The sequence below is a fragment of the Helicoverpa armigera genome, chromosome 19 (assembly GCF_030705265.1).
Source record: "Helicoverpa armigera isolate CAAS_96S chromosome 19, ASM3070526v1, whole genome shotgun sequence".
Classification (NCBI taxonomy): domain Eukaryota; kingdom Metazoa; phylum Arthropoda; class Insecta; order Lepidoptera; family Noctuidae; genus Helicoverpa; species Helicoverpa armigera.
Window position 1 is genome coordinate 2,769,553 of NC_087138.1, and position 102,098 is coordinate 2,871,650.

The 102,098-nt window shown below is 37.3% G+C and overlaps 7 protein-coding genes across 14 annotated transcripts; 5 read left to right on the forward strand and 2 right to left on the reverse strand.

Annotated features, from left to right (window-relative positions):
• Positions 1 to 23,956: 23,956 nt before the first annotated feature.
• On the forward strand, positions 23,957 to 35,198 carry LOC110382923 (SWI/SNF-related matrix-associated actin-dependent regulator of chromatin subfamily E member 1). 5 transcript variants are annotated; one of them, XM_064039371.1, is made up of 15 exons: positions 23,957 to 24,116; positions 24,531 to 24,611; positions 25,011 to 25,055; positions 25,429 to 25,706; positions 25,895 to 26,098; positions 26,432 to 26,507; positions 28,759 to 28,863; positions 29,361 to 29,494; positions 29,986 to 30,126; positions 30,630 to 30,755; positions 31,771 to 31,957; positions 32,532 to 32,651; positions 33,165 to 33,248; positions 33,674 to 33,814; positions 34,514 to 35,198. In XM_064039371.1, exons 2-15 carry the CDS (start codon positions 24,545 to 24,547, stop codon positions 34,546 to 34,548), a joined length of 1,743 nt encoding a protein of 580 aa, XP_063895441.1. In that variant the 5' UTR covers positions 23,957 to 24,116; positions 24,531 to 24,544; the 3' UTR covers positions 34,549 to 35,198. The 5 variants fall into 5 exon arrangements, with proteins under 5 accessions (XP_063895441.1, XP_063895440.1, XP_063895442.1 ...); XM_064039370.1 differs by lacking the exon at positions 26,432 to 26,507 and adding an exon at positions 28,303 to 28,384; XM_064039372.1 differs by lacking the exon at positions 26,432 to 26,507 and adding an exon at positions 28,303 to 28,384 and having other exon boundaries at positions 25,564 to 25,706.
• A 2,348-nt stretch (positions 35,199 to 37,546) lies between these two features.
• Positions 37,547 to 40,665, reverse strand: LOC110382924 (RNA-binding protein 41). Of its 2 annotated transcripts, none has more exons than XM_021343636.3 (5): positions 40,507 to 40,665; positions 40,141 to 40,419; positions 39,330 to 39,927; positions 38,867 to 39,014; positions 37,547 to 38,612 (listed from the first exon to the last, which is right to left on the reverse strand). In XM_021343636.3, the coding sequence occupies exons 1-5, from the start codon at positions 40,509 to 40,511 to the stop codon at positions 38,497 to 38,499; spliced, it is 1,146 nt and encodes a 381-aa protein (XP_021199311.3). In that variant the 5' UTR covers positions 40,512 to 40,665; the 3' UTR covers positions 37,547 to 38,496. The 2 variants fall into 2 exon arrangements, with proteins under 2 accessions (XP_021199311.3, XP_063895446.1); XM_064039376.1 differs by having other exon boundaries at positions 39,330 to 39,939.
• A 274-nt stretch (positions 40,666 to 40,939) lies between these two features.
• Positions 40,940 to 53,908, forward strand: LOC110382922 (ecto-NOX disulfide-thiol exchanger 2). 2 transcript variants are annotated; one of them, XM_049841312.2, is made up of 9 exons: positions 40,940 to 41,499; positions 47,307 to 47,465; positions 47,728 to 48,212; positions 48,444 to 48,587; positions 48,989 to 49,172; positions 50,995 to 51,101; positions 52,083 to 52,190; positions 52,537 to 52,674; positions 53,487 to 53,908. In XM_049841312.2, exons 1-9 carry the CDS (start codon positions 41,169 to 41,171, stop codon positions 53,844 to 53,846), a joined length of 2,016 nt encoding a protein of 671 aa, XP_049697269.2. In that variant the 5' UTR covers positions 40,940 to 41,168; the 3' UTR covers positions 53,847 to 53,908. The 2 variants fall into 2 exon arrangements, with proteins under 2 accessions (XP_049697269.2, XP_063895487.1); XM_064039417.1 differs by lacking the exon at positions 40,940 to 41,499 and adding an exon at positions 45,804 to 45,978.
• Positions 53,909 to 54,302: 394 nt separating this feature from the next.
• On the forward strand, positions 54,303 to 68,742 carry LOC110382729 (cathepsin O). Its single transcript, XM_064039473.1, has 6 exons — positions 54,303 to 54,573; positions 56,656 to 56,942; positions 62,936 to 63,068; positions 66,669 to 66,862; positions 67,370 to 67,489; positions 68,004 to 68,742. The coding sequence occupies exons 1-6, from the start codon at positions 54,385 to 54,387 to the stop codon at positions 68,188 to 68,190; spliced, it is 1,110 nt and encodes a 369-aa protein (XP_063895543.1). The 5' UTR covers positions 54,303 to 54,384; the 3' UTR covers positions 68,191 to 68,742.
• Positions 68,743 to 72,171: 3,429 nt separating this feature from the next.
• Positions 72,172 to 76,040, forward strand: LOC110382731 (cathepsin O-like). The gene is made up of 6 exons (XM_064039541.1): positions 72,172 to 72,486; positions 72,934 to 73,157; positions 73,460 to 73,592; positions 74,005 to 74,198; positions 74,664 to 74,780; positions 75,447 to 76,040. The coding sequence occupies exons 1-6, from the start codon at positions 72,268 to 72,270 to the stop codon at positions 75,625 to 75,627; spliced, it is 1,068 nt and encodes a 355-aa protein (XP_063895611.1). The 5' UTR covers positions 72,172 to 72,267; the 3' UTR covers positions 75,628 to 76,040.
• A 422-nt stretch (positions 76,041 to 76,462) lies between these two features.
• LOC110382732 (galactose mutarotase) lies at positions 76,463 to 80,315 on the forward strand. Of its 2 annotated transcripts, none has more exons than XM_064039450.1 (6): positions 76,463 to 76,554; positions 77,457 to 77,593; positions 78,116 to 78,331; positions 78,699 to 78,961; positions 79,329 to 79,488; positions 79,814 to 80,315. In XM_064039450.1, the coding sequence occupies exons 2-6, from the start codon at positions 77,465 to 77,467 to the stop codon at positions 80,138 to 80,140; spliced, it is 1,095 nt and encodes a 364-aa protein (XP_063895520.1). In that variant the 5' UTR covers positions 76,463 to 76,554; positions 77,457 to 77,464; the 3' UTR covers positions 80,141 to 80,315. The 2 variants fall into 2 exon arrangements, with proteins under 2 accessions (XP_063895520.1, XP_063895519.1); XM_064039449.1 differs by lacking the exon at positions 76,463 to 76,554 and adding an exon at positions 76,886 to 76,967.
• Positions 80,068 to 101,738, reverse strand: LOC110383601 (tryptophan 2,3-dioxygenase). Its single transcript, XM_049841342.2, has 10 exons — positions 101,583 to 101,738; positions 92,313 to 92,485; positions 90,156 to 90,289; positions 86,912 to 87,034; positions 85,772 to 85,863; positions 85,126 to 85,270; positions 84,302 to 84,423; positions 83,782 to 83,909; positions 82,730 to 82,823; positions 80,068 to 80,976 (listed from the first exon to the last, which is right to left on the reverse strand). The coding sequence occupies exons 1-10, from the start codon at positions 101,597 to 101,599 to the stop codon at positions 80,778 to 80,780; spliced, it is 1,227 nt and encodes a 408-aa protein (XP_049697299.1). The 5' UTR covers positions 101,600 to 101,738; the 3' UTR covers positions 80,068 to 80,777.
• Positions 101,739 to 102,098: the final 360 nt, after the last annotated feature.

A 102,098-nucleotide genomic window follows, 5' to 3' on the forward strand; every position in this document is an offset into this window, starting at 1 on the left:
AAGTCGTGCCGTTGTTTCTGTACCCATAACTAGCAAATGCGTTGTTATCGTGGAACAAACTAATTGGCACGCAATAAACTATAGGTACCTACAGGTTCTAACTACACGTGTCGTTCCATGCTTTATGGTTTATAGAAACCTTCCATTATTTTATATGTACCTAGAAGTTTATATAACGCAGATGATTCAGATAGGTAGTTGTTATTCTCCCGAATCCTGATCAGGTAGGTAGACCATAGAGGAGTATGGTAGATAATATGCTGCGCTGACATTAAATAAAATTGAAATAAGTAAGATAAGAAGGACCTTTCCTCCAGGACAGAGTAAAAATTAAAAACTATAGCATAAGTCGAAGGAAATTAAGAACACCGCGTAGTAAAACATAATAAATTTAATGCTTTCAAATAAATTCCTTTCCTGTCTGACGTTATTTCACTAGTCAAATTATTTCCAGCCATATCATCTTTCACACTGTCTGACCATTGAACGTCCCCTTCCTCTATATCTATCCAAACAAGGTCCCTAATTACATAAGATTCAAAATATATTAAGTACCTTACCCTTTGTCGAACCACTTAACTTAATCGAAGCTCTAGAAAAACCCATGAAAAGAAATCCTGAAAAACACTTAAGTTACACAAAAGACGCGAACTTTTATGGAACATCCGTAGCGTTATTTGTGAAAAGAAAAATGGTAACCAAAAGAAACTATAGGCATTCTTTCGTAACATCTGTAAGTTTTCCCACAAAAGAAAAGCGGATATTTTATTATACAATATAATCTACTCTTTCGTAACAAAACTTTCGCCTTCTAATTAGTCAGTATGCACACGTTGAATAAATATTAAGTATTTAAAGATATGTTTGACAAATATATAAGTTTTAAGTACCTACCAGAAATTCTACTAAAATCATAAATATGAAAGTTTGTAAGGATGAAGTTTGTATGTTTGTTACTCTTTTACGTCAAAACTACCTATATACAGACTAGATTATATTGATGGAAGTAAGCAAATATACAAACAAGCTCTATTCGCTAATATTTTAAGTTGAAAATACAAATAAAAGATGTGTAAAATGCGATCGTCACTATTTCTTTTCAGATTTGAATAAATCACAAAAAATACCGTATCAATTTGACGAATACCTGTATAAAAAACAAGGCTCCTAAAAGGATAGAGGAAAATCTTCTCACGAAAATGTACGAAAATCACAGGTAAGCTCGAATGAATTTGCGCTCGGTAGAACCCTGAAAGGAAAGGTCATTGACCTGCCCTTTCTCCTTCACATTAAATATGTACCCAGCTACAGTCTAGACTAGATGTTAGGCCGTCCTAGGACAAAGTACTTGTGAAAGAGGCTATTTATTATGGAGTTAGGCAAGTTTTTATAAATGCAGCGTTTTTGGACTTGATTTTTTTATTATTTATTTACGTAAATTGAATATCTCAGGTCTAAAAACGTTTACCTACAATAAAAATTACAGCTATCCTATAGAAAAACATTGGAGTTTCAGGGACGATCATTCAAAGACGCTTTGTGCCTACATATATTAATTTTAGGAAGTATCTACCTAAAAGAAAGTTTGTAAGGCAGCCAGTAAAAACTAAAAAGTTCTAAATATTAAACAAAAAATATTTAACCCCTACCCAACCCGACCATAGCAACAAGCAACTAAGTAACAAGAACCGATGTGGAAAAAATCGAATGCAATCAAATCGATTCAACAAACAACATCGGATCCTGTGATTATCGTAGCGAATCGGTTCTTTGTTATGTGAACAACGGGCCGTTGTGGGAAACAATGCTAGGTATCGATTACAAAGTGTATCGAGACACTGGATACGATTGTCTGGTTGTTCCCAAGGAGTAGGGCTCGTTTTTAGTTGCACATGCGTATTGCGCTCGGTAAGTTGCTATCGATTTTTTGGTTGTATGAGCTAATTGCATCTGGTTGGGTAGGTCGTTAAGTATTTTAATTTTAATCGGGACATAAGTTTATTCGCAATTCAGCGCTGTTTTTGACGTGTAGACTAACTTTAAGTACTTTACTTAGCTCTAAAACAGAGGAACTCATAAAACTTATTCTTTCTCTGATTGCCTAAGATACTTTCAACGATGTCAACAACCAAATCCACTAATAAAGGATGCTGTATGCACCGATCAATTTATCAAAATCATTGTTTTTGTTTTATCTATCAGCCTGACAAATAACATGTTTGAATACATTATGCAACTCAGCTAGACAGGTTTCAATAAAATGACTTTTTCAGTCATAGAAAAGAATAAGATAAGATAGATCTGGTTTTATCTGGAGATCCTAATTAGATATGTTTTCGCTCGTATACGTATATTTTCATCACCAAAGACCAAAGAAACGATGGATGGATTGTGAGAAAGTAGATATGGTAAGAAAGAATGTTACTTGTGAGATGACGGCAGATAGAAGAGTATGGAAGGAGAAAACATGCTGCGCCGACACCAAATAAAATTGGGATAAGGGCAGGAGGATGATGATGATGATGAAGTATATTTTCATCACAGCAGCGTTTAGAGACCAATTTAAGGCTGGCTTCAATAAAAACCACTTTTCCTCATAATCATCGCCCATCTGTCTTTATTAGGTAAATGAACAGGACAAAGGCAACATTAAACCTTTTCCTATCTTTCGAAGAAACAGGTGTGTTTATCAAATAAAGAATGTACCTCTAGATAAACCAATAACTCCTGGTCACATTTCCTATAAAATCAACTCAATATCTAATCGATTAAGTTTTTCTATTGAATCGTGCGTCATACCACCTTATAGGTACAATAAGTTTATTTTTCTGCAACTTAACCAACGATAAGTAATTCAATAGAATTGTGTTTATTTGTTGAGCTGTGTTCTAAGAACTTAATACGGAATGAAAAGCAAAAAAAACTTACTTGTTGCTTACTTAGACGTGCTTAAACAGATACTTGGGTACTCAAGATGTTCTTAGAAAATGTACAGTCTCTTTATTATTGGTAAAGGTAAATTAACACACCTATAACATTATATTATTACATTATATTATACTCAGATGCCTGACTTAAATAAATAAACTAAATTAGTTATGCAAAGCTACTGACCGCCTGCGGTTTTACCCGTGTTCATATAAAAAGCAGTCTATAGTAAAAGTAACTTTCCTTAATAATTGATTATCAGACACCAAAATAATTTTTCAAATAGGTCTAGTACTTTCTGAGAGCGCGTTCAAACATACAAACCAGTAAATTCTACTTCATAACCTACGTAATAGACACTCAGGAACTAACCAATATTGGGGTTAAAATTGCAATCTAATAAAACCATAAACACTATCATCAAATCAAGATGGACGTTGATAATAGTTATTTGTTATACAAGAGTGCAAAGTTGCTTTTTAACCGCGTGCTCAATTTTGATGACCGAGCAAGCGAAGGATTCTAAAATCGCTCTCGCTACGCTCGTGTTTCAATAATTAGAATCCTGAGCGATAGCGAGGGAATCAAAAGAGCACAAGGTGAAAAATCTTTGCACTCGAGTGCAACACGTAACTTTTCATCCCACCTCATCGAGGAAATGCAAAAAACAAAATGGCGCGCACATATGAGTATCAAATTAAATAGAAGTACGTATTAAAGTTCATTTATTTGAAAACGCAGTTTAAAAATGAAACGAGGTTAAAAATCTATGTAAAAACAATAATAAAAATTACTTAATTAATTGAATAATTATTTTAAGCAGTATTTTATTTGTTTAATATGTATTTGTTTGAAAAGTCTTATCAAGTTTGTCACAAATGGAGTATTGCACACGATGTTCTAAATTCAAATCACTTTGCCGCTCTAGAGGATAAAAACGGCTTTTGCGCTCAGATATCAAAGGGTAAAACTACTCTTTCCGAGATGGTGGGATGAAAAAACAATTTTCCCGCCGATAACGCGCGCTTATCTAAGATGGCGCCAAAGTTTTTATTCATCGTTGTAATATCCACAAAAAACAACAACATTACATAGGTACTTATTTAATCTGTTCAGCAGTGCAATAAATGTTAGTTTACGTCATTGAGTAATTCTGCGAAAGGATTTTAACAATTAGTCATTATTTTGATGAATTGTGTTCACGAGTGAAAAACGTGTCCGATGTATGGGCTTTATGATCGCAATCTACTCAGCGAAGTTAGTACCTTTGTATAAAAGGATAAAGGTGTTGTTTTATCCTTAAGCCCTTATTAGTCTTAATTTCATACATTTTATAACAACGTGATCTTGCTGTAAAAACCCTTCTTCTGAGAGGAATTTGTGAGGAAAATGTGGTATGACTTTCATATTTAACATACAGACTTCCCAAAAGCATGTTCTCTATTCAACAGCATTGGATTATTTTCCCTGACTGTGAAAGCGGTCCCGATGCAGACTTATTTTTCATAGTAACACGCGATAGTTAGTGTACAGGCTATTAAAAATATGTAGTATAGTTGCAATACAATTCCAGTAATTACTTGATACCTTACATTGCCGTTATCGGCTAAAACAAACCGTAGCTTCGTTAAAAAAAAAGAATATGAAATTCAGTATAAAAATTACATCATCAGAATGAGGTGGCATAATTAATGAACGGTGTACAAATAAGCTCTTTGAATGAACAGTATTTCTCGGAAATGAAAGCTACACAAGTACACATACATATGCCATAGATTAACAACAAAATTACGCGGGAAAGTGCTCCATTTTGTGACGTGACGCGCCTCGTTCCACGAAACAAGAACGCGTGGGCGTTTACGCTAAATTTGTGTTTAAAAACCCGAACGAGGATTAACACTGTATAATTAGTTGTTTGTTTTCATAACAAATTGAACATGTAACTCACTCACTACGCATTTCTATATCATACTATCTATCCGGTGTTTTGTGATGACTAGAGAATGAAATTGTTTGGTTCAGATGTCAACATTACCTAAATCTCTAAATCAGCGGATAGATAAGTTATCTACCGCCTGCGAGACAGTCGAAAGAAAACTTTATATATTTTGATTAACTGAGAATATCCAGTTTTCTCTGTATTCCCTTTGGAAAACCGGGATATATGAAAGTATATCCGAAGATATTTTCTCGTTACTAAACTGGGTACGTTACATAGTTATTACATGTTTTATGCATGTTTCAAACGAATTTCTCTTCTAAGGTGGAGTTCAAGAAGTATAGATATGATTGCTAGTTACTACAAATTATGTACAAAGACCTTACAGGTTAAAAGCGTACTTCATAACTTCATAACTGTCTTCGTTACGATAAACGCAGTACATTGCTTTTAATTAGACCTTGGGAAAATTACATAGCTGTAGTAGAGTCGATAATTTGCTTTTCAGACAGCGGGAAATGGACCATTTTAGGAAAATGGGCGTGGCTTGGTCTTCCACCAAGGTCGCTGAAGGCAGTGGATGCGGGTTGCTAAAGACCGAGCAAATTGGTGACTTTGGGAGGCCTTTGAACTGCAGTGGACGTCTTTCGGCTGAAACGGCGACGAAAAAAGACCTGATATTTATACCCTATTTTAGAAATTAAAACCATGGTTATCAATTTATTGACCTATTATTTTTTTCAAACTCATTTTTTCTATTCAAAATTGGCTTTTAAGAGCTCTTTCGAAGAGTCGTGCTAGTGACTTTCGCGGTCTTAATTGCGATGTACAATTTAATCAATATCTTGAAACAAAGTTTTAAAATACCTAATTAAATCTCTTAGAGCTATAGTCATTCTTCAATACTGTATAGCTGTTTATAGGTATTTACTGCCTGGCCCTTGACAAGTTAACGAATTTGGTCAGGGTCTCCAATTATACCTACCTACGGAGAACAGTTAACTGTTTCTATATAATATGTATTTACATAGATGTGGTTGTACTTATAGTAATCAAGTTAATCACATTCCTGCACGACGAACATTATCGAAGTTAATTAATTGACTCAGGAATATTTTACTTTTTATTATAGGTTCGTGGAGGTCGAACAGGCAGTCACACGATATAAACTACTGGTAGGTAGTACTCAACTGTATCCAGTTATTACAGGAAGCCAACTCTAACATAGGTGGGAAAAGGGAACACACGGAACGAAAAGATGCAGTGAGGGCTCTCAGTCATCTGCCGGGGCTCCGGGATTGTGGCGCTCGAGTTACTCTGTGGCCCTGGTACATAAAGGGCTTAAGAAGGAACATGATGGGATTTAGTCAGCAAGAGTCTGACACTCCCTCACACTGCTAACCCACACCGGGTCATTTTATAACTTCAAAATGGCTCCCAAACATGCTCGAAATAATTCAGGAGAATGACCATGAAAACCTAATAGAAATAATGATTTATGTGTAAACCACGCTTGCATCATCACCATCAAACAACGTTCGGTAACTAACCAAAGAAATAAATAATCTTAAAACAATACACACATAAAGTGATGTAAGCATACAAGAGAACGTGAGTCATTTCAGTGAGAATCTGCATTTTCAGTGCAAGATAGGTAAATAGAGCATCTAGAACATGTTTATAGTCGTACATAGATTATACCTCTGGCGAGTATAGTTCTAGGGATTTCTGCAGGTACTGTTCAGAATATGCTTTTTCGGGTTCCGTACCCAAAGGGTAAAACGGGACCCTATTGTTTTCGCTCCTCTGTCCGTCCATCCGACCGTCTGTCACCAGGCTGTATCTCATGAACCGTGATAGTTAGAGAGCTGAAATTTTCACAGATGATATATTTTTGTTGCCGCTATAACAACAAATACTGAAAACTGATTTTTAGTTTTAGCTTTTACTAGTCTTAATTTTCTATGTATATAGATAAAGGTTGTAAAACTGTTCAGAGTTCAGATTTAAGCCACGCCTTTTTCAACTATTTAAGTGTCGACTTTTTCTCTTACCCGGTGCACGGGATGCACCTAATTACCAATATCTGGTAGACAGTATCTGTCATATACTGTCATATACATACTGTGTACATAATTATGTCTTGTATATAACAGAGTACCTTCCAAGGCTTCCCATTGATCGGATTAGAATCTTTTGTTACGAACCATAACCTAGTTTGCATGAACTAGTTAGGTACTTAGATAACTGCTTAGGTAGGTACTGACTATGTTCGTGCATACTCGCTTATAATTACCTCTCATGTTAAGTTACGCACTCGTTTCCGTAAAACTGGACGTAATTTGTGTCAATTACATAGATTTCCCATAAAAAATACATTTCAATACTTAGAACCTATTATGGATGTAAGTCCTTATGGATGTGCCATTGCTTGTTGTTGATTTAACATTGTAACTGTAATTATTAAGACGTCCAACACCTTAGTCTGCCCATGGCCATAGATGCCGTAATGGATCCGAAACGATAGGTTTAAAGACTGAATATTAATATATCCGCGATAGAATCCGTAAAAGTAGTTTAAATGGTATCAGGTGTTGCTGCAGTAGTTAGCGTAAAGGACCATATTTTCAAAGAAAATTCAAAAATTTCACATCACACAGAAAACAATTATTAGTAACCACCTCTACACTAAAAGGTGCACTTACCGTACAAATGATAATTTGTCAGATTTTGGGTTGCTATCAGATTTTGTTTCCCACGCAAACTAAGTAATATGAATTTGTGTAACTAATTAAATAAGGTAAGTTATAATAAAATATAAAGTAAGTAATACAACTGTAATTGCTTATATACAACCCATTAATTTATTTAGATCTTTCAAACACAAGTTAGGCGAAAATTCTATCTCATTAGCCAACATTGGTTCCAACATGTGCTCACAGTCACACATACTCTACCAATGAACAGGCCCGCCGTAAGCGGGCGTGCAGCGCGTGCACAGCACGTGGGCGGCACGTCCTAGGGGGCGGCAAATCTAGCGAGTTATCACGTAATATTTAAAAAATACAATATCTTTTTACTAATGATTTGATTTCAATATTTCCGAACACAGCAATAGCGCTAAGAATATTACTTACACTGCCGGTTTCAGTTAGGTACATCTGTTGAAAGGACATTTTCAAAATTAAAGATTCTTAAAAACGATTTAAGATCAACCAGTAGCGTAGCGTGGAACAAATGCTATTTAGGGGGCGGCAAAATTAAACCAATAAAAGGACAATGGGCACAAATATATGGGACCTGGTATACCCCACCAATAGGAATGTCATATATATCATTGGATAGGTCTTTTTATGTAGAACAATATTTACTATGACAGCTTTGTTGAAATGTTTGTCCGTTCTGAGATATAGATCAAAAACTGTGCAAAAGTTAGAACTAAGTAATCTATTGATAACTCAAGTCTTTAAAGGATAATCTAAGTACTACTAAGTGTAAGTTTTGAAAGTGCTACCTGCTGTGCCCGTTAGGGTCCATAATTGTTACTATTATGTATCATTTCAACCTTTTATTGTATCAACTGGATTTTGGGTTAAAAAGAAGGTTGGTGGTTAAAAAGACCTGTCCAACGATATATATGACTTTGCTATTGGTGCGGTTTCTCATTACGCCCAATATCCAGTTGGTACAGTAAAAAGTTGAAATGTTAAATAACAATAACAGTTATGGACCCTAACGGGCACAACAGGTAGTACTTACAAGACATACACTTACTAGTACTTAGATTTTCCTTTAAAAACTTGAGTTATGAATAGATTACTTGGTTCTAACTTTTGCACAGTTTTTGATCTATATCTCAGAACGGACAAACATTTCAGCAAAGCTGTCATAGTAAATGTTGTTCTACATAAAAAGGCCTATCCAATGATATATATGACATTGCTATTGGTGGGGTATACCAATCTGCCCATTGTCCTTTCTGAAAAAGCCGCCTTAGCTTTTTTAAAACATTTTTCGCGCACGTCCGTTATGGCTTTTTATGTATCGCTCGCGGATATATTTACTTCATGAAAACTAAGGAAAAAATCGCGCTCGCTTCGCTCGCGGCTTTTGCACTTCACTTCTGTGCATATCTTACTTTTTGACTTTGCTTTGTTAATTTACAGTGGTTTTTATTTGTTTTGTGTCCTTAGACTAAAAATTTTCGCGCTCGCTCCGCTCGCGCTTTCTTACATATGGAATGTTTCTTATAAGTTGACTTTTCAACGGGAAACCCACCAAATAACATATTTTACTGACTTTAAACATTGTTAAAGATATTTAAGTGCGTTAGTTTAAGTTTATCACAATCTTTCAATACATAGGGGCCACTTGGGTAAAGATTGCACTGCATTGATGCCCTAAGCAATTGCTTAGTTTGCTTATAGGCTAACCCAGGACTGTTTTCTGTTGGACAAGTAAGATAGATATGAATGGGCGGGGGAGGGGGGGTCCGGAACCCCTGGATCCCCCCCCGTTATATATTTTTTGACAAAACGTATGTCGTAGTCGTAGGGCGGCATAATCAGTTTTGCACGCGGGCGAACAAACAGCTAGCGGCGGGCCTGCCAATGAATTCATATTGCTTATAATGTCACAGTTCAATGCATTATTTGGACACGCATGTCGATGTACTCGTGCACTCAATACGCAGTCACTCGATCAATAATGTCGGTCAAATATTCAAGTATGCTAATATAGGTTTATTTCTGTACTTAATGAGTAGATGTGGAAAATATGCTCTATGAAAATGTAAACTCATTTGTTAAAGATTCTAAATTAGATCGGTTAACTGTGATTTCAATAAACGATCTGCTTGTATTGCGGTTGGAGATCGGGACATAATATAATATATGAAGCTATCGTTTAAATTCTATCTCTAATCGCAGAAGGACTCATAGATAGGTTATTGAAATCCGCAGTAAATTATTTATACAGTTACAGTTACAGCCTTTTTATCGTCCCACTGTTGGGCACAGGCCTCCTCTCACATGGAGAAGGATTGAGCATTAATCACCACGCTTGCTCAATGCGGGTTGGTGATTTCAGACTAGTATAGTCCAGGTTTCCTCAAGGTGTTTTCCTTCGCCTTTTTATCATTGGTGTCCAAGATATACTTAGAAAGTACATACAAACTTAGAAAAGTTGCATGCAAAATTGTTTATATATTTGGTTAATTTATCTTCAATTAAAAAACAATACAAATATTTTTATCTTCTTATTTCTGTCCCAATTTTCTTCGGCATGCTCACTTCCAATTTTCTTCTTACCAAATCAAATAATAATTGAGATTACGTAACACATTCCTAATTTAAAAATTACGAGGCCAAAAGTTCATCTTAGCCAACCAGCCAGTTATGCGTTTTAATAAATAATTTATGGTCTGAAGTGAAGGAAATCAATCATGTCACAACTCTGACTATTGCTTGAGAAGTAAACAACTCATATAGCAGTGTAATTAAACAGTAATAACGTTATTATCATTATTTATTGTCCAATATTTATGTGCAATGATAAATTGTGACTCAAAATTAATATTAGGTATCAAGTTAAGAGTGAACAACGCTGTTTGACAGGGCGGGAAATATATGCCTGTATGATTATTAATGTTGTCTTTGCTTATGGGCAATGGTATGCAAATAAATCCAATTAAAAAGGATATGAAATAAAATAGAGACAAGTAGCTTAAATTTCTTTTAATGAAAAAAGAGAACTTACAAAATAACTTAAACGAGACATTATTTACATATCACAGATCGACATTACTAGTTAATAAAATATCTAGTTTTAAATAAATACACAATACATGTAGTGCATACGGTACATAATCTACAAAATTGTTTTTACCATAGTGATATATTTTTCTTAAACAATTTTTTAATAGAACTGCCAAAAAAAGTGCCATAGATAATTTTACATGAATACCAAGGAGGTCGAAGAACTCTTTGTTAGTTTCAAAAGATAATTAAAAAATTCCATAAGGTCACTTGTAATTAATCAATTACATAGCAAACATACATTATCTGACTTTGTTTATACATCACGATTTAAAAAAGGTTCCGTCAAAGATAACAAGTTTATTATAAAGAGGTCTACATAACATAGATACTGAACTTAGGTCAAGAATGTTCCACGTGCTATTCAAAGAGCAGTCAGCAAACTCTGGGTCCCGTAGGGCCTCCCAAGCTGCGGGATTGTTCGAAAGAGTTACCGTGGCCCTGGTACATAAAAGGGCTTCAGAAGAAACAAGGTGGGTTTTAGTCGGTATTTAGGTATATACTGAAGGTTCACAATCCCTTTTCAATATTTTCAGTTGAAAACCTGTACCTTTACTAACAGGCGTATAGATATATGTAGTTTATGAAGTAACAGATTTTCTTACATTTCCACTATTTTCTATGTTCATATAACCTAATTGCGTTCTTAGTGCAAACTACATTGGTTACAAATATCGATAACGTTAATAAAATTATTATGTTATTCGTTAAGTAACGTTACAATAATAATATAAAAACACTATAAAATTATCGAAATAACTTCAATCGATAGTTTACATGTTTATAATTTTTAACGACTGTTCACAATATATTATCCATCTGTTATTTAACTTAATAGAGATAAGATTTGACATAAGCCTAAGTTATGTCAAGATGCTATCCCTAGTTGAGCAAAATCACAGATGGATAAAATATTGGAAACGGTCGTAAATAATTGCTCAAAAATGTTGAGACGAACTAGAATTGCATCTTACATAATGTCTAGAGCCAATAATAGTTCTATATTTGCATAAACGTTATTTATATCTATGCCTACGTAGATATGTAGGTTACCTTCAAATTTTATCGACGTGACCATGTGTGAACGCACACAAATCATCAAACATTATCATTTGGTAAAACCACAAATAACTATTGTTACGTACACATTAGGTTCATACATTTCCATTATTACACATTTTTTTTAAACTGTGCATAAAGTAAATTTTAGGGAAAACCCGCTATTTTCCGGCGTTTTCCAAAATGCAATACATAGGTATTTACCGGTAGGTAGGTATACCGCTATTCAAGTCACATATTACTATTTGCCAATAAGGTTAATTTTTAAACCAACCAACCAGATCTGTATTAAACAATTAATTACAACAGAATACATCGACAATACATTTTAATAATGTTATAGAAATCTAATCTAATCCTTTAAACACTTATGTATTTTACAAACGTTGGTTTAACACAACAAAAACGTATCGTTTTCATTGGATAATCGTCAAGAGTAATCAATCTATACAAAGAAATTAAATTACTCACCTAATAGTACTTAATTAGATAACAATGTATCTGTACATATCGTGTGACTAGTTTAATTAATCACATATCACTTCCATTGCTTTCTAACGAGGTTGCTCTCACCGACAGTCACTTGAAGTATCTTTCAACAGCAGCCATTACGAATGCACTAATAAATAAACTTAATATCTTGTACTTATTCTATCCTTTTGGTATTTCAAAGGGCCATGTTAGCGTGGCAACACTTCACGCAGCAGGCAAAGGCAGTAAACTCGGAAATCCTTCCAAACTCAAAGAAGTTTCAACACTCGTCGTATTCCGGCAATGCTGGCAACTTTAGACACTGTTTCCTATGTTTCCGTCTCCTGTGCACCATCTTGCAAGTTTCAGCCCCGGATCTAGGGGGGGGCAAGCCGGGGCCTGTGCCCCGGGCGGCAAATTCAGGGGGCGGCAAAATCAGGGGGCTGCCAAATTCAAACTTCACAGACCAATATACACGGATAACTCATCATTTATTTAACTTTGACCACGGAATAAATAATAGCACAAGTACAGCAATTTCATGGCCATATCAACTTGACCGATACCCTGCAACATTTATTATTCACGAGGCGAAGTTTTAGCAAACTAAAAATGATTAAAAATTAATGTCTGGATATAATGTCTGGACACATTTTCAAACACGGTCGGTTAGCCCCATGGTAAGTTATTAATTAACTTGTGTTATGGGTGCTAACACAACTGATAAACTACATATAGCTACACATATACATTATACATATTGATAAATATTTACATAATATTGTAACACCCAGACCACGGCTAACAAGCATGCTCATCACACACATGTCGACCGAACCGGGAATCGAACCCGGGACCTCAGGTTCGGCAGTCCGGCATGGTGGCCATTGCGCCATCGAGGTCGAGGAAAATTATTTGCGATTATCTATGAGCCAGGAACGCTTATCGCATATATTTATTTTTATTTTAAATCCTACATCACAGATTACTGTAATGGTTACCTACAGCGCCATCTTAACCTATGGTGCAGGGTGTGCGCATGACCCGGGCGCCTTGCTCGTTCTCAGGGGCGCCGCGGGCGCCTCACCACCAGGAAATTACACCCGTTTGATAAGGAAGTTCCACATTGTATCACGATACTGACAAACAAAGTTCCTAAAAAAGTCGCCTTTCGCTTTGTTTGATTGATCATTTTGATTATTTTTTACTTTTAACATCCTCCAACAATTAAGTGAAAAAATTCTTGCTCGCTACGCTCGCAACTAAATGACAACGCGGCTGTTTTTCTGATTGTTTATTATTTTTATTGACTCGGTCGTCGGTCATTGATTCGGTCTCTAATAACGTTTTCTTTTTATTTGTACATAATTCCCAGTTTAATTTGTGAGTCTTCAAACAAATAATTAAAAAAAACTCGCGCTCGCTACGCTCGCGGCTTCTTGTTGCTTTACAGTGTCCTTGATCAGGTGCTTTTGTGTTGCAGGCTCAAAAAATTTCGCGCTCGCTTCGCTCGCGCAATATTATACATTCATTGCCTTAATGACTTCATAAGTCAAGTCCGACAAAATGCTTGTTATAGCGCTTTTTAAAACTAATTAACCTTTTGTGTCCCAAATTAAAAAATTTGCGCGCTCGCTTCGCTCGCGCTACTTTTTACAATTGCATCGTTCTGTTTCGACTTTCATAGCTTAAACCGCCAATAGTTTGAGCCTACAATCAATTGGACACATTTTTTAAAGTCCTTTACGTACCAAATAGTGCACTTCATTCGAACGTTCTTATTTACACTTCTGGACACATCTATAGGCCCACCTTGTATTTTCAGTTTCGTTTGGTCCTAGCTAAATTTTTATATTAGGTCGAGCAAAAGGTTTTTATGCAGTTTTGAACCTTGCACATTCACAATTTCATTCAATATTCTTTTTTTGAATTTCGAATACAGAATTCAAAGAAACAAGAGACAATTTGGAGCCTGCTTGTTGATATCAAACAATCGATTACTAAGAAAACTTGGTTTTATTGGTTTACTTGGATTTAATTCTTGAAAAAAGTGATTGATATGTTTGGTTTTGCAACAAACATTACTTATTCTTAACATTAAGGTGAGGTTCTCTCAATAATCTATGGATACTTGAGTAGTATATTTGTTACTTTATTATAAGCTCTATATTGTATGCCTACTGTGTAATATACTGCTGTTTGTTATTCCTTTCAAATTAAATAAAATAAAAATAAAATAAAAATACTTCACCTGAAGTCGCCGCCCAAGCTGTGGCACTTATTCAGGCCGGACACAGCCAAAGAAATGTGATTGCTCAACTTAATTTAAGTCGATCTGCGGTTCGAAATGTTTATCGGAGGTACCTAGAGACTGGCGGCTTTGTTCGTCGCCAAGGAAGGCCTCGATCTCGGGTCACAACTGAAAGGCAGGATCGATTCATCGTGACGACCAGCTTGAGAAATCGTCACCTTGCCTCCATTGAGATACAAAATCAACTTCGCGACTTCCATGGAGCATGTGCGAGCGCTCGAACTGTTCGCAGAAGGTTAAAAGAACGCGATATGGTACCACACAAGCCAGCTAATGGGCCCAAACTAACGAGAGCCCACCGAACAGCGCGCCTTCAATTCGCACGCAGTCATTTAAATTGGACACAGCAAGATTGGAGCCGTGTACTCTTTTCTGATGAGTCTAAAATTGTGTTACATGGCAATGATGGAAGGAAGAAGGTCTACCGACGTAAGGGAGAGCGTTTCGCACAATGCTGCTTTGAAGAGAGGGTTGCTTATGGCGGTGGCTCAAGGACTGTCTGGGGCGGTATGTCCGCGAGCGGCAAAACTCAACTTGAGTTTGTTACAGGACCACGGCTGCCAACATTAAATGCTGAAAGGTACATCCGTGAGTGCTTAGGACCTCACGTGATACCATACGCGGACTATGTGGGCCCAAATTTTCTTTATAAGCATGATAATGCAAGAGTCCATGCGGCCGGCATCGTCAGGGAATATCTTCGGGATGTGAATATCACAGTTATGGACTGGCCAGCCAGAAGCCCAGACATGAACCCCATTGAGCACATGTGGGACGAGCTAAAAAGACGTGTTAGGGCTCGTCAGCCAGTTGCCCAGACGATGCAGGAGTTGAAAACTGCCATAGAAGAGGAATGGGAAATGATCCCTCAAAACTTCACAGAGCGGTTGATAAAGTCTATGCCTAATCGTATGAGAGCTGTGGTAGATGCCTATGGAGGCCACACACGTTATTAAATTAAACCTTTATTTGATAAAACATGTTTTTTATTCAAAAATCAATTGCCTTTAACGAGGCACATATCCGACTTGTTAGGCGTAGCTCCATGTCGTATGGTATTCTGAATTCAAATTTAAAACAATCCGATCGAAAAAGAAGGTAAAATGTATCAGGTTTAAAACTGCATCAACAGTTTTTGTTCAATCTAGCAATCATATTTCGGTAGGGGCCATCAAAACCTAAACTCTAAGGTGGGCCAATAGATGTGTCCAGAAGTGTATATTCCTTGTAACTACTCTAGGTACTTCAATACATAGGTGGCGTTTGTGTGATTATTGCACCCAGGCGCTACATGAGCTAGAGATGGCCCTGCCTGCCTACATATTGATAGCTAAAATTATATGGATGATAAAGGTGAAAATAATCATAAGTAGGTAGGCGGGGCGGCATTTTGCAGATTTGCCCCGCCTAAAAAAAATTGAAGATCCGGGGCTGGCAAGTTTTTTTCAGCTCTGTGTTGCTGCATTCTTTGTCCTCTGGCAATGGCGCGAGGCTCCTTTTGGGCCTGCGAGGCAGAATGCACTCGGTGGCAAAATTGTTGACCTCTTTGCACCTCAACATGTCGACGTCCGGGTAATCAGAAGCGAAGGTTGGGAACGCGAGTTTCACTAACATTGTTGATAAATTCGTAACGTAAAACGCGAGCGTCCACCACGATAGCGACTTTATGACTGAGCCAACTGCAAGTGATAGCTACAGACTTTATTTTTAGACGAACAAGTTTGGCGCACGCATTAATGGGGTTGTCGATAGAACGTAAATATCAGACCGTGCCAAATTAACAATAGTGCATAAAGTTTAATGTGCGTGAATTGTAACATTGCGTTTGCGTAGGTTGTATTACTGACCCGCTTGCGTTATATAACCGAGAATAATCGAGTTATTGTTTGATGCAGCATTGATTCTCGGAGATCGGTATTGTTTACATTACACCTGGATCGGTTTGTGAATGAACTAGAGAGAACACCTGTCACCTGAGCAGCCAACTATTTAATTTATGCCGCTAGTAAGAATTAAGAGATCCATCACCACGTTTGAAGTTCATTCATTGATCTATCAGGCCGTAATGTTCGAATTATGCTAATTTAAATGTTCCTGTGATTGTGTTTTCTTTTTTCAGCTTCTTTATTCGTGTTTTGAAATTACGTTGCGCACCGCCGTTTACTTCTCATCCTGCTGAAAAAAGTTCGAAATTAATTTATGATCGCAACGTTTTATCCTTACTCATACAAGGTGATCGATCTGAAATTAGGGCACGAAACCACTTAATACTTTGAAAACATTAAATCAGACCAATTTTCAGAACCTTCATAAATGTCGGTAACTTTGAGAACTCATTCTTATAAACTCTACATCATGTTTTGAACCATAATTTTATTTTTATGTGCTTGAACCAAAACACTTACTTTAATTAAACTCTTAAAAAAAAGAATTAATGGTTTATAGCTCATTCCAAAACATTTCGAAGTATGAGACGAGAGCATAATTTTTCAAGGAAAGGTCTCTCCAGGTTTGTTTAATATTGTGGTCGTAAGACGATGAGATACGGTAGTAATCCTACCGAGTATGTATGTCAAATAATAGGTTAATTTGGTACCTATAACATTATTAATTAATTAATAATACTTTATTTTTCAACCAACACCGAAAATCAATGAAAACAGACCTTAATTAAAACTAGGCCTTGAATAATGGTCAGTTGCTTTCTTACCTTCCAGTTTCACCCCATAGCGCTGTCTGGACCTAGAAAAATAAAAATCTATTCTTGATGGAAGTACATACATAGGTATAGCAGTGAAATGAAAGGATGCTTACCTAAGCAAACTCTTTTCAAACTCAATCAACTAAAAAAACAATATGAACTAATTAGATTGAATGGGATACGTACTGGTAGAAATTACTAAGGCAACTTTATTACCTCATTTTAATATCACCTAGTAACCACTAATCAATAAAACTAGCAATCATAATTTTTACACAATTAAGAGGTTACCGGATCAAACTAGTTAGGTAGTTAGTTGAACAAATTCCTCAAGTTTCAAATGAAACAAGGTCATAATCATTAATATCTGAACTCAACATTTTCGCGAAATGATTCAGTACTTGTGAACAGACTCTGTCATCTAATTTTGGGAAATTTCGGAATTCGGAGAGCCGATTCTCGTGAGTCAACGACGAAATTGAGTAATAATCGGTTCTGCTCAACTTTCTATCTCATTACTTTCTTTCTTGCTTGTAAATGCGAAAGTAATTTGATCTTTCTTCCTGTCTGCGTTCCAAAACAGCGACATTAATTTTTGTTTGTGGAACTAGGGAAATATAGGAGACAGTTACGAAAGATCCGTTTAATTATGGGAAGACTACGTGTAGCCAGAATCCAGAATCTTTTCCAGTCTTCTCGGTTGGTGTCCAGGGACTGATCAGAATGATAGGCCGTCGCTCCATGGAACACACCGGTACTCAGCTTCACCCGGTTATATGGGAAGCCCACCTCAACCCAGATGGGAAAAGGCTAGACAGGTTGGAGTACCTAATTATAGTTTTTATCTTTCTGTGAAAATTAGTTTTTATTCTTGCTTATGACATTGAAATCGTGTAAGTAGTAACCATCTATTAGGTAACACATACCCAACTACCAATAACTTCGCAAATAGTTACCTATACAGAAACAGTCTAATAACTTAAACGACTTCTAGAATGCAATAAACGTAAACCGTTTACAGTCTTATTGAACAATTGCACTAATAATTACTTAAAGACTAATCGTTCAATTAGCAAGATAACAAGTCTAACAACCTTATCACGGCAAACGTCAGACATAATCCGTGGAGATTAAACTTTGCAAGTTGATAGTTGCTTGTTTTGATAATATTTTGGGTTATTACGATTTTATATGCTTTACGAGTATATGCGAAAAGACGAAGGGGCTGTGTTTCTGCAAGATGGTGTGACCAAACCCAATCTCATCTGCAACTCCGTCTGCACGAAGCTATACACACTGCTGCTGACAGGGGCACCTGGAGGAAATTATCCCGGCCCAACCTCATTGCTGACAGAGACTAATGGTGGTCACGATCCCCAATCTATGGGGGAACGACTTTGATGATGATGATATGCCTTAATAACATTGCGGATTTTAGATTTCTCAGACTGTTCTCGATAAATAGTGGTTTCTCTATCTCAACTCAGCTTGTTTTGTAGCTTCGAGGCGGTCATTTATGAAATGAGGACCTTTAGTTTTCAAAAAATGTCGTGGTGGCCTAGAGGGTAAAGGACCAACCTCTCAAGTATGAGGGCGCGGGTTCGATCCCAGGTCAGGCAAGTACCAATGCAACTTTTCTAAGTTTGTATGTACTTTCTAAGTATATCTTAGACACCAATGACTGTGTTTCGGATGGCACGTTAAACTGTAGGTCCCGGCTGTCATTGAACATCCTTGGCAGTCGTTACGGGTAGTCAGAAGCCAGTAAGTCTGACACCAGTCTATCCAAGGGGTATCGGGTTGCCCGGGTAACTGGGTTGAGGAGGTCAGGCAGGGCAGTCGCTTCTTGTAAAGCACTGGTACTCAGCTGAATCCGGTTAGACTGGAAGCCGACCCCAACATGATTGGGAAAAGGCTCGGAGGATGATGAGGACCTTTAGTTTTCAGGCACGTACTCCTTTAAAAGCAAGGGGTTGAAGTATTTTGGTTTTGTGATGTTATTTTTCAAGGAAACCTGTAAGCAATACAGTTAAGGTCATACATAATATAGGTAATGACGTGATGAATTAATAACAGTCAGCAGAATTATTTTTTCATCCCACCATCTCGGAAAGTGTAGTTTTACCCTTTGATATCTGAGCGCAAAAGTCGTTTTTATCCTCTAGAGCGGCAAAGTGATTTGAATTTAGAACATCGTGTGCAATACTCCATTTGTGACAATCTTGATAAGACTTTTCAAACAAATACATATTAAACAAATAAATTACTGCTTAAAATAATTATTCAATTAATTAAGTATTTTTTATTATTGTTTTTACACAGATTTTTAACGTCGTTTCATTTTTAAAGTGAGTTTTCAAATAAATGAACTTTAATAGGTACATCATTTTAATTTGATACTCGTATGTGCGCGCCATTTTGTTTTTTTTGTAATTTCCTCGATGAGGTGGGATGAAAAGTTACGTGTTGCACTCGAGTGCAAAGATTTTTCACATTGTGCTCTTTTGATTCCCTCGCTATCGCTCAGGATTCTAATTATTGAAACACTCGCTACGCTCGTGTTTCAATTTTAGAATCCTTCGCTTGCTCGGTCATCAAAATTGAGCACGCGGTTAAAAAGCAACTTTGCACTCTTGTATAACAAATAACTATTATTGCATTTCCTGTCACGTAACGTAAGTACCTATTAAAAAAAATCCAGTTTTCAGTACATACTTATGTATTTGTTGTAATAGCGGCATCAGATCATCTTCTGTAACAACTATCACGGTTGATGGGATTAAGCCTGGTGTCAGACGGACTGACGGACAGACAAATAGACAGGCAGCGAAGTTTCAGTAATACCCTTACCCGTACCCTTTGGGTACGAAACCCTTAAATAATCTAGTCTAGAATATTCTTAAAATGCATCATACGACTTTGTGTTCTAGAAAAAAAAATACTTTGACCTATTGTAAAACAGCAAACTATTAATATTAACGATTGTAGTGACATTTATTTATAATTATTAACATTATCTGCATTTCGTGCTATGAAGGACGTGGTAGGTTATTTTCCATAATAATAAATGTCGGTTGTTTTATTTGCGAATTTGATAAGCTAGCAACAGGCACGAGCAGCCAGACTAAAAGATAAAATAATAGGTATTAGATATATTATTTATTGTTAGATTAGATTTAATTTAGCCGCTGAATGTTGTTAAATAACACACCTTTGATATGATAGAGAAATAAGAGACCATTTAAGCAGTCGCAGGGACCTTTCCCAAAGAAAATCAGCAAGACATGTATTATTATAGTGAGCCCCCATAATAAACGTGGGAACAGGATATGCAGAAAAAGAAGTAAACGCAAACATTGCTCTATTCCTTCAATCTCATATTCTATAGGACAGCAACAAATACTTTTTAGCTTATTATTTACCGTACCTATCAAGGGTTAATGCTCATTATACAAATTGAGAAAATAAACAGAGTTTATGCATTGCGAGAGGTAAAGGGTAACACGACGAATGTTCATGAAAGCATTATTTAAGACGCAAAACAGACCAACAACGTTATCAAACACATACAATTCGTTATCTAAATTTTATTACCATCAAAATAAATATCAATGTAGGTAGGATGACTAATATATGAAATCTCATGGTCGTTAACGCGATCTTTGGTCACGATAGCTAAGAATGCACAGGTAATACATACAGGTTTTATTATTTTTATCTTGTTTATGATATGATACCGTTTGTTCAGGATGTGCGGTAATGTTTCTATTTTTAGTTTTTTATTGTACTTACTCGGGATTACAGACCTGTCTTTTCAATTTACATTGTGAATCACGTCCTGCTTAGCTGATACAGTTTTTAAAAGACGGTTTTTGGTAGTCTTTTGTTTACTTGTATCATGATTCATGATGAAAGAATCCGTTTTGATGCAACAGTAATCAATAGAAATAATCCGAATAGTAAATGGGTAATTTTAATGTATTATGACTTCATCATCTGCCTAGCCATTTCCCAATTTTGTTATGTTCCCCTTCCAGTCTAACCGGGTGTAGCTGAGTACTAGTGATTTACAAGGAGCGACTGTCTAACCGACATCCTCAACCTAGTTACCCGGGCACATGGGTAGTGCACTTAAGTATTTAACCGTATTTAGATGGAGAATAGATTTGAAATTCAGATCCTAGTTTAAAATCAATAACAAATGGCAGGCGAAACTGTTAGTTCCAGGGTGACTATTGATGGATAGGCAGTAAGTACCTAGGTACGTCCACTCCACCTTTTAAAAAATTCCCTTTATTCTTTGAAATGTCAGTATAGCTCCAAGGGTCAAACAGGATCAAAGACCAGTGACCGGAACAGTTGAAATCATCCCCCGGAAATATCGAATTCTGCTACACTTTGTGAACAAACACAAAAAACTATGCGAACTGTAACAAACGACAATTTTGGCGGGAACACGTTGACATTGTGTGACATTTTAGCTTTTAAAAAAAATATTGTGTTACACTGACAATGGATGAAAAATGAAAACAATGGTTATCTTGTAGATTGTGTGAATGACAACCTAAACCACAAAAAAATGGATTTCGACGATTTAAGAATCTCCTCCTTTCTGGGAAATCGGTTAATAAAGAAAAATAGGAAGGTACCTAAGTAACGACTTTCCTATGGCTTCAAACCAAGTAAAGTAATCTTTATTGTGTTGATTGTGAAGAAGGACTTAGTATATACTTACCTAATACAGTCATTGGTACCTACATCGACATCTTGCTCACCGAATACCATCAGGCGCAGTGGTCTTTTTATTTTTTTACTACATTTCTCATTTCAGAGATATTAAGTTAAAACCCAATTCTATTATTTTAACTAAGATGCGAAATGCCTCCAAATGAACATATTTTATGCCCACAAATAACCTACAATAATTTCAGATGAAACATTCATGCATAAACTCCAGATCAACACCAAGTACTTCTATTTACCCAACCTTGGATACAGTTACAAAACAAATTATGGCTATTGTGGAAAACAGCAGGTGTGCTTCTAACCCTGAAGTCGTTATGTGGCACAGGCCAAGGGGATATGTGATGGATGGCCAGCACCTTGACCTGATTGCCATCTAAATGTACTTGCGTACGTAATTATGTGTTCTGAAGGTCTGGGTGCAGGTAATTAGTCGGGTGTAGCTTCTACGCGTTTGTGTTTGTGGGACTGTTAATCATAGTGTCTTCGCTATCGTTTTCTATCTAAAAAAAATCCATACTAATATAATAAAGGGGAAACTTTTTTTATTTTTTTGTACCCAAAAGGCTCCGAAACTTAAAAAAATTCTTTCACTGTTGGAAAGGTTACACTTACACTCTTCCCAAGTAAAATTGGCTATGGGTATTTTATCCAGTAAGTCCCACATCCCACAGCATGAGCAGTAATTCCCACGGGACGCGGGTGAAACCGCGGGAGAATGGGTGTTCTTCCCGTAGAGACTATCGAGTGTTATTCATTTGAAACAATCCCATTGAGGAACCTAAAAAGTACCTAGACTATGTCTACATATGCCAGAGTCTGATAGAACCTACATAATTAATAGTTACCTATCTTAATACTCAATCAGAATCAGTATTATTGTTCTCTTTGCAGAAATGGAAAGGAATAAACTTTTAATTGGAACGTTAAATCAATCAATATAAATAGCTGTTGTCGTATTGCGTAACTTTCATTGCATAAAACCCAAGGACCTGTTTATCACGTCCGCCATGAGTGTAAAGTCTCGGTTACAAAGAATTGTGTTGTTACGTTGTTATAAATATAAATTCGAAGTCAGAGAATAACTACTAATTTGTTATTGTACTTAGTTCTGGAAGAGTGGTCGTGTGTCTTCAAACATAATGTCAGAAATCATGTTTGTAGGACAAAAACAGGAAAACAAATATCCTATATAAACCTATGCACACCATCTTTCGGGGAGATGCTTTTGGTCCAGTGTCTGGAACGACCAGGGAAAGTAATAGATCCCGACTTGTAGCACCATGTGCTTTTTCCTGTCCATAATATAGAGCAAAAGAAGCCCGTTAGTGGCCCTTACATACCTACCATTATTGGAATTAGAGCATTCCCTGCGACAATCAAGTAAACAATCAATATCACGCGCTGCACTTTGCTCTCTTTGAACAAGGCCATAAAGTACAAATTAAACGCCCCAAATGTCACCCGGTCAGGCCCAATCAAATTATAGATCGACATTTGCTCGTAGGTAAGTGGCACAATGCGGTCAGCTGGTTTATTTGGCTCAGCTATGAACTTTAAATTACACACGTGCCAACTTCCGTATTTTTGGCTTGCAGGGGCGTTGACAAAACGTAGGTCAGGCTATAATCTGCTATAGACCATTCCGAAAATTAAGAGAAGCAAAACACTATAAATATAATATACTTACTGCAATATTATGTATAGTTATTTCTGTGCATCGCCACAGCATCGCTTAGAAATCTACAAGTGGAATATATTTTCGAATCTCGCGCTAAAATCCAATTTTACAAAATGGCAACAATTATATTTAGTCGATTCATAATAAAAATGTGTTTTATTACATGCAGAACTGAAAATTACATTGATTTGTGCAAAACAAATGTAATAATAATTAGTGATGGATTAATCCGATTTTGTTCAGTTCAATTTACAATAATAATCTCTGTTTTGTAAAAAAACTGCTTCATAAAATCGACTAAGTACTGAATGAAACGTCAAATAGGTGTCAAACCCAAACAAAATGGCTGACGTAAACATGGCGTCTTGAGATCTGAGAAAGTGACGCTTGTTCTTGTTATGATAGAATTATTTTATTGATTTCAGGTTATTGCAGCTTATAAACACGATAAATTGTTGGAACAGCAGGTAAGACATGTTATTAGTTGATATGAGTTTGCTAGTTATTTCGTAAAAACAATTATTTTGGTTCGAAAGCGTACCCGGCAGTCGTCAGCATTTCACATTTACTTGATCCAATTTCATAAATGCATATTCACTATTTGCCTTTTCTAATGCTGAATTTACTAATTCATTTTTAAATAGGTCTTACATTTAATTAACTAATAAAAGTAATTGGTAAGAAAACTGATTTAAAATGTGATGTGACCAATAAGGCTGTTGAAATGTAATGTCTGAAGTTTAACGACTATAACCTTACCAGACACTTATTACAGTTGTCTTATAGAAGTTCTTAGTAGAACTACTAAAGAGAAAAAGTACCAAAGCTTATGGTCCCCATAAGCCTATGAGATTGTATATGATTAACTGTATTTGTTTCAGAATATCTGCGTGCCATGGCTGCACCAAACAGTTACAAACAAAACACATCAATGTCGATGCCAAGCCCACAAAGCAATCCGCGTTTGTATTCCATACACAACTCTTATAAATTAGACCTTAATTAAAAACAATCATAGCATAGATAACAGTTTGGCCGACCATAGATTTATAGCATTTGAAACTGTCCTTCTTGTATGTTTAAATAATCGTTTCTAGAATGTTGTTAGATACTAACTATGTAACATGTACCTGATTTCAATGCCTTTGCAAGCTTAGCAGGGCTGAGATCTGTTGTTGGTATGGCTGGTACCTAACTGCTGTTATGACCCTCGGCAGCATGACTCCAATTCTATGCTTGTTTATTTCAAAGTATACGCATTAGTAACATATTTTTTATTTTCTCTTAATTTGATCTTTACGCATTAGACTTACATTTACTCTTATGTTGGTTTTGTTTCATGTTTTGTTATGTTGAAACAGACTACATGATTGCGGGGCCCCCCATGAGTTTCGGTATGATGAAAGGTAATGCTACAATCTGATTTACTTTTATTTTCAAAATTGTTCTCACACCCTCATCTGTTTTGGATATAGGTACTCTGTGGGGATTTAAAAATTGTAATTGCACCAAATTTTTTCTCGTTTTCACATCACAAGTCATCGTTTCACACCAGTCTGTACTTTTGATTCTTGATTCTTTACGCTAATTAAGCCTACTAAATACTAAGCTAGTACTGCTCGCTCACACTAATAACTTCCACTTAACATTATGATTTGATATTATTTAGATGTTGTGCATTTGATTATCTTTTGTTTGCCCCGCCCTCTCCTGTCCCATTCCCTTATGCTTTTTGTTTTTTTCTTTCATTGTATTGCCGCCCCGCTGCTTGGCTTGAAGGCGGTATGAATGCACCGCCGCCGCACCATAACCAATACCAGTACCACCCGCAATACCAAGGTGGTCCCTCGCTGGGCCACCCGGGCGGGTACGGCGGCTGGCCGCACCCCCCACAGCAACAGCGTTTCGCTGCAGAGGGCGCGCGCCGCGCCGCCTCAGCCGCGGCCGGCGGCGCCACGGGCCAGGCCGCTAAGGACGATAAGACCAGTCCCTTTGTATCCACCGTACATTCACATCCTGGATTTCAGCCGCAGAAGATCGGCAAGGGTGCCGGCGCGGTGAGTCGAGTATATTGGGTAATATTTTGTTAGTTTTTCCAGTAGATGCGAGATATCTTTGCGATTATGTACTGTAGTTTTAGAAAATTAAATTATACTAAAACTGTCTTATAATATCAACATGATTATTTTCAGCTATCTATAACAAAGCTACAATCCAAACCACTAACACAGCTCATATATTTCAGGGTGCGGGCCTACCAAAGCCCCCGAAACCGCCAGAAAAGCCCCTGATGCCGTACATGCGGTACTCCCGAAGGGTTTGGGATACTGTGAAGGCTGCCCACCCTGATCTAAAGCTATGGGAGATCGGCAGAATTATTGGAGGCATGTGGAGAGATCTGCCTGAGACGGAGAAGGCTGGTTATGTCGATGAGTATGAGGCTGAGAAGGTATGGATATTTTTCTTTTTACTCCACTTTATTAATGTCGTATTGTGTATGTCCAGTGGGTAGTATTTTTCAGACTGATAAACAATAAACTTATTTTCAAAAAATAGATTCAAATTACTCTTTGGTATGACTATTTCTTGAATAAAATGATCTTGCTGTAATATCCCAAAAATCTTCTGAAAATACTACCACTATAACATCTTTGGGGAAGATATATCAAGATGAGTACCTACTGTCATACCAAGAATAAACTACTGGTACTTTTACCATTCCAAAAACATCAGTATTGTATTTTGAAAAGAGGTTTAAGATATACAAACCTCTCCCATCCAGGCGCAGTACACAGAAATGTTGAAAGCTTACCAATCGTCGCCTGCCTATATACAGTGGCTGGCACACAAGTCCAGAGGTACAATAATGAACCTTACGCCCCATGCATTGGGTGCAAATTTGTGCATAATCACACCATCACTACCGTGCTTGACTTAACACAGGGATTTGAGGTGTAGCTCTTGCTGTTTTGTGTTTATTTAGTATTTTGTGACTAATGTTCTGTTTTGTATAAAAGGCATTTAAATAAATAAAAAGTTCCATTACCAAATTATATTAAATTACTTAAAATTGTATTCATAAATACAGATTGATTGAAGATGAATTGCATTTACTCCTTTTAGAAACTTAACTTTCGAATCTTAAATATATGGGCCTTAGTAAGAAGTTTCTGTAATATATTTAATACAAATATAAAATAAGTCAAATATGAATATTTTATTTTCACAGCATCTTCTATAAGGCCCATTTTGTTAACTGCCACTCATAGTTAAGTTCAGCCTTGAACATCACAAGAAAATTTAATATTACCAGAGTCAACAAACATAATTGTCTTAAAATATAACAAAAACAGCAAAAGCACCAAGGAACATGGTGAACCATTGTGTGAGCACATACGCCATAAGTTCCATCGCTAGGTGACATTAGAGCCACTGTATATGAATGCACTCGGGTACACCCATTACATCCATTCCGTTAAATGTGGTCCGGTTCCTTACCCGGTGGGCGATTTGTGTTAGTTTAATTCTGTTATGGGTTTGAAAATGTGTGGACTTGTCCTTATTTATTTATTTAATCTTTTACAATCAGGCAACAATGGCCCATAGATACATACCTTAAAACGAACATACATACATTATATACAAAAAAAAATATATAAAAAAAATAATTCCCCAATATATTTGGAAAAGTTACAAAAACATTTGGGTAATAATTTTGACCATAAACTTTTGGTAAAAATGTATTGAAAGCCTGGATTTTCCTTCAGATAGAAATATTTTTTTCTGCCTATACCTATTGCCCTTATTTAAATTCAGCATTAAACATATTCATCCTCAAGAGGGAGTTCAAAATTATTCTAATAAATATACCCCTATAATTTTCAAAAATATCACAAAAACAGCAAAAGCACCAAGGAACATGGTGAACCATTGTGTGAGCACATACGCCATAAGTTCCATCGCTAGGTGACATTAGAGCCACTGTATATGAATGCACTCGGGTACTGCCATTACATCCATTCCGTTCAATGTGGTCCGGTCCCTTACCCGGTGGGCGATTTGTGTTTACTTTAATTTGTTATGGGTTTGAAAATGTGTGGACTTGTTGCAGTAATTCTTTAGCTAGTCATACATAAGGTACGCGATTCTCAATCATAACAATGTAATATACATAACAATCCCTAGTATAAAAAAAAGCTATGATAAAAAACATTCCGGTAATATTTTTGACTATAAACTATTTAGGAATGTATTGAAAGCCTGGATTTTTAATCTGATAGAAGTCCTCTTTCTGCCTATATCTAGTGTCCTTAATTTACAAAGCAAAGGCTATCAAAGGTTCTCTCACACTCCATGAAGTAGGACCAACCTACGTTTGATAGAACTTCAAGAAAAGTCTTCTAGATAATTAGATAGATATACTTTGTTAGGTACACCAATTTTACAGTTTTGATCTTAATCTAGTTAAAATAGGTGACATAATGGACGGTCTTATCTAGCTTACCATCAACCAAAAATTTCGTAAAATACCACAGTACACGTCCACCCACTTCCAATATCCCGTCGTGACTAACCCGCACAAGTCAAGTAACGCTATTTTGTCCTTCACATGCACCTCATGTATTTGCACGCACGGGAATCATCTGACACCAGTTGGAGTACGAAAAGAGTCTCAAGGCTTACCACAACTCGCCAGCCTATTTAGCATATATTGCGGCGAAAAATAAAGCTGTAGGTAAGGTTAAAGAGGTTGCATGTTTTGTCTATGTCTTGTTTTTTGCGGTGGCAACACTGTTGGTTATTGTTGCCATCCTTGTGGTGTTTAAAGTGCTTTATGTGTTTGGGTTATATGTTTAATAAAGGATAAAATAAGCTTTTAAGTGTAAATACAAAAAAAGCTAAGATATAATTGGTATTACCACTCATCTTCGTCCAAAATATAAATTTTTAATGTGACCAAATTTTGCCAAATATAACTATGTATAAAAGCCAAATTTTTCGAACTGCAATTATCATAAAAACTGCATCAAACTTAACAAATGCATGCTTAACATTGCTTCATACCTCACAAATACAATACAAGTACTAAAGCGATACTTGTGTCAGCAGTAGGTAATCTTGAAGAGGAGAGCTCCAGCAAGAAGGGAGGCTCTCAGAAGGAACAACAGCAGCAGGACAGAAGAATTGATATACAGCCTGCTGAAGATGAAGAAGGTAAGATTATAAACTTACTGGGGATATCCATAACCTTTTTATCCGTCGTTTTGCTATTACCTAGAGATTGTCAATAATTTCTATCTACATATTATATGGGCTAATGTGGGCGGGTAGATATTATAGACAGAGGATATAGAAGTTTTGAATTAGATATTGGTTATATACTTAATTAAGTGTTCAAAATCACTTAAGTGTACCAAACTGGTAATGTACCTAATATGACAATGATTCCCTAAACAACATATTCTACTATATAGTTTTAGGTCTTATTTGAGTCGATATTTTTATTTCACTTACTGGCTTTCCAGCAGTATGAATTTATTAAAAAATTGAGGAATTCTGAAGTTAAGCCACAGAAATTAGAATTTTGCAATTAATAAAAAAGACTGTTAAATGTTCTCTCCTTAGAGAACCATGGAAGGATTTCCAGATTTCCTCTTTAATTTGAACCAAAAGTCAAATGAATATTCTAATTAATTTTAAATGCTTTCCAGACCAAGACGAAGGCCTATCAGTAAAGCACGTGGCCTACGCGAGATATCTGCGCAACCATCGGCTGATCAACGAGATATTCTCCGACACTGTGGTGCCTGATGTGCGCTCTGTCGTCACCACCGCTAGGATGCAGGTTAGACACCTAAATACTAGCTTCTGCCTGCAGTTCTAACCGGCTCCCGAGAGAGTTATTTCTCGTGCCCCGATGGGGATAAATGCTATATTTCCATCTCCTGCTTGTAAGCTACTCCATTAATTTTCAGCCAAATCGGTTAAGCCATAAGCCATTCATAAGTGCTTGTAAAGGCCTAAATGAAATAAATGATTTGACTTTTGCCATTATTGATTTATAAATAGTGCAACTAACTTTGATATAATAAGTCTAAACACATAGAGAAAAAAATTTGAATGAAATATGTGAAGTAACAATGATGTGGGACTTACCTGCACATTTGAGAGCCTTTCTTTTGAATGATTTCTTTTGGCAATAAATCATAACGAGTTTCTGATTTTTCTACTCAGGTTTAGTCTCACTATTACAAACACACATTGAAACTGCTGTGCAAAATTAAATCTAATCTCTTTATTTACATATCTTTATTTAAAATATTATCTTCTTTTCAGATATTGAAGAAACAAGTGCAATCTCTAACAATGCACCAGAAGAAGTTAGAAGATGAATTGCAGCAGATTGAGGAGAAGTTTGAAGCTAAGAAGCGCAAGTTTATTGAGAGCAGCGAGGCTTTCCAGGAGGAACTTAAAAAAGTATACATTTTGTTATTATATTTAAAGGCTAAGACAAACTTATTAAGGCTAAGTTGGAAATTAATGATCATTTGTGTGGTTGAAATGTCTATTAAGTAAATATCCGGGGTTAGAGAATTTGTGTCTATTAAAATAAATTATTGATTTTTCTTGTAATTTTCTGGCATGAAATAATTAATAGTCACCATACGAAAGTATGGTTATGTCCTCTGTTAACTCTATTCATGGACTTCGAATAAAAGGACCCGTTTTCGCTCAATGGACCGTTTATTCCCCACACAATGATCACACTATCAGGGCATTATTTCTTAACACTACATACTTATACTTTTTCTTCCTGAAGCTCGACGGACATGCATTGCACCGATGTCGGCGGAAATCTTGACACCGCTATACAGGAATACGGCACAATTGCACAGCTGCATCTATTCTGACTTCAGAATTCAGTTTTCAGGGTTTTCAGTTTTCAACATTACCAATATCTCTTTCCTGTGTATCTGTAGCACTGCAAGCCGGCGGTGGACGAGGACACGTTCGGGCGCATGGTGGAGCGCGCCATGGAGCAGATGCGGCGCGGCCTCACGCACCCGCAGCCGCTGCATCCACCGCCCGGAGACAGGAAGGACGAGGTAATTATAATAGAAGGATCTTATATTTTATGATACCTACTCTTACTACTGAAGTAGAACGAGTGGACCAATTAGAGAAAAAAAACTCACTTTCGCTGTTCCTTAGGTTATATTTTATCCTTATACGGGAAACGGTTTTGTGGCGCATATATTTAAGACCAGCTGGTGCCCGCGACTTCGTCTGCGCAGGTTTAGTATTTCGAACAATATGTTTACAAATAGGCTAGTTTCCTAAAAAATAATAATTAGTCCGTCTTGTAGATTGTCCAAAATTAAGCGATACGTATTTTTTCTTTTTTAAATTGGATCAGAACTTGTTAAGATATAGCGTGTTAAAGTTGAGTGTGACGTCACAAGTTGCTACAATTTTCAGGACACTGTGACGTAAAAGGCCCCCACTCCTAATTTTTGAAGTGTATTATCTTTGTCATTTTATGTTTAATTAAAAAAAGAAAAAATACGTATCCAATATTTTTTGATTATCTAAAAAGCGGACTAAATATTATTTCATTATTTCGACCCTGGACACTACCCTATTGTAGCCTATGTGTTATTCTGATGTATAAGCTATATTATTGTAAAGTTTCATTAAAATCCATTCAGTAGTTTTTGTGTGAAAAAGTAACAAACATCCATACATACAAACTTTCGCGTTTATAATATTAGTAGGATATAGTTATATAGATATAGTTTATAAGAAACTTTGTTGTAATAATAATAAATAAATATAATAAGTAAAACTCGGGATGTGGGTGAAAATGTTTGAATCAGCGTGTATTTTCACACATTCAGTCACATTATTATGGCTGTAGATACCTCGTCACAAATATATTTTCGAAAATACAGAAGACTCACCAGCCAGGTCTGCAGTTCCGGATTTATCACTATCTGTCAGCTCTCAATATTGACTATTCTTAATACACAGTTATAAAAACTATTTTGTCTATTGCCAGTGAATAATCATTAAAACTATCAATTTATTTGTCCCAACTATTAAACCCAATACATCTTCCAGCCAATGGAACAAGACCAGACACAAATCAAGCCTGAAACCAACGGGCCCAACCTACCCACACAAGTGGACAAGGTTTCCACAACCGAGGTGAAGGCTGAGGGAGTCACCACCGAGCTCAAACCTGACGTGGAACCCAAGAAGGAGGAACCTGAAGAGACGCCAGCCGCTAATGGAACTGAACCTGAGGGTAAGAAAGAAAGAATGAAAAAATAATCTGTACTAATATTATATTGTTTGTTTGTTTGTTTGAACGCGCTAATCTCGGAACTACTGATCCGATTTGGTTGTGGTGGTTTGGCTATAGGCTACTTTTTATCCCCTTACGGGAAGTAGTTCCCACGGGATGCGGGGAAACCGCTGGCAAAAGCTAGTATGTAGATAAACTAGGAGGAGCCAGACGCGTGCTAAAAAAAAATTAAAAATTAAAGTTCAGTGTCTATTAGATGGGCTCTCGACCTAGTTGAATTGTAGTTCTCACGATTTTTTTGCAATCAAACTGCACAGATTTCTATCCTTGAATCGGTTCTCTACAATACCTATATTATGTAACTAAATCTACGACGTGAAAAGATAGGTATTATATGTTTTTTATGGTAAATTTCTGTGATCTGTTTATCCGTTTCGTTTCGTCATTAGCTCCTTATGAATCATGTCAAATATTTCAATCTCCAATCACAAAACAACGCATATATAAATTATAGAAAACCGCACTAATTCATACAAATACGACTTTCAATCAGCATATCTATTGTATTTAACAGGTGAACGTAAAGAAGAGAAGCCAGTTCCGAAGCCCGAGAACAAGGAGGGCGCTCCGCCCGCCGCCGCGCCGCCCGTCCCGCCACCGCACCCACCGCATATGACGTCACCCCCACACCATCGTAAGATATTAATTAATTTACATAACTCAGTGACGGCACTCGGCTCTTGTCGAAAAGCCTTTGCTTATACGAACTCGTCTTCTTATCACTTTACTGAAAATGGATCGACAAAACTTTTCTTCGTATATGCAAGGGTGTCAAATGCCAAACATCAGACATACATTATGGTAAATAATATTTTTATAGTCAAGCTTTCATCATCATCATCATCATGTCAAGCATAGGACGTCCACTGCTGAACATAGGCTTCCCCCTTAGATCTCCACAGATACCTGTTGGAGGCGACCTGCATCCAGCGTCTTCCGGTTATGCTTAATTTGCGAATATCCATGACTATAAATTTTACTAAATATATGTATATTTTGTGGTAGACTTTTGTCTCGCGAAAGCTTCCTGAATATCTTTCCTAATATTTAAACTTCACAGAAGTGTTATTTAGTAGTAGTAGTAGCTATTTAGCGAAAACTTTACGCTTGACATTTAATTAAAAGTGTATTTTATTTGATTTCCCAGCCATGATGATGCCGCCAAACCCCAACGCTCCTCCCGCTCACCCGGGACCGCCACATGTGGCTGGCGGGCCGCCGCCACCACCAGGTATCTAACTACATATCATCGTAAAGTTTAAGTTATACTAAGAAGAGTTGTAGTAAGAGATAGAATTATGTGCGAGCAGACGTTATTAAAATCAAGTCTTGTTCCATTATTTTCGGCCTTTAGATTTTTGAAAGTTTAGATTTTTATGTTTTCGAGGTTTTCGGTTTTGATTTTGTTTTTTTTTTTTTTTCATTTGCGACTTTGACTCGTAGTTAGCCAGACCGTTTTTAATATCGAGCTGAAACCGGTAGCGGACTTTTTTTTGCTTTTGCGTACTGCGTATGTAATGTACTCTCTTATGCATTCAAGCTACTCGCCTTATAAACGCTACATATGTATTCTCTCATAAATTCGTTTATTTTCTGTTCCTATATACTCCTTGTGTATCGTAAAGGAACGTATGTAACACTTGTGATCGTGGCTAGGAGCGTACGGCGGCGCGTACGGCGGGCGCTACTACGGCGGCTACGCGGGCGCGTTCCCGGCCGCCTACCCGCACGGCTACTACGAGCACTACCCGCACCACCTGCACCACCACGCGCCGCACCGCGACCTCGACGCCAAGCGTTAGTACTAATGTAGCTGTAGATTTCGATTGATTTGCTACCTACAGCGGAGCTAGGCTGCGGAGTGGAGAAACTGAGAAATATTAACCAATAGGATTGAGGAACGGAGATTTTGTGCAATCCTATTGGTTAATATTTCTCAGTTTCTCCACTCCGCAGCCTAGCTCCGCTCCGGTGGACAGGCAGCCTTAGGCTGGAAACAGTGCTCGGCCGACGGTCAGTGCTGACCGTACGTCCCGACCGAATCACATACGAAATGACGCGCGTAACGTCAGCATAGCTGTGTTCGCGTTCATAGACTTGCACAGCCGCACGTAGCTATGCAGCGCGCTTGCATAACTACTACTGTTTCCAGCCTAAAGTCACCATTCTTCGTGTACTCGGCATTTGTGGGAAGTGACGCACAAACTCTCCCCCAAAATTTAGGGATACTATTAGATGTCTGTTACTATGACTCCACAGAAGTGGATTGAACGAGCGGACTAATAGAATTTCATATGCACAAATCTCGTCTTTATGGTGGTGTTCGGACCTAATATATGAATTGCGACCCCTTTAGTTCAGTGGCCACATTCGCGGGCAAAACTTTATCACAATACAACTTGAAATAACCAATCCACGCGGACAAAGTCACGAGCGAAATCTGATAACACAAAAGGATAACCAAACTAAAATATTAATTCGTAATTTCTTTTTCAGCGGAGGAGCCACAACCCAAAAAAGAGGGTGAATGATCGTCACCAAAGCGCGTCGTCAAGCGACGGCGCAAGTCCTCCACCAAGGACACGCAGTGAACGCGTCTAACGCGCCTTTACACTGGACTTTACGTTCTAGAACATTCGAAGACTCTTCTAATAGTGATTGCTATAAGTGGAGGAAGTTTCTTGTGTAAACTGTAGCTTATTGTAAGGATTATCTATGCTCTGAAAAAACTGATTAGAGTAGCTTAGGAAATGTTGCTAAAATATAGCTGTCTACTCGTTTTGACAAGCTTGAAAGACCTGAGACCTAGGCATTTTGGCTGGGTACTAGCCTTAGTAAATTATCTTCAACATTGAATAAAGTAATCTTTGAAAGTAAAGTTAACCAAGGCTTGTTTTAAGCTCCATATAATGTATGTTAAACTATATTTTATCTATAGTAAAATATTGTCTGCTTAGATTTAAGTGTAGTTACTATTATTTGAATTACAGTTTTATAGTATAAACAAAGAATATGTGGGAAACTATGATTGTGAATATTGATAAATAACTTGTAATTAGGGTATGGTGACACTTGTAAGTAAAAATAAAACATTTCAGACATCTAATAAGATTTTATTTCAATCAAATATGGTTATAGTCTTAAATGTAATGAAAGACAAGAAATATATTAATTAAATAAGTGCCTGTTTTCACTCAACATATCTAAATCAGTTCAGTGATTATTTCAAACTACATTTTATTACATAATTGAAAACACTAGTACATATTGCACAAAATGACTACTTGTAATACTAATGCTGGCTTGTGGCTACGGCTGAAAGCCGCCCGCGGCTTGCTTTTTCTCTGGACATAATACAACGAAACATAAATTGTGTAATAGGTTCATAATTGAGATATATCGCATTTTTCGTGGAATCGTTTGATAAGCAGTATAATTACATCAGAGAAAACAATACAATGACAAAAGAACTGTCTTTTTATAACTGAAATGTGTAGGTAAGGCTGGCAATACACGGACCGCTTGAAGCAGCTCGACAGCTTCAAGCTGTCGACCGCCCGAATCAGTTGCAACTGCTCGAGCGGTTCGTGTATGTGCGTCCATAGAACCCTGCAGTTCACTGTGCTGTCGACAGCTTGAAGCTGTCACCCCTGACTGCTTCAAGCGGTCCGTGTATTGCCGGCCTAATACATACTACTAATTTGAATAGCTAACAATTAAAAAATTAAATTTTTCGTTGTAATAATTAGGTCCACACATCGGTCGCCGCAACCACAGGCCTAATCGAGAATCTCAAGAATAAAAATTCACAGAAATAATACATTAATTAAACACCTTATGTTACACATAAGACTTAGATATACAGCACAATAATAATTCGTATCAAAACGCTTATTCCTAATAATATGGGATCGAGTTTTATAGAATTCTAATCTTATAGATATTTATGCCAAACTGTCAAATTTTTGTGCAATGGTATGCATACTTTGAGTACTGCATATATTTTTTCTTCCAATAAGTAATGCCATTACTAGGTAATTACACTGATACTGTATCTATACAGAGCTAGATTTATTCAAATATACATACATGTTATGTATTTAAATAAACATTTTTTATACTCATTAGTTTAATCACAATAGCAAAACAGGGCCCCGATTCTCCTAAGTTAATAATGTCAAAATCGAATAGAAATCGAATCGCAATATGATCGTAATAGCAGTTTTAACCATATCGGGCATTCTGCTACTAATAAAAGACCAATCGTATTCGATTGACATTTGATTGGTGTGCGATTGGTCTGCTATTTTGATGATTTTGGTCTATACGGTAGTTTGCTGTACAATCATTTTGCAATCGTAAATCATTTGCAGACAAAATGATTCATTATTGAATGACAGAAAATATTAAAGGATAAAAACGTTTACTTCAAAGAAAAAATAGCTGAATGCCACATACGCTTCAATCGTAATCGAGTCGGGATTGGATCTCAGTCGAATCGAGTCGAACGTCAATCGAAGGTCGCTTAAGTAAAATTAGGAGAATTGGGCCCCAGCTGTCAGAAACTGAACTCCTCTTCTCCAGATGAGAATATAAACCACTGAGAAAAAAATAAGCTTTTTTGGGAAAGTTATTTGTAATCATCAGTACAAGCACGATTACTGGTCACCCTACATGAAGTATTCAAAAGCGATTTTGAACAAAGATTACAATATATGACTAACCTTTATTCTGATGCTTACCATAACTCTTTCAACAAATAATTTATTGTTTGACTTTAGTACACATTAATATTTTAAATGATCCAAAAGCAAGTTAGTGGCTATAAAACTGAGAATAGACTGAGATGAGTATTCGTAAATGAGTTGTTACAACTAAAATATCGCAATATTTTCATCATAGTTATATTCTTGTACTAAAGTACAAATAAATCAAAAATATCTACGTAAAATATAAACTAATATCGCTTTGCTATATTGAAATAGTCACTCAACACACAAAATGCACACATCTTAATACAATAGGCCAAAGAACAGCACTAAATTCAGTGTAGGCGTTTATGATCTAAGAAGCAATAGACGAAAAAACATTACCTAATTATCGGGGTAAAAATGCGCTAATTTGGACTTAATTGTGCGTGGATTTAATCCTAATAAAAGCTTCTACTTTATAGTATTCATAGCCTTAATATACTCACATCCCTTATAGAATAATAACATTCACACAATATTGATATATCTTACTAATCGGCATAGTATTAATTTTACATTCAGATATATTACGCGCCTGTTTTCAAGAAATTACAAGACTTCATCAACAAATCAAAATGTAACATCCGAATTGAGAACCTCCTTTTTGGGGAGTCAGTTAAAACAAATTAATTATAGTAAGTTCAACTCAGTTGTGCGCGCGGCCTTATGTGTGGGTAACCCTTGTACATATACAGTAACTTTGTGTGCGTGACAAGAGGTACAGTCGGGTACAATACAGTTATTTAGGGGTTGTATACGGGGGTTTAAAGAAAAACAGTTATTACGTAATTTAATGTTTATTTATTTATAATGATTATGAATCGCTATTTGAAAAATCAAATGATGAATTTTCGGATTCGCTACTCTCCAAGGAGAATTATAAATTCTGACTCCAATGTCAAAATGTCTATAGTATTCTTCTTTTTTCTTTTCTACATGTCGACAAGTATTACGCCACATCCCTGCATCAATTTGACTTAAACGTTCATTTATGAGTTTCATTATTTTGTTATTTTGGTCGACATTATGCGAAGCAATATAACTTTTTAAAATTCCCCACACATTTTGTTTACATTATTATACTAGATTATACCTCTTTTTACATTCTTAGTCCACACTTTTATTTATTGTCTGCGTACCCCGAGCTAGAAAATATGTACTTAAGGAGTATTCAATTCTTAGATACTGTCAATGTCAATTTGAAAAGACGTATGAAAAAATAATGAAAAACTATATTTAATAGTAAAAAGCTTTGAATGTCGTTTTATTTTTTGAAACACTTTATCTGACTCCTTAATAATTTCTCCGCGAATAACTAGTATTTTCGTAAACGACTGTACCCATAAGAAAAAGTGATAAGAACACGTCATGCTTGGACGACGTCACTGTCACACGAATGAAAGTTGTATATTTACAAGCCGACGCACACATAGGGCCGCGCGCAAATCTGAGTTGAACTATCTATACACAGCTTTTAGGGCAGAATAAGTTTAGCAAATCCTTATTCAATCTACCCTTAGGCTCTTGACCCTCTTAGGACTGTGAGTCGACAAGCAACTGATTTGATCGAATTTCGTTGCGCGACTTCTAGCATATACGTCGTCGTACGACAAAAACGCATCGCCCGAAGCGATTTTCGAATTCAAGAGTTGACACCACAAAAGATGTCTCTCTCCTGTCGAATCAACTTTACTACAAGACATTCAAAATTGAAATAAGATAGTGGATTTATCTGTGATCATCTTGAATCCTGTTTGTGTTCCTGCCAAACTCTGCAATGACTGGTCTGCCGCTCAAAATGGTACCGTTGATCTCTTCTAGTGCTTGGATTGCGAGCTCCTCATCTGAAAATAAAACGCGTAAGTTTATAACTTTCTATAATTTAAGGATAATTGTCGCCAAACTTATAGGCATCTCGAAAGTGTCTTCCAAGCATAGATGTACGCATTTGGACCCTCGCACACCACCCCACATTCCACTAATAGGCAAAAACGTTTTCTGTGCATATTCCAAACCACCTTCACTTAAGTTTAGAAATAATTTAGCCAACGATTAAAGATCTTTTTCTACAAAATGTATGTATTTTTTAAAGACTTACTTTGGAAGGCCACAAAAGCCTGCCCTCTCATACGGCCGGTCATGAGCCGCAAGTCGACGGGACCACCATTGGCTAACACAAACTGGTTAAACAACAGTGATAGTTGCTCTTGAGTTACTGCTGGAGCTATATTCTTCAAATATAGGACCTGAAAACACAAGGTTATTGTTTTTAGACTGTTTTACATAATATTTACCTACCGACACAGGCGTCTGTCGCCCGCGGCCGATACCAAACGGCTCGCGATAGACTCGAGATTTGTTATTGCAACATGTAAATGCCTAGTAGTTACAATAGTCCGTTGCCAGCTATTAGACATCGGCCGAACGCTACAGTTGCCTATAGCAGAAGAGTACCTTAGCATGGAAAATATGCTCTTTGTGACAGTATTTATCAAACAGAATACTTTACATGTCAAAGATATAATATTATGTACAGAATTTCAACAATTTCAAATACATACCTTGGAAGGTATCCCAGGTTCATAATCCTTAAATCGTTCCATTTTCTTGATATCATCCAGACACATTTTAGTTCCCTCCAGTAACTGGGCTTCAGCGTCATTGACTGGTACCACAATGTCTACCGCCCTATACTCATCTTGTTCAACCTGATCATCCTGATTAGCCTGGACCGGTTCAAGTCTCACGATCTTATTGTCTCTCACAGTATACATTGTCCGTAAATGAGGCCCCATAACATTCTCCTCCTGGTCCCTACTGGTAACGGTATGAGGAATTAAACGTGGCATTTCACGCATATCCCAAAGACTGCCTGGCTGATCGACGCGAGACGTACTAGGTATTGTGCTGATGTTAAATGGATTATTTTGAAGTAACCTTTCTTTTTTTCTTTGTAAACGTCTGAGCAGTTTACGTCTTTTACTCAACGGTATCATGTCGGTTTTTATGTGACCAACTAGGTTCTCTTCTAGTTGTTTCAGCTCGTTCATGGGGTGACCCTCAGGGTAGAAGGTTAGAGGCTTCTGCTGCAGTCGTTCTATGAGATTTTCAGGTGCAGTTGATGTGCTTGGCTGTTCATCCTTATTGGAAATATTGTCACTGAAAGTAAATCTAATATGAATCTTTTATGATTTATTTTATCAAATTATTTTGTGTAACTATGGTAGTAAAGAGGTGTTTTTATGAAATATTGACGTGAGATCACAGGTGTGTACAATCCTACTCTATAAAATGAAACCTACCTATTTGATGAGAATGTCATGAATAAAATAGTAGTAAAACATTATGGTTTTACATACAATAATAAGTTACCTTTTACTCTCATTGTGCATATTGCTGATTTTATTGTATATTTCTTCCAATTTATCTTTTAGGACTCCAGATTCGATCTTCTTTCGTTGGTCCAGAAGTCCTGCCTCATTTTCTTGATAAAGCTTTATGTCCTCGCTGGTCAGACCAGCTTTCTTTAGCCATTCCTGATGCTGAACTTCTTCTTCAGCTTTCCGGAACTCTTCCATTGATGATAATCCATATTTAGTAAAAGGTAGGACCTCTGTTGTCTTTTCAAATTCCTTCGGCACTGATTCCGAACTGAAACAGTAACAATAAAACATTAGCAAGCCAAAATTATGCGTACCTATCAGGCGCATTTTGGGTATTTGTTAGCAGATCACTGACCACATCTTGAACTTTCAGTAATTAATCAATTCCATAAAATATAAAAATAAGCAAACGAATGAGCAAAACAAAAAATATGGAGTTTTTTTTATTATTTCCCCGTTATGACAGAAGGAAAAAGCTTCTAAAATGACGCGATCGATTAGCAGAAAATGGCTTTGAATCAATGTCTTTTCAGTAAGATTTCAAAGCGTTTTTCTAGGTTTAACTTTATTGGACCCAAATAAATTAGCCCGGCTGGTAATTTTAACTTCTAGTAGTTATAGTTGACATTAGTTCAATAAAAAACTGATATGATTAAATATAGAGCATTTTTGTATTTCTAAATTAACTTTGTTTGATATTGTGCTCAACTGTGCTGTGCTAACTGCTGTAGTTTATAGTAATCTGTGTGTGGCTTGGTTTGACTTTGATTGAAGTTTGAATTTGAAGTTTCACAAATTGCATTGCGTTGCACACATTGTGATCTTTGTAATTTTGATTATTTATTTAGCCGTGGTATTGTGGATTACAGTAGTGGATTCATAGATTGAAATTCAGTGAAGTGATTGCTATTAAAATTAAGCGAGAAGAGATTCATTCTGATAGCGTCGACGTAGCTGAAGGCCAAACGTCCTTGTTCGAGGTTAACGATAAGTTTTCATATTGAAACATTCTAGACAATGAATTCGTGGGGAAACGAGCAGTTTGGCATGCAAAACATGATGCATCCTATGCCTAATATGATGCCGAACATGATGCAACCTGGACCAATGGTACCTCCGCTCATCCCTCCGTTTAATATGATGGGCGAAATGAATCAGATGCAAATGGCGCCTATGCCTGTTGTGAATCCGCCGCAGAATAATGGCGCGTTCATAGGCCCTGTGATACCTCAAACGGAAGCTGTTCCAGCGTCGGAAGCTGTGGAGGAATCCAATGAACAGAGCGAAATGCAAGATAAGCGTCATAGTAGAGATAGAAACGAAAGACGCGATAGGGATCGCAGGGATGGTAAGTAGTTATTTTTTACATGACTTGTAAATAAAGGGCGCAGGAGTATCTCAGGTTCTGTTTAAATAGCAAACAATGAAAATCCTTGTAATCAAGGCTAGTTTTTATATACATATATCGGAGTCGGGTCTATGGCTTCTTGCACTTTCGTCCTCAAACACAGGCACCATCTTCAGACTCGCCGTTTGCCATGCTAACATCAACGACGTGATCCGTCGCACTAAAATATAGTAACCTTTATAAGGTAAGGTTTGGGGTTGAAACTCTTGGGCCGTGGGGTCAGAGCGCCCGCCTTCTTGCCAAGGGTATTTCCCAGTGCCTGGTTGACACTTCTTGGGACCCAAAGGCTGGCTTTCATTTCACACAAAGGTTGAGCATTGCCATGTTGGATGGCTGCCACCCTTTTGGGTAGATACATTTCCCAGTGACAGCAACGAGGAGCAATTTTTGTGATGCATTGTATTTGTTTTAAGTTTAGTTATAAGTTTATTTTAACAATAAGATAGGATTAGATGATTGACTTTGGTTTCGAAAGAAAGTGAAGTCTTTTTTAGATACATTATGTATTATGTGAATAGTTTTTAAAATTTTGGAATTGTTAAAATGGGTTGGCTTTAGTTACATTTGGCAGGCGGACGGGGCTAAAAGTGGTTAAATCTTGTAGAGGGTGGGGCTCCGATTATAACGCTAGCACTCTTATTACAAGGTAATGGATATTTTTCCAGAAATTTACAAAAAATGTTTCTAACCTCAAATTAGATAAAACTCGTAATGTCAACGTTATTCGGTGAAACGGGATGTTATAATGTGCGATCGACTATGGATCGACTAGCGACTACGGAATGTGTTTTAGTACCTATATCGTCTGTGGTGTACAAAGCCGTGAAAAGGAACGCAAAGTAAAATGTCTGCTATTTGCGTTATATGTCATTTGTGTCATGTGTGATTAGCTGTCATTCCGTTTCTCTTCGAGTTGCGTGAATTTTCTCTCTGTGCTTCGTGGTGTGTTTTTGTTAATCTTTTCGACGACTTGGGCTTATGCTCTGGACTTTGATTGATTGCCTTCACGACTGACTTACGCTTGTACACTGGACATCGATTTTTCTGCCTTATCGACTGACTCTTGCGCGTGAATATCCCGGACACCAATTTTCTGCCTACCAACCATGTCGGAGTTTCCATCAAGACGGTCTGCGGCTGAGGGCCAAGCTCAGCAACCGACGACCCGTTCCGTGATCGAGGACGAACCTCGGCCATCCACGAGTCGTTCCGTGGTTGATGACGAACCTCGGCCATCCACGAGCCGTCCCGTGCCAGAGGACGAACCGACGTCATCTTCAAGCTGTTCGAACAGTTCAGAGGATGAACCACCTTTGAAGCGACGATTAGTTGTGGCAGAAGTGCGTGCAATGTGGAATTTAGTTAAAGTCTTTCAAAGACTGGGCACTCGTGAGCAAGCTGTGGCATTTGCAGAGGAAAGAGGGATGATAAAAAAAGAAAAAATATGTAACTATCACAAAAAAGCTATGACGGTTGAATACTCAACGAATAAAACGGTGGGATCTTTTGTATGCAATAGAGGGCCATGCCGATCCAAATCCAAAGTGAGCCGAGGCAAAGGCACTTGGTTTGATAATATTAAAATAACTTTGCCACGAGTATTTTACCTCATGTATGCGTATGCTCACAAATTTAGCTATGATCGCACAAAAAAAGAAGATTACACAGAAGGAGAACACTGCCTCTCTAGCGCAACCATACATGATTGGTTCAACTACTGCAGAGGGGCAGTTGTAAGCTACCAAAAAAATAGAGAAGCACTTGCCGGGAAGATTGGAGGTCCCGGCAAAATAGTACAAATCGATGTAAACAAATTTGGGAAACGAATTGAAGGCCAATGCATCCTGGGAATGATCCAGGATGGGAGCGAGGATCTGCGCCTGGAAGTCTGCCCAGACAATCTTCGCTCTACTGAAATTCTGATGCCACTAATAAAAAAACATGTTGCTGAGGGCACAACAATTCATTCTGATTACTGGCAGGCCTATGGTCTGGGTGACCATGGATACATCCACCACAAGCTGAATCATAGTCACCCAGACAACCCCTTAGTTGCTGAGGATGGGAATCACACAAAGCAGATCAAGTCACAGTGGCGTGTTTTAAAACGTTTTTTCAGTAAAGATAATTATAATAATCGTACACATGTTAATGATTTGCTTTATGAATTTCTGTGGAGAAGAGAAATAGACAAGAAAAACCGTGATCCTTTTGAGGAGTTAATAAGTGTTGTTAATAATTCATCTAACAAATGAAAAATGTCTGAAATGGGAATCCGGTTCCGGCGATCGTAGCATAAACACCGTACACCAAAGTCCTCTGCAAATATTAAACAAATGCTAGTGTAATAAGTGTCAAATAAAAGTGTCGCAAGAAGCAAGAATGGAAAGACTCGTGAATATGGCCCTGGAAAATAATTTAACCATACTAAATAGCGTTTACAAGAAAAGACATGCCAGGAAGTGGACCTGGATGTCGCCCGGTGGGACCTACCGTAATGAAATAGACTTCATAACCAGTAATAGACCCAATTCCTTTAAAGACACTAGCGTAATAAATAACTTTAGCTTCAATAGTAACCATCGCATGGTCAAAGCTATATTATCTGACAAACAGCAAAAGAAACAAAGGAACCACTTCCATCATGGGAAAAATGAGTGGACAGCTGATAACGCCTCAGAACATCACAACACCCAAAGAAAAAGATAAAACACAAGAAATTTACAACAAATATGTACTACAGAAAAACAACCAAGACAAAGATAAACAAATGTTCACTAAGCCCTAAAACAAAGGATCTCATTCAAAAAAGAAATGAACTGCTCATGAATAGAAAAAGTAAAGCAACATTAACGGAAATTACTAAACTAAGCAAAGAAATAGGCTGCAATTTAAAACAAGACAAGTGGAATAAAATAATCAAAATCATTCAAAATCACATAACTAAAACTGGGGGTATTAATAAAGCACTCAAAGAATTAAGAGAAGTGACATCATGGGTCCCAAAATTAAAAAAACAAAAACAACAAGGAAGAACCAAGAAGACAGCCAATTTTAAAGATAGCAACAGACTGTTATCGAAAACTATAATCCACCGGAAACACCTTAAAATTCAATGTAAACCTAGTTGATGAAACTCTTGAAAGAGAAGTCCAACATGCTATTGAAACACAGAAAAATGATAAAGCTGCCGGACCTGATCATATAACTAATGAGATGATGAAAGCAACATTGTCAGAAACAACACCAAAACTAACCAACTTGTTATCTTATCCTAAATACGGAATACACACCTTCACAATGGACGTTAAGCTCAATAATACTCATCTACAAGAAAGGAGACAGATTGGACATGGGAAATTACCGGCCAATAAGTCTCATTTCAAACTTATACAAGGTGTTCTCGAAAATAATACTAAAACGCATCACTACAAAATTTGATGAACAACAGCAAATGAGAGCAAAAAGGTGGGCCTAAGAATGAACAAAACAAAAACTAAAATAATAAAAAATAGATTACAAATAAGTGTCTTTAAAGATCAGGAAGAAATGGAATATGTAAATTCCTATTTACATGACCATATGGATGCAGAAATAGAAAGGCGGATAGCCAATGCCTGGAAATAGTTCTGGTCTCTCAAAGAAGTGCTTAAAAGTAAACAATATACCACTGCAATGAAAAGGCAACTATACAACACATGCATATTACCCATCCTCACTTATGGTTGCCAGACCTGGGCCAACACAGAAACAAAGCCAAAAACTGACCACGTGCCAGAGAGCCATGGAGAGGAGTATGCTGGGCTACACCATAAAAGACAGAAAGAGAGCTACAGATTTAAGACAAATCACGAGACTAGAAAATGTCGTAGTCAAAACTAATAAAACTTAAGTGAAGATGGGCAGGCCACATGATGAGAGACAGTAGGAATAAATGGACGAAAGATATTACCGAATGGAACTCTAGATTTCGAACAAAAAGGAAACGAGGAAGGCATAGAAAACGTTGGTCTGATGACATAAAAAAGAATGCAGGTACACTATGGCATAGATTAACTTACACAAGAGTAAAATGGAAAGAGCTGGAGGAGGCCTATGTGTCACAAGGACACGCTGACATCAAACCAGATAGGAGAAATAAAGAATGTATGCTAAAAAACTTAATAATAAATTGTACACATTTATGTTGGCAATAAAGGCTTAATAAGGCGGATGACGGGGAGTAGCGACCCTGCGGGGCTATATATCCGAGTGCTTCAGGGAGAATATACTGTCCCCCATCTCCGGCCTGCCATATTTATTGTGGTCTCATTTTTATAACAACCCAGAAAGATATAGATTCTACTATAATGTTATTTCTCTTAGTATGCACGAGTGAGCAAAGCGAGCTCGGGACTTAAGGCACCCCGACTCGGACAGGTAAGGCTTTGTGGTATTTTTTTTTTTAACCACCCAGAAGTGCTTGGTCCGTCGACTTTGCCTTTGTTTGTATTGATTAGAAGTACTTGCACTTGATTTTCCGACCGTAGTAGGTGATTATAAAGTGTTTGAGGTTAGGCTACAAATTCTATTTTTCTCAAAAATGTTGCGTTACCTTATAACGGGAGTGGTACCAGGTCCACCCCCTCCCCTCCGCTCCGCCTGCCAAACGATACTATAGGACAATGCTCATGAAGTATGAGAAAAAAACCCAGGCCCGGCGCAAAAGAAATGTAACTCAAAATATAGGTAAAAATAAGTAATTAAATATTACATAGGGGGCATTATCGAAATCAGTGGCTATATGTGTGAAATTGCTATTTGAATTTTAACATCTGCGGTACATTGCTACTCAAGATTTTAGAGGTAACATAATGTATTAATTAGTAAAAGGAACAGCAAACAGATACAGTTGTGGTTTAAGAGTGTACATGTTTACTTAATGACATGTTTATAGCAACTTCTCCACTATTCTACCTACTTTTACAAGATAAATAGGATGATAGAACTAAAACAGGATATGAATGTACTTTTCATTTTAATAATAACGCTTAAAAGTCATCGATTCTTTATTTCTAACACGACGAGATCCAAAAATGTTGCGGGATGCGCGAACTGTTCCTCATGTCTAGCCCACCCTAAGTAATGTAAAACGCTCATGACGCGATGACGTAGGCGCTGCAGCCTGTACTTCGGTATTGATTTATCTTTTTGGAGAAGCTTATTACTTGCCATATTACTTGTTTGTTGTTTCAGATAGCACTTTAATTAAACTATAAGCCCCAGCTGCTCATGTTACCCCTTTAAAAAATCAAATAGCAATTTCATACATTTAGCCATTGATTTCGATGATGCCTCCTATGCAGTATTTCATTACTTATTATTACCTCTAATTTGAGTTACTTTTTGTTTGCCGCCGGGCTTGGGTTTTTTTTGAGCATTGTCCTTTTTACTGTTAAAATTAAAAAATAACATCTGGACTGTGAAATGCTGTAAAATCAAAAAAACTTCTTTATATAATACTAGCTTCCACTCGCGGCTGCGCCCGCATGATGTGTTGATAAAAAGTAGCCTATGTGTTAATCTAGCTAGGGTATCACCTATCTACATCCCAAATTTCAACTGAATCGGTCCAGCCGTATTTACGTGGAAGAACAAACATACATCCATACATTCTCACAAACTTTCACATTTATAATATTAGTAGGAAGTAGGATGGTTTGGTATTTTCGTTTTCCAATTATAAGTTTGTCTACAAAACATTTCAGACAGGGGACGTCGTCGCTCCAGGTCTCGCACCCGTGACCAGAAGGACAGAGGAGGCAGGAGCCGCAATGAGCACAGAGAGAGACAGTCCAAGTGGGACAATAATGATAGACTTACTCAGCAGCAGAACCTGCAAGCACATAATAATATGATAATGCAAGGTATGTCTTTTACTATATTTCATCATGTCATCTGTCTATCCTTTCTTTGCATTCAGTTGAACATAGTTGTATTCTATACTTTCTTAAATCTGGTTTTGCTTGTCAATGAGGTTAACAATAGCTGCCTATAAATATATGTATAAACTTTTATATAAACTCTTTCTAGCCTTTGTTTAATCATCATGGAAAATTGAAGCCATGTACTAAGTGAAATCCAAATGGATTTTTATATATTGTTTAACTAGGTATCTTATAATTTCAGGAAATCAAATGATGCAGTACAACAACATGATGCAGAACATGCAAAACATGCAGAATCCCATGATGAACCAACCCATGGACATGCCAGGAATGGCCCCCATGAACTACCAGGCTAACATGATACAACAAATGATCATGATGAGTCCAACTGTGCAGATGACCACCCAGTCTCTTTACTTCTCCAACGGAGTCGTACTCCCCATGCTCCCGGGTACCACAGTCCCACCACGAAGGGACCCACTTCCCGGGTGTCGTACCATCTTCATCGGCGGTCTACCCCCTGGTATAGCCAAAGAAACCGTTCGTGAAATATTTGAAAAGTTCGGTCCGGTCGACGATGTGAAGTTGCATAAGCAAGGAGTTTGTCATGTGCGGTTCCAGAAGCCAGAAAGTGTGGAGCACGCTTTCTTTATATCGGGTTGTCGTATCAAGTTTTATAATCAGCAGGATAGTGAGGCTGCCACTATTTTCATTGATTATGCTTTGGTAAGTGTAAGTATTATGTACCTAGTAGAAAATGGTAGAAATATTAAGTCTTTAGTTGTTAGCAAGGTCCTTCCTTGAGTTTTTGTTATTATGTAGCCTTCCTTGGTCTTTTCCTAGGCTCTATACTGTGTGTGTACTAAATTTCATTTAATTTGGTGCAGTAATTTTAGTACATGGACAGTTACTGTCACATTTTAATAACATTTCTTAACTTTGCTTTATTTTTTCTAGAATCGCGAGGATCAGAATGAACACGAGAAGAACAAACGCAAGAGGTCCCCCACTCCACCGCGTGTTGAACAGTTCAGTGCAAACACTCTTGTGGCTATCGGGGAGAAGATCAAGAGTGACAATGAGTTCGCTGAGGCTGCACCAGTGAGTAATAAAATAAAGTTCGCCTAAGCTGCAATTTACGTACAGAACCTTTATATAATATGTATGCAAAATGCGATTGTGTGGTGCGCTATTCATCTTAGATGAGCTCGACTCATATTTGTAAATGTCCTCATTTTCACTCGAATTTGTTTTTGCATCCAAGGGAAATGGTTGAATTAGCCAATTTCGATTTTGGCAAAAAAATCTGCATTATTAAAACGTCCACAAGTTTTGGTGTAAAAATTCAGCAATAGTTATACTTCAAACTAAAAAGCAGCAACACAATTATTTTTTATTTACATCATACATAAAACTACATTTGCCGACCCATTTCATTATTTTCCTGAGTTTTACACCGCAACAGTAGCATGTACATAACCATACACATTTCCTCTCCTCAGACCTTAGCAGCCTGGCTTGAACGTGGAGAATGCAACAAGAAGAACGCGAACACCTTCTACACGCTAATCCAAGCCGCCAACAACCAGCTCCGAAGACTCTTCAACGAAAAGATGCAAATAGATGACGAGTACCAGACTCTTAAGAACAGTATGAAAGACAAGTTCGGACATATTGTTACGCAGTGTAAGTAGTTAGTTTGTATAGCTTAGAATATGTGTGTCACATTGGTTGATCCGATGTGTATGTATGCTGATGGGAGGAGGATGGGAGACTTCAGAAGGAGATTAACCAAGAACCAGGCGTTTTTTCTAGATATAGTAGAATAACTGGTATATGCTGTATTGTTTAGTTATACTAGTGAAGAAATTGGAGGTTGCTGTAAGGAGTGGCTTCTTTTTTTATTATTAGCAACAGCTTGGTGATAGATAAGCAGCTGGCAGACGTAATAGTTGGTGTTACAAATGACAGTTTTGGAGTTTGCGAGACATTTTCGTATTATTTTTATACGTAAGTAAGCTTTTTAGCAGCGGGTGATGCAGTACAGCAGATGCAGGCGACCGTGTTCGTGACTTTCCCGGGCCATATGGCTTCTGCATTATATTCCCAAAAAAGGTTTTCAACAATTTGGACCAGTAAAGGAGATGGCTGTCGTGAAGGACCTATGCTGCCATATTTCTACAATTTAATGTAACCCTCGCCTACTGTGTGACGTCGTTGTAGGCAATGTATTATTCTCAACTATGTTGGGATCGGCTTCCAGTCTATCTGGATGCAGCTGACTACTAGTGCTCTATATGGGGCGACAGCCTATCTGACCTCCTCAACTCAGTTAACCAGGCAACCCGATACCCCTTGGTGAAAAACGCAATGGTTTTCTTCTTTTCGAGTGACCTGCAGATATCTGAGCTTTCTCAAATCCGCCTGACAGCTTCTGACGTGGAGTTGTAACAACGACTGCTACTGGGAAACAGTTGAATGCCGCTGTACCTACCCACCCAAGTTGGGCGGTGTAACACCACTACCTTCCAGACTCGGCGCTGCTTTGTGAAAGTTGACGAGCAATAGACCAATGCAACTGTGTAACAGGTAAAGTAAAAAAGTTTGCCCCAATTCATACAGGCGTACCTCTAGACTTCGTTAGCGTCTGTGGCTTTCATTACGGAGCACCAAGCAAGTGGTGTAATTTTGATCCACTACAGCTAGAGATGACGTACGTGACCCCTAGGCTTTCAGGACGAGAAAATGCAGATGCACCGTTGTTGGCGACCATACACTACGTAGGGTAGAATTAACAGGAATTTCTGTAGCTTCTATTTGAATAATAGGTTTCGAAGGGCGACAATTGCTGATGTTGGATCAACACAATGCAGAGGACCATGGAGGTAGAAGATCATCTTTAAAAATCGCAAAGATAATGATTGAGAAGGTATCATGTAAATAGAGAGAGGCTTTTGTCCAGAAAGCAGGTTAGGCCCCCCAAATGTTGTACAGTTTTCTGCCAGCCCCAATTAAACGCGTTTTAATGTGAGTATTCAACTACAATCAAAATAAGGTTGAGTTTATTGAAAACATATATATAACTACTTAGACCGATCAGTAAGTATAAATGCAACCAAAGTCGGCAAGGGAATTCTGAGCAGATAAATAGTGCACCTACGGAAATTACCAACAATTTAAAACAACAAAATTAAAATCTTTCTGCTGCTGGTCATTCCAAACTTGGTTTGTTATCAAACCACGAAATGTCAAGGTAGACTATATATGGCATTAGCTATCGCTGTTTCCTGATGCATCTACAATATGCAATGTCAATTTCTAAGCTAAAGCAAGATTAACAAACAAAATCATGTAGATTTTTCATCAACATTGACATTTTATATTTTGTTTGCATACAAAAGAACTCGGCAGAAATGGCATTACTGCATTAAATACATAGTAATTAAGTCAAACAGAGTATAAAATGTCGGTGTTACTATTTTAATGTAAACCATTTGTCAACGCCCAGTCGAGCAGGTAGCGAAAATTCTGACGGCAGCTAAGATACAGCGGGTTTCCGACCATTTCTCCAAACAGCAGCGCCGGAACATTGAGATGTGGCTCAAAATGACTGAGGTACGTAACTTTTTTAATGTGCAAGAGCACGTATTAAAATGTACGTGTTCTTATATAAATTACTGCCTGTCTGACCTAATTATAAAATAAGGTAAATTCTTGCAAGATTGGTGTGAGCAACGATGAAATGGCCTAAATAAGTGCACCAGAGTCACGAAAGAACTATTTATCACAGCGGGATAAAAAGTAGCCTATATTTTATTCTGATGTGTACATTACTGCCAAGTTTCATTAAAATCCGACTTCAGAAACTTTCGCTAAATATTACTGTGGCATACTGCTTTAAGAAGTTTTCAAGGAATGCAACAGCCTTCCAGATCGGTAATAAAGGATATTATGGTAAAGAAACGAATCGAGGGGACTTCGGATAAAGTTTATCTTTTGACATCGGGATCTGGTAAAACCCGAGACCTTAGTCTAGATCGGTAATGGTGAGTTGGCAAACCTCAAATTGGCGTAACATGGGCAGTTATTACAACGACAAAGAGTATTCGACAGCGGTTAATCTTCACGTGTATATCTGCTACGACCGGTAAAGTATTTATTTCCAATCTGCTGAGTATTGCTATATTATCGTGATGGCTTCAAGTTGTATGAACCAAGTCGCGAGCCGTCAACAGGAGCCTTTGCATCATGTACGAGTTGCTTCTTCGGTCTTCGTGGCGTCTCTTCATCAGTCATCAGCTTCGGAGGCAGATTTCAATTCCTGAGCATCAGCAGATATCTTCGAGCCTGATCATCATTGGTCTTATAACTTGGAGTCATCACTTTATTTCCAATTGTTTTAACAACAAAATTTACTTTATTTCTCAGCAATATTTGGCAGGTTGGAAATTTTTCAATTTTCGTTTTGGATGAAGAAAATGCAGCAACAAGATGGCGACGTGCTGACCTGCTCTTCGTAAAATGGAAAAATATGAACTAGTCTTACGTAAATAATATAGTTTTTAACAAAACATACTAATCATTGGAATTTCACAGGAATTGGACAACATCCGAGAGGAATATAATTCTCTATTTGATGAAGATGAAAATGAAAAAGTGGGATCGAAGAATACGGTCCCCTTGGAGAAATATGAGCAGCTGAGAGTAAGTACTTGATAGTATGGTGTAAAAAAACTACATATTTTGACGTTTTATCATCTACCTAGTCTTTTCCCAGCTCATTGGGGTCAGCTCCCAGTCTAACCAAATGCAGCTGAGCAGCAGGGTTCTACATGGAACGATTGTCTGCCTGACCTCTTTAATGCTGTTACCTTGGCAACCTGATAGCTCTTAGGAATAAAACGTGACTTCTAAAGCACGGAGGAACTCGTCTTGACAAGATGGTCACCCATCCACTGACGTACCTCGCCAAGCGTGTCTTAACCTTATGATTAATCGCCAAAAGCTTTTGTGTTGTGTAATATGCCTTAAATTAACTTTCTATTTACAGGTGGAAAATGAAAACCTATCCTATGAGTTGGAAGGATACAAGAATGAAGCTCATTTGGCAAAGGACGAAGCTGAGAGGAAATTCGAGAAATTTAAGGCTCACTTCATCGCTCAACAAGCTTTGCAGCAAAATAAACAGGTAACTATGTAAAACGATACTTACTTATTTATATCGGGTGTGTCGTTCACGATCACATTAAATCATATCGCATATACTTTATGATATTCTATGGCGAATTGTAAAAAAAATAACCTAATCCATTCAGTGGTTTAACCACAGGAGTAATTTTTCGTTTTTATAATTTACAACATCATGTGTAAAGCAGAGATAAAGTTAGGAGTATCGTATGTTTTGATCAGTTGACAGCTGTCAGTTTTCAAGGGAGAATTTCAGTTGTTTGTAATGACTGACTTTTATATGGTGTTCTAATTTTTGCACATTTTTATTCCATTTACTTTGTTTGAAAAAATCATTTTTTTATTTTTACATATTTTTCTTTTATCTTTGTGTTAGTCGACATATATTAACCAGTATATTAACGCATTTAATTTAATGTGATTATGAACGACACACCCGATATAAAACGATGATACTTAAAACGATGTGTTTGTGTGCTATTGTAAATCGCATCTCATTACTACCTCATGGTCTTTTTTTAATATGGCAATCTGCCGCAATTAACGGCAATTTCTACCAGAGACTCGCGTGCGAGAGTGACATCCTGATTTAAAAACGGTTTCACTTTACGTCAAAGAACTTTTGTTTTTACGAAGTTAGCCCGTGACGCGTCACGCTTGTATAATAGTGTTCTGTTCCTTCATAGTGATTAGCAAGAAGTCTATAGTTGCCAACTTCGGACGAGCAAAGCTACTCGACGATAGTTCACGTTGTTTATAAGCTCCACTTAAACTGTATATGAAGCGGCTTTTAAATGATTTCTTTCATTCCAGGTATACCCACCACTACCGCCGCCACCGATGCCAAACCTGACCCTGGAAACTCCCGTGAAGCCACAGCCCCCACCCCCACTACCTGACGACCAAATCACATCTTCAGAAGCAGTCATTTCTTCTTCCGAAGCCAAGCTCATCAGCTTACTGTCAGCATTCCTCATGGTTCATCCGCGTGGGGCGACATTAGACTATCTTGCGTCGTACGTGAAGTCTTTGACCCCTGGGGTCACTCAGTCCACTGTTCTAGAAGTTCTGAAGAAGTATAATGATGTCTTTCAACGTAAGACTACTGGAGTCGGCGCCTGTATTGAACATAAGTGGTGTTTTTCCATTTTTGATAACATGAAAATAGATTAATTGTGTGTAATGAGTAATGTCAAGGGTTTAGTGTGTAATAAATGATTTTGGTGGATTATGTATTGTTTTTTATTTGTCATCCCTGGCAATAAACGTAACACGCTTACACGCATAAAAATGTTTGAGCAGATAAACCTAAGCTCTAGAAAAGAAATACGCATTCATGTGCCCTTTATAAATAATGTCGCATTGAACAAACATAGATGCAGTAATAATTAACTGAGATGATAAACTTACATAGCCTTATTTTTTCTATGTGTTTTCAAAATTACATTTTTGTGACAGCAAGTAGAAAAAAATACTGCAACATGACTGCATGAGTGCACATAATATAATATGCTTATACGATGAGCCGAAATCTCACCTTGAACAATTTCTACTAATGAACCTTAATTTTCTACCAAAACTGTAAACTTGTTCGGAAGGTAAATAAACGGGCTGGTAACACAGCAGACAGCGTCTGTCAAAAACAGTTTGTTGAGATTGGCAGTGCGGAGTGGATGTAATTTTGTGTTTTATTTAATTTTATTTCGCTACAATGACGAAATGGTGGAATTGGGTGCTCGGGATAGCGTTATTCTGTTTATTATTTGTCGCCATACCCATAACGCTAAATAAACAGAAATCTATGGAAGAACTCAAGCCAATGTTTGATGATTATATAGCAAAGTTCAATAAAAGTTATAGAAATCCCGAAGAATACATGGCAAGATTTCAGCATTTTGTGGTAAGTTCCAATTTCGAAAAGTATTTATTTAAATGTGTTACAGACAGGCAAAGGAATCGACATACTGCGTGACTTAAAAAAAGTTTGTTCATAATTTTAGAAGTTATAAACTTTATCTTCAGTATTGTTTGTTCTATACCTTACGGTATCTGTAGGACTATATTATTATCTTAATATATAACAAACAAGGGCGAGATTCAAACTCATCTTGAAGGCATACCTACTTGTAACTTTAACATTGTGTAATACTACTTTCTCATTAAGTCATTAATAAATAATTTTCTATTTGTATACTTATTAAAGCATTTCATATTGATAATATTACGTATCCCTGTGCCCAAATAAAGGTATTTCTTGCTTTCTATATATATTTTTTATCTCTTTAAGCAGTTAGCTTAAAATATTCTTGCATACAAAAACATACCATGTAAAATGATAAATATAATTAATGAGGTAAAATCAAGTTCCTTATCAAAGAACATAAAACAGCCTGCAACCAGTTTTTAGTTAAAAATCTCAAAGACCAGACCTGATTTCAGAGTTTAACAAACCAGTTAAGTAAACTCTTAAATCAATACCTAAATGCAATTAATTTTGCCTAGGAGCATGTGGAGGATTGCCTAGGAATTAGAAATGTATAAAAGAGGCATATACCATTAACAAGTATTTTTTACATAGGTATTTCAACTTTCATCAAAACGAGAAGTCCCGAATTGTTGTGTGAAAAAATATACCTATAAAGTTGTTTTCGTTTCTAGGTAAACCTCCATGCATATTTGCCCGTGTTCGCTTATTAATGCCACAATTGATTCACTGTTCCAATAATATTCCTAAATTATATTTAACTTTGATGATTCATACAAAACCCACTTGTTGAAACAGTAAATGATTCTCTTATGGTTGTTAATTAATAAGATAACAAAGCTTAAATGCTCTCACTCATAAAAATCATATTTTTGATAAGAATAAAAAGCATTCAACTCATTTATAAGGAAATTGAATACATGGGTAACTCATTAAAAAGTAAATTGAATGTAAGGCTAGTATAACAAATTAAATATCTCTGCTTGGCAACTTCTGAATCCGGGTAGACTGGAAACCGACCCCAACATAGTTGGAAAAAAGGCTCGGAGGATGAGGACGACTTGGCAACTTCATCTGCAAAAACGAATGTTTTATTGAATACTTACTGTTTCACCCGCTTCTCGGGGGCCAATATACCCTATGCTACTCTGAGTTAGTTTTGTTCTAAATGTATGTTCTCTCTGTATGTGTATGTACACTCAAAATTCATCCTTATAAACTTTGTTAATTTTAATATTATTATGATTAATCATTACATTACATTAAAATGAAAATGTCTACAAGCTGTAAGACATTGAGGATAATTTTGATGATACATAATATTAAAAAATGCATAAGAAAAATACAAAAAAATCTAAATTAGTGCCAAGATATCTGATAAGATTAATAAGACCATTATCATTAAGTATCTAAAGGTAATAAACTTTGAAAGGATGGCCTTTTCATATCATATTATGCAAATTATTGCCTTGCATTAATTTAAATGGTAAAAATAAATAAAAAGTATGAATGGATTATTCCAATGATATTTAAAAATAGACTCATGAATTGTTGTTTGTCTTTGAGTACCGAATTAATATAAGCACTACATTATTATTATTTTAACAAAAGAACACTATTTATTTATTTTAACAATATTTAAATAGTTCATTGACATTTTAAATGTAAAGTTGACCCTCAGAACCCTTACTGAATTGGGAACCTTCTTTTTTTTATTTTAAGAAAAAATACTGGTCACAAATGAAAAAGGGTTTAATTTACTTAACTCCTCTGTCAGGGTCACATGGAAACATGTACCTTAGAACTATAAATAATGCAACCTTAGGCCTCTTATTCACTAATGTCAGTGTTATATGGGTCCCTACAAAATAAAACAAGTGAACAAATGCTCTCACCGTATTTTTACACCTCAGCATACTAAAGCAAAAAAATGTGCTTTATGTACCTAAACTAAGCCATCTTACCACACATAAGCAATAACGTAAAACTCAATTCCAGGCATCAGTACGAGAAATAGAACTCCTAAACGCTGGCTCCAGAGGTCCAGACCACTGCAAAGCCAAATACGGTCTGACAAGACTATCAGACATGTCGAAAACTGAGTTCAAAGACATACATTTGTCAGACGAGAAACTCCCTGCAGAAGCTATTAATAGGAGAAGAGACAGGTCTAATAGGAAAGCAAGGCATACAGATGATGGAGATTGTAATAATGAGCCCCATAATAATGTTTATGTTATTATCAGGAAGAAACGGGCAGCTGCGTTGCCTTTGCAGGTTGACTGGTAAGTTTGTTAAGTTATTAATTCGTTAATACCTTACTTTTTAGGTGGTGAGTTAATTTAATAATAATAATGGCGTCCAATCCCAATTTCGGCCACCGCGGCTGGTCTCATGTAAGGAGATCAGCCAGCTGCGCAGGACATATCAGAGTACACAAGCATTTGCGCAGCTGCACTTCTTACTCCATCACTCTCATAGCTCGATGGGATGGAAATCCGACACAACTGCAAAGAAATCACAAGGAGGACCTGCATTAAAGTGCTCTCCCTTGCACGGGTACCAAACCTAATCACCAAGTTCCAGACTTCGGGCTACTTTGTGAAAGTTTCTAAAATCCGCAAAGCGATTTCGTCCCGGCCCTGGAATCGAGCCCGATACCTCGTGCAGAGCAGTCGCACTATGCGACAACTAGACCAACGCGGCAGATGCATACTATGCAACGCTCCTTTTTGTGTTTTTAAAAAGCCTTACGTATATTATTAACCTACTACTATTGATCTTATTGCCCTTGTTTGCGCTGTGTCAATAAACAGAATCGACTATTACGAATATCTAGCTACTTAGGTAATAAGAGCGTATGCATTCTGAGATAAAATGTCATCGCCCCTCGTTTTTTCGCTAGAGTTAATATAATGTTTATCGAAATCTTTTAATTTTGTCTAAAGCAAGAATTTTGAACTTTAAATTTATTGTGGTATGGTTTTATTCAGGCCCGCCGTAAGCGGGCGTGCAGCGCGTGCACCGCACGCGGGCGGCACATCCTAGGGGGCGGCAAATCGAGCGACTTATCACGTTATATTAAAAAAAAAAACAATATCTTTTTACCAATTATTTGATTTCAATATTTCCAAACACAGCAATAGCTCTAAGAATATTACTTACACTGCCGGTTTCAGTTACATCTGTTGATCATTTTCAAAATTAAAAATAATTACAAACGATTTAAGATCAACAATTGGCGTAGCGTGGGGAGAGAGAGCAGGGGGGGCAAATGCCCTGGGCGGCACTATTTAGGGGGCGGCAAAATTAACCCATACGGCAAAATTAAACCATAATTACGTAATAAAAATATTTTTACTAAAAATAGATGAGTAGATTAGCAATAAAATTTCAGAAAAACCGCCCTCGCTTTGGTCGTCCCCTATCAATTTTGACGGGTTCATCCTTGGCATCCCCAAAAAAATTCGCGCTAGCTGCGCTTCGCGCCTCCATGTCAGCTATCGCAGTCAGTAGCGGTTTTAGGGTAGGGCGCGGTTGGGCTACGGCCCAGGGCGCCCGATATAAGGGGCGCCGCAGGCGCCCCCAACCAATCCTTGATCAGAATGTTACTCCTATTTTTGTTTTAAATTTCATCAAAGATTGCAACTTACAAGAACTGTATCCAAATGAATGGATAGCATCAAGGCCATCTTAACCTATGGTGCAGCGTATGCGAATAACCCGGGCGCCGCGGGCTCAGGGGCGCCCAAGGCGAATTTGTGTTTAATTCGGCGTTAAATTTGATAAATTATCGAAGAAACACTACTTTAAATTTTCGCGCTCGCTTCGCTCGCGGTTTCCTTACTTTACGCTTCAATTTTTTATCACATATAGCTACTTTTAATGTCCCAATACTCAAAAAAATTCGCGCTCCCTTCGCTCGCGGCTTCTTCACTTCACAGTCGCTTTTTACTATATATGTTTAGGACTTTTAGTGATCCAAAACTCAAAGAGTTATGTACGTTTGGGCAAAATTTTAAGTAATTTTTGTTTTGAGTTCTAAAATATTACAAAAAATTTCGCGCTCGCTTCGCTCGCGCAATCAGAAGACACATTCACGTGTTTTTGCATTCACCAACTGCACTGACCGCAATTTATCTTTGTTTAATTGTTGAGGCTTTCTATTCCGAAAAATCATTTTTCGCGCACGTCCGTTATAGCTTTTTGTTCACTTTGGCTTTTTATGGTATGTTTCATCCTCCGAGCCTTTTTCCCAAACTACGTTGGGGTTGGCTTCCAGGTTTTATGGTATGTTTACTTCATGAAAACTCTAAGGAAAAAATCGCGCTCGCTTCGCTCGCGGCTTCATGTACATTTGCACTTCATTTCTGTGCATATCTTACTTTTTGACTTTGCTTTGTTAATTTACAGTGGTTTTTATTTGTTTTGTGTCCTTAGACTAAATAAATTTCGCGCTCGCTTCGCTCGCGCTTCCTTACATATGAATTATGTCTCATACGTTGATTTTTTCAACGGGAGACCCACAAAAAACCATTAATAACATATTTTACTGAAATTAAACATTGCTGTAGATAATTTAAGTTCGTTAGTTTAAGTTACCCATAATCTGTTCTAAGCACTTTGATATACATTATGTTGGTACCTACCCATTAATCACAATCTTTCAATACATAGGGGCCACTTGGGTAATGATTGCACTGCATTGATAAGCAATTGCTTAGTTTGCTTATGGGCTAACCCAGGACTTCTTAGGTTACTCTAAGACTTGAGCATTTCAAGTAAATAAAAAGTTATGTGTAATATATGTTATGTACCTATTGCAATATTTATGTATCCAAAAGGAAGTGCGTTTTCTGCAATCAGAGCGGTGCATGTACATATTTTTTTCTGTTGGACAAGTAAAATGGATATGAATGGGCGGGTGGGTCCGGACCCCCTGGACCCCCCCCCTTATATATTTTTTGATAAAACCCAGTATAATATGTAGTCGTAGGGCGGCATAATCGGTTTCGCACGCGGGCGAACAAACAGCTAGCGGCGGGCCTGGTTTTATTTTATTTAATTAATGAAAAGTAATAAATGTTTTTTTGTCCAATCAACTCCATTACCTATGTATGGCGTATTATTAGATGCATCTAATTGTTAAAGCGTACTCTGGGGTTCAGTAGTTTGTGTGATCTGAAGAGTTATCGTGCACATAGGGCTCTAGAAGGAACACGTGGGTTTTAGTCAGTAAAGTTTGACACTCAGGCTACACCCGCAGCTGGATGATCAAAAAATATACTACCTCAAAAACATCATCGTCATCATCAGTATTAATTATTTCTTATTATGCTGATGAATAGAGGCCATCTTATTATACATGCTAATGATAATAAATTGGATGGTGACCTATCTACTTATTGAAAACACCAAGCCTAGCTCAATAGGAACTAAAAAACCTAGGATAGACCTTGACTACTAATCAATAAATCTAATTTAAGATCCAAAAATAAACATTCTTATCGTCATCGGAAATAAATTTTAAAAATTAATTAGCTGTCACAATAATTTATTTTTAGTACATTTTACATTTTTAAAGTGCTTTTTACGTCAGTATCCTGACCTTTTCATTGTTGAGGTCTTTTCAAACAGGTTCTAATTGTTGTTTCGTCTGATTTTGATTAAAATGCCAGTGTTCATGATCACCTAATGCTAGGATAGCTATTTTTAAGCCAATTGGTAGGATAAGACATTAACCAAGGGGTATCGGGTTGCCCGGGTAACTGGGTTGAGGAGTTCAGATAGGCAGTCGCTTCTTGTAAAGCACTGGTACTCAGCTGACTGCGGTCAGACTGGAAGCCGACCACAACATGGTTGGAAAAAAGGCTCGGAGGATGGTAGGAAAAGACATGTGTAGTCGGAAATGTCTCAAAGCCAAGATTCTTGACTTCCTCTATTAGGAATATGCTTTGGTTTTCTGTTAAATAAAGGTCCGCTTGTGAAACTTTTAATTGGGATCTAACGATAAATGAATATTTATATAGGCTTAGTTATATTTAGTAATCTAGGCTATAACTTCATCCGACTATTTCTTCAAGAAAAGAAGTGTAATTTTATTTAATTATGCATGTATCAAAGCACGATGATATACCGTGATCAAAGTCTCGTTTTCTAAATTCGAGAAATTTATATGAAAATATCTACTTTCAAATTGTGTTAGTTGTTTTATGCATAGAACTTAACCAATTCTTTAGTTAAAATTATAAATGTGACAAAATCCTTTAAATAAAAAGTTATACTAGCCGTTTTAAGCATGATTTATATTAGGCCGGGCCGTGTCTGGGCTTTTACGAAATTCTAAAGACGAGCGTCGTTTGTGGCCCGAACGGGCCACGGATCGTGCACTGTGTAATATAAACTTCTACAAAATGTATGTAACGTTTCACATCCGTGCCCCGTACGACCCACGTACACGACACGCCCCGGCCTAATATAAATCATCCCTTGCCGCGATTTCACCTGTCACCTTTGGTAACTGCCGCCCGTACTGGGCAAAAATATAGCCTATGCTGCTCGGAAAGAGTGTGGCTTTCCAACAATGAAAGAATTTTTCAAATCGGTGCAGTACCTATACTTTTGGAGTCGTTGGGATACAAACAAACAAAAGAATATTTCCTCTTCAATACATTAGTATGGACAAGAACTTATTAAAACATAGACTAAAGTGGACGCAACAATTTTTTATTTCGTTCTTTTTCGTCAATCGTAGCAACGAAGGTTATACTCCAACTAGCTTGTTTTATATAACCGGTTTTGTAGCAAAGGCTGTTCAACGCTCATTAGACAGTTAGACGAGGTTTCTTTGGTCATCCCACGGATGTGCTCAAGACATATACATAAAAGACTGATTTTTCCCCTTTTCAGAAAGAAACCTTAATCCTACTTAATAGTATAAAAGTTTGTGAGAATGTATGGATGTATGTTTGTTATTCTTTCACGCAAAAACGGCAGGACCGATTTGGTTGAAGTTTGGTATGTAGATAGGTGATACCATGGATTAACACATAGGCTTTATATGAACACACCACGCTGGCGAAGCCGCGAGCGGAAGCTAGTTTTTTCATAATTTCATAAACAGTTCAGTCGTGTTCCCGTAAGGATCAGTCAGGTGGACTTTTGAATTCAATGATTATCTTCCAGTAACAGTTTATACGGCGTGCCAAGGGGACTACTCCACGCAATCGGATAAAAAATATAGCTACTTACAAACATATATTTATATAGATATTGGCATGAAAATGGATCGAATACATACATAAACTTTCGCGTCAATATTTTTAGAAGAAGTTGGATTAATTAGAGAATTATTTATGAGAATTAATTATACTAATAGCAGACTAATAACCTAATTAATTAAAACAATAGAAAAGGCTATTATAACATTGCTAATACGTATATTTCTTGATGATTTTGAATATAGATTAACTATGCGTCGCTCACAACATTTGGAAACTGGTTTCTTATATGGCTTTTCGTAGTGTCATCGGTAAGGTAGGTAATGGATAGATACATTCTTGAACGTTAGTTAATGTTATGTAATATTCAATGAGGTTTATTAACTAATGCATTTTATATGAACTTTTCTTTCTACTATTGGTAAATAATTGTGTGTTCTCCAAATAATGCTAGATTTCACGGAATTCGGGGGAATAACGTTTTGCACCCACATAAAAAGTATTGACACGTAAGGTCTCTTCAGGGATTACCTATGTGCGTGCTTAATTTCATCTTAATCCGTTCAGTCGTTTTATCGTGACAGCATAACAAACTAACTTTTTTGCAAACAAATAAGAACTGTTGTCTTCCTAAGATATTTCTGAATATGATTATTTGTCGTGTGTTACGCTTTCACAGCTAAGTCAATAGACCGATTGAAGTCTACAAGGTAAATATTTTGGTATGGAATTACAAACCTAAGTTACGAAACTCGGAACTAAAGATATAATAATAATTTTGCATCCAACTGCACAAAGTTATTAAGGAAAACAGCTGTTTATCGAAAATTAATACATACAACAGTCGAAGATAAACATGTCATTTGGAAACTTGCTTAGACAAATCAAGCTTAAACAAACTTACTTAAACAAATCAAGCTTAGAGAAAAAATCTGTCTGACTGTCTTCAAAAAGAACGCTTAGATATCGAATTTAAATGTTTCTAATTCTTGAAATACATCATAATATAACCTTACTATGGTCTCATATATTAATGTTATTAATTTCTGAAATTCCAGGAGGACCAAAGGTGTAATAGGTCCCATACAAGACCAGGGCTTATGTGGTGCTTGCTGGGCGTTCAGCACCGTTGGCACCATTGAAGCCATGTCTGCCATCAAGACTGGGAAGCTGGATAAGCTTAGTGTGCAGGTATGTATAAATAAGAACATAATCTGCCAACTTTGTTGAGGTAGGCTTCAAGTGTTACTGAAAGCAGCTGAGTACAACTATTTTACAACGAGCGACTGCCTATCTGACCTCCTCAAACCCGGCCGGGCAACTAATACCCTTCTTAGTCTTGGTAAGACTGGTTCTCAGAACTTCTAGCTTCTGATTCTTACCCGTAATGACTGCCAAGATGAACCTGAATGTATGCCTTCCGAAACACGGATGAACTCGTGGATATAATAACGAAACACCATTAGAACAATTATTGCAGTTAAGATAAAAAGTAAGTAATAGTACCTATAGGTATGTACCTAATGTAATCTATTTATGAAATGAAATGAATATCCACAAGATGAAAATACTTCGGTCGAGGTCTAATAAATATTGATCAATGCCCGGTAGGTACCCTAATTTAAGACATCCTGTATAAAATTGCGTCGCTCACAGTTATGATTCCAAACGACTAAACTAGTTCTTTCGAATATTTTATTAATAATTCAAATTAAAATATTATATTGCATGAATTAGGTATAATATATAACATAATAAACGTTTCTGCTGCTCTATTACGGCGTTACCACACAAAAGTCAAACTTAACTAAGTTTTATCAAATGTTCAGAGAAAACTCCATACACAATTTGGAGACATAGACAATTTGGAGGAGTTTACGTCTTGTTTTGGCGAGGTATGTGCGATAGTTGATCATTACGCTATAGAATCTGTGTACGTACTAGGAGATTTTAATGCTCATCCGGGAGAACTGTTCGGTAATGAGCTAATTAATTTATGTATGGACCAACAATGGACCTGTGTGGATATGGATGTGTTAGGAAGTGTATTAAATAATTATACATTTATAAGCGAGGCTCACGGGTGTGTGAGATGGCTCGATCATTGTGTTACTAGTCATTCTGCCAAACAGACTATTAAGAATGTATTTATTAATTATGACACTTTTTGGTCAGATCATCTGCCCCTAGTCATTGAGTGTGAATTAAGTGCAATAATATGTAAAAATAATAATTTTAGTGCTAATAGAAAAAATAAAGCTATTTGGGGCTATAGAACTAAGGAACAGATAAAAAGCTATACCAAATTGTGCAATAGTAAACTCAAAATGATAGATTTTCCTGTTGAGTTAAGGCAATGTAGTTGTGATATTTGTAATTGTAAGGAACATAGAAACTATTTAGATAAATTATATAAGGATATAATAATAGCATTAACAGACTCAGCCATAAACACTTGTGAAACTCAGTCTCATACGCGTAAGAAAAAGCATGTGATAGGATGGAATAAGCATGTATGTGAAGCTCACAGGGACGCCAGGAATAAATTTTTATACTGGGTTTCTCAGAATAGGCCTCAGTCCGGTACTATATACGAAGAAATGTGTGAAAGTCGCAAATTATTTAAAAATAGATTAAAATGGTGTTACAATAATAAAGAACGGCTAAAAATGGACATTATTTCAGAATGTCGTGCCTCCAAAAACTTTAGTGACTTTTGGAAAGCAACCAACAGTTTAAACCATAAGACTGGCCTTCCAGTGAGCGTGGGAGGTGCGAGTGATAGCAGAGACATAGCGGAACTGTTTAGAGAACATTTTACCACTAAGTCTCCACTGGGTCCCTCGTCTGCAGATCCTGGGTCCACCGTGACTGGTGATTTGTATAGGGTTACTGCTAAACAAGTACGACAAATTGTGAGTAGCATGTCTAGGGCAAGTCACCGGGTCACGATGGACTCAGTATCGAGCATTTAAAACATGCTGGTGTTCATTTACCACGTGTGCTCGCAATGTTTTATACTTTGTGTCTAAATCACTCGTACTTGCCTATGGATCTTATGAAAACCATCGTGGTACCAATTGTAAAGAATAAAACTGGAGATTTGTCTGATAAGAACAATTACCGACCGATTTCATTGGCTACAATCTTAGCCAAGGTGTTGGACAGTGTGCTCGACTCAGAACTTGATAAACGTCTCAATATCCATGACGCTCAGTTTGGTTTTCGCGCGGGACTTTCCACTGAAAGCGCAATTCTGAGTCTGAAGCACACTGTTCAATACTATACGGAAAGAAGTACACCTGTGTATGCATGCTTTCTTGACCTCTCCAAGGCATTCGACCTTGTGTCGTATGACGTGTTGTGGGAGAAACTCAAGAAAACTGGCGTGCCTACACAGGTGCAAAGAATTTTTCACTTCTGGTACCAAAACCAGAATAATTTTGTAAGATGGGCAAACACCTGCTCAGACACGTACAGGTTGGAGTGTGGGGTGAGGCAAGGTGGTTTAAGTTCTCCCAAGCTCTTCAACCTGTACGTTAATGAGCTTATAGTTGGGCTCAGCAGCACTCGAGTAGGATGCTGGATTGACAACATTTGTATGAACAACTTTAGTTACGCGGACGACATGGTGCTGCTGACCCCAACTGTAAGTGCAATGAGGCAGTTGCTCGCAATATGTGAAGCATATAGCATTCAACATGGTTTGATGTACAATGCTAAGAAGAGCGAGTACATGGTCTTCAAGGCCCCCGGTAAATGTACACTAAATGTGCCCGCAATAAAGCTAAATGGCATTGAACTAAAGCGGGTTGACAAGTTCAAATATCTCGGACATTACGTTACTGAGGACCTTGAGGACAAAGTTGACATGGAAAGGGAACGTAGGGCATTGGCGGTTCGAAGTAACATGCTGGCCCGCAGGTTTGTGCGTTGTAGTGAACAAGTTAAAGTCACACTTTTTAAAGCCTACTGCCAGACTTTCTACACGTGCAGCCTGTGGTTCAGATATACACAGAGAACGCTCAATGCCCTACGTGTCCAATATAATAACGGATTTAGGATGTTGTTGGGGTTGCCCCGTTTCTGCAGTGCCTCCGGTATGTTTGCGGAAGCCAGGGTAGACGGCTTCCATGCTATAATACGCAAGCGGCTCGCATCATTACTGAGCAGAGTCAGGAGCAGCACCAACAGCATCCTACAGGTTATTGCGGAAAAGCAAGACTCAAACGTCCTGAAAGCATTTATACGTGCTCAAATTTTGTAAACTGGTTTTTGTATGTTTTTATGTATGGACATTAGTCTGAAATAAAGATTATATTATTATTATCCTTGTATGTCTCTACCAGACCTCGGGACTATAGAGTCCCGGATTTTTGGGAGGCGAACGTGGGGCCGAAGCCAACACGCTGAAGCCCTTTTGAGACAACTTTAATGAAATGGTGACACAATATTATTATTCATACAACATATGTATTATTAATCACTTGATGAACGCCTGCTTAACGTGATTGTTAATTAAACCAAATATAGTCTTACCACAAAAAAGTTAAACAGGCCTTTGTCACGTGTTTTAGAACAAAAAAATATTCAGATTTTTTCTTAAACACGTGTGAATACCTGTTAAACTTTTTTTGTAATACGGCAGCTTTAGTTTAAAAATAAACCATATAATTTGTGACGAATTTTTGACTTTTCATCATCCTCGTGCCTTTTTCACTTTTTCATCATCCTCAATAACCATTTTTTTAGCTACATATTTTTCATAAAAAATAATGTATCTTATTCCAGGAAGCAATAGACTGCGCAGGTCTAGGCAACAGCGGTTGCGCCGGCGGCGACATCTGCCTACTCCTAGACTGGCTGACAATGACTGACACAGCCATACCGACGGAAGCGGAGTACCCGCTACGTTTGACTGACGGCGTTTGTAAAGCGAAGAAAAATACTACGGGAGTTAAAGTGAAGACTTTTACTTGTGACGAGTGAGTTTTGAACCTTATTTCTTAGGGTATAAGGTCGATATTTTTTTATTAATGATTCTTCAGTATTGATAAGCACAGAATATGTTGATATTTTTATAAGTTTTGAACTTTATTTCTTCGGGCATCATGTGCCTAGCCTAGCCTTTTTCTAACTACATAATATATTGATGTCGACTTCCAGTCTAACCGTATGCAGCCGAGTGCTTTACATTGAGTGAGTGCCTCTCTGACTTCCTCAACCCAGTTATCCGGGCAACCCGATAAATACCCCTTAGTAAGACCGGTTGTCCGTCTTTCTGGCTTCTGACTACCCTTAACTGCCAAAGATTTTCAAACTACAGCCGGGACCCATTATCGTGCCTTCAGAAACACAAAAGAACTCGTCATGACAAGATGGTCACTTATCAACCGACCTCGTACACAGCAGTCACGTTATGCGACTCTTCCCAAAAAGCCTTTTTTACCTTAAACATTAGGTTGAAAATGGCTTACTTTCCTCTATTTCAGTTTTGTGGGCTCTGAAGACAAGATCCTGACGTCTTTAGCGAACCATGGGCCAGTCACCGTGGCCGTCAACGCTCTTACATGGCAACACTATCTAGGAGGAGTTATACAGTTCCATTGCAGGTATGTCAAATATTTTACTTTAGATTGATTTAATTGAATAACTTGCCGATTTCCACGTACAAAAACTTAACGTTGCTTACTGTTGATTAAAAAATCAAAGTCAATTCGGAATATCCAGAAATTACCTATTAAAACGTAAGAGGGTATGACTGCAGTTTAAAAACTGAATGTTGTTTATGAGTTAAATTAATTTTCTGAATAGCAATATTAAGTCTAGATTTCAACCCCTTTTGACAAGCTTTCAATGTTATGTAATCAAGATATGGATATACATATTTATAGGCCTTTGCCAACATTTAAAAAAAAAATACGTTTTAATTTCCCTAATATCTATCTATCCATCCTTACCGAAATCTATTGAAGTTTTGGCACTGTCTCTTTTTTTTGGAAAGCAAGTTTTCCCAAATAAACTACCATGCTATTTGAAACCATTTGAGTCATAGGATTCAAATACCATTTAACCCATAAAAATACGACCAACAAAAATAAAAAATTATTTTCACCAAAATTTCAGCGGTTCAGCATTAGAACTAAACCATGCGGTCGAGTTAGTGGGCTACGATTTAACCGGCGACGTTCCGTTCTACATAGCCAAGAATTCCTGGGGAAAGGACTTTGGTAACGCGGGCTATCTCAACTTGGCTATTGGCTCTAACATCTGTGGTTTAGCCAATGAGGTTGCTTCTGTTGATGTTAAATAAGAAGTAATTTTAAAAGGCTTATGTTTAACTGATCACCAGAAATAGTAACAAATAGCAGACAAAAATAGTAAATGATCACCAAAATGAAACTCGCATTTTAATGTAAAATGATAACCAAAGTTTTAACACTTTGCTATCCTATTTAAGTGAAATTACTCCAAAATAAATCATGCGCAAGCCAAAAATAGTAAATGATCACCAAAATTAAACCACCATTTTAAAGTAAAATGATAACCAAAGTTTTTACATTCTGCTATCCTATTTAAGCAAAATGAGTCCAAATAAATCATTGTTATCCCAAAAGTAGTAAATGATCACCGAAAGTAGTGAATGATCATCAAAATTATACCAGCGTTTTAATATAAAATGATAATCAAAGTTTTTACATCTTGCTATCCTGTTTAAGTAAACTGACTCCAAAAAAATAAGTTCGGCCTGATACAATAAATGTAATAACATTATGGGGACCCTTTTCCTGCACTAGGGTGGAAAATTGTCTATTGCATGCCTCTAAACAGTGCGATAAGAGTGTGTTTTCGAGGGAGTGTATTGAGAAACATTTTTCTTCTTCTTTCTCCTGCCCTGTTCCCAATTTTACTTGGGGTCGGCGCAATATGTCATTTTCTTCCATTTTCCCCTGTCACTCGTCATACTGACACTCACGCATGCATTGCAAGCCGGACACATAACTTAATATGGCATCATAATACTTTATTTGGTAATAAGCCTACATTTTATGGCAATCACAGTGACTTATTTAGGCAAAAATAATACATTAATTTGGTCGTCAAGAGTTGGTGATCATTTACTAAATTTGGTGGTCGAATACAATTTAAAGTGAAGTCGTGACTAAAATAGCTGGTACTATTACATTTTTAGACTTTATTTTTCTGGTGTTCAGTAGATTTTTCTGGTTGCAAAACTAAGGGTATCAAAGCATTTTATGGTGGTCATTATATTTGTTCCCATTTTAAAAAGTGATAAAATAGTGATTTCTGAACGTTTTTTGGTGCAGTTGACAGCTGCTGTCAGTTTTCAAACAACTGTATTTTCTGTAGACCGAGTAGCAAAAAATCAAAATCAATAATCGATTATTCAAACTTGGCTGCAAAAGAGCACTTTTTGAACGTCAGAAATTTACAAAAAACAGCCCCCAAAACGCCCACCCTTAACCACTTTCTGTGTTTTTTCTGGGAAGAAAAAGTGGCGCAACAAACTCCCCAGCAACACATGTCTGTATGTAGGTAAGAAGAACCAAATTTTCTCCGTCTACGGTATTTTCCCTTAAAACCAAACAGCTGTCAACTGCACATAGGACGCGGTGTATGACTATGACCGATCCTAATATTCGATCCATTTATTGATTGCTCTCTAGAGATAGACTCTTGTCAATAGCTTCATACAAGTGTATGCTCTACTAGACATATGTATGCTCCACTAGAGCATACATATAGTTATCGGCACAAGTAATTTATTGGGTCCCTTTTGTGGTATGAAGTGAGGCGCGGGGGCGGGCTAAAGCGGTGACTGGCCCGCAGCGCATCGCGTCATAGCCGTCACTCGGGATTGGTTCTTTGCTAATAGATCACTTCTGCGCAGATGTAGGTCAGAGCTCAAGATTCGTGCCGATAACTATAACTTGGATGGCAAAAGATAGATAGATAGAGCAAAGGAACAGGTGGATCGAACATAGGGAACGGTTCTTAGTGACTTTTTTATATATGGCGGTTACGTCCAAAATTGTCTTGCCATTTTTATTATATAACATTGATATTTTTAGGTAAACTGACATTGTATTAATAAATTGATTGATTAAGGTCCAAGTTCGCTGACCACACAAACCTTAGTTTTTTTTAACAAACTTGTCAGTCGACATTGGCTTAAATAGAGAAATTGTGTAAGTAGAGCAGAGTTAAGACGGTGATTTTTTTAAAGCTTTTATATTTTCTGATGTTAGTTTCAATTCACATTGAGTGCGCTAAAACTCGTGTAAAATGATCATATGGAAAGTACAGATCTATCCTTTATTTTACGAAATTGGTTGAGCCAAGCTTGTGTGTCTTAAAATAGCAACTTATGACGTCATTGGTCAGCCCAAATGATAAACCACTTCGTCCGAAATAAGCGTTAAGATGTGCCTTTAATTGTAATAAATAAGCAATAACTCATAAAATAAGTTTTTGATACATTTTTTAAACTAGTGCCAATTGTAATACAGGGTATCAAGCAATAGTAACATATATTGTGAAAGTAGTTTTTATACAAAGTGGTGATGACAATACGACAATAAATGAAAACGTGGACAATACTATTTCATAGATATAACTCAACCTTGAAAATATAAAACATAAAAAGTAACAAGCACACTAACGGCCAGTTTCTTCATCAAAAGTAAAAGTCAAAGTAATGTCTAAAGTAAAAGTAACGGTCAAATTATTTTTTTCAAGGCTAAAGTGACAGCAAAACTAATAGAAAAAATGAGTTTGACCGTTACTTTTACTTTAGACATTACTTTGACTTTTACTTTGGCTTTTACTTTTGATGAAGAAACTGGCTGTAAATGACATACAATTACTAAGAACACTAATGACTAAATAGGTTTGGTTCTCTTTTAAGTAATCTATATTAATAATGTAAGAAAGGGTTTTTTGTTTCTTTATTTGTACTATAAAGACTCCGAACTCTTTGACTCTTGAAAAAGCTAGACTATACTCGAGTAACATGGGGTATATTTTATCCCCGAACGGGAAGTAGTTCCCACGACACGCGGGTGTAACCGCGGGAAAACGACAAGTTTTTATATGTATGTATGTTTAATTTATTGTCGTATTGTCATCAATGAATAAAAATACCATATTTGTTTTATATTAACTAGTTTTTTTTTAATATAAAATGCGTAATTCTAAATATTATAGATTTTTTATGTTTGTTAATATTTTACTTATATTTAATTCGAACTTTGTATTATTAGAACACAAGACGTTACTAAGGTATGCTTTTGTGATATTGTATATATTTTTATTTTTAAGTACAATTTTAACATTTGTTTAATTTTCCTTAAGGATACAGAGATTATTTTGTAAAGTACCTAAGTTACAAATCACTTAATTTAGTTTATTAATGTGCCAAGTTTAGTAGCCTCAGCAAATTATTAGTTTTAAGGCTTATTTCTTAATCTTCAGTCAACTTTCTTTCTCAATCTTAAGAATACATATGACAATACATAATCTAACTAAGGGAGGAAGCCAGTAAGTCTGACACCAGTCTTGCCAAGGGCTATTGGGTTGCCCTGGTAACTGGGTTGAGGAGGTCAGATAGGCAGTTGCTTCTTGTAAAGCACTGGTACTCAGCTGAATCCGGTTAGACTGGAAGCCGACCCCAACTTAGCTGGGAAAAAGGCTCGGATGGTGATGACGAATACATATGGCGGTTTGACATATTTCTATTAAAAAGCTGTCAAAACGTGAAACATTTTTTTGAGATAGAGTTATCTGGAAATTGAGAAATCGGTCCTAAAAACATAGAAATATAACTACTCGAATATAAGTAATTATGAATCCATGACAATTTATGTTACCCCTAGTAAAAATGTGCCTTATTTAATTTAAGTACAACGAAAGCATTTTATTATTATATGATACTTTTATTTTATAAAAAAATATGTAACTATAAATCATTGGGACCAAACCCTAATTTGTTATAAAATATATTGTATAATATTAAATACACCTTTAATAAAATTGTTATAATATTCCGAGCCAATATTTTTGTACAATATAGTACAGTAAGAACAAAATAAAAGGCTGTTTTTAATACAAAATTCTTTTTATTTTAATATACCATTTTATTTTCACCAGAATTAAGTACCTAGTTTCGGTCGGACTTTTATGACATACATAATTAACATTATACTGTATTTCCTTATAATAATTTATTTATAGTGTTGTCCTTATGTCCAATATTGTATAGGAAAATCATGAAACAAACTGTAGATACATTATAGAAAACTATATAGGTTATGAATATTATTTGATTTAAATCAGTTTGTCTCCTTGCGTCACTAAAACAAAACGCGAAATGGTTAACACAAATTACGTACTCTTTATATTATCTTTAATATGTATGATAATTCAAGTTTCCCTGTTTCTAAAGTGTATTCTTGAGTTTGATAAGTTAATATTAAAAGAAAATGTTAAAACTTTGGACGTGGCCAAGCTAAAGTTTGACGCTTATTTGAAAGATTTTAATAAGACCTATTATGGTTTCGAACGTGATGGAAGGTTCGAGAATTTTAAGGTAAGATTACCTAATTGGTTTTGTTTTTACTTATGACATATAGTTTATACATACACAGTTGTGTTTGTTCAATTCGAGAACAGCTGGTCAGATATTAATGATGTTTTGATTTCTCTCGTTCACAAATAGCGGAATGAAAATTAAAAACAATAGAACGGGAAGGTATTCTAAGTTATCTAGATATCCTAAGTTGTTGTATTATAGAACTTTTATTTCCGAGGTTTCACCCACGTTCCGAGGGAACTATTTTTCGTAGTTAGTAAGGGATGGTCAAGCTGGTGATTTATTTTCTTATCGGTTCAGTAATTTCGGAGCCTTCATTATATCAGGCTATATAATAATAAGTTCACGTTTCTTTTTATTTTATATTTTTATTTAATATTTGAAAATGTAATAAATATGTGCAAGAATAATAATAAAAAAAAAGTTCACGTTTTTTCATTACAGAACTCGCTAAAAAACATAGCCAGATCAAATGCACTAGAGGGCAGAACAGTGTTTGGTTTGACAAAGTTCTCAGATATGTCGCCACAAGAATTCATGGATACCGTCCTGGATAATTATATGGATTTCTCTATGTGCACTAAACTATCACTTGACTGTGTTGATAATTATGAAACTTCAGATCAGGAAACTGTTTATGATGAAGAACCTCCCACCTCATTTGATTGGTAAGAAAATTATTTCCCTACATGTATATAAGTACCCTTTCCCGCGGTTTCACCCGCGTTCCGGGGTAACTGCTTCCAGTATCCGGACATAATATAGTATTTGTCACTCGAGGATAGACTAGCTATCCAATAGTGATAATTTTACAAAGCGGTACAGTTTTGGAGCAGGCAAAACAAACGGTAGGTACCTACTTACAAACAAACAAATTTCCTGTTTATTATATTAGTATAGATATACATATACATGTATGTATTTAATTATAGATTTTAAACATAATATTTATTCGGTTGCTTTTCTGCAGGCGACCAAAAGGGGTGGTAAAACCCGTTTTGAACCAAAAGAAATGCCTGGGATGCTGGGCTTTTGGCATCGTTGGGGTTGTGGAGTCCATGTCAGCGATACGAGGTCTTGATCACAAGAGTCGGAGCATCCAGGTATAGTAGAATATCAAACGCTTTTAAACATTTTTCTTTTGGGTCCTAGTAGTCAAAGTTGCCAATGGATCGATTCCAAGTCAGGCAAGCAAGGAGTAACTTATTACCTCAGTAAATCTTGGACAATGACTTAAAAGTCTTAAATCGCCTTGGGCAAGAGTGGTGATTAACGGTAATTCTTTCTCCGTAAGGGAAGAGTCCTGTGTCCTGCAGTGAGAATAAAAAAGGCTGTAGTGGTCTGCTGGTTGCCATCCAACCTTTATTTACCAGGTCGGGTTTTTTAGGTCATAAAGTAGCCTAGAATATATTGAGAAAACTATGCCACCGCTTATATGTAAGCATTATACTTAGGGATATTTTAGGCTTTTCCATTTTGCTATACCTATGCTATACCTTCTTTTTTTCTTACCAGGAAGTACTGGACTGCTCCGAATATACCAACGGTTGTCGAGGAGGCAGCGTCAGTAGGGCACTCAGATATCTCTGTCAGGAAAAAGTTCCAATTGTGACGGAGCAGGAATACCCCTTGACTTTGGGCTTGGAGAAAGATTGCAAGTTGGCCCCGCATTCTACTGGCAGACTCATTCGTCATTTTGATTATCAATGGTGAGTTTTGATAGATGGGTCCACGCAATAATACGCTAAGTATGAAAATGTATAAAGTGGAGGGGACTTTTCTACAAAGTGGAACGAACCCTCGTGGCCTAGTAACAGTGTCGCGATATCTCATAACGTTAAGCAACACTCGGCGCGGTCGGTCCGTGGATGGGCGACCATCTTGTCATGACTAGTCCCTCTGTCTTCCAAAGGCACGGTAAATGGTCGTTCCCAACTGTCATTTGAACATCTTTGGTCACAGGTACCCAAAAGCCAGTAAGTCTGACAACCAGTCTTACAAAAGAATATCGGGATGCTCGGATAACTGGGCCCCTGACTTGACAGTCGCTTCGTATAAAAAATTGGCACACAGCTGCACCCAGTTACACTGGAAGTCGACCCTATAGTTAGTTGGAAATAAGGCTTGCCAGTTAATTGTTATTTTCAAATACATACTTATAAATATAATTTCAGCAAAGTCAGCGAAACGGCCATGATGGGTCAGATAGCATTCCACGGACCGCTAATCGCCACGGTAGACGCTACGAACTGGATGCATTACATCGGTGGAGTCATTCAAAGAGCTTGCACGTATGTAATATTTACTTCACATTATCAAACCTTTCATCATCATCTCAGCCATAGGACGTCCACTGCAGAACATAGGCTTCCCCCTTAGATCTCCACAGATACCTGTTGGAGGCGACCTGCATCCAGCGTCTTCCGGCGACCTTTATAAGATCGTCTGTCCACCTTGTTGGTGGACGTCCTACGCTGCGCTTGCTAGTCCGTGGTCTCCACTCCAGCACTTTCGCATTTTTTTATAATTATTTTTTGGGAAATAATCAAATGACCTATTTGCGGCGTGCATTTGATTGTCAGGCTATTGACTAAAACCCACCATGTTCCTGGAGCCCTTTGTGTACCAGGATCGCGGTTAACAGGGTAATAGGTATAGATTGATAAGCTATTTCCGATCGAATTCATACCCACAACATCCTACGCAAAACCACATTTATCAATAATTGTGTTCATAAATTAAATTATAATTACCTAGATTCAGTTTTTATAATTTATTCTTTTTGAAATAAACAAATAAAGATTCTTATTCTTGATTAGCATTTCGCAGTTCAGCCTAGGAGGCTGTTGACTGCTCAACCGGACAAATCCCTGTGGATGCCTAGAATTTAAGGCCTCCAGGCAGGGGCAACAGAAAGCGTGTTTTGTTTTTTATTTATGCTATATTTCTGTTTGCAGGCGCGGCATAGCAAACCACGTGGTACAAATAGTAGGTTACGAGAAAAATGCGGAGATACCATACTTTATCGTCAGGAACTCTTTAGGGGAAGACTTTGGTGAAAACGGATATGTGAAGGTCGCCATGTTTGATAATATCTGTGGGATTGCTGAGCGGGTCACCAAGCTTGATGTCATGTAGGGAGTATGGGGTATAGTTATCGGCACGAATCTTGAGCTCTGACCTTCACCTGCGCAGAAGTAATTTATTGGGTCCCTTTTGTGGTATGAAGTGAGGCGCGGGGGCGGGCTAAAGCGGTGACTGGCCCGCATTGCATCGCGTCATAGCCGTCACTCGGGATTGGTTCTTTGCTAATAAGTCACTTCTGCGCAGATGTAGGTCAGAGCTCAAGATTCGTGCCGATAACTTTACAAAGTGCCAGAGGTAGGTTGGACCATGACAATTAAATGGAAGATATAAAAAATATTGGCACAACACAAGAAAAACACAAATGAGGAAAAAGTACATACGGACTTTTATGTTGTCGGTGAAAATTAGTATGATGATACATAAAGATAAACACATTATTTTTAAGTAACAGAAATTGTTAGTCTACGTAATAGCTTAACTCTTCTGTAAGCGTAGGTACGATATGTATTATTTATCATTTATACATATGAATTCAACCGTGTTGCCTGAGTTGTGTATTAAGTAAATTACTAATAAATTGGCTATTTAATTTCCTAGAGTTTCAATCACCTATTTTACGATAACATGTATTTCCCCAAGTGATCTACAGTTTATTAGACTCCAAAATAATAGATGCTATTGGTACACAAAAGATGGCGCTTTTTTGTAGACAAAGCAAGAAAAAATTATATAAGGTAACTTTTATTCTCATACTAAATATAGTTGCAAGTACCTCGGTAGGTATTACTTTAGTTTCAAAAGTTGCAACGAAATAAAAATAAAATTGATTGCAGGGGTCAATGAACCATACAATTTGTTTTATCTATTCTGTGGCCACGGTATCAATATTCACATGAACATAGCAACACTATAAATTCAAATAAAGAACTTCACGTCAGTTTGGGGCCGACAGCCGCTTGGTAAGGACGTTATCAACTGGTAAGTTTTATTTAATAACTTTGGTTTTTCGTATTATCAGAGCACTTTATGTGGTAATTGTTAAATGATAATACACGATAAGTTTTATATAACATGCTGGTTAGTGTTTGAGATAAGTTTGTGCGAAATTGAGTGTTTTGAATGTACTTGCATTGTTTGTATGATAGCTTGATAACACTTGAACGATTGTCGTCAAGTCTTGATGAAGTAATTTTCTTCTATTTATGTAGGTAATGGTCTATTGTAATTTTTGCATAGTTATCTACAAATGCTTGTTTTAAATAATTGTATGTGAATTACGTCGTTAGCGTGAACTTATTTGCTTTATATTATAAATAGTTTTAAAATGCATAGAAGAGAGGTAGCTCAGTGGTTAAAAGAACTCTGTTTTTGCCCGCGACGCTCCTCGGATCGTAAGTTCAAACCTGGGTGTTTTTTTTTTTTTTTTAATATTTAAAATTAGTATATGACCTTGACTTTATTTCGAAGTTTTGATGATCGAAAATGATTTTTTTAACAATTCCAAATGAGACAGAAATTGAATATTTTGTAATAAGGCTGTGTCCACAGTTGGTAAACTGTTAGTAGTCGACTGAGTGAGTCGCAAAGTTGGTTAGCTGTAAACCCAGATCAATTTTCAGACTGAAACTAGTTTTGTTGTAAGTCGACCACTGACTGAGACAATCGGCGTAAGTAACGCTTCAAACCGCGCAAAGTGAGCAAAACGCGCAAAACTAGCGAACTGTTGACACTCCGTTTCTAATACTTTTAAGGGCTAAGGTTTTTTTTACTGAATTTAGACTTTCTTCTTCGACTTCCTTATTTTTTTTTGTAAAAAAAAAAGTGGTGTACTTACTCTATTTATTTATTGATGACAATATTTATTATTTTGTATGCTCCAGTTAGAACAATGGTGACACTTAAAGTAGAAGCTTTCGGAGTATACAAAGGCAAAAATGTTCAGAAGTTCACATGGACCACCTCGGCTGGAGCGGAAATATCTGTGATATCTTACGGAGCTATCATACAGGCTTTTAAGGTAAATCCATACTGATAAAGTATACCTAATCTACATATGTATAAATCTATGGTTAAAGTGTCGCCCCATTACGCGTGAACGGCTGGACTGATTATGCTGAAAATTAGAGGGAAGGAAGCTTAAATTAGACCCGGGAGATGGACATTTGTTAGAATTTTTGCCATCATCCGGGTACGGGAAGCAGTTATCTCGGGGCGCTTGCAACCGCTTGTAACCTGGAAACCGCGGGCGGATTGCTAGTAATATAGGTAACAAAAACGTTGCTTGTTGGTTTGTTCCGTTAAGGTTCCGAAACTACCAGTTCTTTCACTGTTGGGAAGCTACAGTATTCTCGAGTTACTAGGCTATATTTTATCTATGTACGGGAAGAATCTCCACGTGACGAGGGTGGAACCGCGGGAATCAGCTAGTATATTATACAATTGACTTAACGTTAATTATGCTTCTTTGTAAAAAGTCCCTTATATACCTGTGTCTGTAAAGTGAGCGCAAAATTCACCAACAAACCTCTAAATATTCCAGGTGCCAGACAAATATGGCGTCAAGAAAGACCTGGTCCTCGGTTTTGATGACCTAGAAGGCTACGTGCAGAGGAATACTCCGTACCTTGGAGCCACGGTCGGGAGGTGTGCGAACCGTATAGGCAATGCCACCTTTGAGATAGATGGCAAGACCTACAATGTAGCCAAAAATATTGGCAAAGATCACCTGCATGGCGGAATTGTTGGGTTTGATAAGGTAAAGTCAAAATCAAGTTAATTTATATCATTTAGGCAATTGCAAGCATTTATGAACGACAGAAATATAAATAAACTAGCCACCCGCTAATATTTATAAACCTTCCGCTTCAATCACTTTATCTATTAAAAAAATCGCATCAAAATTCGTTGCGTAATTTTAAAGAATTAAGCATACATAGGGCTATAGGGATTGTTTTACACTATGTAGTTGCTAATTCCATAGGTTGATTCCTATGGAGAATAACGGGGGTACCTACCTTAGTTTTTAGTCAGTAGGAGTCTGACACTCCCTCACGCTTCGTTTTGGTCGCCTTAGACTTGAAAATCGAAAGAATAAAGTGTCATGTTGTTTCATCAACTTCCAGGTAGTTTGGGACACCACAATAGTAGGCCACAAAGTCATTTTCAGCTACCTATCTAAGGACCTAGAAGAAGGGTACCCTGGTGACCTGATCACCAACGTGATATACGAAGTGACAGACGACAACCGACTTCATTTGGACTTCAAGGCGACTACCACTAAGAAGACGGTGGTTAATCTGACAAACCACTCGTATTTTAATTTAGCGGGCCATGATGCTGGGGCTGAGGAGTTGTATTGTCATTGGGTGGTTATTAACGCTGATAAGTGAGTATAGAAATATGTATCTATATAAATATAAAGTATTTAATAGTTATTTTTAACATTAGGCTTAAAAATTAAGGAGGCTCCAGTTTGACCTGTAGATATGTATGTTTGTGCGCGATTATGAAAACCGGAAAATAAAAAGACTCGTAAGTTGATCAATTTTCTAGGTAGTTGATCAACTCTCGGAAAATAATAAACGGCAGTTGAAATGTACTATTTGACGTAGGTACATATGTATTTTAGTAAGTTGATTAATTTACGACATCTTGCCGTTAAATCATCCGACAAAAGACGTCAAAAGACTCACGTGCTTTCCTCCTGAAAACGGTGGTTTTAGGTATATTAACTTTTATTTTATTTCTCTTAGAATCACCAAGACGGATGACAACTCGATCCCTACTGGGTCCTTCACTCCTGTACAAAACACACCATTCGATTTCACTGTCCAGAGGAAGCTGGGGGACGCCATGGCTCTGGGAAGTAACCTCTTCGATGACAACTACTGCATCGAAACTTATGGACCTGAGGTAAGAACTCTCATCATTTCCCGAGCCTTTTCCCAACTATGTAAGGGTCGGCTTCCAGTCTAACCAGATGCAGCTGAGTACCAGTTTTTTACAAGGAGCGACTACCCTATCTCTCCTCAACTCAGTTAACCGAAACTTCTGAACCGATTTGAAAAAAAAAACTGTTAGCTAGAACATTCTTGGGTAACATTTTTAGGATATATTTTGTGCGGGTACGGGTAGAAGTTCCCCGGGACGCGGGTGTAACCGGAAAACGGCTGCTGTTACATAAATAAATATGACATATTCCATAGCAAATAATATTAATTTCGCGTCCCATTTGCAGATCCTGACCTTCGCATCAGCAGTAACCCACCCAGCATCAGGCCGTTTCTTAGAAGTGCACACGAACCAACCAGGAGTACAGTTTTACACCGCGAACTTCCTACCCTCCCCATCAGAACCGGCTCTGGTTGGCAAAAGTGGGGTTGGGTACCGTCGCCACGGGGCCTTCTGCTTGGAAACCCAGACTTACCCAGATGCAGTTCATCATGAGAACTTCCCGACGTCTGTGTTGGTTCCTGGTGAGGTTTATAACCATAGAGTTGTGTATAGATTTGGAGTTTATAATACTGATAAAGTTGTAGAAGCACCTATTGTGATGCCGGCTTAGGGGGAAAGTTATTTTAAGTAGCGTTGGTCCCCAACCTCCTTATATTTTTTTTTTATTGAGTGTATAAAATATATTTTGAGAATGCAATTTTTATGAAGTTTTAAAAAATATTGCCATATATAGTGTAATAATAAACTGTATTTATTGGATTTGTTGAAATAAAGCAACTAAATTATTGATGCATTTATTTACTTAAAATAATGTTATTTACTTAACACAATTACTGGGCTGAAATTCGATATAGGTATGTATTGATCTTCTTAAGATAGTTTTGCACAGTTAATATAAATCAGTTGATTAAAATGAAATAAAAATCAAAGTACAAACGTAATTCGGGAATAGATTAAATTCCTTACTTCATTTTAAAATTACCGCTCTACTTAGGTACACATTAAAATACACCTGAGCAAATTTAATCATACAAATTGGATTCCGTATCCATAGTAAGGTATATTTAAAAGCGTTGACGATTTTTTAAATCTCGAAAATATACGCCAAGGCAACACACAGGCACAGTCCTAAATTTTTACAGGCCTAGAATTGGATTGCAAAAACCTTATTAGAACAAACATTTAAAAAATAATAAATTCATAATTAACATTAAATGCCACTTAAAAAAACAAACAACAATCCAACCCTATAATGAAGATTCGATTCCATTTTGAGCGTTGTCCCCATTTTGAGCGTTGTCCCCATTCTGACCGTTTTCTTTGACGGAGTCCCCCCAAGTTAGGTTAAGACTTCTCTTCATACCGTCGTCTAATGGGGGAATGAGGGAACGCGGCAATAAGAATGTTGACAGGTTAAATAAGTCCAGGAACACTTTGTAACGGTCACTGGAAAAGAAAGAAAAATGTATTAGTTTTTGTTATCGACACAAGTGTATACTACATCACTACATAGTATAAAACAAAGTCGCTTTTTCTGTCCCTATGTCCCTTCTGTGTACGCTTAAATCTTTAAAACTACGCAACCGATTTTCATGCGGTTTTTTTATCAGATAGAGTGTTTCAAGAGGAAGGTTTATATATATAATGACATCCATTATACAGTGGGGAAATAATATTATCCAGTGCGAAGCCGGGGCGGGTCGCTAGTAATATTTTAAAGCTGAAGAGTTTGTTTGGTCCGATTTGAAAAAATATTTCAGTGTAAGTTAGCCCATTTATCGAGGATGGCTATCGGCTGCTTATCCGGGTTTGTGTAGAAGTTCCCGCGGGATGCGGGTGAAACCGCTGGCTGAATCTAGTATATTATAATCATCTGCCTAGCCTTTTCCCAACTAAGGATCGGCTTCCAAGCTTACTCAGAGTGCCTAGTGTGTTTTGTAAGTTAACATTTTCGATGCGTAAATTATAATTAAATTAATGACGTAGCATTCATTTTAGAACTGTTTATTTAATAAAGCTGTCATCAGCTTTTGGTCGTATTATAAACGCACTCACTCACGAAATAGTAAACGTTATTATCCGGCAAAATGAACAAGGTGTAATATTCAACTTATGTGATGTAATATACGGCGTATATAATATAGGTACTTAGGAACTGGCAACTATGACTTTTTGCGATCAATTTTCAAACTAAACAGTTGTTTTAAGAAGAACGGACGTTTATGTTGTCGGTGAACTTGAGCCTTACAAAACTCAGAAACAGCACTCAGTATTTTTGCGATCAATTATTCGGGCTAAATATTATGAAGGTCCGTAAAACTCGTCCCAAAGGGCCCGAGTTACGACCTTGTCAAAAATTCATTAATAGGTTTGTAAAGATGATAAGTGCGAGTATGGTATATATTCACCGTGGCACTAAAACTTTATAGTAGGTACATCGCCGTAACAAAACCATAGCGCGATCTAATTTGACGACAACAACGCCATCTATCGAGCTATGAGACAACTTTGACATGTAGTACAAAATTCATCATCTCCCTGTCTGACTAGCTTTATCCCAATAATGTTAGGGTCTTTCATGCATTACTTTTAGAACTGGTTGTTTAAAAAAGCTGTCATTGGCTTTTGGTCGTATTATAAACGTGCTTACTCAACTAACGAAATAATAAACGTCATTTTATTATCCAGCAAAATGAAAAAGGCAATATTTAAATCATGTGATAGAATGTGACATACGGCCTACGGCGCACTCAGTATTTACACGGTAATTCTGGTAAATTATTATGAATGAAGGTCCATCAAGAAGATCGTCCCGAGGGGCACGACCTTGTCAAAAATTTGCATTATATAAGAACTTTATAACCATTATATTTTTTCAAACTAGATTTACCGTGAGACTTAAACATCGCCTTGTAACGAAACCATAGCGCGATCTAATTCGACGACAACGCCATCTATCGAGCTATGAGACAACTTTGACATGTAGCACAAAAGTCATTGTCTGTCTAGGTTGGATATCATCATCATCATTATCACAGCCGGCAGACGTCCACTGCTGAACATAGGCCTCCCCCTTAGATCTCCACAGATACCTGTTGGAGGCGACCTGCATCCAGCGTCGACGGCGACCTTTATAAGGTTGGATATGTTATGTATTTATTATACATGTGTTTTTTAATAGATATAAAAACATTGTTACCTGAGTGTGGAGCGAAGATATTGGTATCCGGAAGATCCGCCGGTGCCGAGCTGCTGAGAGCCTATCATGCGCTGTACCATGATCACGTGGTTGTCTGCAGGGTATAACAAACAGGGTTGTATAGATATAATATCAAATATTCCACTGTTAAACGATGTCCTCCTTGCCGATTATCGGCTACGGCGGCTGTTCTCATGTAAGGAGATTAGCCAGCTGCGCAGGACATAATTTAAGTGCACAAGACACATTATAGTGCACAAGCATTTCCGCAGACACAAGTGCACTCCCTATTCCTTCACTCTCTGCGCGCGATGGACGGCAATCCGACACGACCGGAAAGAGATCAGGCGCAGGACCGACATTTACGTGCTCTCCGATGCACGGGTGAATCAATCACCAACGTCCAGGCTCCGGGCTGCTCTGTGAAAGATTAAGAAAACCCACAAAGCGATTTCAGCCCGACCCGGGAATCGAACCCGAGACCTCGAGCACAGCAGCCGCGCTTGCGACCACTAGACCAACGAGGCAGTCAAATAGTATCCATAGGAATCACGGAGTAAGGAAAGATGAGCGGAGCTACCATACCATAACGATGGTAGGTCACGCGCCGTCAAATTCGTACAGTGGCCATGACCAAAACAATCAGTTATGAGTGAACTAACGAGGTGTTCGGGGTTTTTGAGACATTTTTAAACGATTTTTGGTATTATGAAATATGGTTGAGTTTTCGTTATGGCAACTCCGCTAGTCATTTTGTTCTCCATGGTGTTTTTACTTATAGTTATCGGCACGAATCTTGAGCTCTGACCTTCACCTGCGCAGAAGTAATTTATTGGGTATGAAGATATATTTCCCTTTTGTGGTATGAAGTGAAAGTGAGACGTGGGGGCGGGCTAAAGCGGTGATTGGCCCGCAGTGCATGGCGTCATAGCCGTCACTCGGGATTGGTTCTTTGCTAATAAATCACTTCTGCGCAGATGTAGGTCAGAGCTCAAGATTCGTGCCGATAACTATAAGAACTCAGTTTAATAAGAAATGTGTGTGGTACTCACATCGCCACTTAGTAATAAGGCTGTCGATGTCCATGAGCAGCGTGAGCAGTTGATGCGGCTGCGAGAAGCGAGGCTCGTCGCGGTAGAACGTTATCATTATAGCGCCTTGTAACGCCTTGTGGGATAACCTGGAAATTATAAGAATGACATGCCATTTTTATATGATATGCAATTTATATGTCACAGCACAGCTAACTGGTTAAAATAGCCATTCAGTCAAACAGCTAGGCCGGTGGCTGAAGGCCGCAATTCAGGATGATTTTGATTTTCCCTTCGCGGCATCCGACTAGTCTGGAAGCCGACCCCAACACAGTTGGGAAAAGACGGCAAATAATGATGCCCTTGGAATTTCTACAGATGCTTTTTGATCTCTAAATATTGCACAATTCGATATTATTCTAAGAAAAAGCTAGGCAGATGTTGACTCTTGCATGACATGTCAAAGTTGTCTGATAACTCGATAGATGACGTTGGCGTAAGTTGGGAAATGGCTAGTCAGATGATGACGAGGGATAGCTACCTTCGTTCTCCCCTGGACCTGAGGGCGTCGTGGACGGCAGGGTCGAAGATGGAGCGGTAGATCTCGCGCCTGTTCTCTGCGTCCTGAAGCCGGTGACGACGAACCGTCTCGTTTGTTTCACGCTGAAAACGAAAACACAATCCCCTCATTTCGATTACATATGTATATGTATGCAGATTTTAAAGATAGCAGAACAAAATGTAGCTCATTTTACTTAGGGATAGTTAGCTTTCCAACAGTGAAAGAATTTTTCAAATCGGTTCAGTAGGTAGTTTTTGATTTTATTTATTTCTAGCCGATTTCCCACGGTCCTATACCACATACCAGGATAAAATACTGCCAATGTTACTTGGAAATAGTGTAACTTTCTCAGCAGTGAAAGTGAAAGTTCAAATCGTTTTAGTAGGGAACATAAAAACAAAAAAAGAAATCATCACTCTTAGGTAGCTGTAGGGCTGAAAAGTTCGCTTGTATGAACGCGCTAATCTTAGGATACTGGACCGCCCGATTCGAAAACTTCTATCAAGCACATTAATAGAGGAAGGCTTAACACTAGAAAGACCAAGACAGTCAAATTGACGGCAAGGCAATTTCATTGTTAAATATTTCACAAACTATATCTTTGTTTCTTTTCATATTTTATGACTTTTCCTTATTTGCTATTGCTAAGCCTAACCTATACCTACCTATTAAAAAAAGAGATATGTATGTCGTCACATTGACGGTGCGCGGTCTTAATATGTAGGTATAGCATGAAGCCCGGCCCTTCTAGTGTTAATTAGATCGTAGAGTAGTAGTATAATAAGTTAGCACACAATACTTACAGAAGCAGCATCAATATCATCTTTAATGAGTTTGTTGACGGCAGCCTGGAACTTGCCCCAGAAGTTGAACCCGTGTGTGGTGAGGCCGGGTGTACGCTCCAGCCACCGCTCGATCAGAGCTAGTAGGGCTGGCTCTTGTTCTGATCTGAAGAGATATTATGCTTATGAGAACTTAGGTTTCAGGAAGTTTGTTCCAAATGATAATGATAAATTATATTTATTTATTTTATGGGTTAAAAAATACCACATTTACTCGTCAAATTTTCTAGTGAGATAAAGTCGGAATTTCCTATCTGACTACCTTGAGAAAAAACACCGAAACATACTCAGGGGTCACAGCCTCTTGCAAAGTCCAGTCTTACATAACTACAAAATGGCCAATTCTCCAAAGGAACTTTACAAGGTTCATTTCATTATTTACCTAGTCTTTTCCCAATTAGGTACATGTATGAGGGTCGGCTTCCTGTTTAACAAGATGCAGCTGAGCTACTATGTTTTACAAATAGATTCCATGTAAAATGCTGGTACTCAGCTGCTGGAAGCCGACTCCAACATCGTTGGGAATAGGCTAGGCAGATCTGCAGATGACGAGCTCTAATAACTAAATTAAAAGAATGAATGTGATAGTATAAGAATAACTACTTACTTTTGCAAAGCATCCATGGCTTCAGGGTCGTCTCCGAAAACGGTCTGGTAGCTCTGGTTGTACTTCACACGTAGCGCTTGTTTCAGACCCAACTGGAAATAGAAATTATTGACGTTAGACTTTTAGATTACATAGTTACATTAAGCTTATGCGCACAGTATAGACTAAATCTAAACAGTCAGCCTACTCCTGGCCAGGTGTTAAAAAAAAAATAGAAAATCGTGAATTTGATCAGTCTTAAGTCGGTCTGATTGATACCGGACAAATACCTGGTCGTTGTGACGCGTGTACTTTCATCATTATCAAGGTGAATAGTACCCACCCAGTACGAACATTACGAAGATCAGGTAGGTATTTGTAGTTTTAAGTAGTTTATATGAAATATGTATTAGTATATGATTTAATGTTATTTAGCCGTTATCAGACTGACTTTTAATTGAATGATTTTTTAAAAGAAAATTTTCAGTAAGTATTTATTACATTGCTTGAAAACTGACTGAAAATCAGAGGAGTTTAAATCGCCAAGATAAATAGGTAGCGTATAATCAAAAGAATCAAAGTCAATGCCATATTGATTGGAACTGATTGAAGCCATTATGTTATTACCAATCGGTGTTAATAAAGCTATTAGTCGACACCGATAAAAACTATGTCGAGATCAATTACAATTATGGAACTTATAGTTTTTTCTTTGGCAGTTGTCACGGGTAGTCAGAAGACAGTAACAGCCAGTTTCTTCATCAAAAGTTAAAGCCAAAGTAAAAGTCAAAGTAATGTCTAAAGTAAAAGTTACGGTCAAATTCATTTTTTCTATTAGTTTTGCTGTCACTTTAGCTTCGAAAAAACGAATTTGACCGTTTTACTTTTGATGGAGAAACTGGCCGTAAGTCTGACAACCAGTCTCACCAGGGGCATTGAATTATTAGGTTGGTTAACTGGGTGGAGGAGGTCAGATAGGCAGTCGCTCCTTGTAATACCCTGGTACTCAGCTGCATCCAGTGAGACCGGAAGCCGACACCAGCATAGTTAAAGGGCTTAAGAAGGAACATGATGGGTTTCAGTCAGTAAGACTCTGACACTTCCTCAGGCTGCACCCACAGAGGAGTCATTTGATGATTTCCCATAAAAAATGGTACTTACCTTATTTTCTAAAAGACGGAACTGTAAGCTCTGGAAGCCAGACGCCGGGCGCAGGTAATTCCTGAAGTCCATGAAGTCCAGAGGTGTCATCGTCTCCAAGATCATCACTTGGTCTACCAACAGCTGGAAATAGAGGGGACAGTTTTAGTTTAAATTGTAAAGTGTAGCGAGTATTCCCGGCTAAATTGCCGGCAAACTATCTATCGATAGCTGGTCGGTCATAAACCTATCGACAAAAAGGCTCAACTACTCTACAGTACCTACCTACATAATTAAATCGGGCCGTTGCGTATAATATTGCCTTATAAAATAAACATTTCATAATATACTTAGTAGAGGTAATTATTTTAATTTTGTACCAAGAAGTAAACGTTAAGAGGAAAGGAAGGTTTTGCAGTTAATGAGTCATATTTATTGCATTAGGTAGGTATGTAACTTTGAACAAACGTAACATCTGTGATTTTACTTCGAATGGTTTCCAAGAACGAAGTTTTCAACAAATCAACCAGCCGTTTCCAAAGAAAGCATTAACAGAAATCTATAATTTTTTAAAGACAATGAATAGATAAACACTGTCGGTAAGAGTGCCCAAGAACCCTTCTTGGCAGTTGGCTAAAAACCCGCCATAACTTTTTATGTCTTTGAATATGTCATACTAGTGTTTGAGCTTCAAAACAATGATTGATTGCGTTTTATGAGCAAGCAGGTATCTATCTATCTAGGATATACTTAACGTAAGTAGTTTGACGTGTGGGTGAATGTGAAAGTGGCTGGACAGTTACATGACACCTCCATCCGATCTCAAGTTAGATAAGTATACTTAATAAGTTATAGACTCTTGATTACAGAAGTTTTTAATAGTGTTTTTTAAACAAAACATTCAATTACAAGATTAGAGGAAAAAATATTTGTCACATTTCTAAACACACAAAACCTATTTAAGTACCTACATATTATGTAGGTACCTACTTACAACGGATTGCGTACCTATAATATACTTTTTATCCAGATTTTAGGAAAATAAATGAAGATCCAAGCGGGGGGACGGTTATTTGAAGTTCTCTCTACTTTAAAAATCCCACTGACCTACAAATGTATTTCAAGATAATCTCAAAAATATTTTGAAAACCGTATGATTTTGAGTAGCAAGCTTTTGACCTGTGCCATCGCGATATTACGTATTGTTTTTGATTCATGAAAGCAATCATAAAGTTGATATATTATTATGTTTATCTAGACTCACAGCGTGTCATTTGTTACATCATACGGAATAGCTAAACCGGTTTGCATGTTGTCACATCCTATATCAACACCTACTTACTATAGTATAGATAGATAAAATCTCCTCCCCAATATTATGAATACGAAAGTTTTTATTATGTACGCAAGGATGTTTACTTGAATGGATTTTGATGAAATATAAATAAAATAATTAAAATAATACATTGACAAGAAAGTAACATAACATTCTGATAGTTGACTTCGAGCCACAAACAAACTAAGCTCTGCTTGTGTCTTGTGGCTCATGGCCTTAACAAACATGGCAATAACAAATCTTGTGTACCAGAACAATACATAGGCTAATTTTTATCCGAATGCTAGATGGACGAAATGGGGTAAATAAACCAATTAAGATCGTAAAGGTTGCGGAATAGTTTCCGTGATATTTTTCAAAGGAATCAAGGACACCGAATTTCTATGGCACAATAGCTAATCTAGGTGTAATATACAGTTTTCAGATTCCGGATTGACGAACAAAATTTTCAACCGTGAACCTTCTGAAACGATATCTAGAACTATAGGAAATCAAAGAAAAACTAATGATTTTATGGTGAAGATAAACATATTATGGTAATTTACATAGGTTAAGTTAAAATAACGGTACAAGAAACAAGAAGAACCTGTTTGCTGATCAACTTTTTATAATTAACTCAATTTATTGCAAAGATTTTTGAGCTACTCTGACGTTTGCCGTCTGGTATGATCCAGTTTTCAATTAATTTAAAACTAGATACGGTAGTGTGTATTCTGTGATAGAATGAAGATCCGATTGGATGCTTAGTTTAATAATTCATTGGCATGTGTGATCCACGTGAATATCACGCGATCTGAATATCATTCTAATAATTTCTATTGAATACCTAAGTATCTCACTTGTAACGGTTTTCAATCATTTTTAATAGAGGATCAGTCGTCAGTATATCTATCATAGTTTAAATTAGGTATGTAGGTTTATCTAGCTGGTTATAACAGTATTTTTTCCCTAAGTAATAAAAATCTTTTACAGAGACACAAAAAGGGGGAGGGCTTTAACGACTGATATTTTTTTGTATAATTATTCAAATCCGATAGTTCGGCATGTCGGGTGAATAAACAAGGTCCAAGATGCATCTTTAAGTTTGTCTAGAACGCTAGACAATCTAGATTATTACAATCTAGACAACAATGTATGCTAAAGCCATCCGTTACTGGGACGCAATAACACAACATCACTAGTGCGAGCCAGATTATCGATAAAAATTACGTGTTGATGTCGATAGGGGTCAGATGTCAGTCACTATCAGAGTTATGTGTAATCATATAGTAATATAAACATATCTGACGTATGTTGTGACTTTACGTTTTATAACATACTTGGGATTGTTTTTTCGTCCGAAAATCATGCGACGACGAAACGTGATAAAGAAACTTTATCGAATTGGGAATGTATTTGGATACTTGAACATCTTTGCCAGTGCTTACGGGTAGTTAGCAGACAGGAAGTCTGAGAACCAGTCTATACGGGGTATAGTTTTCTGAGCTGTTGTGAGATGTGGGGTATAGTCTACTTGGTTGAGGAAATCAGATAGGCTGCTGCAAGCTGAACCCAACATAGTAATTGGAAAAGGCTATGCAGATGATAATGATTTGGACATATCAAAATTGAATCCGAATCTACGCAAATAGAGCATTGAACTGCTGCAAAGGTAAGAGGGAGAGAGGGTCTAAATAGATTTTTTCATGGTTTTGAATAGATTATTTAAAGCTAAGGAAGCAAATCCTGTCATCTTTTCCGGGTCTTACACAATCTGCTCTGACCGTTCGATGGGTTTCTACCGGTAGACCTGGACGCCAAGGAAAGCGATTTCTGGGAATGCTCAAAAGATCGAGAGGGGTGAAGACGAGATGGGGAGATCTTTATCCACCACTGAGACAGTCTAACCTTACTACCTAACTTTTCTTTTGTAAGAAAAGTAAATCCTACCTTCAAAATAAGCACGATTCTGTTGAGCCTCTTCAGGATCTCCATGGTGTGGCTCTCATCCAGACCTTCTACATCCAGGAGTGCCCTTACGGAGTCCACTTCGAAGATTATCTGCTTGAACCATAGCTCGTATGCTGGAAATTACATTTTCTCATATCAGTAACGGAATTTTGGTTGTGTTAGGTACATCCTACTTCCTACTTCCTACTTATATCCTACTTATATTATAAATGTGAAAGTTTGTGAGAATGTATGGATGTATGTTTGTTATTCAATCACGCAAAAACGGCTGGACCGATTTGATTGAAATTTGGTATGTATATAGGTGATAGCCTGGATTAACACATAGGCTACTTTTTATCAACACACCACGCGGGCGAAGCCGCTGGCGGATGCTAGTTTTGTTATAATCTAATTCGCGCAAAAGGTTAAAAAGCCTTAAGCTTTCTTCGATAAATGGGCTATCTTCTTATAACTGAATTTTTTTTCAAATCGGCCAGTATTTCTAGAGATAAGATCGTTACGTAGAATCAAACAAACAATAAACTCTCCAGCTTTATTATATTGAGTATATTATTATATTGAGTATATATTTCTCGAAACCTCAAAGTCTGAAGTATAAGTAGGTGTGAAAAATATATGTATCTATTATCTTAAATTGCTCTTCTGAAAACATTTTTCTCTTGCGTTATTTCATGTCTCTAGTATCGGTATTATTTTCATCATCTTTCCTTCCAAGAAATAACAATCACTCGAATAACATATTTATAAGGAAAACCTACGCCAGCATGTTGCAATATCTAAAGTACGGTCAGTCACAAAAGCTCATTCATAATTCAAATTACAAAATGCCAGAACAGTAAAATGTCCAACAACTGTAAAAATAACCTGAACATATTATTAAAAGTCACTGTACTTACACAGCTTTTGTATCTTAGAATGCTTGTACACTATAATATGTCCAGCGCAGTTGGCTTATCTCCTTACATGAGAACAGCCGCTGTAGCCGATAATCAGCCAGGAGGCATCATCATCATCATCTCAGAATTTTATTTGGCTGAATGCCTTTTTGTGACTGACTGTACCTTTGTGATGTTATATTGTCGCTAAATTACTTCTATGGAATACAATCTAGGTACATGGTGCCGATATAAACAAGAAATTCTACGGATAAGATAAGTGAGATCCATCCAAACCAAAATACGGCCTAATTGATTAGTTTCGTTTTCATGTATATAAAACATAAGCCAAAACCATTTGCAACATTCTTGGCCTTATTTAAAAGAGGCCATACGCTATTCTTTTCTTTGATGAGAAATCATAAAATGTACTTCTGAGGAAAAAAAAACTAAGAGCGGGGTTTCGGCGGCGGTGCGGCGCCGGAGCGGTGTCGCTGCGTCGTCTTACATCGAAATATCTACGGCAAGTCACACGATGCGCTCCGGCGCCGCACCGGACTTGCGACCACCAAGACGAGGCGGGGAGGGATGATTGCGTTGCGACGTCGGAGCGGCACCGCTCAGTTGTTTTGCGTCACGAGGAAGGACAACAGACTGTCCAATGCTACGGCGCCGCTGCGACATAACAACGTTACGGCGCCGCATCGCTCGTGTGCCCACTGTCACGGTGAAATCTTTGCGGTGCGGCGCCGCAACGCATCGTGTGCCCCCGCTCTTAGGATAGCCTTGCCTTGGCTTTTTATCTGAGTGCGCGAAGATAGTAATTAATATGAATGAATATTGTTTTAGAAGCATTTAAAGAAGTTTTTTTATTAAGTGCTTGTATACCCAGTTCAAGTGCAAGAGGTTACATCCGGCGCTAGAGATAAAATATCGCGTACAGACTACGTCGTTTTACTCAAGATAAACATTACATTTTGGGTCACAAAACTAACGAAAATTGTCACATCGTCCTAATGGGCACAGGCCTCTTCTAACATAGAGAGACATTGAGCGTTAATCACAACCTTTCCTCAATGCAGGTTGGTATTCCTCTCCACCTCTTTAAGAAAAAAAACCGCCCTCCTCCTCTTCCTATGTTTTTGCTGGGAAGATGAAATAGTGGAACAAACTCCCCAGCAACACAATTCTGTCTGCATGGTTTGAAGAACCCGTTCTATACAAAATATTAAAAAGTTAATTAGCATTTCATTCTTACCTTGATGGGTGACAATAAAAAGATGCTCATCATGGACTGGTTTCGAAGACTCGGCGCTGAGCATCCTCTGTGCTGATAGGAGCTTGTCCAGCATGAGGTACTCTCCATACAGCATGCCGGCTTCATTGCCTAGGCAATCACCTTCTTGTGCCATGCTCTCGTCTAACGCTGACCTGGGAATAAAGGAAGCTTGGAGTTATTTCCTACAGCCTTGACGAGTGAAGGTAAGCACTGGATTTCCGGTAATGTGGGAAGTTATAGGAAGCCTACATGTAAAGGTCCATGGTCCCTGACAACATAGATAAACGTCAGTTTTCTTAAAACTACTATGAATTTTTAGTTATTTTAAGAAAAACGGACGTTTAAGTTCTCGATGAAAATGGGTCTGGGTTCATTTGTAAAGTTATATACCTGTGCTATGTACCTAAGTATACATAGTTTCTGAAGCCAGCTTCGTCAGTCAATAGCTGTTCCCCCTGTTTCTTCCAAGGCCCAGGGGGACCAGTTCCCGCTACCAGGGTATAAAGCATCCTTCCTTAAAAGTTAAAGACTCTAGCTAGACTATAGAAAACATAGTTTCTTTCGCATTTATCATTCGACGTACTAGTGAGGATGATGAGAAAATGATACAAAACACAGATTAGGGAAGGACAAGATATGGTTACTATTGACACATTGATTTTACGTAAGTATGAAAGAGTTATTGGCTGTCTTTGAGTGCTCAAAATATTCAAGAGATCCTTCTAAACTTTACACTTAACTTATCGGGTTCAAAAACCGGATCGACATAACAAAAACAGTCACGAAAATAACAACCGGTATCTGATACTCAGGACTGAAGTTTAACAGATAAATTAACATACTTCTTATAACAGAACTTGTATTACCTGTCCATCAGTTCAAATAATAACTCAGGCATGTCACAATACTGGTTAGGTGACTCCTCAAGTTAATTTGGTACTCTCACAAGTCTGATTGTTTCTGTGTAAGGCGGGTTAAATATAATTTTGGTATCGTTAAAAACTTCGTGGGGTTATCTTTAACTATTATCTTCTTAGGGTTAATTTTAGGATTGTTTATATTATAAATGTTTTAATTAATAGTAAATGGCATTCCTATTTTAGATTTCAAGACTTCAAACTTTGCTTTTTTTTCAAGGATTGGAAATCTTCAGATGACCTCTCCCTACTGTGTGTATATGTATATCCTATCCTATTTCTGATTAAAACCAACAATGTTCCTTCTGGGCCCAGTCGTGTAACTACCTACCAGTAACTCTTTCGAAAAATCGCGTAGGCAGGTACCTAAAGCAACCTGATCTAGTAATAAGGATAAGAATATAGGTACCTCTTTGATGAAAGCACGCCGAAACTCTTTTCAAGATTGATTTTTTTGAATGAATCGTACTTTTTTAATCCAATCATGTGGTTGTTTCAATCTTGCATCTGCTGCATAATGAACCGTATCATTGCTAACAGTTCTCTTATCGCGAAATACCTATACCTATATAGTAAAATTTAACCTTGAAAATTGAAGTAGTAATGTTCTCAAGAAATCGGTTCTTAGGGTTCCGTAAGTAGCCAGAGTGTAAACATTTTAATATCAATTATACCTAAAATTGACAGATTAGTATTTTAGGGGTATTGTAGATAAATCGGTTTTTTAGCCTTCATAGACAATATTACGGTTCCTTTGTTTTTTCTTTTACATACAAAACCGAAAATTGAAAAGGTAAATTGTAGTTAATTTAACTGTTCAATTTCCGGTTAAATTGTAGTTAATTTAACTTTTCAATTTTCGGTTAAATTATAGTTATTTTATCTTTTCAATTTTTGGTTAAATTGTAGTTAATTTTAATTTTCAATTATCGGTTTTGTATGTAAAAAAACCGTTGTACTTATGTAAAAAAATGTAGAACTAGGGTAACGTTTTTTATTTATTTTATCAATTCGACCTCATAAAATAGAAATTAGATAGATACGTTCATTGAATAAGTAGGCTTTATTAATTGCCTTAGATTAAATTATCTAAGTTAATTGCCTATTTATTGTAACCTACCTATACCTACTGCTAAGTTTTAGGTACCTACTTTAAAATACTAATAAATAAACGCGTTCATTAGAAGACATGATATGGCAAGAAAAAGTATCTTCTTAGTTTAACCCTCTGCAGCTGAGGTGGTAGTCCCACAGACACCGCAAAATACAAAATCAAGTTTTCTACCGTCATTTTTCAAATTCGTGCGCCAGCTCTTCCAGTACCTTCCTATAAAGGGCTCGCGCGTCGGTCAGTGTGCGGGGGGTGGTCGCAGTGAGCTTACTTTGGCGTGGAGGAAGGAAAGTGTCCACGGGACTACCACCAGGCCCGCCGCTAGCTGTTTGTTCGCCCGCGTGCAAAACCGATTATGCCGCCCTACGACTACATATTATACTGGGTCAAAAAATATATAAGGGGGGGAGGGGTCCAGGGGGTCCGAACCCCCCCGCCCATTCATATCCATATCCATCTTACTTTTCCAACAGAAAAAAATATGTACATGCACCGCTCTGATTGCAAAAAACGCACTTCCTTCTGGATACATATAAATATTGCAATAGGTACATAACATATATTACACATACTTTACACATACACAACTTTTTATTTACTTGAAATGCTCTAAGTCTTAGAGTAACCTAAGAAGTCCTGGATTAGCCCATTAGCAGACTAAGCAATTGCTTAGGGCATCAATGCAGTGCAATCATTACCCAAGTGGCCCCCATGTATTGAAAGATTGTGATTAATGGGTAGGTACCTACATATTGTATATCAAAGTGCTTAGAACAGATTATGGGTAACTTAAACTAACGAACGTAAATATTTATAGTAATGTTTAATTTCAGTAAAATGTTATTAATGGTTTTTGGTGGGTTTCCCGTTAAAAAAGTCAACGCATGAGACATATTTCATATGTAAGGAAACGCGAGCGAAGCGAGCGCGAATTTTTTTTAGTCTAAGGACACAAAATAAATAAAAACCACTGTAAATTAACAAAGCAAAGTCAAAAAGTAAGATATGTACAGAAATGAAGTGCAAATGTACATGAAGCCGCGAGCGAAGCGAGCGCGATTTTTTCCTTAGAGTTTTCATGAAGTAAACATATAATAAAAAGCCAAAGTGAACAAAAAGCTATAACGGACGTGAGCGAAAAATGATTTTTCAGAATTGAATGCCTCAACAATTAAACAAAGATAAATTGCGATCAGTGCCGGTTTTTACTCTACCAGCGCCCTAGGCGAGATTTCTACGGCGCCCTCCAACTGCAATTCAAACCCATACGAAAAACAGAGACGTATGTAGTTACCGATTGCGCGAGCGAAGCGAGCGCGAATTTTTTTTTTATAGTTAACTAGTCGAAACAAAAAGATAGACTGATTAGACAGAAAAAGAAGGTTAACCTGGAAGCCGACCCCAACATAGTTTGGGAAAAGGCTCGGAGGATGCAAACATTACGTAAAATTTAGCCCAATCGTACATAAGTTATTGCTGGTTGATGAATGCAAAAACACTGGAACACGTCTTCTGATTGCGCGAGCGAAGCGAGCGCGAAATTTTTGTTATATTTTAGAACTCAAAACAAAAATTACTTAAAATTTTGCCCAAACGTACGTAACTCTTCGTTGATGATGGCGCCTATGTATTAAAATTTTGGGACTTAAAGTAGTACCGTAAATAAGAAAGTTCATATGGAAACTAGAAGTTACTTTCTTATTAATAAAAGAACTTAAAAACGACGCTCCCTTTTTGCTAGGGTAGCTAAAAAAATCTTGAAAAATAAAAACAACTGTAAAGTGAAGCAAGCCCGAAAATTCGGACTTCTGCTCGTAAAAGAACATCGGCTGGAACTCTCCAGAGTCATGAAGGGGAAATATTGAACTAACTGTAACAGGAAAGTGACGATGCCTTTAGTGTTAGGTATTGATGATAAAGATGGAGATCCATTAGTTTCGATCCTGAAACCGAACGCGATGAAGATCAGGCCCGCCGTAAGCGGGCGTGCAGCGCGTGCACCGCACGCGGGCGGCACGTCCTAGGGGGCGGCAAATCGAGCGACCTATCACGTAATATTAAAAAAATACAATATCTTTTTACCAATTATTTGATTTCAATATTTCCGAACACAGCAATAGCGCTAAGAATATAACTTACACTGCCGGTTTCAGTTACATCTGTTGATCATTTTCAAAATTAAAAATTATTAAAAAAGATTTAAGATCAACCATTAGCGTAGCGTGGGGGGAGAGAGCAAATGCCCTGGGCGGCACTATTTAGGGGGCGGCAAAATTAACCCATACGGCAAAATTAAACCATAATTACGTAATAAAAATATTGTTACTAAAAATAGATGACTAGATTAGCAATAAAATTTCAGAAAAAGCCGCCCTCGCTTTGGTCGTCCCCTATCAATTTTGACGGGTTCATCCTTTGCATCCCCAAAAAAATTCGCGCTCGCTGCGCTCGCGCCTCCATGTCAGATATCGCAGTCAGTAGCGATTTTAGGGTAGGGCGCGGTTGGGCTACGGCCCAGGGCGCCGGATATAAGGGGCGCCCCAGGCGCCCCCAACCAATCCTTGATCAGATGTTACTCCTATTTTTGTTTTAAATTTCATCAAAGATTGCAACTTACAAGAACTGTACTCAAATGAATGGATAGCATCAGGGCCATCTTAACCAATGGCGCAGCGTGCGCGAATAACCCGGGCGCCGCGGGCTCAGGGGCGCCGAAGCGAATTTGTTTAATTCCGCGTTAAATTTGAGAAATTCTCGATGAAACACTACTTTTATGTCCCAAAACTCAAAAATTTTCGCGCTCCCTTCGCTCGCGGCGTCTTCACTTCACAGTCGCTTTTTATATTATATGTTTAGGACTTTTAGTGATCCAAAACTCAAACATTTTCGGGCTTGCTTCACTTTACAGTTGTTTTTATTTTTCAAGATTTTTTTAGCTACCCTAGCAAAAAGGGAGCGTCGTTTTTAAGTTCTTTTATTAATAAGAAAGTAACTTCTAGTTTCCATATGAACTTTCTTATTTACGGTACTACTTTAAGTCCCAAAATTTTAATACATAGGCGCCATCATCAACGAAGAGTTACGTACGTTTGGGCAAAATTTTAAGTAATTTTTGTTTTGAGTTCTAAAATATAACAAAAATTTCGCGCTCGCTTCGCTCGCGCAATCAGAAGACGTGTTCCAGTGTTTTTGCATTCATTAACCAGCAATAACTTATGTACGATTGGGCTAAATTTTACGTAATGTTTGCATCCTCCGAGCCTTTTCCCAAACTATGTTGGGGTCGGCTTCCAGGTTAACCTTCTTTTTCTGTCTAATCAGTCTATCTTTTGTTTCGACTAGTTAACTATAAAAATTCGCTCGCTTCGCTCGCGCAATCGGTAACTACATACGTCTCTGTTTTCGTATGGGTTTGAATTGCAGTTGGAGGGCGCCGTAGAAATCTCGCCTAGGGCGCTGGTAGAGTAAAACCGGCACTGATCGCAATTTATCTTTGTTTAATTGTTGAGGCATTCAATTCTGAAAATCATTTTCGCTCACGTCCGTTATAGCTTTTGTTCACTTTGGCTTTTATTATATGTTTACTTCATGAAAACTCTAAAATCGCTCGCTTCGCTCGCGGCTTCATGTACATTTGCACTTCATTTCTGTACATATCTTACTTTTGACTTTGCTTTGTTAATTTACAGTGGTTTTATTTATTTTGTGTCCTTAGACTAAAAAATTCGCTCGCTTCGCTCGCGTTTCCTTACATATGAAATATGTCTCATGCGTTGACTTTTTTAACGGGAAACCCACCAAAAACCATTAATAACATTTTACTGAAATTAAACATTACTATAAATATTTACGTTCGTTAGTTTAAGTTACCCATAATCTGTTCTAAGCACTTTGATATACAATATGTAGGTACCTACCCATTAATCACAATCTTTCAATACATGGGGGCCACTTGGGTAATGATTGCACTGCATTGATGCCCTAAGCAATTGCTTAGTCTGCTAATGGGCTAATCCAGGACTTCTTAGGTTACTCTAAGACTTAGAGCATTTCAAGTAAATAAAAAGTTGTGTATGTGTAAAGTATGTGTAATATATGTTATGTACCTATTGCAATATTTATATGTATCCAGAAGGAAGTGCGTTTTTTGCAATCAGAGCGGTGCATGTACATATTTTTTTCTGTTGGAAAAGTAAGATGGATATGGATATGAATGGGGGTTCGGACCCCCTGGACCCCTCCCCCCCTTATATATTTTTTGACCCAGTATAATATGTAGTCGTAGGGCGGCATAATCGGTTTTGCACGCGGGCGAACAAACAGCTAGCGGCGGGCCTGATGAAGATGACGCCATTTCACGTGGAGAAGAGTTTTAGGCATGGATGGGGGGTCCCTCCATCTCCGGTAGTTCGATTTGTTCCACTGAGTGACAAAACATTTTGTTATATTTTTCCAACTTAAATAAAAAGACAAACTAAGTATCGTTGCTGTGATTGTTCGAAGCCAATTTGCCTTCAGTTCTCTAAGCCACTGTGTGATAATTGCCAAAAAAAGGTGTGACTTTGAATCACTCTAGTTCAGTGGTTCCCAAACTTATTTTGTCTGCTGCCCACTTTGAGAATAAATATTTTTTTAGCGCCCCCATTTTTCACCTATTTAAAAACCACTATAACTTCAAATTAAATTAATTAATTATTGTGACCTATATATGTTTATTAACGGGGAATTCTAAACGAAACTTTTACTATAACCCGCAACTTGAAACCTGAGCGCAGGTAGGTAACATACCGTGGCGCTTAGGTCTCAAGTTAACTCTTACAGTGGCGGCGTAGCATCGGGTGGCACGCGGGGCGGACTACCTATTGAGCACCCCCCAAAAAAATGACATAATATAATCACGGACTAAAATTGTTAATTAAAGTAGGCACTTAAAAATCGTGTAGAAATCATTCATGGTGCTTTTTGCCTGGTTTTTAACATAAAGAAACCGGAGACAGATCACTGCATGAACTTGTAAAGCGCTAGCGAAGCGAGTCAGTAATTTTTGAGTTTTGGGACATAATAGAACCCAAACATGTTTTATAAAAATCAGCGACAAGTGAAAAAGCCGCGAGCGCAGCGAGCGCGAAATTTTTGAGTTTTGGAACAGTAAAGTACCAAAAAGAGTTATAAAAAACCGCGCAAATTGTTTAGTTTTAGGGCACAAAAGTACCTCAACAAGTGTGGAAAAAAAAAACACTGCAAAGAGAAGAAGCCGCGAGCGTAGCGAGCGCAAAATTTTTGATTTTTGGGACGCAATGATACCTAAAGAAATTAGAAAATAGTCACTGTTAAGTGAAAGGCGCGAGTGTAGCTACCGCAATCTTGTAATTCATATTAGTTGATGTTCACAAGTCGTTGTTTAAAGGCCTCCTAGCTAAATAAAATTACAAATCACCCCCCAGGCCTCTACACAACGCCCCCATTTTCTTTCTGGGTCTCTTACCGCCCCCCTTGAGACCTGCAGCGCCCACAAGGGGGCGTTATCGCCCACTTTGGGAAACACTGCTCTAGTTTATAATTTGACCAACGAATGTATCTCATTTTTCCAACACTGATTCACATTATTGTGAACTTTTAAAATGTGTAATTGAAAATTTGAAAAAGTTGATTTTGTTACTTTTTTTAGTTCATAAATGATTAAGTAGAATTTTTCAGACTGATTTGACATAAGTAAATAAAAGTTGGTTAATTTTTAAAGTACATTTTCTTTTTTTTATTCCAAGTTAATTTAACATTTAAAATAGGCCATAAATCTAATAAATATCAATAAGTTAGCTGTATAGTTTAATTTTACAAAAATATTTGCAATTGAAGTGGTGTCTCGTGTACTACCACCTCAGTTGAATTGTAAAAATTTGACCACGTCAGTTGCAGAGGGTTAATCTTACCATCCTATGCTATGCACATTGTCTATGCTTTGCTTTAAAAATTATGGATAGGTGCCTAGACAGCCGAAAAAAGCACTAAGAAACCGATCTTTAGTTAAGTTTATAACAATTATAGATAGGCACTAGGTACATAGGTACTACTGGATAGGTATGCAGGTACCTATCTTCCTAATAACTGTCGACGAAGGTCTTAGGTACTTACTTACTACTTGTACTTATCTACTTCATAATTTTTAATAAGCTGCGGTAATAATAATTACCTCAGTAATAACTCAATTAGGTACCTACCTAATTACTTATTTATTGTTACTAGCCAATTTGTCCGGTATCTACGGTTTACATAACCTACTTAGGTAATTTTACCTTAGTAAAAGGTGAAAAATTAAATATTGATGAGTAATAGGTATATTAATATTATAATTCCTCTCATCAGACAAGACAGACTTAGGCCAGATCGAAAGACGCTCCGTCGCAAAGCGTCAAACGCTATCCCTACAAAATAATTATAAAAAATAGCATTGATTAAGTATAAAGTAACCTCCTATTGTTGAATTTCTATTCACTACATATTAATAAACTGACCTTTTAAGCTTTAATCGCAGCTTAACGACTTGCATCCGTTTGAATTTTAACTAAAGACAATGTACTTTTTTCGTATTCATTTATTAGTATCCCGCCATTTTTGTTTGCAGCGGTAGAATCATGGTAGATTAAAGCTTTGCAAAACTTTTAATCTGGCAACATTAATAGGTACGATACTTTTTATATCCTTAAAAAAAGGCAAATATATTTATACTTTTAAATGTAAATAAAACAAATTCAAAATCCATTTGCACAGCATGTAAACTTAACAATCAAGACAATCGATTAACATAATGTTAATTATTTAGGTAATTATTCAACTTGAATTTAGGTACATTAAAACTTATTTTTCTAAAGCAGACAGGGATTTTTTTACAATAAAACACTAAAGATATCTACTGGTAAAATTGTTGATTTTATTTAGGGCTGTGGGTAGCTGTTCTGTTTTTTTACACATTGATGCTTTAATTAAAATATTGTGGGGCCTAGCCTATAGGCCCAGGCATATAATTTACGGCGTGTCGGTTGTTCTTTAATTCCTAAAATTATTATAAGAAATGCTTTATAAATTCTGGGCCTAATACAAAATAGCCTAGGTATCTACCCTTTTTTACAGCGCGGTTTTATTCCTTTGTTTACAACCCTTAACATTTTAAATACTGTTTAATTGAATATCAATTTAACTATGTTTAATAGCTCAAAATCTTACCTCATAGGGCACGCCATGTTAAAAAATAAATAAATCCTTAACTTCACTCAAAAACTAAAATACGGTAGAACACGGTACGGACGCGCTTTCGCGACGCGCGGCGATTCGATACTGAGTGCACATCGTATTCGATTTCGTCACTCGTCTGATAATGTAACTTAAAACGGTCTCATATCGATTTTCCGATGGCTAAGTTAATCCAATGTTTGTGTCGGCGACTTTAACGTGGGAAAAGTTCAATGAAATGAGTTAATGAGCTTCCTGTATGGGAATAAATAGGTGATCCTGAGTGAGTAGTTCCGTTGCCGGCTGCCAGAAGCCCGAAATAGAATTGGTATCCTACTGTTGAGGTTTTGGAATTCGACTGTAACTATTGACGATATGATGTATGTCCGTTTTTTTTATTATTTGGGCATGTAAAGACTCTGCTCTGGATATTACCTACTTAATTTAAAGCCATAAAAACGAAACGCTTTATAAGATTTAATAGGGCATCTACTTGATTTATGTTAACAT

Bases quoted from the DNA above. Each gene is read 5' to 3' on its own strand.
- LOC110382922 (XM_049841312.2), top strand. From the start codon at position 41,169: ATGAATTCGTGGGGAAACGAGCAGTTTGGCATGCAAAACATGATGCAT. The intron at 41,500-47,306 runs GTAAGTAGTTAT...AAAACATTTCAG, and splicing joins CGATAGGGATCGCAGGGATG to ACAGGGGACGTCGTCGCTCC. The intron at 49,173-50,994 runs GTAAGTAGTTAG...GTCAACGCCCAG, and splicing joins CGGACATATTGTTACGCAGT to TCGAGCAGGTAGCGAAAATT.
- LOC110383601 (XM_049841342.2), bottom strand. The intron at 87,035-90,155 runs GTAGGATTTACT...CTCTATTTCCAG, and splicing joins GAATCGTGCTTATTTTGAAG to CTGTTGGTAGACCAAGTGAT. The intron at 82,824-83,781 runs GTGAGTACCACA...TATACCCTGCAG, and splicing joins CCTTATTACTAAGTGGCGAT to ACAACCACGTGATCATGGTA.
- LOC110382923 (XM_064039370.1), top strand. From the start codon at position 24,545: ATGGCTGCACCAAACAGTTACAAACAAAACACATCAATGTCGATGCCA. The intron at 25,056-25,428 runs GTAATGCTACAA...CTTGGCTTGAAG, and splicing joins GAGTTTCGGTATGATGAAAG to GCGGTATGAATGCACCGCCG. The intron at 26,099-28,302 runs GTATGGATATTT...ATCTGACACCAG, and splicing joins ATGAGTATGAGGCTGAGAAG to TTGGAGTACGAAAAGAGTCT.
- LOC110382924 (XM_064039376.1), bottom strand. The intron at 39,940-40,140 runs GTAACTTATTAT...GATTCATATTAG, and splicing joins ATGCACAATGAGAGTAAAAG to ATTTACTTTCAGTGACAATA. The intron at 39,015-39,329 runs GTATGTATTTGA...TTGTGTTTTCAG, and splicing joins AACCTGGGATACCTTCCAAG to GTCCTATATTTGAAGAATAT.
- LOC110382732 (XM_064039449.1), top strand. From the start codon at position 76,901: ATGCATAGAAGAGAGGTAGCTCAGTGGTTAAAAGAACTCTGTTTTTGC. The intron at 76,968-77,456 runs GTAAGTTCAAAC...TGTATGCTCCAG, and splicing joins CCCGCGACGCTCCTCGGATC to TTAGAACAATGGTGACACTT. The intron at 77,594-78,115 runs GTAAATCCATAC...TAAATATTCCAG, and splicing joins CTATCATACAGGCTTTTAAG to GTGCCAGACAAATATGGCGT.
- LOC110382729 (XM_064039473.1), top strand. From the start codon at position 54,385: ATGACGAAATGGTGGAATTGGGTGCTCGGGATAGCGTTATTCTGTTTA. The intron at 56,943-62,935 runs GTAAGTTTGTTA...CTGAAATTCCAG, and splicing joins TTGCCTTTGCAGGTTGACTG to GAGGACCAAAGGTGTAATAG. The intron at 63,069-66,668 runs GTATGTATAAAT...ATCTTATTCCAG, and splicing joins TGGATAAGCTTAGTGTGCAG to GAAGCAATAGACTGCGCAGG.
- LOC110382731 (XM_064039541.1), top strand. From the start codon at position 72,268: ATGGTTAACACAAATTACGTACTCTTTATATTATCTTTAATATGTATG. The intron at 73,158-73,459 runs GTAAGAAAATTA...GCTTTTCTGCAG, and splicing joins CCTCCCACCTCATTTGATTG to GCGACCAAAAGGGGTGGTAA. The intron at 74,199-74,663 runs GTGAGTTTTGAT...ATATAATTTCAG, and splicing joins CGTCATTTTGATTATCAATG to CAAAGTCAGCGAAACGGCCA.